Here is a 132170-nt window from a genome sequence, read left to right as displayed (position 1 = left end):
TGACCTCCTAACAACAGCTACTCTCAGGCCGTCGTATCATTGAGTTGGTTTAATTAAATGAGAGCTGTGTGAACTACTCATGAAGGACTCCTAGAGATAACTGGCTGCTGGAGATCAGCTTTGATGGGGTTCATCGAACTTTTTCCCAGTAATCCACTCTGGATGTGTCTAACAGTGACTGGCTGAACATCTTGAGTAATCTGTCCTCTATCATGAGCTCAGGTCAAAGGCTGCAGCATTCAAAAGCCTTTTTAGTAGTGTACTGTCAATCAAATGAAGCAGTTTGAGCCCAAACCCTTTCAGAGCTGCTTTTAATCTACAAAATGTAAAAATATGGAAATAATCTCAATCCATAATGAATTCTGAACAATTTATAAACTAATAATCATTGTTTTGAACCAAGAAATTTAGGAAGTCAGTGGGACTTAGTATATTTAGCAATAAAAGTAAAAGAGTCTTATGAAGTACAGTCTAAAAATCTGCTTCCTGCAGGCAGAGAGGAGGAGGTGCCATCCTGTGTTAGTTAAAGACTCAGACTGCTGCCTATAGGAGATCCCTAGGAATTAGTTTTGGTTTCACAGCTTAGACAATGTGGTAGAGAACATCGTGAGCTAGATTATCTGTGACGAGAGTTCCATGTAGATGAACCTCACCTCTTAGAGAAGACTAATATCAATATTTATTTCTAATTTAGTTTATTCCCAGCTTTTTTAAAAGAAATGTAGGGATTGTTTGAGGATTGGGAAACAAAAGAAAAGGAGCTGAAGTTGTTAAAGACCCTTTGATCAAGAGTCCAACCAATTGGGATCTATAAAGTAATGTATTCCTATCTACTCAGCATTATGGTTTCCTGGGATGCCCCCATCTGATAATGAAAATCAGGCTAATATATGCCAAAAAAAAAAAAAACATATAAAAAATATATCACTAAATCCGAAAAATTTAAAAAACAATCCACTGGCCTTATTTGTTTCCAAGTTTGAAGATATTTCGCTTTCTATCCAGGAAACTTTTTCAATTCAAAATTGGGAATTGGAATGATAGGAAGCGAAACGTCTTGAACTTGGAAACAAAGTCCAGTAGAATATCATTAATATTCACACCTACATAACTGAGATCTGGACTTGTGACCAATGTACTGTGTGGCAGAAGGATAACATTACACTCTTTTTTTGTACTATTGTAAATAGAGGTACATCTTTAAAAAGAAATCCTACCATATGTTTTCCCTCCACTCAGTGTTCTAGTAATATTCTTCAATAGAGCATTCTTTGAACAACCAGCTATTTAAGGAATTACCTTTTACTCCTTGACATCTGTCCAATCAGCTGTCTTCCCCATGAATGAGTAATCAGGGGCCTTTTGGAGGCTCAGGAAACCTTTGCAGGTTTTTTTAGAGTTAATTTGTTGATTATAGTGATACACCATGAGTCGTCTATGTTGTCATTATTTGTAAGATCAAACTGTCAATACTGCATGAAATAAAGGATGTTGTTTTATCTCCATATTAAAATATCTAATTTCAAAAAACCAGTGACAGAAATATTTGAGGTTGCAATATTAAAATTTTTGCAAGATGTATGTGCGTTTTTAGATCTCTGCATTAATGTGTGTGTATATTTGCTCATGACAATGTATCCGATTAATAATAAATTATATTTATGAAAAAATAAAGCAGTCAATAAAGCAGTCACAGTTTACACTGTTGGTCCAGTTCATGAAGTTTCAGGAAATCACTGGACTAGATTAGATGAGTAGATTGGAAAGAGGTCATCTGACCTCAGAGTTCTTAATGATAAAAAAATTTTTATTTAATCTTTTCCACCAGATGGGTCCTCTGCTGTTGATGAAATAACACCTATCTGTTCTGTGTAAGTGTACATAGCCTACACTTGCTAATTATAATAATGTGGGTCAGCCTCTAAAGGTATTCGTTTTCTATAGTCTTTAATTTAGTACCAGACATAATCAATCTTTTGATAAAAATGAATAAAATTATACTCAGTCTCCCCATTTGTAAGAGAAAAAACGTTTAATTTAAAGTGGACAGAAAAATTTACCTCATTTATGTATTTACCTGCATTTTAACCATCCCCTTGGGGAGCAGTGGGCTGCCATTGTGTGGCGCCCGGAGAGAAGTGTGGGATTAAGGGTCTTGCTCAGAGACCCAGAGTGGCAGTGGAGCTCTAACTCAGAACCTCAGGATTCCCAACCCTACACACTAACCACTAGGCTGCTACTACCCGTTGTTAAATAGATAGACTCTTATTTTATTTTTATCACAAATAACAACAAAACTCGATAATTTAGGTGTATATCTTGAATATCTTAAGGCAGAATTTGTTTTGAAGCCATTTTGCCTCAGCAGATAAAATCTTTGCAGTGAGCTCAGCCCCTTTATATTAATTCCTTTATCAGCACCTCTAAGCTGCCTGTTATAAACTTTGACCCTCCCAACCCACCCCCACTCTGGGGTCTTGGACTGAGAAGCTTTAAACACCAATGATCTAAGGAGGTTAATTATTTTTTATAATCTATTCTTACAAGAGTAGACTTATCCAAATTTGTATCAAATAACTGATTCATGGAGACTATTTGGCAAGAAAACACTGAATGAGGATTTAATATGTAAGCGAAGTCCAAAGGTCCATCAAAATGAAAAAGCTGCATTAGACTTAGACAACCTTACTGTCATTTTGTATGAACATAGTTTATAAAATTGTTTAGTACAGCTTTCAGACAGTAAATTAGCAGCAGCTTTGCAGTGAAATTTTCATTTCATAAAGTGCAGCGGTGATAAAATGTAAACAGTGTGGGAGTTAAAAAAATGGTCCAAAACTCATGAAAGTTCAGAGCAGTGCAAAGACAAATGTATATGGTGCAAAAATGCAGTAGGAAAAATTTTTTGAGTTGGGTTCTTTTTGGTTTGGTGTTATCAGTGCGATTCAGAGTCTGTGATTTGATTTAGAGGTTCTTTTATTCAACAGTTCAGCAATCTGAAGACAGTGGGGAAAAAGCTGCTGCAGAATCTGCCAGTGCCCACATTGAATGCTGCAAAGTCTCTTTCCAGAGGGCAGCAGGGAGAACAGTCCATGGTGGGGATGTGAGGGGTCACTGATGATGTCACAGGCTCGGGACACGCAGCGCTTAGATGAAATGCCTTTGATGGAGGGAAGAGGAGCCCCGATGATCCTCCATTAAATAGTTTGGGCGTAGTCACTCTTTAATGTCTCCACCTAAAATTAGATGCAGCCCAGTCAAACCAGACTTTTTTTGTCATGCTGTTCCACACCTGGGTCTTTAAAAATTTTATACTGAAACTGAAGAGTGAGATAGTTGGTCAAAATATTTTTTGTTTTTTTTATTTATACACTAAAAGCATAATGCAGCAGTAAAAATGCAGCTCATATTGACACAAACAATAAACAAAATAGGGAGATTAAGGTGTAAAAAGTGTAAAAAGCAGAGTGCAAAAGATGCAGTAGTAGATTATTTAATAAATAACATAAATTATTCGAACCTTTAAAAAAACGAGCAACAATATTCTTAACATGGATGACAGAGGATGACAACAAAAAGATGGATTCTTTAAAAACAGAAAGATAGGTGTAGTTATTAAAAGACTGCTGTGCCTCTATCCTATAATAAATGAAAGCCTTTATTGACCAATTTGAAGGTAACGTACAACAAAATCAAGCAGGTTAGTTTTAAAGAGCTATACTAAGGAAGCAACTTGTTGATCAGAGATAGATTTAGATAATCAAGATGAGCTAACACTCTTTAAAAAAAAAAAAGATGAGCGAACACTTTATATTTTCTATTGTATATTTCTGTTTATCTCCAAGTTTAGGCTGCTGGGTTCTAAAATGTTCGACATCTGGATGAACCAGACTGTTCGTCCAGGAAACCTGAACCCAGGCTTAGGAAAACCAGGAAAACTTAGGCTTAGGAGTAACACCCCCCCTTACTGCCATCAGGATGAAGTTCCTTAGACAGCCCAGTGACAAAACCACACCACAGCTGAACTCCCTATCATTTATGACCTCTAGTCTCCATATTAGCCTCAAATACCAGCCGGAGAACCGAAAACATGTGCAGCTGCCATTTGTGGTTTTTCAGCTCAGCCTGTCAACATCTTTCTTCCTCATTTGGTCCCATTTCAGCTCCATTCCCCAGCATTCAACCGGCTGCTTCACTTCCCTACAGACAGAGGCGCTTTTTGATGTTAACAATATGGCTCACTTCCCATGGCAGCACAGCCTGGTGGGTGGCACAAGTACTGTTTGGGTGGGTGGGATGGTGGAGAGGTATTGGTTTGCATTTCCTGTCACTTGTGGCCAGAGCTAGTTTAGTGGAATTAGTGCAAACATGTTTTTTGTAAACTGTAACAACTGTCAAACACTTGTTTGTTTAGTTTATCCGATGAAATCAAGATCCAGAATCCTTGTGAATACTGTAGCTTCACAGGATTAATTTGTATAGATGTTTTTCCTTTACAGCGTAAAACGCAGGAGGAACCCTGTACAGGAGATTTAAGTATTGCAATGGATGAATGAATGGGACATTACCTGAAGTAGTGTGTGTGGGTGTAAGGGAGTAGAAAGGTTGTTTGTGGTGGGGTGGAGACGGAGGGGGTTGCAACTGCAAACAAAACACAACTTAAAAAATAAATAAATATCAGTGCCTTCAAGTGAAACCAGCAAACTTCTCACAAGCAGCTACCTGGAAAAGGGGTGCGGATTATCAGCTTTCCTTCCTACACTGAAGCCATTGAAAACAAAGCTTCATATTCTCCCAGCTCCAGATGTAGATCTCATGTTTTCACCACATTCTAGTAACAGATTAATCAGCAGCATCTCTGTTTGATTGCGTGTCCCTTGAGAGCGAAGCTAAGAACATCAGGACAGATCGGTGGGAATCTCAAACTTAACCTTAACATTTCTCAGATATATTGCACAATTAGAGCTCATAATATGATTCATTTTAAAATAACTGATCACCCTCTGAGTGACTTGCTTGCAGGCATCTAGGAAGATGTTACAAAGCTGATAATCAACATTCCTCCTTGGCGCTTCCCCCCAGGCTTACAAGCTGCTGAATTTTGTGACATTGTAGCCTAATTTTGCAATTTTAAAAGGCGTAGTGAATTGTACTGCAGAAGTTGCCGACACATTTATAACAATGGAACTATTCTTACACATCCAGAGTAATATTTAACTTTTCTGTTGATTTACTGATCTATTTGAATGCAGAGGATTGCGTGAGTCTTTAACCTAGAATCTATTTGCAAATTTTATCCGTTAAATCCATTTTAATTTCATCTTATGAGCATTAGAAGTGTAGTATCTGCAGTAAATTACAGTAAAAGCCTCTGTTCACTTGCATGTAGTTTTGATTTGTACCACTTGATGGTGCTGTTATGCCATCTAATCTGAAAATAATTAAAATGAGATTTTAAAACTTAATGTCTGTTTGTATTTGATTACAATAGGCTATTTTATAGCAAAGTCTGAATGAAGAAAATAAAAATAACTGAAAGCATAATGACAGAAAATGTTTACACTTAAGGAGCATAGATATTCTTAAGTTCTCTCTGTAGTTACTGCAGGCTGCTGGAGGACACAGTGAATGCTTTCCTTTGCTCTTGTACTTTCTGCTAATATGCTCTCTTTATGCAGCTATCTCTTGAAATTATTGCAGCCAGTAACTGCAGCTCACTTTGAGGTTTTTTTTTATTCTTGCAAACTATATATGACTCTGTGTTTGGAAATGCATGCATTATAGGAAGAACCAAAGAACCCTTTACTAAGTTTCTGCTGCAAATAATGTATTTCTATTTTTTGTATAGGATATGATTACCTCAGTATTTGTGTCTTTGACCCAACTGCTTTACTAGTTTTCTATCCCATTGTGTTCATATCTTTTCTAACTCAAGCTAATCCTGTCAAAACTGAAAGTAATTGCAGGCTTTAATTTTTAATCAAACAAAAGCTACAAAGTTAATGTTACTTTGTTTTATTGTTCTTGTCAAATCAAATTTGATATGTAATATTTGAATGAGGTGAAACCAAGTATTTTACCTTTTTTAAAATAGAAATATGTATATTATCATGCATGTGATATTTAAAAAGAGTCGGGCATGTTTGCATTTTAAAAAATAAAGCTGGGTCCTTGAATAATCAATTGTTTTCTATTTTAATGGCAGAGAAAATTTAGTAGACTATTCTTAGCTTCCATCTTAGGTAATCAGTAACTGTCTTTAAAAAAAACTTTCATTATAAATCTAGCTCGATATACTTAGAGTAAACCTGTGACAGTGCTGTCAGTGTATATCCCAGTAGTCTAGCGTCATCTTGTGGACATGAACAATTTTTATCACAAAGCACATACTTCAGGAAACACGTTAGGAACTTTTAAGAGAACAGTTATCTTGTTGTTCTGCCTAAATGTACAATAAAAAATTAAATAAAAACTTTAAATTATAACTTTGTTTGATAATAATTTTTTCATAAATGATTGAAAAAGGCTTTTCTGTAACAAATCTAACTGTTAAAAAAGCAATATATGTGAAGAGTTTATCCTTATATTGTTTACTTCATCCTTTTTTAGCTTGAAGTATTTTTCTGCGATCAGCAGACATAAACATTATTGTTAAGGTTGTCTTCCTGTCCTCACGATAATGACGTTAATGTCATCATCTGTGTGCAGAGTGCTCAGCAGAAATACATTCCTGATTTTCTTTGGGAGTTAGGAAACTAGAGTGGTGGGCGTGAAGGCAAACTTTGAGGAGAAGACCTCTCTCTCCTCTGACACAAGCAGGGCAGGAGGGAGCTCAGGCTTCTTCGTTCAAACTGTACCGATCATGGTGATCTTCCTCTTCAGAAGCTGCTGTCAGAATTCACAAAGGTGAAGAAATTGTCACATTGTGAGCCCTCAGTCCCTCTGTCACATCAAGCACAACTCGCATGGATTTTCTCTGGGCATCCACATGTGGGCTTTTCACTAATTCTTGCATTTTCCAAGCATAGCTCGATTTGGCAATGCAAGGCACCCATGCCTTGATCCCATGTTTTGCTGGCTTGCTGGGCATATACTGCCGGAGAGGACAACAACCTTTGGACAAAAGACATTAACATCAATGATTACTATCAGTGTCACAGATAATAGTCCATCCATCTATCCATTTTCTGACACGCTTAATCCCAAGTGGGGTTGCGAGGGGTGCTGGTGCCTATCTCCAGATGTCTACTGGTGAGAGGCGGGGTACATCCTGGACAGGTCGCCAGTCCATCGCAGACAGATAATAGTCAAAGAAATCAATCGTGAAAATCACTTTTATTACAAATATGAAGACGGATTACGTCTAAATGGAACCAGTTGTTTATCCGTTGTTACGTCAGGCCCTGGATTGTAGAGGTAGGGCAGTCTTTCCACCAACTTGTCCCATACATTTCTTATGGTTGCAAATTTGTCTGTCACACATCTCTACTGACTGCCATCAAATCGTAGCAGCCTTTTGTAGGTGTGAAAGAATTTGAGTGTCATTGTTGCTCGGAAACTTGTCCTTGCACGCTCAGCATCCCATAGACTCCGGGGGTCCCGGAGTCTATGGGAACCCCACTCTGGGACCTGTGTACACCTGCTGAGATTAGCAGCCCTAATTAGGCCTGCAGGTCAATCTCATCAATCTTTTTTCATGTCCATATTTGCGAAAATCCTCCAGATTTGTGATCTCCAGGATTACTTTTTTATTGCTGGTGTGATAAACTGGTAGAATGTAAAACAATATCATGGGCTTGAGAAAAGGCATTCCTTGTGGGTTATTTTTATTATGATTGTTGTGGCTGCCTGCCGTGTTGGTCATATGACGGGGAGTGGCGGCCTAGTGGTTGGAGCATTGCCCTTGGAATCCAGAGGTTCTGAGTTCAAGCCCCACTCCCATGGACTACCCCCCCCCCCCCCAAGGGGGATGGGTTAAATGCAGAGAGTTAATTTTGTTGCTCTTTACTTGTGATGGTGTAATGATAAAAAAGAGGACCATGTTATTTTGCAATTTTTTGAAAGGAAATTTTTGTCTTTCAGCTTCAGGATTTTTTTCCTCTGAAGATGATTCATCATGCTCTGGGTTGTGAATGGCCTTTCACTTATATATCGACTTGACACAACATTCAGTCACACATCCACACAGTGATGGTGGCAAACTACATTGTAGCCACAGCTGCCCTGGGGCTCACTGACAGAAGCAAGGCTGCTGTACACTGTCGCCACTGGGCCCTCTGACCACCATCAGTAGACAATGCGGGTTAAGTGTCCTGCCCAAGGACACAACAACAATGAAAGCCGGAGCCGGGGCTTGAACTGCCAACCCTTTAACCATCAACCCTTCAATTTCATGGCAAACTCTTATATCCGATCCCACTGTCAGCTCTAAAGCCTCTTCAACGTTGTAATGCACACTCATGGATTCAGCACAGACAGAATTCTGGGTCAGGTTAGGGTTAATACAGTGGAGGGTCATTTTGACCTGAGGACAACAGGGAGGTTAAGCTGAAACAGGGACACACAAACATTTAGAAAAGAGAAAACCGCAAGATCATTTCACCTCTTTTACAAAAGTAGATTTTAGCAAAATTTCCTCCCAAAAATTACAGAAATCACTGGTTTAGGTTTTAAGAATGCGGCTTCATTGTGCAGCATTTCAAATTGTTTCCCTAGCATGAGATCTTTCTGTATGTAGCTTGTACGCTCTCAGTCTTCTGAAAGAGTCCATAAATATGTACTTTAGATTAATGAGTCTCTCCATAGCGTCCTTTGTCTGAGTGGGTGCAAGTATGGTTGTTAATACTATCTGTATTCAGCTTCTCACCCACTGAACAGTGGAGAGAAACACAAGATGCTGTTCAGCATTGTGAGATCTACCCAGGTATAGAAGATGGATGAATGGGCAGATGAAGTGTTTTTGTGATCCAAAGGAGAGGCATCTAAAAAAAGGACATGTGCATTACAATCTTTGTGAGAATTTTCTTTTTGTGCTTTTTGTCACTAGTTCCATTGCACACACAGACAAACATTGTTGGTACCTTTTGTTTAATGAAAGAAAATCCCAGAATGATCACAGAGATAGCTTATACCTGTAAAAAGTAATAATAAAACAAAAGTTCTATGTACCGTAAATGAAAAAATAAAAGTCAAACAATGCTTTCCAACCATTCTTTAATAGAATGATTTTTATAAAATAAACTAACAAAACAGGCCACGGACAAAAAATACTGTACCCCTAGATAAGACTGAAAATAATGTGACCAATGGGTCACATTATTGAATCCAGGTGTGTCTACTAATTTACATCACAGGCATCTACAATCTTGTGATCAGTTGTTGGGCTTATATATATATATATATATATATATATATATATATATATATATATATATATATATATATATATATATATATATATATATATATATGTATATAAAGGGCTACAAGTAGTCACTGTCCTGTTCGGTCACAATGGTTTGTACCACACTCAACATGGACCTGGAGGAGATTAGGAAGAAAATCATAGGCAAGCATCTTAAAGGTAAAGGCTATTAGACCATCTCCAAATAGCTTGATGTTCCTATGACTACAGTTGCATACATTCAGAAATGTAAGATCCGAGGGACTGTAGCCAACCACCATGGTCGAGGCCACAGTAGGACAAATCCTGATAAATCAAAGAGACAGATAGCACAAATGGTAACAAAATAGCCCAGAAAATCTTTGAAAAAGATCAAAGGTGAATTTCAAGCTCAAGAAACATCAGTTTCTGAGCACACCAACCATCATTGTTTCAGTAAAAGTGGACTTTATGGTAGACGACCAAGAAGAAGACCATTGTTGAAAACAAATAATAAAAAACACATGGCTGGAATTTGGCCAAGCTATCTGTTGAAATTCCATAAAGCTTCTGGCAGACCGCCCTATGGATAGATAAGACAAAAATACAACTTCTTACTGAGGCTGGAAGTTATACAAAAAAAGCATATCGATTTAAAAAAAAAGCATATTGATCGATATCGATAATTATCTAAAAGATTCTTGACATTTACTTCTCAGGTTCCATTCTCTGTCTAGTAGTGAAATGAGGGGCTGAGGTAGGGCTTGGATGTACGACTTAACCAGAGGTCTGACATTGTGGCATAGTAAGACATAGATTGCAGCTAATTTTGCACTGATTCACTGCTCTCATTGTACCAATTAGGGAGTGCTGAGTTAGAGAAAAGCTTCGTATCATGGATCAAGAGTGGCGAGCAGCTGTTTGAAGACAGGTTTTTCAACTGCAGACAACGGCAGCCAATCCATCCCTATGAATCATGTTACTGCACAAATGATGTCCTTATGCCCCTTGGACGCTTGGCAGAAGTTCCAGCTCGAACCAGCTCGTTTTCCATTGGGTGTGAGCGGCTTAGATGATAAAGCAAGTTGGTTGTGTTACCAGACTTTGTTTTTACCGGTTTCCCGCAAATTTTACAAATAGCTGTTGTTTGGTTCCTGTCTGACTTGCTATAACTGAAATATTGCCAAACTGGCAAGCTGCAAATACCCTTCTTTTGGACAATTTCCTCCTGCTGCTTTCTGCTTCCTTCCTACAGTGAAATCTTCGCCTGCTCTTAGTTGTAGTTTGTTGTAGTGGAACTTCGTGACTACTTGCCTGGGGCCGTGATTGGTTGTTGGGAAATGGTGACTGTGGCATCAATCTACATGATAGGCTACAATGAAAAGAAAGGAAAACTGTGTTCCTGTATTGAACTTTTATCCACCCTCTTTTTTATATTGCGCCACATATGTATCAGTCGATATATATTGTTATTGTATTATCGTCCTGTCCTACTTTTTACCAAGACACAACCACTCTATGTTCAAAGACGGTCTTGCATCAGGATAATGACCAAAAACAAATAGTTTGGAAAACATTAGGTTATTCTGAAATGGCCTTCTGTGAGCCCTGACTTGAAATGAACACCTTTGGAAGGTATGAAACATGGTGTCTGGAAAAGGCAGCCTTCAAACCTGAGACACATGGAGCAGTTTGCTCATGAGGAGTGGGCCAAAATACCTGCTGTGAGAAGAAGAAATCTTGTTGTAAGGTAATAGGATTAATTGATTGCATTGATTTCCTCAAAAGGTTGATTAACAAAATACCTAGTCAGGGTACCACTTTTGTCCAGGACTTTATCGTTCATTTATTTTTAATCACCATCTCAAAGCATGGATAAAAAGCAATTTCTTAATCATTTTGTCAGATTCAAATTAATTTACTGAACATTGTGTTTTTTTTCTTTCATTAAACAAAGCGTATAAACAATTTTTTCTGTATGTGTGTGTGAGTAGGCTATACATATTATATATATATATATATATATATATATACACTATATTGCCAAAAGTATTTGCTCACCTGCCTTGACTCACATATGAGCTTAAGTGACATCCCGTTCCTAATCCATAGGGTTCAATATGACGTCGGTCCACCCTTTGCAGCTAGAACAGCTTCAACTCTTCTGGGAAGGCTGTCCACAAGGTTTAGGAGTGTGTTTATGGGAATTTTTGACCATTCTTCCAGAAGCGCATTTGTGAGGTCGCACACTGATGTTGGACGAGAAGGCCTGGCTCTCAGTCTCCGCTCTAATTCATCCCAAAGGTGTTCTATCGGGTTGAGGTCAGGACTCTGTGCAGGCCAGTCAAGTTCATCCACACCAGACTCTGTCATCCATGTCTTTATGGACCTTGCTTTGTGCACTGGTGCACAGTCATGTTGGAAGAGGAAGGGGCCAGCTCCAAACTGTTCCCACAAAGTTGGGAGCATGGAATTGTCCAAAATGTCTTGGTATGCTGAAGCATTCAGAGTTCCTTTCACTGGAACTAAGGGGCCAAGCCCAGCTCCTGAAAAACAACCCCACACCATAATCCCCCCTCCACCAAACTTTACACTTGGCACAATGCAGTCAGACAAGTACCGTTCTCCTGGCAACCGCCAAACCCAGACCCGTCCATCAGATTGCCAGATGGAGAAGCGCGATTCGTCACTCCAGAGAACGCGTCTCCACTGCTCTAGAGTCCAGTGGCGGCGTGCTTTACACCACCGCATCCGACGCTTTGCATTGCACTTGGTGATGTATGGCTTGGATGCAGCTGCTCGACCATGGAAACCCATTCCATGAAGCTCTCTGCGCACTGTTCTTGAGCTAATCTGAAGGCCACATGAAGTTTGGAGGTCTGTAGTGATTGACTCTGCAGAAAGTTGGCGACCTCTTCGCACTATGCGCGTCAGCATCCGCTGACCCCGCTCCGTCAGTTTACGTGGCCTACCACTTCGTGGCTGAGTTGCTGTCGTTCCCAAACACTTCCATTTTCTTATAATACAGCTGACAGTTGACTGTGGAATATTTAGGAGCGAGGAAATTTCACGACTGGATTTGTTGCACAGGTGGCATCCTATCACAGTTCCACGCTGGAATTCACTGAGCTCCTGAGAGCGACCCATTCTTTCACAAATGTTTGTAAAAACAGTCTGCATGCCTAGGTGCTTGAATTTATACACCTGTGGCCATGGAAGTGATTGGAACACCTGATTCCAATAATTTGGATGGGTGAGCAAATACTTTTGGCAATATAGTGTATATATATATATATATATATATATATATATATATATATATATATATATATATATATATATATATATATATATATATATAAATCTATATTTAAATAACAGACTTCAAGACATACTGTTATTAAGGATGCATTTAAAGAGTAAAGAACGCTTCAAATTAATGTTTTAGTTGTAATTAAATAGACGAGGCGGGGGGTGCTGTTTTCTTTGGACGAGTAAATCCCAGAATGCTCTCAGTTTGTCTCAGGTCAACACAGAATCCCATCAGCATTCCTGACATACCATCACTTTCCTGCAGAATACCCTACCCATAATGCACGACCAAAAGCAACTGTGTTACAATGACTCATACGATACCCGGCAATGCAGAGATTAATTAAAGTTTTGCAACAATACAGCCAAAAAAAACAATAATGGACTGTTTTCCATGATGAAAGTTGTAGCTCTGTCTCCAAAAGTGTTATAAAACAAGTAGCTTAGTGTGGTTCTAGGATATTTTATGCTCCATCTTTAGCTACAGGCGCAGCAAAAATCCAGGATTTTAAAATGGAAGATGTAGAAAAATATTTCCCAAATTTTGAACAAAGCTGAGTTAAATAGAACAAACTCCCCAAGTCAGATAGATTTCCTAGATTACTAGAAATTACTGGTTGAAATACTTTAAATCCAAAACTGACATAAAGTTTGACTATTTTCAGATGTTGTCACGATCAAACAATAAAATATTACTATATGTTGTTGTCATTTTATGAGTTTGAACAACAAAAAAAGAAATATACGGAAGCCGAGAGCGGTTGTGTCCCTCCGGTACCTTTTCACGTGGTTTTTCTTGAGAAAACGAGTTAATTTTCCCATTATCTAAAGACAACGAAAGCTGTTTTCTCATTATAACAAGATGATTGGTGTATGTTAAAACTGATTACCTTCTCTGAAACCGCAACTGCAGGAGAGGATTTATAAGAATAATTCATGGCAGCCTATGTGTAATTCTATAAATGATGCTGTGTTTAACTTTTTTTTTTTTTTTTATATACTCTAATAATCCCAGAGGGAAATTACTTCTCTGCATTTAACCCATCCCCTTGGGGAGCAGTGGGCTGCCATCGTGAGGCGCCCGGGGAGCAGTGTGGGGTTAAGGGTCTTGCTCAGGGACCCAGAGTGGCAGTCTGTGGGAGTGGGGTTACTTCCACTTCTGTTTCATTAGCAATTAGACCTACGCCTCTGGGGTCTTAGTGCCTGGTGTTTCCTGAACGGCCTCGGTGTTACGCCTGTTACAGCTATAAGATGCATTAACCCCCAAAATGATTCCAGTTCCACAATTTTCATTAAAAAAGCAGTCCAATTTGTTTCTACTGTATTCCATGCAACCCAATCATCCATCGGGACCTGACAATGAATGAAAAGAAATAGGAAACTGAAAAACGGATTATTTGCACACACGCGGCACTGCGACTGCACAACTACTGCACAATTACTGACATCGCAGGCATTGATGGACCGGGAATCCAGGGCTGTTGGCCAGCCTCTGTCATTAATATCGTTAATCATCTTGTTATCTCAAGAAATTAATAAAAAAAAATTTCTCATGAAAACCACATAGTTATCTCAGTATCTCGAGAAAAAAATTAATGGTTTAACTGTGATAACGAGACAGTTATGTAATTATCTCGAGAAGGCAAAAGGAAAACAAAAAAAGCTGAGTACAACCGCTCTCTGTTTCCATAGAAATGCATATCTCTCTCAGCAGTATCATGCTGTGGGGTTGTTTTTGGAAAGCTGGTCAGTAGTTAATGGAAAAATGCAAGCAGCTAAAAAGACTGCAACACAAGAAAGAAAACCAGTTAAAGTTTCGGAGCTATGACCACAATGGAATAATTCGGATGAAAAGATTTTCATTTGCAAGAACAGCCCAGTAAAGTTAAAAAATAGATCCAGTAGAGGATATGTAGCAAGTTAATGTCCATTTTTTAGTCTCAATCCAGTCTGGGTGAGCTCATACTTTTCTAAATTAACAATGGGTAAAAATGTCCCCTTGTTTTTCCACTCTATCTTTACGTGCGTCTTTGGTCTCATACAGCCCACCAAAAATTTCATTTTGATCAATGCCTAATCATTTAATATATAAAATATTTGCATTTTTACTTTTTCTGCTGTTTTCCTTTTCATCATCATATTTCATCACCAAAAAATATCTATGCATAACTTTATTAAACATAGTCTTCCTCTTGCTAAGTTGCACCAAAGTTTCACCTCTAGTTCTATTACATTCCTATACTTCTTGCATTTTTTTGTTCAAAATGATGCATCCATCCATCCATCCATCCATCCATCCATCCATCCATCCATCCATCCATCCATCCATCCATCCATCCATCCATCCATCCATCCATCCATCCATCCATCCATCCATCCATCCATTCATCCATCTTCATCTGCTTGGTCCTTGTCAGAGCCGCAGTGGGGCCGCTGCCTATCTCCCGCAGTCTATGGGCAAGATGCAGGCTACTCCCTGGCCAGGTCTTAAAAAATATATTTTCCCTAATTTGATAATATTCATTATATGCATTCTGGTTTTAGTGTTGCACCTTATGATCAAAACAAACATATGTCTTGGATTTTCTAAATACAAAAACATTCACAAGGCCTTTTCTGAATCTGATTCTGTCATGCAGGACCTTCCTGTCTTTAGATTCACCATAGAAAGGAGACATAAACTTGAGAAAATACAATGTCAACATGTTGGATGTTAGAGTTAAAAACATTTTGCAAGGATTGACACAAAGCTATGAGAACTATTAATCACACAACACCAAAAACTGTCAGTGTAAAGTCCATTTGGTGTTTTGTTTGTGCTCATGTCTGGTTCCCATGTGTTCTGACCCTCTGTAGTCAATAACATCAGTCCCAGACACTACAATGTTAATGTAGAGGGAGATCAGTAAGCATTTATAATCACTGTTGTATTAAAAAAAAATACTTTTAAAGTCTAGAAATATGTTATAAAGCAGGTGTTTACAGCCTCACTGGTTTAAGTATGATATACTGACTATGGTTTAGACAAAAGGAGGGCAGAGAAGAGAAAACCATCATATTTAAAGAGATCCTGCTCCAATACTCAGACATGTATTTATCTTTTTGTGTTACAATGTCACCCCTGCTCAACCCTCTGCTACAGCCTCAAACGTGTTCATCTGTCACTTACTTGTTTCTCCCACTTACTGAAAATCTGTCAAAAATAAATACATAGATCACAGGTGACAGGACTCGACAGACTGCCTGTCTCTGTTTGACATGCCATATCACTCACAGGATACTTTTTTCTGAGTTACAAATCCTGAAAAAAAAACAAAAAAAAAAACAAGACAAGGCATTCATACACAGCATGAAGAGGTAGCGCCAGGCAAACACATTATGGTCATTTGGATCTTTCAATACCAGTTTTTTAATATAACCTAACATTTCCCGAATGATGAGTTGAGCTAACAAGAAATAAGCAAAAAGATAGAACATTCAGATAGATGGTCTAACTGCAAAATGTTGTTCGTATTTTTAGATAATTAAATTTTCCGTCAGCTAGGACCAGATGTGTGTGGTGTCATTTAAAAAAAAGGAAACAAAATTTAGTTATTTGAGAAGGTTTGTCTGGAGCTAAAGGTGAAATGACAGAAAATATTTTGTCTCTTTCCAGGAGAAGTGTGTAAAATTTAATGTGATTTTGTGGTAAAGCCGCTACAGTAGTAACCAGGAAAATAGTGACCAATTGCAAAGAACTCTATTCCAAACATCCATTCAGGCATAGGAAGAGCTGTTTATAAGCACATCTGCATAGAGATTACATTTAAGAAGATTTCAAGGATGGGGGGGACTTAATTCTGACTTCCATTGAAGTCAACCTCCGTTGGTAAATGCAGATAATACGCACAAATACAATATGTATTCACCTAAACCTTATCAGGTTCACATGTTGCAGTTATTTACTATCATCTGCAAAGCATTATTCTGTAAAAGAAAGATGAGCTGAAGTCTGTAGTTTATGGTCAATTAGAGAGCGATGGATGCAGCAACTGCTGATTCAGAGCTCCCACCACCAGAGATTAAGTAAAACCAAGCCTTAAAAACTCTGATATTTTCTAAAAAGTCATCTATGTGTGTGCTTCTACCTCTTTCCCACCCTTTTTATAACCCTCTTTTCTTGAAAAATGCTTAAACATTTATGGCTTACATTCAATGCAGTGATGATATGGCATGTAAGGCCTGTCTGTAGCAGAAAGTTATGTTTTGTGACAGCATATAGTGTCAATGCAGTGTGACATGTCCTTGAAACCCAGTGTATCCTGGGCTTTACAGATAGGATACACAGTCTCACAGACAGAGATGGTTATTGGAAAAATGGGCATATGAGCACCAGATAATGAACTAAAACATACATTTTAGTTGTTTCCTACACAAGCTTTTTTTTTTCCTTTCATGCATGTGCAATTAAAGAGGATTTTGCAGCCCTATGTGTTGCTTCTGCTGAGAATAGTGAGATCAGGATACGGATTGTCTGTAGGGTTGCCCCTAATTTATTCAACAGATACCGGCCCTGATTTACCTCAGTTACAAAAACCATAATTCTACTGGGTTTACTGGAGTAAACCCTCAAGATAATGAGTCTTTTCAGTGAGACATGGTCCACCATGCCTGCTTATACGACGTAAACCAATCTCACTCACGTCACTGATGTCATCACCGGGCAGCCCGGGGTCAGACAGGAATGTTACAAGCTGTTGACTGAGGGGAAGGATTGTTAGCCAAGTGCTGCATACATGTACCGTTAACATATGGTATGGAAAGTGCACCAAGGAGACACTGTTAATGTGTTTGTATATGAGGAGGTGTCTGACACAGTATGTCATTGGATGCAGGGTTTTCTGTGACACTATTGTGTGAAAACTTGTCTCAGTTCATGCCATCTGTGAGTGGGGAGGTGCTACGCTCATGCATCAACTGTAGACTCTCTGGTTTTAACATGCAAAAGCATGCATATATGTGCAGTAGGCCAAGTAGAAATTGAGGTTTTTTATTTTTTTTTTTCAACTCTTTATTTAGTCTTTTTTATAATACAAAAACAAAAGAAAAAACAAGAAGAAAAAACAAAAAAACAAGCTGGGGGGAGCATACATTACCATATTTTCCAAAGTTTTTTTTTTTTTTTTTTTTCCTCTTATGGTTAGGTTTTGACCTTGAACATAGACCACTTCTGCCATTTTTTCTCAAAGTCACCTTTTTTAAGGCTCAGACGAAAAGTCAAATTTTCCATGGTGTATAGTTCGTCTACAATATTCAGCCATTGTCCATGCCCAGGTGGGTCACTTTTCAACCAATTCCTTGTCAATGCCTTTTTGGCAGCAATCAGTAATATTTTGCAGAGGTAAATGTCTTTTTTTCCAATGACTTCATACGACATAACACCTAGGTATACAAAGCTCGGATCTTGGGGTATAGATAAGCATAAAATTTCCTCTACTGTCTGAATTACACTGTTCCAGAATAACTGCAGTTTAATGCATGACCAAAAGATATGGGAGTGATTGGGATCTACATGCCCACACCCTCTCCAGCATTTCTGTTGTTGACTAAGTTGTTTAGATTTTATATATGGGGTGATAAAAAACGAATTAGATTTTTCCATCCAAATTCTCGCCATCTTCTTGAGCTGGTTGAAGATTGTTGTGTTTTACACATGGAGGACCAGTCACTCCCAGTTAATGTATTGTTGAATTCTCGTTCCCCCTTTTTTTTTAACATAGAATGAATTTCTGCCATCGCATTTTTGGAGACTATTGTACAACTTTGATACAATTTTTGAGGGAGTTCCACCATATGCACGTGTCAAGAGTATAATCACCTCACTAATTCCTTCTGATAGGTCCCTGTTCACCTCTTTGTCGTAAAAGTGACACAATTGTAGGTAGCGATATAGGTATCTGTTTTCAAGATTGAATTCTTCTTTAACTTTTTCAAATGATTTAAATATTTTCCCTAGAATTTGAGGTTTTAATGCTCAAGGTAACTTTCTCAATAGAAATTTGTTTTTTTTCTTTAGTGTTTAAAATGTTGTTTAAAATTTGGGGATTTGAACACATTTTCATGTAATCCAGGGCGATGTGATGCATAACAGCCAATCAAAGGGAAAACCTGCAGAGTTTTGCCACATATTTGGGCTTTTTGGGGAAAATAGAGGATCCTGGGATTCTGACCTTTCTTAAGAGATGGAGAAAGACCTGTGAGTCCAATGGTGTAAGCAACAGCATCATTTTCTTAAATGACAACAGCATCTAACATTGTTTAAGTTGAGTTTTCCCTTCTTCCATGTCACTGATGACTCTTTAAAATAAATGTTTAAAGAGTTTTAATTATATGGATGGCAAAGTATTAAGACATCTCGCTGCCTGTAGCTGTTTATCTCAGCCAGACCATAAAGCCGAATCATAAATGTTTTAAAGAGAAATTATCTAAGTTTTTACAGAAAATATCTTTAAAATAGTATTTTTATTGGACCGTTCGCAACTAAAACATTGTCTGATGAACAGACTGACACCTCAGTAGCAAAGCGCTGATGCATCTATAAAGTGCAGCTTATTTTCCTTGATTTGCTTCGGGTCAGAAGTTTCTGTGCTGCTTGGCGGATGTGACATCAAGAGCGGCCATGTTAAATGGATGCGACCTTGCAAACGATTGAAACGTTATATTCGAGATGGATATTGTTGATACTCAAAAGCAACCGACATCCAAAAAAACCCCCAGGCTTTTCAAGTACAACTGCAGGCTACGAGAACGAGCAGAAGAGTGCTGCAGATCCGTGTTTTGGCCGCAGCTGGCAGTATCATTACAAAACGCTGCAATGCCTCCTTAAAGGTATAGTGGTGGATTTTCACGAATTTTTGAAAAGACCTGTCCTCTCCCCTAGAAAAAAATAAATGAAAAAATGCACATGGACAACCCTGTGCCTTTTCCCGAGAGGGAACACCTATGCACAAGCCCATTTATCCTCGTGCACGCACTGTTTAAAAGCTGCTGCTTGCCTCCCTTATACAAGCTTACTTTCCAAAAGAAGATTTATAGAATCAAATATGTCAGACTCACCACCGGTAAGTGAAAATGAGAATTAGCACTTAGGATGGCCTTATGTAAACATATCACCGCAATAATTGACAATTGGGAGGACCATTTTTTTTATTTTTTTATGATCCACCCGGAAAATCATCATATAAATACATTAATTACCAGACTAAAACTTACTTTATTTTTTTGGTAAAAAAAAAAAAAAAAAAAAAGTCACCAAAACAGATTTTGATCATTTAGGGTTACCCTATATGTTCTACATAAGAAAACAGGAACCTATTTCCACACCTTTTATTTAGTCACTCTCAATAAACTCACCCTGAATAATAACAGCAATTTCTGTTTAAAATGTGCTTGTAAGAGGAGTCAGCCATGATGACAGTTTCATAAACAACCTAAGCACACACCCATTGCTTACTTAGTTTGCTCAGTTTTGTTTTTCAACTTACTACACATTGGTTAACCGTTTGTATGCATCTTTTGCTATTTTTATAGTATTCTTTATGTTTAGGGTTAGATTATAATGCAAAATCAGGGAACCAAGGATAAAAGTTTAAGTTTAAAAATAAGTCAGTGATGCTCAGGTGGGCCCTGATAAGTAAAATGATGATGTCTTAGGTTTTGTTTGAATGTTAAAGACCTTTGGCCTTGTGCAGGTATGGTCTCTGTGCCTTCCTCCTGACTTTTAGATACAGTATCTCACATAAGTAAGTAGATACACCCCCAATAGCGGAAATATTAGTAAGCAGGGGGGTAACCAGGTGTCAGTGACGGGGCCCCTAAGAGGTCCCGTCACTGACACCTGGTTACCCCCCTACACAATGGTGGACTAGGGCATCTCTTTCCGGATGTAATAGGTGCAAAAAAATGCTCATAAACCCAACTGACACTAATATGGCTAACCAGACCTTATTTATAGGTGAACACATGGCAGATCTCAACATGATGGTGAGCCGTTTAAAGACGACACCAATAGCAAAGCAGACAGTGGTACTTTCAATTACTATGTTAAAAACTGTGCATAGTCATTAGACGGTTGTTAAAAAAAACACCCATAATATGTTTCTAAAAGATCTTAAAAGAACGATGTATTTGAGTATTTTATTTTTTACAATACGACTTGGAATTTTGGGTAATCCAGAGCGCATATTAAAACCATAACCGTTACGTACAATGTGTTAGCCAAGATGGATACCATGGATGGGGTGTTGTACTTCATATGGGGCCCACTCAGATAATGTTGCTTATGGGCCTATTGTTGTGTTGTTACGCCATTGACCCTCTACATTATAGTTAATATTGTGTAATATCTCTTCTTCTGACAATAAATGAAACTTTGATACATCACTAAAAGCAGGCGCACAGCTTGTATAACTGTGTATGTTTGCTGTCCCCTCAAACTGATGCAACACAGCCTTTAATGTCTCAACATCTGGGAACAAGAATGAGTCCAGCTAACTTTCTGAAGGACTGATGTGGAAATGTCCCCACCAACTTTCATTACAAAGTTACACCCTTGGTCCAGATTATCTTCAGTTTATACCAAATCCGTTATTTTCCTTTCCTATGTTTGATAAAATATCTGTAAGTAAATGGTTATTCAATTTACAATACTGAAATCGAAGGGTTGACGGTTCAAGCCCCGACTCCGACTTTCAGTGTCGTTGTGTCCTTGGGCAAGACACTTCACCTGCATTGTCTACTGATGGTGGTCAGAGGGCCTGGTGGCGCCAGTGTACGGCAGCCCCGCTTCTGTCAGTGAGCCCCAGGGCAGCTGTGGCTACAATGTAGCTTGCCACCATCAGTGTGTGAGTGTGTGCGTGGATGGGTGAATGAATGTAGTGTAAAGCGCTTTGGTCAATTCTCCTAACTTGAATAAAGGCGCTATATAAGTACATGCCATTTACCATTTACCATTTTACTGTTAAAAAAAGAAATTTTAAAGCATGATCCATCCAAAAGTCTAGATTTAGAAAACAATACAGGTTCACTGGGTTAAGATACTAAATGTGTAATAAGAAACAGATCAGACTGTTGTTAAAGAGCTCCATGTGACACCAGTTTCCTTTTTGAAAGAATATCTGAGTGACATAAATACTTGTTCATTTTTGAAAAGATAATCCCCTTTTTCCTCACAGCATTTTTTAACAGACGGCTAATTAAATGCTGATAAAGCTCAATGTTCAAACATATTTCTGGGATGTTGCAAAGGGGTCTAAATTCCACAGCTTTCTGTGCTTGCAGATGAGGTGACACGGACTCTTTTAGATGTTTGCTCCTGTTTGCCAGGCAAATTCCAAGATTGCGTCATGGTGAAGAGAAACGGAGCAAAGAATGTTGGAGCCTTACTAACTCTTGATGCCATAAACCTTTGTGAAAATGTAACAAATTTGACTAACATGTAGGTATTCTTGCATAAGTGTGTGTGTTTATTCGTATAAGGTTGTGGATTAACCCTGACTTCTTTATTAGACTGAAAGAGGTAGATAAGCATATATACACACAAAGAAACAGAAGTTTCAACTCTCTCTGATTTTTAAAACTGAAACTTTATTTAGACAAATATTGAACTACATGTTGCAAAGCAACATATCACACAAATCCGTCTGTAAGTAAACTATATCTGTTAAAAGGGTATGACAGCATATCTCATGCTGTTATTGTCTAATAGAGAGTCAACTAATCGTTCCCCGGAAGGCATAGAAGTAGCTGTCAGTGTTTACTAGGGGCCAGAGTCAGAGCGTGAGATAAGCACAACTCTTCTGGGTAAATATTTAATCTATAAGCATTATTCTCCTCGCTCCACAGCACACATTTGCAACAAATAATACAAATTTGCTGACAATACTGACAACTATCACTTTAAATTTATAGCATAACTGTTCATATTCTGGCTCTCACAAAGGCTGTATTTTTTAAGATTTATTTGCCTTTGCTTTTGCACTTAATTAAAAAAAGCTGAGCTTTGACAATAGTCTCAAACTCCAGAATTTCTATTAAATTATATCGAAAAAGAATTATTCCTGTTAAACTGACTGGATTTTTAGCATTTATCTTTTTATAACCTTGTTATTTCTGTTTATCACGTGAAACTAGATTTTCTTCATCTTTTAGTTTCGTTTTAGATTTGTCAAAGGCTAACTCCTTTTTTAATAAAAAAAATGTAAATTCTCTGCTGGTTTGGACTGTTTTGAACTCATTATATTTCTCTGTTTAAAACCAGACTTGATTATATTAAACTAAGTTTGGTTTAGAACCCAACCCATTTACATTCCCATTTTTGTTGAATTTGAGAAGATAATGTATTATAATTCACATACTGATTTAAGATCATTATTTATACCAACATAACCCAGTCAACATTCTTCAACTCCTTCACTGCAATACTGAACTGAAAAGAACAAAAAAAACTAAACAAACACACAAAAAACAACATAAAAAAACAAAAACAAATCCCATTTGTTGTATTTACATATATATATATATATATATATATATATATATATATATATATATATATATATATATATATATATATATGTACATATATATATATGTACATATATACAAATATATATATATATATTATTTTTTTAATCAAAATAGAACTGAGAGTCTACAGTAAATTCAACAGTGTTAAATATGCAGTGTCAAAGTACATTGACTCAATTGACTCTTATTACAACAACTGGAGTAAGTTCTACTTTAACACTGCAAAATTTAGTTCAATTCAACTTAAATACATTTAGATCGGGAATAAAACAATAGAAAAAGTCACAGTCAGAGGCAAACATTAAAGATTAGTCTATCTATTTTCATAACGCTGGAAAAGCATCTAATTCTGATTATCATCTTCCTCTACTTTAAAATGCTTTTTATTCCTACCCCAAACGTATTTGTCACATATTTTTGACCAGAAAATAAAAAAAAGAATAAATAAATTAAGTTTAAGGGACTTCTAAGATATATTGGGTTTTAAAGAGGATACATTTATATTAAAATAAAAAGAATGTTTTATTGCCATGCTTTAAAACTCACTGCTAACCCTAATGTAAAATCACACCCTCTGGCGGACGACAGGAAGACTGTTTGCCTCTACAGCAAACAGCAGCTGTTGCCTATGAAGAAAATTTTCAAAAATGAGCAATGCATTCAAATTGATGCTCAGAACGAGCATTTAATGGATCTTAGAATCATCTGAACACCTGATTGTTTGGTCTACAGAAAGGGCCATAAAATACAAAGGTCCCAGATGTTTTCAGTGTACATTTCATCGTACATTGGTGTAAACATTTTATTTAGCATGTTTTTAACATCATCTATTACTTATGTGGTACAATCAACGATAAACATTAGTTTGTTACACAGCAAACACTTTTCTATATCTACTCCTATAGAAACAGTTCAATGAGGAGTCCTAAAACATTCCCCAGTACAGAAACGCATTCGGTGATAATGTGACTTAGTCTTTCTGATAATATGGTCAGACTCTGCATGAGCCATATAGGACTCCTGTTAAAAGATGGATCTCAGTACACAACAGACATCACAAAGCTCACAAACAATTTTTATGCTGTATCACCGACACTGCAAAAACAAAAATCTAAGTCAGTCCTTTTTTTTATTGAAATAAGTCTAGTGTATAGTAAGACAATTTACCACTGGGATTAAGATTATTTACATCAAAAATAAGAACAACATCTCATTACAAGTGCATAGTATCTTATTATCTTAATTTAAAGTCAGAAATCCTCATTACATTGGCAGATTATTTTATTAATCTGCTCAAATTAGTTACATATATTTTAAGAATCTTTGCAATTCTTTTTTGGATCAGCTCTGCAGTGTAATTTACATACATGTACAAAAACCCATCAATTGTCTGCATCCTCTAACACCTTCAGGCCGCGGTGGTGCGTAACTCTATCAGTAAGGCCTGTGGTACACACTAGTAAGGTGGCCAGGCCTACACTGGTGTTCAAATGCAACGTGTTCTTACTGCAAAGCCCTAAGTTCGTAATGTCAAAAGAATGCAAAATGAAAAGAATTGTTAAAAGAACACAAAAAAATCAGCTTACAATGCAATAAAAGTTTAAGATAAAATACAGAACATGGTTCTCTGACAGACTGGCTGCTTTGAACTCACAGAGGATTAAAAATTCAAACAAAATGCAAATAAAGCAAATAAAGGCAATTAGTAGAAAATGCATAATACCAAAAGCTTTTCCATAACATGAAGGCTACAAATCCAATGAAAATTCAGTTGTGATGAACAAAGAAGTAAAACATTGGCAGATTAGTTCTTTAGACGAAATTGTTGCTCAGATTCACTTTTATAGCAATGAAAGATTGCTTTTTTTTATATCTGTTTTTTTGCCTCCTTTTAATTAATCTATTATTTCAGTAATAAGCATTTAAGGAAAACATAGGAAGATATATATAGTTTCAAATCAAAATAAAATCTAAATGCATTCAACATTAATTTACAGAGAATTAAATAGAAACCTATTCATTTATTCAACCGTAGAGCTTAAATGAGCTTGGACTGTACATAGCAACACTTACAAAGACTCAAGGCTGAAGACGTGATGTGATTCTATATCTCTTAACTGGATGAGGTTTTCTTTAACGTGACGCAGGGCGGATGGTGTGAGGTCGTTTCTAGGCCCATTTGGGCTTCATTAAGAGAACAGGCAGAGGATTGAAGCATGAGGACAAACACACACAGCTCATTACGCCCTGTCTGTTGTGTACCTTTCACACAGCACGTCTCTGTGTGTCTGTATCTGTGCGTGTGGCACATCTATAGCATTTCTATGAGTTTTGCATTTGTGCAGGTAGAACCAGATATTAGGCTCTCTGGAAATAAAAGCTGAAACATTGTATTTGGACTTCATAGTCAACAGGCAACAAACAACAGGGATGTGCAGAAATTTGACTTTAAAAAATTTTCTCATCAGTGTTTGAGCAAATAGAACCAAACCTATTGTATTACCGTAAGTCAAAGTTTTTTATTTATCCAACAGACTCACAGAGAAATATAAAGTCCTCTGTTACTTATCTATTCTAAACCAGTTTCTCTGACTAAGCTGGTGGGTGGTTTTTGGTGATACTTCTAGACAGCCACCTTTTTACACCATGATGTGAGTTTAGAGCTGCTTGTTTCAACTGTCCATTTGATACACACACACTGAGACACACAACAAGGCATTAAATGAACCCGTAAAACGGTCACATGGACAGTTCTCTCAAAAAGGCATTCTTAAGAGACCATGCAGACATGAAGCAGAAGGACAGCGCATAAGCCAGACTTTATGTACATACAGACTGTATATTTTTAGTTAGTCTGACGCTTCAGAGTTAGTGAGATGTCAAATGGAAGTAGTTGTACCTAGGTGTTAAAACCTGCCCTGGAAAGACTCTGTCGTCACAGGATAACAAAGACCTTAAGAGAAGAAGTACATTTTCAGTCTGAAGCCCAGGCTGTGAGTTCACCAATTACTTATTCTTATTCATATGAACATGATGGAAATGTTTTACAAATGTTGGATACAATCAAACATCGGTATTGATCCCTTTCCTTTAATTGGAATCAGCCATTAAAGGAATAGTACACCCAAAACATGATTAGCCTTCATTTTCTACTCACCCCCATGCTGAACAACACTCTGGAGTACTTTTTTGATATCTCAAATGCATCTGGAGATCTGGGAGGCTTCTTGCTGTCTGCTGACATTCAAATAATGGAGGTCTATGGCGCCCGAGACAGAAAGGTCCATAAAAGTCCACAAAAAACGTGTCAATATTCCTCCATACTGCTCGTCCAATGTATTCCAAGTGTCCTGAGTGGGTAGCATCCAGAATTTACTCGAAACGAAGTCATTTAGAATGTTTTTAGAGCATAAACAGTAGTGTATAGGATTTCCTGAAAGCGCGCACATGCGCGATCACGACGCTACGGAAGCCGGCAGACCAAACCAGATGAAAGTGCGCATTCAGCTCGGCAAAGAACTCATGCTCTTCCTCAACACTGAAGTCCTCAGACATTTTTCTTTCGTTGTTTCTTTCTTTGCACAGGTAAACAGCACATTTCTTCTTCTACGCCTGCATTATTGGCAGAGCAGACGCTGAATGCGCACTTTCATCTGGTTTGGTCTGCCGGCTTCCGTAGCGTCGTGAACGCGCTTTTAGGAAATACTATACACTACTGTTTATGCTCTAAAAACATTCTAAATGACTTCGTTTCGAGTAAATTCTGGATGCTACCCATTCAGGACACTTGGAATACATTGGACGAGCAGTATGGAGGAATATTGACACGTTTTTTGTGGACTTTTATGGACCTTTCTGCCTCGGGCGCCATAGACCTCCATTATTTGAATGTCAGCAGACAGCAAGAAGCCTCCCAGATCTCCAGATGCATTTGAGATATCAAAAAAGTACTCCAGAGTGTTGTTCAGCATGGGGGTGAGTAGAAAATGAAGGCTAATCATGTTTTGGGTGTACTATTCCTTTAAGTGAAAAAAGTAAAAAGTAGGGCTTTGTTCACTGTTTGTCTTTTTGGTCCTGTTAAAAATAACGATTGACTAATGCTTAGATTGTCCATATGATCCACTATTATTACTAGTGTTTTATCACAAATATGGTCATAAAGTGTTTTATTTTTAGATTCTAACGTAGAAGTCATTGCACTAGAGATAAAACAGATAGATAGAAAGGTCCTTCAGTGTAAAAACAAAACAAAGCTTTTTAAGCAGGTTCTTTCTTTCTACTCTTCCACCTTTACCAACATTTCTAACATATTTCCTGTGTTTTCCTACATCCTTCCAGGTTTAAACACTCCACCATCTTCCTGGTCCCTAATATGCCATTTGAATATTTAAATTCAACAGCTCTGTTGCTCTGATTTCTGTGCTTAGGACATTCTTTAAGTGTCTGAAAGACACTTCAGTCCCCACATTCTTTAACTGACGCTGTCTCAGTTAAAGAATGTCATAAGCACAGAGTGAAGCTGGGGATTATCTACTCCCACCAACGCTGGAGCCACCAAACTATATGATCTCTCCCCACTCCTCTTCTTTCTGTACACAAACTACCTCACCTTAGTGGTTAACAGTTTGTGAAACTGCAAGTTTGCAGATGACATTGCTGCCATTGGTCTAATCTGAGAAAACGTTTAATCTGTTTACGAACAGGAGATGAACCGCCTGGTCATCTGATGCACTCAGAACCGTCTGAAGCTAAACCCACTAAAGATGGACTTCCAACAAATATGCCCTACACTGCATCCCCTTACTGTCCTCACAACACTGCTTTAAACCTAGGACCATTTCTGTTTCCTATGTCGGAACCACCCTAACTAAAAACCTGAGGTTGTTCTCACCCTAGACAGATTTTGGAAAAGATCGGCATAACAGGACGCTAATGGCAGACAGTTTCTTTCCCATAGCTGTCTCTATGTTGATCTCAATCATCATCTCATAGCTGGCGTCCTCAGATGATGTTAAAGAAACAATTAACCACTTAACGCCCATTGTTGCAAATATGCAACTAACCCTTTGTATTACGTACACAGCCAAGATAGCATGTGCGTTCCCCCAGTGCCACTTATTGCACATTCAGCGTTGCACCAGGGGCAGGGTAGAAATGGAGAAATTACCAATTCTATGGAGCAATTCAGAAAATATATACATTGATGTTGACTTAAAGACATTATTCTTTAAAAGTTGTGGTTTGTAATTGAAAAAAATATTTTACTAATAATAAAATTAATATTTTTATATTACTAAAGTTGGCTTTCCTGAGTTCAACTGTCAAAAGTTTGGTTGAAGGCGCATAATTTTCTTTTAAATCACAGCAGGGCCACTGATGTCAGGGATGGAAAACCGAAGTATAATTCCTTGTTTGTTTTCCCAAACTTGCCTGTATAGTTGATTCTAATTCTGATTGATATTATTTTACTTTTAAACAAAACATTTAACTTTAATGATTTATTCATAACTTACAGGATGGCAATGTGAACATCTATATGTAAGATGTTTTATGGTGGATTGGAATTGAAATGATGAACAACAAACTTGCAGATGATGTTATTTCTGATTTGCAATTCTTCTGCTATGAGTTAGGGATTTTGATTCCACAGTTTTATTCAGTTTTTAATTTTGTTGCTATTCTAGACTTTTCCTCCACTGCACTGTGGTCCATTTATCACATAGTTGAGAAAAACTTATCTGTTATTTATCATTGTCATCCATTGTGGTACTTACCAGCTGAATGTGAACATGTTTGGTCAAATAAATTATAGTTCATCTTATTTTTGGGAATGATGTGTTTACTCGGGTCAAATCTATCTCTTCTCCTTTTCTCTCTCCATACTTCCCACCCACTCTGGTGACTCCACCCTGCAGCAGATAAAAGCTCTGTCCACAAGGTGAGGGTCTCTTATTGGCACTTCTGCCAGGAGGGATTTTCACAAGCTGGTGGTTTCACTGTTAGCGTGATTGCAGTGATTATTTCTCATAAACAGACTCCTCAAAAAGGTAAGCTCCTCACCCCAATGAGCTCTTATTGTTTAGTCTGATTTATAGGCCACATTTAATTGGACTGCATGAAGGCTTGCTTAATTTATATTAACTCTACATTCATTCCATTACAACTTTTAGACAAAATTGTACATTTTTTTTCTTGCCAAAATTAAGTTTATGTTATGCTGGAGGAATATTTGCCAACGTGTGAAGGTGAAATTGTATTGCTTCTGCATTTACTTCATCTATTTATAGAGGAATTATCAATTTTATATAGCTACATTTAGCTTTTCACAGCTTTTTGTTTCTATATTTATAAAATCTTTTTTAAACAATGGTTTCACATATTTCAAAAATGTGACAATTAGCTGTGCAGCATCGAGTCTCCACGTCATCATGCAGAGGCCTAAGCAGATCCTCTAACACAGGCTGGAGTCCTTCAAGCTGCTGCATGCAAATCCACAGCTATATGCATCCTTGCAGGTGTCAGATAGAAAGAGAGAGAGAAAGGCAGACTGTGCTTAAAGGCAAATATTAATTCAGTCCTTAATACATGCACATGTGTAGAAAATTGAAGCCAAACTGACAGATAAATGCAATGGGGGCGAGAGAAGCAGTTTGGTGAGAAGAGGCTGCAGAGCAAACAGCGCCTCTAGCCTGCAGGAGCTCTTTCCCTTCAATCTGATAAGCTGTATGAAGCTCTCTTTCTTTGGCATCAAGTTTCTTAATGGTCAAGGCTACATGATTTCGTCATTATATGGTTAGATTCAAACTGAGGAAAAGCACCAACTTAGGCTTGATATCGATTAAAACAGACTATTACCAAGGGATTGTGATTGTAAAAGTACATATCATGTGAGATCATGGTTCTGTGACACTTGGCTCCTGACTGGATGCTTAAATTTGAACTAAAACTAAAATAACATTTATAATTGTAATACTTTAACAGGATTTTAAGCTCTTAGGGATAAATGGCTCTTTAGACTGTAAAGGTGTCTGACCAACTGCAAAGAGAAATAGATGACGCTTTTAGTAGAAATAAAAATAAGATAAACCATCTCTAGTGTTCACTATATTAGACAACTTTTCAGGAACATCTCCTGCATAGATGATTGTTAGTAGTGCTAATACCAGCCTCTCCGTGGAAGTTGTCACCATATACAGTGCCGCCTTCTGGTCTCACTATGTCATTTATGAAATATTTCTTGGCTGAATTTAAACATACATTAAAAACTTTTCATAATATAATAGGACTTTTCAGTCCTATTATTTATTACTATTTTCTTGCACATATTAAAATAATTCATAACTTCAATTAGTAACTGATTTGACTGCATTCATTTTCTGTTTTATGTTAAGTGGAAAGAAACTGTAACTTTTTTCTGTGATACCTGATGATTTATTATAGCTGATTATGAAAGAATTAAATGTAGTCTTAGCCCACACCCTACAATGACTAAATTAATCTGTCCTGGTAATTTCATGTTAATTTTTTTTTCTTCATTCTTGACGATTACTTTGCCTCATTGCATTAAAGCCTAATGTTTGTGTTGATCCAAGGGTGTGAAACCACCTGCAGACAATAGGAGCTTATAGTATTTGGTGATATTTTTCAGCAGTTCATAAGCTTAAAAATGGACTGTGTGCTTATATAACATTGCAACTGCCACATTTATGTTATTCAGAAAACAACCACAGCACAAAAGGACCTAATGAATGCCATGAAGACCAAGACCGATGGCATGGAAAGGATGGGGGGTGAAAGATGGGTAAACACTTAGCTCATTTAGCTGCACAGCTGTGGCACTGTGTGTGTAGGAGCGGTCTTCCAATAGTACGTGCAGAGTGGTTGTTTGACTGAGAAAGTTTGCAATGTGACTTTGGAAGGTGTTAATTTTACAAGCTGCCTTGTGGTAAAAGCTGCGTTCAGGGAGGCAAGGGGCTGCAAACGTTTTTCCCATTCCACTGAGTAACCACAATCATAGGAAACTTGAGATTTAGTGCAAGTGCTCTGAGCTTTAAATCTGACAAATGGTTGTTGGAGTGGAGAGGAACTCAAGGTGATTTGTATGACATCTTTAAGGGGTAGTTTAGGATTTCTGGAGAGAATTTCTATTAAAATATTTGTAGGTTTTGATTTCTTGTGCTATGAATTGATGACATATCACTTGATGTTTTCATTTTGCATACTTCCAAATCAGTTGGTCCCAGATACTGAAGCTAAGATTGAACAAAATGGTAATTCATACAGGGTGGCTGTGTCTAAACATCTGCCCTAAACCCTAAATCCCTCAATCACTGTATAGAGTGGGGACTATATATAGTGGACTTTATAGTGAACTCTGTTAACTGACAATTGGGACAAATGAGCACTACTTTTCGCTCCCCGTTGGTCACGTAACTCCGCCTCCCCGCACGGTGCCTGCGCCATCTTTGTTATTTATCGCAGCTGTTGGGTATCAACAGCAGTAGGCGACAGCGGGCCGCTGTGACAACAAACCCCATGATGCTTTGCGAGGAGAACAAAGCATTCTGGGATATATCTACCCATCTAATGACCATAGATGATCACTACTTTTGAAGGTGCATTGGGGGAAATTTCAACTCCACTACTTTTTTAATCCACTAGACATTCTGACACCATCTAAAATGGCATAACACTATATACTGCCCTATATAGTGATTAGGGGAGACCTTCGGACACACACGAAATGACGTTAGAAGGTTGTGCAGCACCTGAGATTCCTGCGTGAAACACATGCTGAGAACAGAACATGTTTTAATTTCAGAGAGATTGAGTGAGAAAAGAATCACTGCAGTGTACAAATGCAAACATTAACATAAACTGCTTTTTTTTTTTTTTTTGCTTTTTGCAGTTGCTTAATTTTAAATCAATTAGTCACCCAGACCAGACAGCATGTTCCTTTATTGGTCTCTATTTTAATAAAGAGCATTACAGAAGACAGCTCCCTTCCCTTTTTCATTTCTGCTGTAAATAACCATCTAATTGCAATGTGGCAGGGATTTCAATATTCATAAAAAATCTTTACATACATTTCTGAGTTTTTTTTTTTTTTAGAAAACCACAGTTTGATTGAGACAGAGGCTAACAGCTAGTCTGAGAGGTTTTGTGCCCTGAAAAGACTTAAAATACTGCTAATTTATGCTAATTGTTAATGCTAATTTATGAAGGATTAAACCATTGTCAGGTTTACATTTGGTAGCTGCACAGAGGTAAAGCAGTGATGGTAGAAGATGGTGCAGCACTCTTCAAATATAAAACAGGCTACAGTAGAGTACCCAAAATTTTAACTCAAGTAAGAGTAGGAAGTAGTCATCTACGAAATCACACAAGTAAGAGTGAAAAAGCACTGTATAAAAATGGCAAATCAAGCACTAAATAATTGTTGGCTCATAACATCTGCGTTAATGTTTAAAATGACAAATGCTGGTATTTTTAAAGTAATAAATAAATAGATAAACTTTTCCTTTCTTATTTTTCTTCTTTATTTTTAAAATTTTTTTTCAACATAAACTTCAATCAATCTTTACAGTGGGTAATGCAAACATTTAAGGAAAATATAAAGAATGACAATATCTACAGTATACAGTAATTTTCACCTGATCTCTTAATAACTCAAGTTACTATTGGTGGGTAGACTAACCAGAAGTTTGTTTCTAGTAAGGGTAGCGGTACTACAACATAATTATTACTCAAATAAATAAAAAATAAAAAGACTTTGGTTAAGTACAACGACTACAAAATATTTTTCTAAAAGTTACTCAAGTTAATATACATGTGTAAATTATAACTAGGTACTACCCAACTCTGGAAACATGTTCTTAAAACTAAACACATGTCTATTCTTTTCAGTTAGAATAGTCATCAGACATATAAAAGTAAAGCAGCAGTTTTACTTTGGAGCTTTAATTAGGCATTTCATCTGATCGGAAACATTCAATTTTTTCCCCAAGGAAAATCATTTATGGCTAAAAACCTCCTAGATCAGTTTCCTGTGAAAATATGTGTATGTTTCTACATAATAGCTCACTGGAACCGTGCCAATGATATAAGGATTAGAAGTTTAGGAAAACCTCTATGGATTTTTTTAAGCAGTCTCTTATCTTTTGCAATATTCTAACACCATACTATCTGAAGATGCAGAGAGAGACCTTTCCCATTGTTTCCATTATTTTTAACCACACAGAATAGCTTGAACTCTCTCTGAAATTGGATTTTAACTTCTTTATATAGTTGAGGTAAATATTACTCTCAGGTAATAAATGCATGTGCTGTTGTACATACACCCACACACACACACACACACACACACACCCACACACACCCACCCACACACACACACACACACACACACACACACACACACACACACACACACACACACACACACACACACACACACACACACACACACACACACACACACACACACACACACAGACAAAGCACAGAATCAGTACCCTCAAAAAGTAGCATCTCTGTGCTTCTCTGAATTCCTAAAACATTGCCCTTTTCTGTTTCCAAACATTTGGAAGTGACAAACCTTGCACTCTTCTGACCTCCTCTGAAATCTGAAATGCTGGTAGATGAGAAGGTTTCCAAAGCAAAGAGTGGAAATGGAGGTTAAGCACAGAGACAGGGAAGGGAAAAAAAAGGGTTGATCCTGCTGAGCGCTGCAGATTTAAGAGAGCAAATTCACAGAAAACAAATAGACAGGCAGCAAAGTCTGTCACACAGTAGGACAGAGTTCCTGGAGACACATGGAAGCCTAGCTTAATATTTCCATCTTGTACTGATCTGAGGAATGTGCTTTTCAGGGAGAATTTTACGCTCCACCGTGCTTGCTGTGTTTACACGGCTGTCACATTTATCACTAGAGAACTGACACTCTCGGGGTGTAAAGCGTGTGCTTTTGAATGCAAGCATGTGTGTACACGATCAATAGAAAGCCAAGACAACAAACACAGATGGATTTCTAGGAGTGAGGAATCTTTCTGCTCCCATTCTTCCTCAGTATCTGTGACTCCGTGATAAAACCACGTTAAGCTTGTTTAATATCTGTTTATTTTTTTAAGATGTGTTCGTTATACATTCCACATATTAATCTGAAACGATTTTGTTTCAGCATCTTAAGGTATGATGGAAGTTATCTTTAAAATTATGAAGTTTTGATCATATGCAATTATTTTAACCCTCCTTCCAGAATATTGAAATATTTGGCCATTTTCAACCTTCATAAGCTAGCATCGCTCACCCTGGATTTCCCGCTTTGTGATATCATCACAGCCACAACCAAAATAGCCCGGATTCATATGCTTCTGCACAGCTGATGAACAAACCTAGCTTTGCTATGGAATCAGTCTAAAACAGAGATCTGTTTATTATTATTATTCGTAATATTAATCATTATCATTTATTTATTCAATCAATACAAATGTCAAAATATAAGTCTACTAATCCTAAAAATCTTTGCAATATGTCACACATAATATTAATCAGGGAGGAATAATATGATCGCTGGATTGCTTTTTGGAAAGAAACACTATTTTAACTATTAGATCGGTCACTCTATACTTCCAGGATAAACATAGTCACAAGGTCATAGATCCTAATGGGGCAGCCAAGCTCCAAATATTTTTGTTTTATGATATAAAGATCTTTCTTTAAATACTTTTTTGTGGTTGTTTTTACTTATCTTCCTTATTCAGTTCTGTCTATCCACTTAATGCGTTGGTATATCCATGTGACATTGAAAAAAAAAGTAGTCCTTTTATGACTCTCTACCTCTGCTTTTTAATACATGTTAATAGTAATAATAATTTTTAAGAAAAATATATTTGTGCAATATCAACACTGGGACCAAACTAACTTTATGATTAGAACATTCAACTTACCTATACCAATAAGCACCTTGATATAGGAACTACTTCATATCATTCTTAAATGTTAAAAACCATTCAGGATGTAAATTAAAACAAAAGTTTTCTTGTATCCTTTGCAATCACAATAAAGGTTCTTCATTTATGATATACACTCCCCTAAATTCTGCAGAGGAAATGGTTCAGGGAAACTAATAACAGTAATCATTTTTTGAAATGCTATTTTTTATTCTGATCACAAAATCCCTGCATTTCAGACAGATTGGGTTCACTTTGAAGCACTACTGTAGAGGGAAAGTCACTGCATGATTATGTTAACGTGTTGTTCCAGCAAAGAAGTGTGGTTACATCTTTAAAAGCCCACAACAAAACCTCCGGGCTTTTAAGCATATCTGTTAATCCCTAAACTCCATTAAATTAAATTAATAATTCATAATCCATTAAATTAGCTTAATAAACAAAAAAGATCAAATGATTAATAATACAAAGAGAGTGATATAAAATTGGCAAAGTAAAGATGAGATGGATAGAAAAAAAAGCTTAGATTTTGAGTTGGGTTGCCCTTTTTCTGGTTTAATGCACTGAAGTTATGCACAGGTGTTTTGTACTGGCTCTGAGTTTTTTTTCATCCCACTATAGTATATGTATGTAGTATGTATGTTTTATTTATTTTAACCCTATACTGCACGCATTATGATGAAACAACTAAAATAGCTCTAAAATAACTATAATTAAAAAAAAAAACCCTAAAATATCAGGAAACATCTTTTGGTATTTATAAATCACAAAATGTTTGTTGATTTTTCTTGTCAGTCAGCCAAGGTGCTTGACATCTGCATTAAAGAAATCCAACTACAAATCCAACAGGAGACAAATAGTTCATAACTTACATAATCTAGATCTTTTGTTTATCTACAACACAATTTGTCCAGTTTCCATCTGGACTGAACCAGATGGATAAAACAAATAGCTGACTGTGTTCAAGTCTCTCTACTAAACTTTCAACCAGCCTGCTGTCTTTAACAATGAATCATATTAGTATCTATGTTGGGGTCTAAAAATTGATATGAGCCAAAAGGGAAGTCACAAAGAACAATGAGTTTGAGAAAAAGCCAGCAATGAATGAAATTTTTCCCCCATTACTTTGCTACTAGAGTAGTAAAGCTGATAAAATAAACGTCGGTCATTCCTGCTGCTCTGAGTAAATTAGTATCAGTCCATTAAAAAGTAAGTTGAAAGAGGAGCGAATGAACAATCAGAGAGCTTTAGAAAGGTTTAGAAATACAGTAGCGAGTACTGTGGATGAGGTTCGAAACTTTAAAATCAGACGTCAAAGGAGGTTTGTGTGGAAAAGTTGATTAAAATTCCATCAGAACAATACATGTCACCATGTTCACTCCCTATTCCCTGTTTCATTCGAATTTTATATACACTTTTAGTAATTTGCAATCATTTCTTGCAATGTGTTGTTTAATTTTGCTGTTATCTGCATCTCCAGTAGAAATATTATAAATATATTTGCTAAGAAAAACATCAATGTGCTTAAAGCTTTTTGTACCTGCTGTATGTGAATAGAAACAGAAGCTGTTTTCTGAACCCAGTGATTAAAGTGCTGCAAAAATCTATCAGATTGTTTTCAATACTTTAAAATCATTTACAAGCACATAGACACACAAAGAGACCCTACAGTCTATTTAGCCAACATTTAGAAGGCTAGGTTAATTCAAAAAGATTCCAGAGTACATTTTTTGTTGGTTTTTCAAGTAATTCAAGTATGAAGTAGTATTTTCAAGTAATGTAGATTCTTCTGGTTAAAACCAACTTTCTACTGTCTACATTAGCTGATAATGAGATATTCTCCTACACTGAGCTGTTCTCAAGCTTCTGGTGATTTTGACATAGCTGTGTGACTGTCTGACATAGCCTTTGAAGGAATGATCCTACTCTTTGTGCTTTTAGAAGCCAGACATACCAGGGAGAGCAGAGCAATAATACTTTTAGTCAACAATATACCTTTCAACAAATTGGGACATATACCTCGTGGCTGGAAGTGGTGGGTTCCCTCACTAGGACAGTTGGTTGTTGGATTTAACTGGTTGGAAAAGACTGAGCTCCATTCTGTGAAGCAGGATTTGAATTTGACCTGTTTGCTTTAATGCAAAGTAGTGTGAGTAGACTTTTTTGCAAATTGTAACCTACTGTTCACCTGTCTACACTCCTGTCTTAAAATGGATGAAGCAGTCAGCTGCTAAGATTATATGGATTATATGTTGCTCCTGTAAGAATGATGTAAAAATCAGCTTTAGACAGTCAGTAAGGTAACATACCTCAGATACACATCAGAAAGGTCTTTCTTTCTTTCTTTCTTTCTTTCTTTCTTTCTTTCTTTCTTTCTTTCTTTCTTTCTTTCTTTCTTTCTTTCTTTCTTTCTTTCTTTCTTTCTTTCTTTCTTTCTTTCTTTCTTTCTTTCTTTCTTTCTTTCTTTCTTTCTTTCTTTCTTTCTTTCTTTCTTTCTTCGTGTGCAGTGTTAACTTTTTGAGGAATATGGAGCTCCGATTGTTTCTTGTGAACTTTACTATCCCCCTTGTGTAAACTACTCAGCAAACATATACATGCTTACATGTTTCTTACACGTTTTTGAGGTTGCAGTTAATTAAAATGAATACAGACGGAGAGACTGCTTTGCTTCTGGCCTCTCTTTAAATTTCAGTTGGCTACAACCTCCAGCAACAACTAACCAGGATTTATATCAAGTAAACCTTCAAAGTTTTTTTCTTCCTTTGTATTGCGTATTGCCTATTTATAACATTTTTGCAAACTCTAATATAAAATTTCTGACTACCATAGCAAGTAACATGTGTAGTTGTTATAAATGTCCAGGAGAGGGAGACAGAGTGCTGTTCTATGTAAGGACTGCAAATGATGGACAATCTTTTTACATAAATGTGTGATCAAGCAGCTCTTTCGTATCTAATTATGTTATTTCTTTCTTCACAGGCTTTAGCCATGCCTCGCCTTCTTGGCCCCCTCCTTACTGTTCTACTTCAGCTTTTTGTCTTCCCATGTGTGACTGATGGGGCTTACTACGGACACAAGCAACACCCTCAGCCATACCAGCCAATGCAGCACCTTCAACACATAAACATGGGAAATAGAGGTTTTCCTCAACAACAGTACATTGGCAAGGAAGTGCCCTACATGCAATATCCACACTATAGGAAGGAGCTGCCCCAGATGCCATTGCTTAAGGGCAAAGAAAATCCCCGTAAAGGGGGGAACTACAATGGTGGTAAAGAAAAAGGTTAGAAATCTTTCTGAACACACTACAAAATCAGTTATGTGCATATAGCCTACATGGAGAAATTTTTAAAAATTAAAACATATAAAAAGTATTAACTTACATTGCATATTTGTACAGAGTATAATATATTTTTGTTTTAGAGGTGAGGTTGAAACCCTTCTATGCTTACCCTAGTCAGCTTACTGATATGGCCACTGAGAGTTGATGTAGAATTATTAGGCTACAAATTTTTTAACAGATGTTAACTTAATAGTGACTAAGTCCCTTAATATTGTGTAAACCAACCCCTCATCTCTTTGTAAAAAGATCACCGCATGAGAGTTCCTCTTCATTGATAACTCAAGTAGATTCACAGTCAGTCACATAGTTGCTGTGTCTTCATAAAGGTGTTGTCATGCTTCATAAGAACAGAGAAATTAGTTCTCTCTTCTTGGCTGTTCTTGGAGTGTGTTGTTAACATGTGTTTGGGACAGAACCTTTGGTTGTATGGGGTCCAAGAAAAGATGTGTGATCAACCAGAAATGTGCTGTAGCTGTGGTTCTACATAGACTAAAGCTGCTATATGAGGAACCCTTAAAGGTTTTGAATAGTTTTGCATTTCATTTCTTGCTTTAAATATGAAATATCCTTGCTTGAAAGAACCCTTTTCTTCTTCTTGTCACCTCTGGAACAGATTTCTCTGTTCTTGTGATGTGTGTACATACTTTTAATCTAGGGATAGCAACCACAATCTAGAGAGAACACTTAGCATAGTCCAAAGTATAAAGATTATTTGGCACAAGACCCAGAACAACTCTGGACATCCTGATTGTTTATTCTCAGATTGGCCATAGGTGTTTTGGTCACATTAAAAGGCTTAACTATTCAATCATAATGAATTAATCATATTGAATTATACTATACTAACATGGTGCTCTTTCATGTAATCATTTCTAGTGTAAATATTTTTGCTGTATATTTTTTAGTATTTAATTTCTATATTTAACATCTGTACAACTGCTCACAGGTTTAACAATACCTAGTGCTGTGGAAGGAGTTCCTCAGGGAGAACAAGGCCCAGCTGGACCACCTGGACCTGTGGGACCTCCAGGACCTCCTGGACCTCCAGGGAATGGATTACCTGGCCCAGAGGGCCAACCTGGACCTCCAGGTCCACCAGGATTACCTGGAATGGGAAAACTAGGCTTGCCCGGACTGCCAGGAAAACCAGGTGTAAACGGTGAGCGTGGGCCTCAAGGGAAAATAGGACCAAGAGGGGAAGAGGGTCCTGATGGTCCACCAGGTCCACAGGGACCCCAAGGACCACCTGGGTTTCCTGGAATAGGTAAACCAGGGTTACAGGGATTACCGGGACAACCAGGTGTCAAAGGGGAACCGGGTCACAAAGGCCTGCCAGGTCTGCCGGGATTACCAGGACCAAAAGGAGACAAAGGGATGGGTCTGCCTGGACAGCCTGGTCACAAAGGACTTCCTGGGCCTCCTGGACCTGCTGGCCCAAGAGGGCTGCCAGGTCTTGGAAAACCAGGGTTAAATGGTTTACCTGGTCCACAAGGACCCCCAGGACATAAAGGATATCCTGGAGAAGCAGGCCCTCCCGGACCAGCTGGGGAAGGAGGGAAGCCTGGCCCACCAGGTCCACCTGGTCAAGGAAAGCCAGGTCAAAATGGTCTGCCTGGACAGCCAGGAAGGACAGGTGAGAAGGGCCTTCCAGGACCACCAGGTCTGCCAGGAAAGCCAGGTCTTCCAGGATTTGGCAAGCAAGGACTTCCAGGACCAAAAGGTGATAAAGGAATTGGTGCACCCGCAGGACCCCCAGGACCCAAAGGAGAAAAGGGTATTGGTGGAATACCTGGAATGCTTGGACTCCCTGGACCGAATGGTCCTCCAGGTCCTGCAGGACCAATTGGAGAACCTGGAAGTATAGGTGCACCTGGTCCTAAAGGAGATAGTGGAGATGAAGGACCAAGAGGGCGTGATGGGGCTAAGGGTGACCTTGGTCCTCAAGGACCACCTGGTAAGGATGGTCTACCTGGGGAACTTGGAGAACCAGGCCCAAGAGGTCCACCTGGATCAAGTGGTCCAAAAGGTGCGGATGGCCAGAAAGGTCTAGCTGGTATGCCTGGTCCCCCTGGAACTCCTGGTTTGAGAGGACATGCCGGATTACCTGGGGAAAGAGGTATTCAGGGACCTCAAGGAATCCCTGGAATAAATGGTGCAGTTGGACCCATTGGGCCTACTGGTCCCACAGGACCCAAAGGAGAAAGTGGTCCTCCTGGTCCACCAGGCATTGCAGACATTGGGAGTCCTGGCCTGCCTGGTCCTGTAGGAGCCCCAGGAAGAGAGGGACCGTCTGGACCCCCTGGACAACCAGGTCAACCTGGTCCACCTGGACCACCAGGACCACCCGGTGAACCCGTTTTTTCACCAGAAATGGCTGGAGTACTTTCTGAGATGGGTCCGGGACTAGATGGTGTTAAAGCTGGAAGTTATGATAAGAAGGGCAAATATGGTGGAGGCTGGGCTGAAGTAATGGGTTCCAGTGGCCTTGAAATGCCAGCATTTACTGCTGTAGCATCTACACCCTTTCCACCTGTGGGCAGCCCAGTTGTTTTTGATAAACTTTTGTACAATGGCCGCCAAAACTACAATCCCCAGACAGGAATTTTCACCTGTGACATTCCTGGCATTTATTACTTTGCCTACCACATTCACTGTAAGGGAGAAAATGTGTGGGTGGCTTTGATGAGAAACAGTGAGCCTGTGATGTATACCTATGATGAATATAAAAAGGGTTTCTTAGATCAAGCATCGGGAAGTGCAGTACTACCTCTTCAACCTGGGGACACTGTGTACATTCAGATGCCATCAGATCAGGCCTCTGGACTTTATGCTGGAGAGTATGTGCAGTCCTCCTTCTCTGGGTATTTGCTCTATCCAATGTAATACCCCATACTTCTGGAAGAGGGAGCAGATGCTTATTTTTGTGAAATAGTTGACCGTATATTAAATTAACTTAACTTAACTGGGCATTTTTTTAATGTTGAGTCAAAAATGATGCTATCATTAACAGAGGTTAAACTACAGTATTTTGTACTGTATTGTCTTAAAGTCATTCCAAATAGGTGACCTAAGACTTGTTTTCAATTTTGAGAGAGTTAAAAGAACCAAATAATTACAGCTTTATTTACTTCTAAGAAAATATCAACTGTCTCAAAACAATGCAATTGCTGTGACTTGTTATATGCTGACTGAAATACAGAAAGCTTTTGGAGTCTCATATCAACAGATAATAAGGCTCTCTGGTCACTACATTGTGCTACAGTAATGTCAAATTCAGCCTCACACAGTTTTCCAATTGGCCACTAACATCTTGACAGGAAAACGGTATCTATTTCTACACATATACATCGGGTCTTTTAAGGTATCAATGCTATAGAAAATATAAAATGGCCTCATGACAATGGCAGTACAGATCATATCACTATTTTGTAAGAATTGAGTTTTGAACGCTTTTTGTTTAGTTTGCAAATGTCTTAGTTTGGGAAAAAAACCAAAACTTGAGCATGGTAAATTTTAATAAGAAAATCATATGGGCCTACTTAATAAATTTTGAAAAGATGCGTGATAGAACTTCCTATGTTTTAAATAAATGTGTCCGTTTTTGTACTCCTGTGAAAAGCTGAAGACCAACATGACAAGCTTTTAAGAAATATTGACTACAAAAACACATGATACATGAAAAACAATATAATGTTATCCTTATTTTGAAGTGTTAATTGTTCATTTCTGAATCTGCTGCTGTGAAAAACAAATTAGTATACTTATTGATGCTCTGAACTATTAAGCCACTCTACATACTACATTAGATTAATTCAAAACATAAAAAAGGAAAATATGGTCACAAGCACCATACATTTATGCTGTCCTTGTTTGCTAGCATTTGCTACTGAGGTAAGGTACTTATTGTGTTGTTGTCAGGGATTACTTCAATAGAAAGTGCTTTTTAACTGTCAATCAGAAGACCCTTTTCTTCTGAGACACTTTAGTTGAACTAATTTATTTTGTCTAAATTCAATAAAATGAATGGTCATTTGTATTGCTTTTATTTAAGGGTTTTAATTGAAAAATTCACTGTTCAAAAGTGTTTTGCAGGACATGATTTCATATAAGAAGGATATCGTTTATGATCCATTTCCCATGTACTGAATGAATTATGATGTTAAAGTAAAAGAAGAAGAGCTTAAAGACGAGTAACCATGGTGACGATATTGTCTCTGTCATCAAAATGTTATTGTGTTAATGTTTAAAGTTTGCTATGAGTTTTTAAAAAAAATAAAGATTGTTAAGTAAAAAATTTATCTGAGATGTTCTTTTTTTTAAAGCTACAAGTGTTACATAAAGTATCAATGTAGTTGCTTATAGATATTGTTCAGTGAACCATGGGTAATATCAAAAGTAGTAGATTTTTCTGTTGGTGTACAGAAATAAAAGATGGCACTAAAAGTACTTTTCGTTCAATTTTTTTTCTATGCTGAACCCAAAATCACAACTGAAGTGCAAAGAATGAAGACAATATAAATATTATCCCGGACAAAAACAGCAAACTATTATTTAGATGTGTATTTAGATGTGTATTCACAGTTCTAGCGGTTGCTGTTGGGTAATGTACTGTCCTTCCAGGGTGCCACAAACTAGGTACACTATGCTCAATATAAACTTTTTTAGTCATAGCACCCAAAGTGTGATTTTGTGTGTTGCCTATCCCAGTCAGTGTGAAAAGACTCTCCATGTGATGCACTCTGTGAGAAATAAACACTAAAGTTGAGACTGAAGTATCATTAGGTATCAGAATATGCACTATATCATAGTGTTTATTCAGCACCTTTACTAATCTCTACCTCCAAATCTTTCTGATTAAAATGGGGGTTAGACCTCAATGACTAAAGTCCACAGAGATCCTATAAAACTACTTGGAAAATATTTATTATTTTCAGTATCTTTTCTATAATAGAATGCCTTCTAATTGACGGAGGCATAAGAGGCAAAGTTACTATCAAAGTTACAGTGCCTTACACCACCATAATTAATGTTTGATAATTAAGAGAGGTTTAAATGGGGTAATCTCAGAAAAAAAATTATTGAGAATGTTCTCAAAATTACTGTAGAACGTTTTTATATCTTAATTTAGCAGCTTTATCATCACAGTATTTCTTTGAAATAAAATACTGATGATCATTTTAATATCTTATTATTCTTAGTAATATATGTTTTTTTGTTTTTGCTGAGTAGACTTTTTAAGGGTGTTTTAGGGTTTTTTTAGGGCATGCACAAAAGAAGCATCATTGTCATGCATTTTTTCACATACAGCCCCCTTTGAGAAAAATTTCAATTTGTCAATAGGATCAACAAAAGGAAAAATAGCAAATAATAATAGAACAGACCTTTTTATAAAAACACCTCAGGAGATAGCATTAAAACAATTCTATATGCTTTTCCATAACAGGAACTTAATGTTGTTGAAATCTATGAACATGTTTATGACTGACTAACCAATTTAATATGATTCTGAGCCTTTTTAAAAGAATGATCATTGGAGCAACCATTCATATTCTCTCAAATAAAATACATTTTTGTGAAAAAGAAATGATTGTTATGGTGATTGAAAAAAAAAACAGCAAAGGACATCATACCAAAAAGGTTTGCATGTTTCCAGAAATATAATGTGAAGGGGAGCAGCATTCTGTGAAACACAATTGAACATCAAAAGTAAACTTAAACTATGTTTATATTAGAAGCCGTATGTTGTGGCCCAGCTTTTGATGACACAAATGAAGTGGAAATCAACAAAGGCCACAGATGAACCATGGACTAATTTTACCCAGGCAAATGAAAAAATGTTCCAGGTAAACTCCTTTAGTTTTCTCAGTTTTATTTCTCGTCAGACAAACAAGCAGAAAAAGACAAACATTTTCTCCATGTTTCTCTTGTGCTGGGTAAAAAAACCATAAGCCCACCCAGATTCATGCTGGTCCTACCATTGACAGCCTATTCGAAAAAATAATTCAGCCCAATTAATCATAACTAACAGAAAACAAAGGAACATGACTAAATAACCAAAAAAACATAATCTCATAACAGATTGTGCTAGATTATGCACAAAAACAAAAAACTTTTTAAATTATTAACAAAACAATATTGGTTCCTACACCGTGTTATATATGTTGCATATTTTATTTTATTGGAAATAGCATAACTGGATTTATTTAAACCATGGGAAAACAAAATAAACATAAAAAAAACTTAATGCAATGTCGCTGCTGGTGTCCTTCGATCAGAGATCAAAGACTGAACCGGCTGGGTTCAGAGGAGATGCTGATGCTGTGATCCGGATGTGCGCGTGCGCATTGCAGCGTGTCTCCCTTTTTCATCAGACGTTTTGTTTCATCAAATTATCCACCAAGCCCGTCCAGAGAGGTAAGTAAAAACGCTCCGATAAAACAAACGCGTTTAAAACTCAACCTTTAAGCACCGTTCAGGGGGCTAACTCCCAGCTAGTCCAGTATTTAATGCTGGTCCAGACAAATACAGGAAATAGCCAGAGCAGCTAATGCGCTAACCTGCTTCATAACACCCATATTATTATCGGCCCTTTAATGTTTATTACTAAGCAGCAGTTAATATATTTACATGCATATCTGCTATTGTACCGAGTTATAGATTAAACCTAACCTTAGACCCACCGTGTAATAACAGACGCTTTCTAAAGCTGTTGGAATCGTTTTTTGGGTATAAAAGTGAAACCAATAAATATATACACATATTCACTAGTATTATATATTTATATAACCAACATATTCAGTATCATTTATTTGGATATTTTGGGTCAGATTTGTATAAATCAAATTTGAATTTTGCTTTGATTTTTTTATGAAGTCTGAAAGGTTTGGCATCTATTTATATCTTTATTAAATAACCAAAATTCATCTAAACAAAATACAGAACCACCAACTGACTTTAATATAATCTTAATATTAAATCCAGAATAGTGACCACAGCAGGTGGGTGTAGCTTCCAGTGGTGGCTGGTGGAGTTTTCTCCAAGGGGGCTACAAAAGCAAAATAGATTAACACCAAAAACCAATCAAACTTATACTAATTTATCACATCAGTATATTTATATGAATGTCAACAACAAAAAACATTTTAAAAACACCTAATAAAAACAAAAAATAATTTCATGTACAGGTTTACCTTTTGAACATAAATCTTTCCCTTCTGAGGCTTTGTGAAGGCAAATCTGTGTTCTTCATGATCCAATATGGCGTCACAAACCTAAAAAAAATGTACCAGTTTAAAAACAGAGAAACTATTAGTCAGCTATATATTTTTTTTAATATATAAAAACTATTTATTTTCTGAGAATGTGTTTATTTAAGAGCAACTATGCAAATTAACAAACATCTAGGAAAAGTGCACTACATTATTCCATGGAAATCTCACATTGTTCATTCTTCTTTGCATTTTCTGAAAAGTTCTTTAAATCAGGGAAAGCAGAATAAAGCGTTGCACATGTACAACTTTTAACAAGAGTCAATGGGCAAACATTTTAGTGCCTATGGCGGCAATACTTTACCGATCCGAAGAAAAATGAAATGATGCTTTATTTGCACATCTAAAAAGTATATATAAATATATTTTGAAATATTTTAATTTTCTAATTTAATTTCAATTTGTTTTTTTATGACTTAATCAAGGTTATTGGGTGGGTTGGGTTGCGCCCTAGCGCCCTCTATTGGCCAGCCGCCACTGATAGCTTCTGCTTTGAACATCACAAGCACAAAGCAGTTTGAGAAGAGTTTAGTAAAGACACAAAACTACTGTTAAAAATTGCTATCCTCCTAAAATGACAAGACTGGAAAAGAAAAGCATTAACAGACAAGAGGCTCATGACATCTGTCTGTCTGTCTGTCTGTCTGTCTGTCTGTCTGTCTGTCTGTCTACTTATCTAATCTAATCAGTCTTTCCATGGATACAGGATTGTACGAAATGACGTCCCGTGTTGGCCTTAGAACAGTCAGTACAAATGGAACTGACTTCAAACACAGAGAGAAGGTGGCCCCAAAATACCAGATGAGGCAAGTGAACTGCTTCTTTGTCTAATATTTCCCTTTTTATATAGAAATAAAAGTCTTAATGTTGACTTTTTATGTTTCAGTGCTTCGCTGAAGTCAGAGGTGCGCAAGCTGAACTGGGTCCACCTTCTGATCTGGTTGCTGGTGGCTGCACAAGTGACTGTGAGCCATCTCAGCCTGGTGTCACATGACACAGTGTCCATACCTTATCAGTGGGAGTACCCCTACCTCCTCAGCATCATTCCACTGTTCTGCAGCAGTCTGTCAATCCCAAAGAACAACATCAGCTACCTGGTCATGTCTTTGATCAGTGCAGGGCTCTTCTCTGTGGCACCTCTCATTTATGGAGGCATGGAGATGTTTCCGTTAGCCCAGCAGCTCTATCGCCATGGAAAAGCTTACCGCTTCATTTTTGGCTTCTCCGCTGTGACTGTTATGTACGTCATAATGGTTGTTGCCATTCAAGTGCATGCATGGCAGATTTATTACATGAAAAAACTGTTAGATTCATGGTTTGATGCCACACAGGAAAAGAAGAAAAAGTGATTGTAAGAGAAATATTTGCTACTGTAAAATTTATGTTTTTTTTTTTTATAGATTATAGGTCTATTCATTTGGTCAAAAATGTCCCACAGCATAATATATTTAAGATAGTAGAAAAGCAGTCATTATTTAAAGCAGCTGCTTTGCTTGAATCTAATCTCAGCAATTACTAATGAAAACATTGCACCTGCTTCAATATTAAGCTGGCTTTGACTTTTTTTTTAAAGATAGAGACTACTCAGGTTACAATGATTAGTTGTAAGGTCATACTTACACTACAATAAAGACACATAATCTGTAAATGTATACAGTTTGTCCAATTTGATTATGTCATGTTATGTAAATTATGTATAATCATACAGTTGTTTTCAGTTAAAATCAGTCATTAAAGAAACAAATATAATCCTCTGAGCTTCTGTCTTCTAAGCATCCCCATGGTACTAGTTCGTTGTGTATGGTAACACATTTGGTTTTGGTAACATAGTTGACTTTATTCAAAAACAAAATGCTCGTTCTAAAATAAAAGGAAGCAAAATTTCCTATGCAGGAAACATGTCTCTTTGCTTGAGTGACTAGCATGAGTACAATTGAAAAGCATAAATATTCAGCATTTGATAAATTATCATAGTGACTTTATACAAAGAGTGAAGAACAGAAGAATATGGAGTTCTGGGACACTTCTTTGGATACTGGGAGAAATTAAAGTAAGCTTAGAAGAGATTTGAAAACAATAAATACAGTTTTTGCAGGTAATAGTTTGTTATTACCACAACAGTGCAGCTAACTCCAGACTGAAAATGTGTTTGACCATTTTGCGGGACATTTTATTCTACTTAACTGACATTGTAGATTTATTTTTGACTTTTATTGTGTGTGAATGGATTTTCCATTTACATTTATATCAAATCTGAATTTAATTAGATACCCAATTCCATTTCTTAACATATGATAGTTTCTTTTTAACCCTTTATAAGGCACTCAGTGAAATACATTGAAAATCAACGTGCAAGGCACCAGTGGTACCCACTGCTCCAATGAGCATTTACATTTTTACCTTTTTTTCTTAACTTGATAACTATTTTTTCAACTTAATTTACAGTACGTAATATATCATTCACAGGCTCATCTAAAAGCTCAAATACCAAAATGTACAGCCATGTAGCAGTATCTTTGCTGAATGGGTGGATATAGATCATGTGCTTCTAGACTTCACTGAGGGACGGGGGTGGGGGGAGACTACATTTGTAAGGTGCATGCAAGGGATTAGAAAGGCTAATTTGCCCTATAAAGGGTTAAGGGACAGTTTAACCTTAAGGAGTAATAACTGCTATTTAATTATATCTTTGTTTTTTTTTTTGTCTGATCTTAAAAAGATTTTAAATTTTGTCCTGGGAATGCTTTAATTGGTCTTTTAGAATGCAAACCTATATACTGGTTTGTTTAAACTGGCTGTGTGTGTATTTAATAACAATAAAGGAGGGGGGATCCCAAGGAGCAGTTCTTGTTTAATGGGAAATCCTAATACTTTGTGCAGCGGAGAGGATTATGCACAATTGCAAAGGATTTTATGTTGTTGAAGTAATTGACAATGAAATCATCTCTTTCAATGAAATGTAATTTGAGCCCGTCCATCCCTGCAATGAAGAGAGGAGTAGTCTATGGTTCAATGCTCTCCGTTCTGGACGCAGTGCGCATGCGCAGAGGGAGTGCCACGTACTGGCTGACGTTGACAGTCCGAGTGACACTTCCTAGTGCTGGTTCCTTGCTTAGCTAGGCCAGCTAACGAAGTAGAGTTTCACGATTTTGGGAAACCCTGTGAAACAAAGCGTGGTAAAGTCGTCTGATTCAGGTAACGTGTCATATTTGGTGGAATGTTTGGCTGTAATTATAAAGCATTTTCTGTGTTATCAGTCAGTCAATGAGCTTAGACTGTGTTGTTAGTGCTAGCTGGATAGGGTTTGGTTAGCTAGCTATGTAGCCGTAGCTATCCGCGCGAGACTGATTCATCAAAATTTCACTTTAAATTGCTCACATGTATAATGTTGAATCAAATTTAGACCGATATCACTCTTATTTATTGCAAATTATAAAAACTGACTGTTTTATCTATGTGTAATCCTGTTAAACGTATAGACGGATACAAAGTAGCTCTTCCCTGACGTTTGTTATAAACGAAAAATACATTAAAATGATCATATACTGGTTTATAGTGATATATAGAATTTCTAACGTATAACTTAACTTAGTTTGTTCAGGTTAAATAATTTCTATTGTAAACAGCTTCCAATCAAGTACTGAAGAGGCCTGGATTGTCAAACTTCACCGTTTAATGCGTTGTTTTATGCTAATTTTGGTGTTTTTTTGACGAAGCAAAGCAAGGATGCCTTTTGCCGACATCTTATTCGTTAAGTTTCCATAAATTTTTGGTCTGCAAAATGAGGGAATCAACCAGTTTCTTGCTGTCGCTATTTGTTCTGCCTGTGTGCTAAGCGTTAGCTACATAACAATCCTTAGCATCCAGCCAATTATTCATCTGTTCCAGGACAGCCAGAGCTGTGGGATTTTCTGCAAATAAATCCACAGGAGGGTTTTGTTCGGCTTAAATCCTCAGATGCAGAATATACAGAAAGATAAAAACTGACATATTAGATCACACTTGATGTTAACGAGGGATTGGCTAGATAGATTTCATATTTATCTTAATATTGGGTAGTTTTTCTTATTTGATGGAGATCAGAATCCTGCTGAAAAGTGTTAAAAAATATGTTTTTTTTTATGTTGGGGACAGGCTGTTCTTTTTAATTTTATGGGGTCAAATGCTGCTCTAAAAATACAAATACAGATTCACTACAGTAATGCAGTTGTACAGTTACAAAGTGCTTTATTCACTAATATTTTTAGGTCTATTAATCAGTAAATGTCATAGATGCTCTTGTTCAGTTGTCAGCAGTGATTAAAAATATACTATTAAAATATATTTTCTGTCATTTTCGTTTTATACTGTTCACTAGGGTTGGGAATTGAAAAGATTTTCACGATTCCGATTCCCTTTTCGATTCTATGAAACGATTAGATTCTTTATCGATTCTTTTTTCGATTCCAATTTGGGGGAAAAAGGAGAACAAACAGTTTGATTATCAGAATCAACTTTGTTTACTTAACTATTGCACAATCTTACAAACTCAACAAGATCAAGATGTCCACAGGAAATGTGAAACTGGAGTAACATCTGTGTTTAAATTAAAAATGAATACAAGAACAAACTTAATAACCAACAATGTCTAATAACAAATGATGGGATAATAACCTATTTTAAATAACAAAAAATACTAATTATAAAACAGTAGTAGGGAAAATTAACAGTTCTTTTGCAGAAAGATGAGCATATCTGCTTTTTCTGGAAGGATACAGGATCTTTCAGGGCTTATGGTGTCTCCAGCCGTGGAGAACACCCTCTCAGATGGGGTGCAGGAAGCCTGCACACAGAGGTAGTTTTCAGCCAGTCCAGATAGCAAGGGCAGCGTATCTTGCTTGTTCCACCACCACAGTGGCGCTATCCCTGCAGGGGATGGAGGGCAAGCTTTTATAGAGCTGGATTTCCTGATCTACCCTCTGGGCTAAGGAAAGACGGGGCTTTGATTCAAAAAGTGACCGCAGCTCGCTGTCTTCCTCCTCGAATAGTTATTTCCAAATTGCGTAACTTGCATAACTTGCGTAACTTACGTAACGTACGTAAAAAAAAGTGACGTAAGTCGTGCTCCCCAGAGCCGGCGCTCTAGGCTCTGGTGCTGCGGGAATCGAAAAAAGAATCGTTCAGCGAGCTGCCAAACGATGCCATGGAATCGGAAAATACGGAACCGGTTCTGAACAGGAACCGGTTTTCGATTCCCATCCCTACTGTTCACCATAACTTTCTTAGCAGCACTGTTTAGATCTGACATTAATATGTATTTAAATGCGTTATTAAAATCGAAGGAAATTAAAGGCAAAGTCTGAGAAGATCAGTTTTTTTTAATGAATTGTTTTTAAGAGGAATTTGTTTAGTTTATTAAAATAAGAATATGTATAATAGAGGTTTAGTTAGAAACAATAAAAGTAACCCTAATGATTTTATCAAATCATTATGACTGTTGTTATCGATGACAATGAGCGTTTTGGTCAAAGTCAACATGATTTGTTACAGCTGGTCACTATCTCTGCCACTTCACAGGCTGATGTTTGACCCTTAGACTCTTCAGTTTACTGAATTTCTTTGACAGTTTTACTACAATATGCCAAGCATATATATATATATATATATATATATATATATATATATATATATATATATAAAAACAAATTTAATCAGCCAAAATGACAAAAGCTAAACACAGGTTACCATTCCACTGAAACATATTTCAGTCCTACATGCTTCTTACTGCACTCACCTGCCTGACATGCTAACCTACTTTGCAGTTATTTCGGCTCCACATTTTTGGCCTATTATATAATCACACAGCAATTTTTGGAACGTCGTTGCACATAGAGAAAGAAGCGTTCACCAAACAGGTTTGAAATCAGGGTATAGTCTGCAAACACATTTTTTTTTTACAGGCAAATGAACGGCTGAATATAGAAATAATAGTTATGGCTAAATTTTACAATTATCTTTAATAGCTAGAAACTATAGTTAGATGGTTAGAAACAAGGTTTTGTTGGCTGATTTGTTGGTGTTACATTTGAAATGACCCCTTTTCTTTGATTTTAAGGCAGTGGGAGCAGTAGAGATCAGACGGCACCATGAACGGCCAGCTGGACCTGAGTGGCAAGCTGATCATCAAAGCCCAGCTGGGTGATGACATTAGACGCATCCCCATACACAATGAAGACATCACATATGATGAGCTCGTGCTGATGATGCAGCGCGTCTTCAGGGGAAAGTTGCAGAGTAACGATGAGGTTACCATCAAATACAAAGATGAAGGTGAATCATTTTCATTCCACACATGGAGGCCAATTTCACCCAAAGTTTGTATCTTTACCATAGCAGTGTGACAGTGTTGTTTTTGACACCATCTTAGATTTTGCCTTTGTTTTTATCCTCAGGACGAAAACTATTTTAAGTTTTAGTCACATTTTAGTCATTAATGTGATAGTTTTAATCCAGTTTTATTCGAGTAAAACTCAAAGTCTAGTTTTATCCAGTTTTATGTTGCACTTCAAAAAACAGCTAAACTTTAAAATTTTGAGTAACAACCGAATTCTTTACCAGACTGACAGCTCTTGCCTAGATACTACGATTGGTAGGTATAGAATGCTGCCATGCCAACATCGTTGCTGTTGGCAGAAAACCATGATTTATAGAATTCAAATAAACTTTTTAAGAATTAAAGCCCTACATTATACAAATTGTCTCACAGAAGTTGTGAAAATAGCAGACGTAGTTCAAGCCCTTTATGTTGGTTAATATAGCAGACAGACAAGCTGACAAAATGTACAATAAAGGATATACAAGGTTTTCATCCAAAAGCAAATACTTCCTGATTTACTATGAATTATGCATGACACACAGATCAATCTTCAGTACTCCAAAAAAGCGAAGAACAAAAACATTCTTCTTTTTACAATTTGGCAATTTTGTCTTTATTTCTAAGAATTTGCCCCTTGGTTACCACTGCTCAGGGGTCAAAGTATATTTAAATTCATAGGGGTATGATATAAAAAAATATGCACAGAGAAACTACATAATAGCCTTGTACTGGCATTGAAATCCGGACCGAAATTTGGAAAATATGTGAACTAAAATGTTTAAATGGAATAGAAAATCCCTTTATTGTCCCACAATGAAAAAATGGTGGTGGTACAGCAGCAAAAAGTGGTCAGACAAATGTGGGCCTTAAAAAGTGTATAAAAAAAACAAAATAAGGGACAGTATTAAAAAAACAAATAAAATACTGTACTGTAGAGTGTTTTTACAATATAAATGCTGTGCATCTGAGCAAACCATCGGTGTGGAGCGTAAAGCGCAGACTCAAAGCTAAGTGCGCGTAAAGACGCATTTCCGCACTAGCACAGCTGGAAGAGCAGAGTTGAGCTTGCAGTACCGGATCATTCCGGATTATTTTCACCCCTGTCGCTGCTGCTATGATTCATCTGTGGTCATGCAGAAAGTGCATCGCTGCACGCTGGGTGCGACCAAACCAGACGCAGCAGCACGACTGATTCTGCTTAGCTTATCTAACAGATTACAGCACAATGATGAGTTCTAAATGTCTGATAGATCACCTGCTAACATTTTTATTCGTTTTCACCCATTAACCAAAACTAACACCTTTGACTCGTCATGTTTGCATCATCTAAGATCCATGTTTAGCTCGTAAGTTCTCGTTATCATCATGGAAAAAAGGAGGATAATAAATTATAATTTCAGCTCGTTTTCTCTGTAAGTAATATAATTTTAATTTCACTTCTTTCTGTTTACAGATGATGACCTCATCACCATTTTTGACAGCTCTGACCTCTCATTTGCAATCCAGTGCAGTAGAATACTCAAACTGACATTATTTGGTGAGTTGTTTTTCCTGCTGCGTTTCTAAAAATTTTTTTTCCAGAAACTGAGCAGGTTTTCTAGCCACGGGACATTTCATCAGCCAGTCACCAGAGGGTGGCCGAGCATTTGTGTTCTCACAGCGAAACCTTAACTTTGAGCCGTTAAGATAAACTTGTTCTGCAGATTCAATTTCTTCGGGGAGGGGTTTCTACTCTGAATGCATAGATTATGTTTTTGAACTCAGGAAGGCCAACATAACCAAGGTTACACCCTAAAAAATAGAAACATGTCCATTCCATTTATTCTTCAGTCAGTTGACAATGGGAAGATCACGGATAAAAGTGGCCATTGTTTTTGAAAAAAACATTGACTTTGCATTCAGGGTAATTTTCTGCACACACAGAAACACTTTAAAACTGCTGACGGTCATAGGAGAGACTAATTCAGCAAACCAGCCTAACCATGTGGTTACTGAATGTTTTGTATTGCTGTGTGCAACATTAGTAAAATCAGTTTGTATTTTAAATTAGCAGATTATATAATACATTAAAACCAGACAGCGTTTCCCTGGAATCATCACTACTTAGTATATCAAGACGTTAAACAGGTTCACTAATGAGAGGTCTATAAGCTTAGATTTTTAACAGCAGTGTGGTTGGTCTGATTTCAACGCTGAGGTAGCGTCTGCCTGCTGCAGCACCTATACATGTTCACGGAGGGGGTGTGAGGAGTCCCTGACAATGCTTAGTGTTCTAAGTATAGATGTCTACTCATAACTGATAAAATAGCTTACTGTGCCATAGCACTAGCTGCAAACATTTGGTTATATTTTCATTTTTCATTTGGGGAGTGGCAGCCTAGTGGTTATGTCATTGTGCTTGGCTCCCAGAGGTTCTGATTTCAAGCCCCACTCCCACAGACTGCCACTGTGGGTCAGTGAGCAAGACTCTTAACCCCACACTGCTCCCCAGGGGCCGCACAATGGCAGTCCACTGCTTCCAAAGGGGATGGGTCAAACGCAGAGGGGAATTTCTCCAGTGAGAGATTAATGAGTTCAATTATTATTATTTTGTGTTGTGAGATATTACTGCTTTACAAACATGTTTCCCTTAAATTGAATTGCCTTTTAAATTAAGGTCACATCTCAGAGGGAGGGATTTGAAATAAGAGCTAGTTTTTGAAAATAATGGAAACTTAAGAGAGAAAACAAAATTGATTGTTTGTATTTAGTAGGAAAAAATCGGAGGTTTGATTTTTAAGCTTAATCGCTGAGTTATGGTTGAAGCTCCAAAGGTCTTTGCTTCTCTCACCACATTTTCTTACAGCTCTTTCTTCTCATTTGATATCCAACGCAGGCAAAAACTCAAAGATATTATTTTGTACGTTTATTTAACCAAAATCTAGGCCACGTTTTTTTTCTATAACAGAGCATATTTTTTTGCTGTAGATAATATCATCAACTGCTCACTAGAGGGCAGTACAGCTTTAGTTTTCTCACAGCTTGAAGCCTTTTCAGAATAAGCTGATCCACTGCCTGGTGACTCAATTTCTGGGGAATTTAACTGACATTAGCATTTTAAATTGATTTATTTTGCTTCTCACGAAGTCTGGCTAAGAATGTGGAGAATATGGCAACTCACTTGACGAATGGAAAATTTAAAGATTGGTTAAGCCATCGCATCTGATTTTTATTTATTTTTTTTTTTTATTTGGGCCTTCTTGGTTGGTTTACCTGCAGTGAATGGTCAGCCACGGCCTTTGGAATCCAGCCAAGTGAAGTACCTACGCAGGGAGCTCATTGAGCTCAGGAATAAAGTCAACAACCTTCTGGACAGCCTGGAGCCTCCTTCAGAGCCTGGAATGACTTCTGCAGCACCTCACAATGGTGAGCCTTTCACCCTAAGGTCCAACTTTTACACATTGCAGGTTTCTTTTGTTCTCTTTCCCTCTGGTAAGACTAGAAACTCCCCAAAAGTCGCTTTGTCTTGTTTTACACTCACTTAACCAAATTTGTGTCCCAAACAGACACTGGCGCCATACTGAGACAGTTTATAAAATGGTTAAAGGCTGTTTTCTTTTCTTTTTTTTTTTTTTTACCATGTCTGCAGCAGCTTTCTGCATTTCCTGCAGTCGATTGTTCTCTCCAGATTGATTGTGGTCTTGCTTAACCACATTTCTTCACAAGAGCAAAATAAGGCTCTTGTGGATCCACGTCAAAGATTTTATAAGAGTCTATTCTTGGTTTATTTTTGTAAATCTGATACTGACCACTGGTAGCTGTCTGTGTTTAAAACAGAAATTAAATGCTTTGTTGTGTAAAACAGTCATTAAGCTATATATATATATATATATATATATATATATATATATATATATATATATATATATATATAGGCCTTTGTCAGCGTTAATGTGCCGCGTTCATGACAGACTCTTATCGGGTGATTAAAAAAAGTATTGCCGTTAATCTATTCTAGCAGTTGGGTAGGGAGCTGGGTCTGTGCCAAGGATGATTTTCACCTTGATAGTTTAGTCCGGATGTATATCTGGTGACGAGAACAAATCAGTTTTCCAACCTGTGTAGGCGGACTGTGAAATTACCACATTGAACGTGACATGCTAACATGGATGCAGCTATAAGCACAGCTGTATCAGCAAAGCTAACCAATCTCCTCGCTCAGTGGATAGCTACAAGTCAAAATCTTAAGAAGACGAAATTACATGTGATTTTGGAAATATAAAAAAGTAAACCTTTTGTTTAAAATTTTTGAGGTAGCTTACATATATAATAAATGCCTTTGGCAAAATTCAAATTAGGGATTTAAATCTAGATTAATTCCAAGATTACAGTGAGAATAATCTTGATAGGAAAAAAAAATCTATATATATCTTCTACTTTCTGCAATAGCTCTTTTTAAGAAACTTGTGTGCCTTTGCTCTTAGAATCAGTGGATGGACGTGAAGGCAAAGTTATGACAGCAGATTCAACAGTGAAACAGGCTCCTCCAGTCAGCGCAGCCAGCATGTCGGCTTTTGACCCGTTAAAAAACCAGGATGAGGTCAACAAGAATGTCATTTCTGCTTTTGGCCTGAGCGAGGACCAGGCCCCAGGTATTGCTCTCTACTCAGCCTTTAATGGGTGGGATGTTTTCCTGCAAAGCATTCATTTTTCTCCATAAATTGCATCCATTTAGTTGCTCCCCCTGCTGTTGCCACAGAGGAGCGCTCAGGGACCCCTGACAGCATTGCTTCCTCCTCCTCTGCAGCACCTCAGCCAGGAGTGCCGCCTCAGCCACAGGGTCCCTATGCTGGGGTACAACAAGGGCCGCCAGCAGGAGTTGATGGTAAGAAACGGGACATCAAAGATTCTGCTGATAAACTAAGTTCATAAACGCATTTATATTTGTGCAAACTACTTTAGACATATTCCATAGTATTATTTGAAAATGGTATACATATGCCTGGTTAACATAAGCAGAAGAATAAGCTTTATGATTAGTCTGGAGGAATATTTGGTTCTTTTTGCAGAGTTTATAATCTCTTTGGATCGCCGACAATGCTTCAGCTCCGATTTAAGTATCTTTATTTTTAATTTTTTTCATGTGCTGAAGTTGCTTAATTGCTGTTTGTTTTAGAAAATTGATAGTTTTGGATCATAATAGTTTAGAGTTTGAAAAGTAAATCAAATAGTTCAGGGAAAGTAATTTCTGGATCCCGTTTTATCATTCTAGTTTGCATTGAAAATTTGTTCACAACTTTTTTTGTGAGCTGAGAAATTTCCATTGTAATCCCAAACAAATAATAAGCAGAAGTATCTAATGAGGCTACGTTACTAATAAGAAAGTTGCTCTCCCTGGTTTGTAAGCTTGGACTCTGACATGTTCGGTCCTCAAGCCAAAAACCTGATCATGATTAATAGTGGACTATGGTGTACGATGGGAGGGGGAGTATTTTCTCAGGTGTTTTTAATCTTTCTACTTAATATAAATTTTGCTCATGCTGCTGACATTAACAGCAAAGCATAGACGCTAAAATAAAGATGATTATGGCTTTTTTTAATCAAACAAGTGATTGAGACTGACTGGAGTCCCAGAACTTAACCTGGCTCACCATGATTGGGAGGAATATGAATTTAAATAAAGCCAACATTTCCCCCTATGATGTCAGCACAGAGTATTTTATTTTATTTTATTTTCCTCTGATACATTGAAAGCTGTGATTAGAATATATATATTTTTTCTAAATACGTCTCCAGGCCCAATACAGTAACGAGCAGTTTGTCCTTGTAGGTTTTATTCTCCTCAGATCCAAGGCTGCAGATGGTTGGCACACAAAGACAATAAACCCACCCCTGTTCAGACTGCTCTTTTACGCTGTGGTTTCTTCTCTTAACCCTCTTACTGCTCTCTGTGGTTGCCGTCTGACAGCCTTGAGGCAAATCAGAGCAGCCAGTCTGTGCACAAGTAAAATATATAGTAAAATATGAGACTTTGGATGCCAACAGAACACTTGCGCTAGCCAGAAGTTCACTTTAAATAGAAGCTTAGGCTGCTTGTTAACTCAAGAACGCTGTTAAAACAATTTGTGAACAACTGGTAAAAATGTTGCCCTTTGTTTTTTCTGGTCCTGATTGAACCGAGGAAAGGATTTCAATTTGGGCAAGAACGAAAAAGTAGACATTTCTTTATGAGACAGACAGATCTATGTTTGGACTGAACTAATCTTTTCAAAAAAGGATTTTGTTTCGATGACTCTTTCTGTATCCATGATTGGGTTTCTAAAGGGAAAAATGCCTTCTGTGAAATCATTGTTCTGACCCGTCTATCACTCCTTTATACCTGAAGTCATAATGGGCTCCAGATGATGGCAATGGCAGAAAAAAAATGTTTTCACACATGTGGCTTCTCTTAGAATAAAGATCACTGTGTTCATGTTCAAGTAGATGGGAGATGACGTCTTTGAAAGAGTTTTTAAAAGTTAATTTGGCAGCAGCAAACTCCAAGTATTTGTCTTTAGTGCAGAGCTTCGTGAGATCTTCAGACAATATATTGTAATATTCTTACCTTTGTTCTAACATTTATTAAATCCAAACCTGCGGGCCATTTGTGGCCCTCTGAATGGTTTCCTAATTCCAGCCCTAAAAGCACAGCTCACTGCTGCAGAGAGACACGTTTCATCTTTTAGGTTGATGTTTTCATTGATGAATAAAATCTTCAAATAAAAAAACAAAAAATAAGCAAATGGAATTAAAACTTTTTTACTAAAAAAACCTCTCTGTGTTAAAAACGCCCTGGATTAAAAGGCCATATATCATTTAAAATCAACTTAATTTTTTTTTAATAACTATTATAATTAGGGATGCACGATATTGGGATTTTGGCCGATATCCAATATGCCGATATTTTAAAACTCATGTAGCCGATAACCGATATCGATACTGATGTTAAAGCTGGACAAAAATAATTAGTCATTGAAAATAGCAGTTTTGTTGTCCATTTCTGACACTTGTGTCAATATATCAACATATAAAAATATGAAAAAATTTCGTGAATTTTCGGGGGATTTCGTAGCATAACGATGATGTATAGCAATATTTCATTAGTAAAAGATAAGAGAAAGATAAGATAAGAGATTAATATGGTGTTTTTAAATGGCAATATATCAGCATATGAAGACATTGTGATAATTTAATGTATCAATATTTTTTCCCTCGTCTCTAGAAGTTTTTAAGTCTGTAAAAAAGAAGTTTTTGAAGAAGAAAAAGTAGTATTTTTATTTTTATTTTTTGACTTTAGAAACTCAGAAGCTGATCAAATATCAGGTTAAATATCGGTGGGGTGGCCGATGTCCGATATTCAGTTAAAGGTCGATACAGGCCGATACCGATAGGGGGCCGATTATATTGTGCATCCCTAATTATAATGCTATTTTTTGTTTAAAGCAGAGAATGTTTTAAAAACTCTGCTGGAACAAAAAAAGATAACAATCAACCCCCAAAAAATGTTGTAGGCTATCTGTAATCCTTTTAAAATTGACGAAATGAGAACTACAAATAATGCACATTTTTATCATATCTCCCCTTTTCAAATATATTATTGAGCAGGAAAAAAATGGAAAGGAAAAACTATGATGTCACATTTATTTTATTTATTTCAAAAGAAACATACTCTCATGTATGTTAAACTACTTCTGCACATGGGTCATTTAACATTGCAAAACAAAAGCACACCTGCGCGAGAAACTAAGAAAATTGCCCTCCCCGTGCACCAGATCTTCCCACGCGTGCTCGGGTTTCTATCCAGCGGTCACACTCGAGGACGGCTGTGTTCTTGAAAGCATCTTTGCCCTCAGACTAATTTTGTTCTTGCACGAAGGAAAAACATATTTTGACAGTTTGGGTGGAGATGAAGCTCTTCTGTAAGCCTCCTCCTGATTGGGCCTTGCAGACACAGGAAGTAAGCCTGACACTTACGGGGCGACAGTGGCGTTGGATGTAGGAGTTTGCCCTGAAATCGAAAGATTGAAGATTCAAGCCCCGGCTCTGACTTTCAGTGTCGTTGTTTCCTTGGGCAAGACACTTAACCTGCACTGTCTACTGATGGTGGTCAGAGGGCCCGGTGGCGCCAGTGTACGGCAGCCCCGCTTCTGTCAGTGAGCCCCAGGGCAGCTGAGGCTACCATGTAGCTGAATGGGTGAATGACTGAATGTAGTGTAAAGAACTTTGGTCAAGTCTCCTGACATGCGTACCACAAACAGTGGCGAAGCCTCCACCACTCGTCTTCACCCGCTTCCAGCCGTTGTCTTCATTTATGGATGACGAGCTGTCAGTCAAGGGCTTCCTGACACTACTTCCTGTGTGATTGTGGCCCCGTCCACACGAAGTCAAAACGAACACGAAACGCTGATATTTTCCAAAACGTTCGCCGTAAAGACGGAGACGTAAAATAAATGTGAGCGTCCACACGAATGCATGAAAACGCTGCAAAATTTATGCCAGGCCTGTAAGTGGCGCTGTGGTGCCAAAGCAAAAATAAGCTACGAAATGTTGGGCATGCGAACTAATATTTATACACGGTTGCCCTGCGGGTCCATTTTCGTGGTTAAGTCAAATTCAGGTGCTGAACTATGTCGTCGATATTGCTCTGTTCTTCCTGGAGATATTCCAGAAGAAGAAGATTCTGTTGTAAGCCCGACAGCAGGGTGAGTAGCATTAGCAACGGCGCCATTGTTGTTGTGATACTGGTCGCGCATGCGTGTTTAGAGGCGACGCTATGACGCATGCGTGTAAAAAAAAATATGCGGTTAGAGCGTAAAGATGGAAACGCGAAAACGGCGTTTCGAAATCTTCCCACTCTGAAGGCTGAATAAAAAAAAGATTGTTTACAGACCCCCGAAACGCCGGCTTCGTGTGGATGAGAGGCTGGTTTGGTGAAAAATTTGTGCGTTTAGGCCAGGGTTCATCTTCGTGTGGACGGGGCCTAAGTCTGCAAAGCCCAAATAGGGAGGAGGTGATAGATGAACCATGCGCAGCAGTAGTTTACATACATGTAAGCGTGTTCATTTTGCTCACAGGTGTTTTGAAATAAATGTGACGCCATAGAAAACAAGCAAAAAGCAGCTGTAGTAGAGGTAAGGAGCCTCCACAGACAGTGCTCATTAGCCCCACCTAGTGCTGGAATTTTGCTAATTTCTTCTTTAATCATTGATCACGACTGATCTGATTTGACACACCTGGCAGCAATTGGCTTTCTACGCAGGTTTCTTATGAAATCATTATAGGAAAAAATATCTTTGCTTTGTTTTGCTTCTACGTATTTCAGTTAAAATATTTTATAGTTCTGGAAGAGGAACCAAATAATATCTGCAGGTCCATGCTTTGCCATAGCAGCAGTAGGAAACTGGCTATAAAATCTATTCCTATTTATTTCTGCTGGTTTTTATTTACTCCTGAACAGCAGAACATCTTTCGAAGAGCCTTTTTACATGGGGACTGTTTTCCATAACTTGGACATTTGGAAGCAGGATTGTGAACTCTTTTAGGACTAGCATTTGTTTGCCAATTTTTGCTTGTGTGTCACACACCTGAACAGTTGATGGAAAAAGTGATCAATTAGTATAGCAAGCAATGGATTGTGTGTTTCTTTCTAAATCTGAAATCACACAGCTGTTTTGTGTTTGAACAGGATTTGTTTTTGTCCTCTCTTGAATAAAAAAGTAAAAGATTAGAAATTCAGATGCTTACTTAAGATTTGAGCAGACCATCATACAGACATATCAGATATCTTCTGATCTTTTTAAAATAATTAGACAAACATATTTCAGGTCGTCTTTTTTTTCTGTTTTATATAAATACATTTTGAAAGCTTCTAAAGTGGAGAATCTGAGAAGTCTGCATGTTGCAATGCAAAGTAAGTTGAAGGCAGTCAGATTTAGGGTTTGAGCTAAAAAAAAATTGGGGCATAATGATCTTTCATTTATGTCACTTTTAATCCATCTGGGTGTGTAAATGAGGTTATATTGGTATTGGGTAGTAGGTAGCCAGTTTATTGTCAAAGTGTGTGTAATAACTGTGTAACAATGCCGTTTGCACCTGCATCTCCAGGTCAGGTGTATCAGCAGTACCAGGCTCCAGGTGGATACCCTCCACAGCAGCCAGGCGCACCGCCGCAGCAGCAGTACGGTATGCAGTACCCTGGTAAGATGGAAGACTTTAGAAAAAATCAGGCAGCTGCTGTTTTCACTTCATTTAACCCATTGAGAACACTAATGAGAACTCTTATTTTTTAGCTGGATATAGTTCTCAGCCTGGGGCTCCTCAGCCTGGCCCTCCACAGCCCCAGCAGCAGCAGCAGCAGTTTCAGAACTACCCTCCGCCCTCCTCTCAGGCTCCAGGCCCTGGTCCTGCCCCAACTCCTGGCTTCCAGACTGGGCAGCAACAGCAGCAGCCTCATCCATCTCAGGGAGCTCAACAATACCCACCAGGAGCCTTCCCTCCCCAAAACTATACCTCCCAGGGCTCCCAGCCTGCCAACTACAGCATGCCAGCTGGCTCCCAACCCGGCTCGGGGTTTCAAACCCGCCCGGGATTCACCCCGCCGCCAGGCACTGCCGTCACTCCCCCACCTGGCGCTGGTAACCCCTACGCTCGCAATCGCCCCCATTACGGCCAGGGCTACACTCAGCCCGGTCCCGGGTATCGGTAAAAGAAGGTTAGGGTGATACTAACAACACCCCCCCCCCCCCCCCCCCCCCCCTTCCACCCCATTATGTGGCTCCAACTGTTTAAGATGTGTGCAGGGAAAAGGTCTATTGCTCTGTGCTCCATACAAATATCAAGCCCAATTATTAAAGAAAAAAGACCGGCCGCCACTCTATCCCAGTCTGTTTGCTGTTGGTCCTCCCCTCTCTGTTTGGCCCTGATGTATGCTCCTCCTCCTGCCCTTTTGTGTCCATCATCGTGACAAAGCATCCCGTCTCTGCGCACACACTTCGGAGACCAAAACATGCCGTTGCACAAACTGTTTATCATCCTTTTCTTAATAAAGTGTTTTGCGATTGGGGTCGGAGTCGGTGATGAAGTTAACAGCTGTGAGCTTACTGTGTAGGACACTATCACAAAGAAACTCAGTTTTGTTTCTTTTTTTTTTTTCCTCTGTTTGATTAACTTCACCACCATGTTGGTATTAATATCTGTTCTCATTGGTTTTTACTAATATTATCAAATCAAATTCCTCTCAAGTGAGATTAGCTGTATATGTAAAAATGTTAACTTTTCCTTTTTTTTCTCTTGAATCTAATAAAGAATTAAGACCCAGTTTGATCTGTTTGTCTTTTCTTAATGTGCTCATTTATATCCTATGTTTTTGTTTTCCTAATCTTCTTTTTCTATGGTTTGTGAGTTGAAAAGAAGTTTGGTTTGGCTCGTCCGCTTCTCACTCTGCTGTGGAAAAACTGCAGTAATGCTGGTATTCCTGCTTTGTTTTCCTGCCTGTGGGTTGTGGTTGGCTGTGAGTTGTGACATGGGAGTATGTGGTTTGGCCTGCCATGAGGAACTGCCTAAATACATGAGGTTGTTAATAATTTAGAGGAGCGTAACGTCTCTTCTCGGCTGTTAACACATTTTTTATTTTCTATGCTGGAAAGAAGTAAACTCTTAATGTATGCATGTTTCCTTATAACATTGATTGTTCCTGTTTTTATATACAGACGCATCATGTTTATAACTTATGGTTATATAACTTTTTTTGGTCTGTTTGTAACTGTCCTGAGTGAACTTTCTTTTTTTTTTTTTAAGGTTAAAGTTAAAAACATTTATGAAATATTTCATGTCTCAAAATAAAATTATTAAATTTTATGGGGATGTATTAAATAGATCAATACAGAGAAACAATGAAATTGAAAGAAATGCTTTTTCTAAAAATGTTCAGTTTTACAAAACTATATACAGACACTGAATTGGATTGAACTGAATATTTACTGACCGATAAAGACTGAAGGAAACTGTTCAAGTTGAGATTTTTAATGGGGGTTATCTTGGATTTAGTTTTACATATGCATATATATATATACATATGTATACAGAAGAGCTATATGTGTATATATTTTATCTTTATCTTGTGTGGTTGGTTGTGTATATATATATAGGTGTATATCTACATATATATATATACCGTATATATATATATATATATATACACATATACACACACATATATATCTATATATATATATTCTTTGCACCACTAAGGGTATATATATATATATATATATATATATATATAGATATATATATATATAGATATAAGTATTTCTGATTCTGTATCCCAGTTAAAGGGACTGTCACAGATAAACCCCTAGTGGTGCAAAGAATGTGCATTTTCTGCTAGAGCTAAGGGTGACTGTTGCTCAGAAGCCAATCATCAGGTTGCTGGTTCAAGCCCCCACTGTCTGTGTCCGTTTCTTTGGGCAAGACACTTCACCTGCTTTATTTGCTGTTTGTGGTCACAGGACCTAATGGTGCTGATTGGATTGCAAGCTTCCTTCATTTTTCTTTAGAATAGAAATTCCTCCCACTGTTTTATTGTTTAATTGGTGTTTTGGTTCTTGTGAGAATTCCTTTCCTCAGTAGTGTGCACAAGGCCCCCTCCTCCTCACCATTGTGCAGTGCTGAGCAACAGGCTAAACCACTGTAGCCACCAAACTTCTTCTCTGGCCCCGTAGCATTTAATAAATATTAGTGTTTGAGATGTTTGGAGTAAAATTAACACCAATACTTAATATAACAGCACCACTAAAATCATTACTTGCTTTCTTTTAACGAGACTGATTATATGAAAGCAAAATATCACTTGTTTTAAAGTATTGCAGCCAAATAAGTTATACATTTGATCGATTCAACAACCATGTTTTGTTACACTATGGGTTCCAAAGTTGGGAACAAGCCCCCACTCAGATTGGCACATCATAATAACCTGAGATCATCTTCAGAAATACCTTTAAAAGCTTATTTGTGCAATAAATTAAAGGTTTGTTGGCAGTTGAAGCTGCTTCTGTTAATATGCTCCAGTACCGTATATTTCTATGGGTCGGGTCACCAGTCTCTTCTGCTGTTTAACATGTTGGTTGGAGGCAGATAAAAACCTCCATCTAAAACTGTCCCAAAGTAGTAACAATAAAGAAACCACAAACTGTAAATATAAAAATGAGGTTTATTGCTGGAGTCATAAACTGCACAATAAGCAAGTAAAATCAGTAAAGAAATGTATGAAGATTTTCAAGTTATTTACATTTCGTATATTTTATACAATTAACATTTACGAGCTACATAGATTTGACTCGTACTTGCCTTTAAAACAAAACAGAATAAAAATCTCAAACACTGCTACTGAACTTTGGCATTCCTACATTAGATTAAGTTCTGTTAAAGCGACAAAAAATGTACTAAACCAGAGAAACGTATCATATTTCACACCATATACATATCTGAACAGACGTTTAACAAGTGTGCAATCCGCAACTGATTTTAAACCCTCAGTGAATGCAGAAGCACCATTCTGGATGTGTGTATTTGCACTGCATATGTACTGTGAATGTTGCATTTTCTGTACCAACACACCACAAATCAGAGTTGGACGTGTGTTTCTCCTTTAGCATCAGGCGTCTGAATGAACGCACACTGTTCATTAACAAACCTTTGATAAATAATACAGAGTTAATACAGTTTGGGAGCCAGCTTCCCAACAGTATCGTTATGAGCACTGCATGCTGTTTTGGTTTTGTCTGGACCTACTGTCATCCACGTTGAAATTCTTTTTTCTTTCATAAATAGACAAATGTTGTTGGGTTTTTAGAGACCCAATGCTCCTCAGAATGTTCACACCTGAAAAGTTGCAGGGGAAAATCAAACACATGTAGAGGTCCAACAAGATGGGTTCGTTCCCATCATGCCCGAGCAGGCATCTCATCATTCTTCTTACGGCAGATAAATTCATCATCCAGGGGAAACGTTTGGCATATCTACCACTTTCCAGGTATGGGGGTGCCACACTCATACCAGCTGACGTACGTGACGTGAGACTTTCCTCCAATGTCTCCAAAGCTGACCGGTTCCTGTCTCAATGCTCTGAAGAACCCTAAAAAAACAAACATGGAGGAGATCAGCAGCTTCATTGCAAGAGATGACAGAATTAATTTCCTGTCAGATGATAATATGAGGTTTTATTTCATAAATTAAAATATAGATTCCTATGACGCTTTTGAAACCTTCAAGAAGGTATTGAAAATGAGTTTGTCTGTATTATTAATGTCTCTTTGTGTGATATATTCTGATCTTAAATGTGTTTTGAATTGCTGTAAATGGAGAATCATTATAACATAAATAAAAGCAACATCAATATGTGTCTATTCTATCTAAAGTGCTTTACTTAGTAAGCTGAGTTAAAGAAATAAACTGTAAGTTTGAATAATAAGTTTAAATTCAAATTATCTTGGTCATTAACTTATAAACTCTTTTTTTGGCTGGCATGATAGTAAAACAAACAACTTCAATCATATAACAAATGGACAAACATTCTAAAATCATAAAAAAAAAAAAAAAAAAAAAATCTACACATAAAGCCTGATTAACATTTGGATAAGTCTTCCCAAGCAGTTGCACATAATTTGCAATATATTTTTTATTAATCTGGCCTTGCTATGGACGGAGACATTGAGGTTCCAGTATCTCTGTCCGCAGTCATTAGAAACCATCAGCCATGGCTCTACCCTGGCTCATGCTGAATCTCCAGCATGGGAATTTGGCACCACTGGATGTTCAAACAAGACTGAATGGCTCCTCTCCTGTGGAACAAACTACCAGTTTTAGCCCGTAAGGCAGACGCCCTGTCTACTATTAACGGAAGTCATAAAACTTTCCTTTATGATAAAGCTTATTTAATCAGATGATATAATAATATGTTTTCCTGTTCTACAATCTAATGTTTTTGGAAGTGGTTTTGATTAATGTCTCTGTTTTAGGGTAGTGTAAGACTGATAGCTGAGGAGAGAGAAAGAAGACGGAATGAGAGTGGAGGAAAACTGGAACACTGATGGGAAGAACAGTTGAAGAGATGGAACAAAAATCTATTTAGAAGAGTAAAACAGAGAGCAGACAGAAGTCAGAAGAAGCCTAGAAAGGAATGGACCAGATGATTATATTGACTTTTTATCAAAGCTTAGGCTATCCCGAGCGGTCTCTATAATTATGCTGCTACAGACTTAGACTGCTGGAGGACATAGGGACCTCTTTTCATTATTTGCATTATTCTAAATATGTTCTTCCATTCTGCAGTAATTTTTAGTTAAATCTCTAATGTTGCAATATCTCTGCTTTAGCTTCATCTGGTCTGTTCCTGTTTGGCTGTGACTCCATCCTGGATAGAAATATCAGCTGTTTTCCTTTTATCAATGCCTTTGTTTATAGATGTTGGAGCTGTAGTGCTGTTTCTCTTACTGTGACTAACTGTATTATCTCTCTTTCATGCTCTGACATGGAAGCTGGCTCGGAGCTTGTCTGCCTAGCTGTGTGTTTCCTGGACGGGGCCGCCTGGGAAGCTGGTTGAGAGCTGCCTTTTGTATCTCTGCTTCTTTTTCTATGTCTGCTTCTCTCTCCTTGGACCCCAGTCGGCCTTGGCAGACTGGGGGTCAAGACCTGGAGGTTTCTTCCTGTTAAAAGGGAGTTTTCCTCTCCACTGTCCCTACAGGAAGCTTGGTGTGAAGGAATTGCTTTTGACTCAAAGAGTCGCTGCAATCAGCTGATTTTCCTTAGATAGAAAACTTTGAACCAATCTCACTGTATGATCTGGTTGAATTCTCGCTGTAAAGGGCTTTAAGATGATGTGTGTTGATTGGCGCTATATAAATAAACTGAATTGAACGATTCTAAAATGTTTTTGCCAAATATAAAAAAAGGTTAACATTTACGTAGCTTGTGGAATACCCTTACCACTGCCCACAATTCAAGCAAAGAGAAAATGGGTGAACTGTTCTCAAATGTTTGACTATGCAAGAGATCCAACTAATGAGAAATGATCACTACCAATTCTGCTAAGAGGATTAATAGACCTTTTATGGATTTTTAAAAAGAATCTACATACATTGGTTCGGGTCCTAATGCAATAAAGATGCAGGTTGATCTAAATTCTTAATGCACCATTTTTTTTTTATTGGAAAGACTTTGCCACCAGCAAGCAGTCAGTTTGTTAATAACCTGTAGCATTTCACAGCATTGAGATGATTTCAAAATACCTTGAATTTTCTGTCAAATGCTAATATCATGATGATCTAAGGTTTTGACTCGAACCATACCTTGCCTGCTTGGTAGCTGGTCAGCCATCATTTGGGTTCCAGTCCGACCATCCAGGAAGGAGTCAACAAATTGACAGTGGTCTTCACCAAACCCTGTCTGATCCCCGATGTTGTAAAACTTCCCTGCAATAGGAGGAAATTTTGTTCTCGAAAGCTGCTCCATTTTAATGCTGTTAAATGGTCAAGATTTAGCTCGCAATCTTTAATAACTTGTAATATTTACATTTGCTTGTTAGTTTTTCATGCTGTGGTTCAAATTCTAGTATGTCATTCATATCAGGTTCATGCTTCATATGTAAATACCATTGAGGGATTCACTCAGGTAGATCTTGTATCTCAAGGAGTTACAGAGCTGGATTCCCACAAATTTTCTGTACCAAGTCCTCTTTATGAACTGCTTTCCGTTACATTCAGAATAGGAATCGGCTTTAAATGGGAACTGAGTCCAGATGGCATCTTTTCCTGAGGGGGAAACCAAAAAGTTTTAATACATTACTTGAGGGAAAGTGGAGGATGCAGAGAGAAAGGAATGAAATATTCACCTGTGGCCTGTTCGCTAACACGAGGATCCGCTGCAAAGAAGAGTTTAGACCATCAGAAGGGTTAAAATAATTACTGTTACTACTACGTTCTGAATTACAAAGAAAATGTGTTCATTACAAAAAAAGAAGTAGTATAATGGATCAAAATGCTCAGATATTGTTTTTTTCTTTGAATTGAAAAAGCATCAGGCTTTATCTGATGTTCTTTTAGAGCTTGCCTGATTCTGTGTTGAAAGTGACAGGCTCACTGGATGGTCCTGCTCCAAGCTCATTTTTCGGTGTAACTTTGAATTCATAACTGAAATAAAACAAAATCAATGGCAAAAAGCAATTAAAAGAGTCATGTACAGGAATAAAAGTGATTTAGATATCCTAATATAAACTGTAAGTCTTTTTTAATCAGAAAACCATCCCTCTCTAGAGCTGGGAAGCATCAGATTTTAATGTCTTTGACAGATGAGCATGGGCTTACTCTTAAACCAGAGCACACAAAATCATATAAACACAAGAGATCGTTATTCCACATGCTGCTTTCAGATGTGTTGGCAAAGGGCTGCCGAGCAAACCAGCCCAACAGGGGAGGGTTCTGGTGAGTATCCAGAGATTCTAAGATATTCTTTAAATCTCAGTGACCCATTTAATCTCCACACATCTTTCCTCAGCTTTGGTGTCTGTGGGAAACATTGTCTGCGTGCAGGCATAATGCGGCGTACTGGAAAAAAAGCACACGGAAAGCTCTCTGGTGCCGTTTAATGGATTTCTCCTGTCTTTGTATTTTTTGACGATATGAAGCTAGAGGCAGTTCGACCAGATGATAGATGGACGTATGAGACATTCTGTAAAGTTTTTGCTGCAAACCTGCTGTCCGGTGTGAGATTCTCCACCGCTGTGTGTGTCTGGTTGGTGGTCAGGATGGAAACCTTCTGACCGTTTGGTCCTGTGGTTGTTGAAACCACCTCATATTCTAAATAAAAAAAAAAAAAGACAAAGAAACATTTTCTCTGTCAACATTTTTGAATTTCTTTATATAAAGTGATGACAATGTGAAGTATGAATATCAACATTTGTAGGCATTTGGACCCCAACAACCTAACTGCTGAATATAGCACCATTAAGCCCAAAGAACTGATAGAAACTAGTTCATCTGAATATGAAGAGTATGGAACAAAGGCAAATTTAACAAGATATGACCTTCCATTCAAAATATCTCAAGTGAATGTTTGTTACCTTAATAAATATGGCTGCTGTAGAAAATTTGAAAGAGGAAAGCCACTGTTGGGAAAAAGGCAATAAGAGGAAGGGGATGCAGAAAATATTTAAAAGACGGTGCTCTTCATAGATAAGAAGAACTCAATGAACACCCTGGCTGATGTGAAGTGCTATGTGTGGAGGGAAAGCAACTCTAAATATAGGTATACTCTGTATACATTGAAACATGGTGGTGGCAGCATCATTCTGTTGGGGTGTGTTATTAAAGGTATGGATGACAATCTTTTATTTCCGGGTGGATCATCTTAATAAGTGGTCCTCCTAATTGGCAATCATTCTGGTTATATGTTTACATAACGCCGTCCTACATGTTTGTCCCCAGTTAGCCATCTATTTATGCGCACGGTCACTTTCAGGCATATATCTGTAGTGAGCTTCGGTTTTCAGACAGTCATTGAAGCTCACCTTTCTCACCGCTTCTTTAAAAATGGCCGAGGGTCGTAAGAGAAAAAGTGTCTACGAAGTGTATGAGAAGAAAAGAAAGGCCTCAAAAAAGGTAGATATATCCCAGAATGCTTTGCTCTGAGAGCTCTCCTCGCAAAGCATTATGTCGCCATAGGATGTCGCTACCTGACAGCAGTGACTAATAACAAAGATGGCGCAGGCACCGTGCAGTGGAGGAGGAGTTATATGACCAATGGGGAGCAAAAAGCAGTGATCATCTGTCCGAACAGTAACCTAACTGAGTTTGCTATAAAGTCCACTATATAGTCCCCGCTCTATATAGTGATTGAGGGATTTTGGGGTTAGGGCGGACGTTCAGGCACAGTAAGCGTGTATGAACTATGAGAACAGCAACTTTTAAACAGAGCATGCATGAGGAGAAATGGGTTTATGCATACTGTCACATGTGTTTAATAGGTGTTCCCTCTTGGGAGCGGGTAAAGGGTTGTGCATGTTCTCGTCTCGTCGTCTCCCGCTTTATCCGGAACCGGGTCGCGGGGGCAGCAGGCTAAGCAGAGACTCCCAGCCTTCCCTCTCCGCAGACACCTCCTCCAGCTCTGTTGGGGGAAGCCCTAGGCGCTCCCAGGCCAGCCGAGAGACATAGTCTCTCCAGCGTGTCCTGGGTCGTCCCCTGGGCCTCCTCCCGGTGGGACATGCCTGGAACACCTCCCGAGGGAGGCGTCCAGGGGGCATCCGAAGAAGATGTCCGAGCCACCTCAACTGACTCCTCTCGATGTGGAGGAGAACCGGCTCTACACTGAGCCTCTCCCGAATGACCGAGCTCCTCACCCTATCTCTAAGGGAGAGCCCAGCCACCCTGCGGAGAAAGCTCATTTCAGCCGCTTGTATCCGGGATCTCGTTCTTTCGGTCATGATCCAAATTTCATGACCATAGGTGAGGGTAGGAACGTAGACCGACCGGTAAATTGAGAGCTTTGCCTTTTCGCTCAGCTCTCTCTTCACCAGGACAGACCGGTGCAGCGTCCGCATTATTGCAGCAGCCGCACCGATCCGTCTATCGATCTCCCGCTCCATTCTTCCCTCACTCGTGAACAGGACCCCAAGATACTTGAACTCCTCCACTTGAGGCAAGGACTCCCCTCCAACCCGAAGGGGACAAGCCACCTTTTTCCGGTCGAGAACCATGGCCTCGGATTTGGAGGAGCTGATTCTCATCCCGGCCGCTTCACACTCGGCTGCGAACCGCCCCAGCGCACGCTGTAGGTCTTGGCAGGAGGGAGCCAGCAGAACTACGTCATCCGCAAAAAGCAGGGACGAGATCCGCTGTTCCCCAAACCAGACCCCCTCCGGTCCTTGGCTGCACCTAGAAATCCTGTCCATAAAAGTTATGAACAGGACCGGTGACAGAGGGCAGCCCTGTCGGAGTCCAACATGCACCAGGAACAGGTCCGACTTAATGCCGGCAATGCGAACCAGACTCCTGCTCCGCTTGTACAGAGAACGGATGGCCCCTAATAAAGGGCCCCTGACTCCATACTCCTGGAGCACCCCCCACAGGGCAGCACGAGGGACACGGTCGAATGCCTTCTCCAAGTCCACAAAACACATGTGGACTGGTTGGGCAAACTCCCATGAACCCTCAAGCACCCTGCAGAGGGTGTAGAGCTGGTCCACCGTTCCACGGCCAGGACGAAAACCACACTGCTCCTCCTGCAGCCGAGGTTCGACAATCAGCCGGACTCTCCTCTCCAGCACCCTGGCATAGGCCTTTCCGGGGAGGCTGAGAAGTGTGATTCCCCGATAGTTGGAACACACCCTCCGGTCCCCCTTCTTGTGGAGGGGAACCACCACCCCAGTCTGCCAATCCAGGGGAACTGTCCCCGACCTCCACGCGATGTTGAAGAGACGTGTCAACCATGACAGCCCGACAACATCCAGAGCTCTGAGATATTCAGGTCGGATCTCGTCCACCCCCGAAGCCTTGCCACCGTGGAGTTTTTTGACTACCTCGGTGACTTCAGCCTGGGTGATGGACGAACCCAGCCCCAAGCACCTCGTCTCTTCTTCCCCCACGGAAGGCATGTCTGTCGGGTTGAGGAGATCCTCAAAGTATTCCTTCCACCGCCCGACAATATCCTCCTTCAAGGTCAGCAGCTCCCCACACCCACTAAAAACAGTGTTAGTGAAGCACTGCTTTCCCCTCCGGAGGCGCCGGACGGTTTGCCAGAATCGCTTTGAGGCCAACCGATAGTCTTTTTCCATGGCCTCTCCAAACTCCTCCCAGGCCCGAGATTTTGCCTCTGCAACCGCCCGGGCCGCGACACGCTTGGCCTCACGGTACCTGCTTGCTGCTTCAGAAGTCCCACAAGCCAGCCAGGCTTGATAGGACTCCTTCTTCAGCTTGACGGCATCCCTTACTATCGGTGTCCACCACCGGGTTCGGGGATTGCCACCACGACAGGCACCGCAAACCTTACGGCCACAGCTACGGGCAGCCGCATCGACAATAGAGGCAGAGAACACAGCCCATTCGGACTCCATGTCTCCAACCTCCCTCGGAACCTGAGAGAAGCTCTCCCGGAGGTGGGAGTTGAACACGTCTCTGACCGAGGGCTCCACCAGACGTTCCCAGCAGACCCTCACTACACGTTTGGGCCTGCCGAGTCTTTCAGGCTTCCTCCTCTTCCAGCGTATCCAACTCACCACCAGGTGGTGGTCGGTGGACAGCTCCGCCCCTCTCTTCACCCGAGTGTCCAAGACATGCGGCCGAAGATCAGAAGATACGACTACAAAGTCGATCATCGACCTTCGGCCTAGGGTGTCCTGGTGCCAAGTGCACCGATGGACATCCTTATGCCTGAACATGGTGTTCATTATGGACAATCCGTGACTTGCACAGAAGTCCAATAATGAGACACCACTCGGGTTCAGAGCTGGGGGCCCGTTCCTCCCGATCACGCCCCTCCAGGTGTCACTGTCGTTTCCCACGTGGGCGTTGAAGTCTCCCAGCAGAATGATGGAATCCCCGGGAGGGGCGCTTTCTAACACCCTCCCCAGGGATGCTAAGAAGGCCTGGTACTCCGTACTGCCGTTCGGCCCATAGGCCGAAACAACTGTCAGAGTCCTCCCTCCAACCCGAAGGCGAAGGGAGGCGACCCTCTCGTCTACCGGGGTGAACTCCAACACGAGACGGCTGAGCTGGGGGGAGACAAGCAGCCCCACCCCCGCCCTCCGCCTCTCCTCGCGGGTAACTCCAGAGTAGAAGAGAGTCCAGCCTCTCTCAAGGAGCTGGGTTCCAGAGCCCTGGCTGTGCGTAGAGGAGAGCCCAACTATTTCTAGCTGGTATCGCTCCACCTCCCGCACAAGCTCGGGCTCCTTCCCCCCCAGTGAGGTGACATTCCACGTCCCCAGAGCCAGTTCAAGCGCCCGCGGATCAGGTCGCCGAGGTCTCCGCCTCTGGCTGCCGCCCAATCCTCTTTGCACCGGTCCCTCATGGTTCCCCCTGCAGGTGGTGGGCCCACTAGGGGATGGCCTCGCGTCGCTCCTTCGGGCTGGGCCCGGCCGGGTCCCGCGAGGAAGAACCCGACCACCAGGCGCTCGCCGACGAACCCCAACCCCAGGCCTGGCTCCAGGGTGGGGTCCCGGCTCCGCCGTACCGGGCGACGTCACGTGCCTCGTTTGAGTCCTCGTCATAAGGGTTTTTGAACCGCTCTTCGTCTGACCTGTCACCCAGAGCCTGTTTGCCTTGGGAGACCCTTCCAGGGGCATTTAGCCCCCGACAACATAGCCTCTGGGATCACCCAGGCACTGAAACCCCTCCACCACGTTAAGGTGGCGGTTCAAGGAGGGGGTTGTGCATGTTGATTTTTCTTTAAAGTGGAGAGGGCAGGTCTTTAAAAAAGTAGTGTGAAAATCCTCTACAATACCTTTAAAGCAGGGAAAGGAATGCCGGTAAGAGTTGAGGAAAAGTTGGATGAAGTTAAAAACAGGGAAAGTTCCCCTGAACAGTGTTAGAACGGCCTATCGAGAAACTTTGGCAAGAATATTGATGTTCATAGACTCTCAGTCTAATTTACAGATTTTGAGCTACTTTACAACTACGGGTTGGCAACTATTTTTGCTGTAAAACGAGGTTCCTGCTCATTACCTCTGGTTTCATTATCAGTTTTCTCCCAGTCCAGAATAACGAAGGACGGGCAGCCCTCCACAGTAACCACAGTGAGGTTGGATGGTGCCATGCGAGGAGGACCAGTCACATTCACATCACTGCTTTCCTCATCAGGGAAGTAAGCCAGGGAGGATGTGATGGAGCACGGTTCGTCTGGCTTCTTATCCGTCTTGTAGATGACATGAGGAGCTACAGACAGAAACAGGAAGCATGTTAATGGTTTAATGCTGGTAGAGTTACAAGGCAATCCTAATGAAACCTTACCTATAAAGCGTTTCTTTCCCATGATGTCCACCTCTGATGCAGGCAGGGAGCTGAAGATGGAGGAGTTTTCATGTAGATCATAACGACTGCCTAAAAAGGAAACAACAGATGGGAGATGGGGTTAGATGGGCTCAGCCAGGAGTCCCTGGCAGCTCTTTGTGTCCTTTTATTTTACAGTCCTGGCCTTTCTCTACAACACTCCAGAGCAGCACCTGCTCTGGCCTATGTTCAGATCTTCAGTACTCACATTTGTCTTCCTTCTCTCTGTTGATCAAAACTATGCTTAAATATGCAAGCTTGACAATCTCTGGTTCATTGTCCAGTGCATGCAATGACTCATGTTAGTCGTTAAAAAGACTGTGTAGCTCTTACTGTTAACTGCTGGGGCCTCTGTGGTTGACTGCTGCCTGTGTTTAAGCTTTGGTTTGGGTGTGACTGGGTGGAATGACTTTAAGGTGGACTCTGTGTCTTCTTGTTTTAGATCCATTGGTTTATCTGAGGACAGGGAGCAGGAAGAGGAGAAAAGATCAGTTATTCTCCCACGTCATCTGACACACAGTCATGCATAGTTGTGATCCATCTGCTTTGGCTGTTTCCAGTTTGCAACTCTGGGACCTTTTCCTGGCTCTGGGGGGACAAAGGATAGGTTGTTGAGTCATGTCCTTCATGCACTTTAAGGAGGATACAGAAATGGCAGAAAATGTCTTCTGAAATTAAGGATTCCTAGAAGTATGAGGATCTGTAAGCAAAATGGCTAACAGGAACTAAGATCTATAAATAAATGCCCTTTTTTCAATCTGCATTTTTCACTAATTTGAAAACTCATTTTTGAGGAGGTAGTTTTCTCCTAAAGCATAGACATCGGAGGAAAAGTGGAATTTAAACATTTCAAAGAGTGAACGTAGGCAGGAATATCTATCAGTTCCTCTATGATCCTAAATCTAATTAGAGTTCAACAATTTATTTATCTATTTTTTTTGCTAGAAAACAGTTGAAAATACAAGAAAGACTTTTCTAGCTAAAACAAGAAGAGGTAAATTAAGGAAAAGGTGGAAGGAAAACCAAATAAGCTGTTGCTTGTAACAATGTTGTAATAATTTTTAATATGAGCAACACATAAGCCCCTTATTCTCCTCCCACCATGAAAACCAATCTTCAGGTCCTCACTTTAGATTAACACCTGGTGATCACCATCGTGTTCCAAGTCAATCCAAACAAAGCCTCTGACCATGAGAGGCTTTCAGCCCGGAGACTCAAAGAATGCTTGGAATCTTCGCTTCCAGCACCTTGTGGATTTTGGGTGAAAGCAAGGGTGGTTATTTTTACACCCTCGCCCACAGTTCAGTTGTATATTTGTTGAGATATCCAAGTTAATACTAATAAATGCTGTCAGTGTGAGTTACACTTCAGGTTCAAGTGCATATATATTTTCAATCACTGGAATTAATTATTTTGCTGCAATTTTATTGTACAGAGAGAACATGTAAGATAAAAAATACGTGATATTTTACCTCAGTGCATTTCAATATCTTTAAAAGGAAATTAAGAATAAATTAACAGAAATTTTTTAAATATATTTCTTGTGCTTTTTTTCTGACCTTATGGACTCTGTTTCACAAAGCAGCTAAAATATAATAAGGACCTAAGGTTACAGACCAGTGGCTATAATGTTGTAAAGGTTGTTGTGTGGTTTTTATTGGACCTGATTTCAATCTGGATCAGTTTCTGTTTGCTCATAAGGCAACGCATTTCTTAGAGGAAACAAGTTTTCATACTATACTAAATCCTTAAATACAGCACATTAAAACACCAGAATTTTAACTGTTTAGACATGTACAACCTGTTGCTCTAACCTTTATGAAAATTTCTTAATCTCTTTATCACAACAGGTGTTTTTAGTAATATAAAGTTAAGAAAGCTGGTTTTAACTTTTTTTTCTCTCAATAGATAGCTTATATCTTCTATTGTCTTCCCCGTTGATGGTAATAACATCTAATAAAACAGTAAAAGTAAGGTACGTTTTAAGCACATGTCACATTGCTCTGGTTATAGCAGAGCAGGTTTCTTGAACATTTATTGGAGCTCAACAACCAAAGAGTAATGACATGGAAGCATAAAGTATTGTTTCAGCACCACTTAAAATGCAAGGTCAGATTGTTGATCCAGTTCAGATCTTTAAATACCTGTAAACAGTAATCGACATTTCCCAACCTTTCTAGTAAAAACAGCAAATCAAGTTTCTCCAACACACACAAGACCTGTAATTCAAGACTATCAGCATCGCTAACATGGGAGGCAGCAACATGCTGTGGAGATGTGCAAAAAGCCAGTCACTGTTAAGGGAAAGACAGTAAAATACAGGGAAAAACTGAAATAAAGCAAATTAAAGATTATAAAAGGGATGAGAATGTGGAAGAGGGTCATCTTCCAGCAGGACAGTCAAAAGGTCCAAACATCTAGAGCTGCAAGGAAATGGCTTAGATCAAAGCATATTCAGGTGGCCCATTCAAAGTCAAGGCTTAAATACAACAGAGAATGACTTAATGATTAGTGGTCAGACACTCCAGTTCTAATGAGCTAAAGAGCCAAGGCAAATATTTGGGGCCTTTTTATGTGCATCTTACAGCTGTTTGCAGTGAAAAGCGGTTCAACAAAGTATTTAATTAATGCGTCACTTCACTTGGTAAAACTTTTAAAACAGTCTATCCTTTTCCTTCACGTGAACACTTTCTATAGTCAACATCCACATTAAAACACATTGTAGTTTTAACACAAAGAAATGTGGAAATATTCAAACAGTATCAGTACTTTGTGAGGCAGTGTTTAAAAACATGGAGGACCATTTGTCTAACACAGTGATCTACATCCTGCGGCTCTGGAGCCACAAGTGGCTCCTTATAATAACCAAAATGATAAAGAACCAACTATTATGTATTTTTTGAAAATAATACAACAAACAATGCCAATCTTTGATGCATTACCATGTCATTTAAATGGTATCTGATTAGCTGTTGTACGCTGTTTTCTGTCCCTCTCATCTTATGCAGGTGATTTTTTGTCTTTTCTCTCCTTTCTTCTCCTAATTTTCTATATCATCTTTCTCTCTTCTCTTCATCCTTGAGCCCTTCTGTCTTTCTCACCTCCCTTTTTTTTCTCTGTATCTTTTATCTGTATACAATTTTATTCAGTTCTATTCTTGGCCCAGGGTCTTTCTGCTTGGAGTTTGCATGTTCTCCCTCAGCATGCGTTGGTTCTCTCCAGGTAATCCGGCTTCCTCCCACAGTCCAAAAACATGACTGTTAGGTTAAATGGCTTCTCTAAATTCTCTTTAGGTTTGAGTGTGAATGGTTGTTTGTCTGGTTTTTCTCTGTGTAGCCCTGTGATGGAGTAGCAACCTGTCCAGGGTGTACCCCACCTTAGAGTCCTGCACGGGTCGAGTTTTACCAACCCGCATCCGCCCGAACCCATAAGGGTGACTACCAAACCCTACCCGTCACCCGCGGATATCTTCAATTCAAATCCGAACCCGACCCGACCCGACCCGTTGATATTTAACCCGCAACCCGACCCGTTAACACATCAAGTAATAGGCTATAGTACGCTGCGCTGCAGAACAGCGCCATCAACACTGCAGCAGACGTGTATGCACTGACTGTGGCCTTTTTGGAGGGAAGCCCACACTGCTGGCAGGGCTTTAAGCTACAACAAGGGTGACCCCAGTGCCTGATTAATATAACATTTCTGATGTCCATAACAACACACACGCATAAAAAAAAAATCACCAACTACCCGCCCGCACTAAAAAAATATCCACCCAACCCCGTACCCGTTTATTTTTATTTATGTATTTTTCACCTGCAAAAGAGCATTTTAGCGGGTGACCCATCGGGGACCCGCGGGTACCCGACCCGTTGCAGGACTCTACCCGACCTCTCGCCCGTTAACAGCTGGAGATAGGCACCAGCACCCCTCGTTACCCCACTTGGGATAAAGCATGATGGAAAATGAATCGATGGATTCTTGCAAATAACGTCCTTTAAAAGAAAACCAAGTTTCCCCTTTATAAAACAATTTATATTTTGCCTTATTTCAAAACCTAAACACACAAATAAAATGGTAACAGATTTGGCATATGTTTTTGATCAAGAATAAAATGTTATAAACGTCATGTTATTTACAGCTTTACATGACTTATATTCAGCTGGATTCAGGGCAAATGGCTTGTTGGATTTTAAAGGTTGCAGCCTGTTGACTTGTAACATGAAACTTAAGAGAAAATTCGATCTAGAAGATTCCTATCAGCTTCACCTGGACCACCTGCGATTTTCCTTGGTCAAGCTTCAGCTAATCAACATTGGGACCATCCCTCTATCAAAGCAAATTATCTTTCAAGATCCCCTTCATCTAGCTCATGGACCAGCTCCCCTCCTGCATGTCAGTGAACTTTCACCCACCTCCTCCCTCACTCTCAGACTATTCTCAGTCCCACTCAGTCTCTGGCTTATTCCGCCACCAGTGTCCAAGGCACGGGTGGAAGACTACTCTGATCCATTTCCTAGCATACTATTCCAAGTGAATGTCGATTCACAGCACCAAAGTTTTCAGCCGGGGCCCGAGCTCCAAAGAACTTATTTAATTAATCTTAATAAAACCATTTTAATTGCACCTTTTCTCTGTGTGACTCTCTCTAGGTTGAAATTGGTAACAGCGCCCCCTTCAACCCTACATGGATGAAGGGGCCAAATAAATTCAACATATCAACCAACTGGATGCATTGTGAAAAAGTATTCTCATTATAGATGCTTTTACAACATACAGTCTGTCGACTGCACTGGATCTCTTTTTACATGCTTTCTCTCTGTACTCTGCATGGGACTGTGAGCTTAAAATGAAAAACAAAAACAAACAAAAAATGCACTTTTTTTTGGAGCCCTCACCATGATCACTCGTTTTCCCCACCAGGTTTGGTGTCTTGTTGCCAGGAACAGGGGGTCGCTGAACTGCAGGAAATTGTTGGAAAGAAGAGCCTGTTTGAGACTAAACCCACAAAGGAAACATAGCAACAGATGGCCAACACTGAGAATCTGAAAACAAGTGTTAAAGTTTTAAAAGTGCAATAATTATTAAGGAATGTCAGTTTTAAGGGAAAAGGGAAGGACATTTAGACAGGAAAAAGGCTTCAGGGGATACTGGAAAACTAAAGTGTACAAGAAACAGAAGCGGCAAAGAAGCAGACGCAGCATAGGTTAAAAATGCTATGAAGTTACTTTGTTTTAAAAAATGGCAGAGCATCATTATAACCTTTAACTCATTTAAACTCACTTAGACAAATAAATGATAAAATAGAGCTAAAGGGGATTATAAAAACAAGGGGGAATTAAAAACAGGCCTACTGCCAAAGAAAAATAAAAATAAAAACATTGGCCTCATGAAACACAATAAATCATTGTTTTTAAAAGAGCAAAATAATACCAAATTAATCACAAACTCAGAAGAGGCCATGAGCCTCAGGGGTGCTTGATGGTTAAATATTACAGTATATCTAAATTAGTTAAAGATACAGTTTCCTTCCAGAGCATGCACTCCCTTTTTCATTTTCTATCTTTGAGAATTGATAAATGCCATTAATTTGACAAGATACAACAACGCGCTAGGTTTTGAGGCCACTACATATTTTTCTTGGATGTGTTTCCTTTTTTTTCTGTAGCTGACTGCCAAGATGAAAAGTTTAAAAAACATTAATAAAAGCTGAGCATTAGCTGCCAGCTTTCAGTTGAAGGCAAACAGCTGCTCGCATATGAAGTCCAGTTGTAAAGTCAGGCTGCGATTTGCAAGATGTCTCAGAAAAAAATTAAGAAATACAACAAAATCAGCAGAACCCAAAAGTAGGCTCTTTGATGATAAAATAGGATGCCAATTATACATCTGTATAGAATTTGATAATACCTGATGGATATACTCTTTGCAGAAAGGATAATTGTGCAGTCCCTCTGTAATAGTGGACTGGACCTGTGATTTCTCAAAGACTTTAGGTTTAGACACAAAAAACAGTGGTGTGAGCTCTGGTTTCTCTCAGAACTACTTATTTTCTGGTAAGACCAACGATACACGTCTAGTCAAAACAAAGATTAGGGGTCTACTGCTCTTGCAAAAACAAAAATATAGAAACCCACCACTGCGCCAAAATGGGCAATTCAAAGTTGGCCACATGGACAGTTATGTATTGCTGCATATTGATACTTAGGAGGCATCGGAGGATCATGGGATAGAAAGAATTAAGGACAAAACAACCCTACTTTTCGTATAGACAGCACTAGTAGATGGATGAATAAATTCAACGCACTTTAAGGAGGCAAAAAAAAAAAAAGGATCAAGAACAAATTAGATTAGTTCTAGTATCAGGGCAGAACAGGATGCTATCAGCACTAAAAATGAACAGAATACAGAAGCACAGAAGATTCAGGGGGACTAAGGAACTGAAAGTTGTAGGATTACATTTGCCAAATGCAGAGTTTCTAAATGCAATTCCTAATGAGCATTTTAAAAGCCGTATTTAAAAAAAGTCTGGTTGATAAGATGGAGAAAAGCATAAATTGTTCAAAGATATTAACAATATAGGGTACCCTGACTTTTAGCATATAAACAGTTGCTTATATGTGCAGGACTTACAGGCACAGCCACTTTTTTGCTTTCTGTAGAACTGCTTCAAGGGAGCCTTTCGACTCCTTGAAGACCTCTGAAACTGTCCAAGTTTCCAGCAATAACACACACCAGCTGTGATTCCACTCGTGACTGAAACACAATCTCTTTGTGCAGCTCCAAACCGTTTTAGGTAAGGCGTAACCGTTAACACAATCTCCACCGATGTCATTTGCATTTCAAGCTAAGATGAATTAAATAAGAGTAATTACCTGGGCCTGTCTGGCAGAATAAGAACTATATGATTGATCAAATAAAGGATGATTCCAACAAAGCACTGTAAAAGCTTTCAGATTCATTAAAACAAAGTGGCTAAATGTGCAAATGACCAGTACATTGGCAACATGCAGAAGGTCAGTTAAGCTTATAAAATGCATTTCTATTTGCTAAATAGGCAGCTTTAGAAACAAACTGTGTTAGTATGTTTGTTTTTAAGTCAGAAGTTCACATACATTTCCTTAATTAGTAGAATTGGGTTTAAAACTGTGATTCTTTAGGTTAACTTGCAGTAGTAATAATAGTGCACAATTGTTTTCTTTTGTGAGGTTACCACAAAAGCAAAGTACTAAAAAGAAGTCCACAAAATGTAGTTAAAACCCTTCAGCTGATCCAAAATGCTGCAGCCAGAGTTCTGATGAAAATTAAAAAGAGAGATCATATTTCTCCTGTCTTGGTTTTCTTTCACTGGCTTCCTATTAAATCCAGAATAGAATTTAAAATCCTCCTGCTCATGTATAAAACCCTGAATAACCCAGCCCCATCTTATATCAGTGATCCGATTGTTCCTTATGTATCTAACAGAGCACTTTGCTCTCCATCTGCAGGTTTTTAGAAGTTCTAAAAGTAGAATGAAAGGCAGATCTTTTATTTATCAGCCTCCTCTCCTCTGGAACCAATTACCAGTTTTGCTCTGTGAGGCAGACACCCTGTCTACTTTTAGGACTAGACTTAAAACCTTCCTTTTTGATAAAGTGTATAGTAAAAAAAATAAATAGTGATGTTTACTTAGTTTTTGGGTGAGAAGAGAAGTAGGAGGAGGTAGAGTGAACCCCCTCATCCAGCGGGGGATAACTAAGTAATTAAATAGTTAGCTTATCTTAATCTACTTTCTCTATTTATGCTGCTATACCTTTAGACTGCTGGATGACCTAGGCACCACTTTTCCTCATTGTGCTTCATTCAATCTTTGTTCTCCCACTCTGCACTATTTGTTAGTTTGTCCACCCAAACTTTATGTGTAGTCACAGTAGCTTCATCCGGTCTGTTCATATTTGACTGCGACTCCATCCTGGGTTGAAAAATCAGCAGATCTGCTTCCATCAACAGATGGAATCAGATGTTGGAGTAGGGCCTAATTTTTCAATGCAGTCCTGTTTTTTTGTATGCGCTCTCTTTCATCCTTTGACATGAGAATTCGCTCAGAGCTCATCTGCCTGATGTGTTTTTCTTGGAGTGGACCACCAGTGGCTAGTTAACATTTACCTTTTGCATATCTGCTTCATTTGTAAGTCTGCCCTATCTCCTTAAACCCTAGGCGGTGTCGACAGAAAGCTGCTCACACTGAGCCTGGTTCTGATGGAGGCTTCCTTACGTTAAAATGGAGTTTCTCCTCTCCATTGTTGATGCATGAATGCTTGGTGGGGGGATTGCTGAAGAGTCAATGGCAAAATTCAAGCGAAAATCATCACTGCAAGCTCGTCCAGAAGGAGCATGTCTTTCAAGTCAATAACTTAATGCACTCAACTGGTTTTCCTTGATAGAGACTTAACCAAACTGACTACATTGTCTCTGTAAAGTACCTAGAGATGATGTGTTGTGAATTGGGAATTGGGGCTATATAAACTGATTTGAATTAAATAGTTATCTTACTGTATGTAAAGGTCTTAATTTGATGTTGATTGTAGATAAAAAAAAAGATCTCTCTAATTATCTGGCTTTTAGAAAATAGATAAGGTGTTTGTACTTCTAAAAGAGGAAATATTGCGCTTTCTTTTTGTAATATTTGGTTTCAGTTGAAATTATGCATGGTTTCAGTCAGCAGCAGGCAGTAATAGTAGCAACGACATATACATAAAACGTGATTTTAAACACAGAGCAAAGCAAGAGCAAGCTGCCACAAAAGCACAGATCAGTGTGACCCTCTGTGACAGAATAGAATTGTGCCCCTTCAGTTGTTTTCAAGGTGTTTCTTTACCATTTTTTTCTCTTGACATAGCGCCAGGTTTAGGGAGAGCATTGCCCCTTTTTTGTGCCCCATTGGCTGTTGGAGGGAGAGAAAAGTTGGTTATGACAAAAACAAAGCAACAAGTAAATGGAAAATCTGAAGAGGGGCATTTTGCAGTGTGTTTAGTGTTGTGAAAAGGCAAAAAAAATAATAATCTTCATAGATTTGTGCTTTTTTGTCTGTTTGAAAAGTTAAGACCTTAAGGTTTGAAGTTTTGTAAATATACATTCTCTGGTCCACAACTTAAAACAAGAAGGAGCAATAGAATAGAAGTTAGAACTATGGACTGTCTACACAGTGTTAGACTTGGCATAGTAACTGTAAGATGTGGTGTAGCCCGGCCAGCTGTTGTGACCAGACTTCCAGCTTGAACAAAAATAAACCATAAATCATGTTAATGATCGTGAGCTCTGTGACACTTCTTGAGAAGCTCAGAATAATGCAACAAGCACATGTTGAGTATAAAGTGCATTAGTGTTATCAAGAAAAAATGTGAAGGGGGGGATAGAGACGAAAATCATTCAAAGCATTTTGTATGGCTAAACAAATAGGAGAGAGATGTAATCCTCTGTATGTTCAGCTGCAGATGAAGAGGCTGCTTGAGAAAATGGGAACAAGTATTACCACCAGGTGTGTGGGACGTATGATAGGAGGCGGTGTCTGTCTTGGATGGAGAGAGTGGTCTGACACCAGGATTGCTGGAATGAGAAGGAACCCGGGTGCGAGTCATCGTGGCATTCCTTCTTCCTGCGGGATTTGATGAGCTAATGGGAGAACGGGAAACTTGAGCAGTGGATGATTTGATGGTGCCAGAACCTAAAGGACCAGAGAGAAAGTTACAGAGGATCCACCCTTAAAGTTGAAGTTGAGCAAATGTTTAAAGCAAAAAGCGAAAATCAATGAACGCCCTGTGAACAATGGATGAAATGACAGAGCGGCATAAAATAAGATCCAAAGCTTGCCAGACTGGTGTGGTTAAAAGGGCTCAAGTGTGAGAAAACTTTGCTGCAAATGGAAAGAAGCATGGAAACATTCACAACAATGGGTTGAGGTGTGTGGGCTGGCAGGATGAAAATGGAGGTGGGGAAACACAATGCTTCTTGACGTCACAAGAAAAGCTGAAATGGTGATGAGACATGGACTTGTCATGGCACTTTACCAATATTGTAACTACCAGCCTTGTCTGTGGCTGGGCCGGGTCTTGGTAGAGGTCTGGCCTCTTCTGGATGACTAGGAGCTGTATGAAAAAAAGCGTACTAATTTATCTTGGATACATTGGTATTGTAATGCATTATAAAAGGGGGCACACCCTAACGCTCTTCGAAAAAAATAGACTTTTTATTTCACAGTTTATAGAGTTTAAGGAGATTTTATGTGACAGTAAAACTCTACAATATTTAATGACAAAGTATACTCTTTGCCAAAAAGAAGATTTCTTTCAGCACAAGACTTTATCTATTAAAGGGAATCTATACTATTATCAAGGGCCTTGAACCTTAAACCTAAATCCACATTGTCTCAAGTTCAGACTTATTTTGAAATATTAAATAAAGTGTATATTTGGTTTGTCTGTTGCGGTGACATTGCCGCCTAATAGGGTGTTTGCAATAACCTTAACAATAAAGGACCCGACCTCTTGGTAGACAAACAATAAGTCTACCAAAGAAAGAAAGTAACAGATGGTAACGGAAGATTTTTGGTACATGACGTTCTTACTTTGAACAAGTACTTGGCTTTTTACAGTTGTGTAGGAAATGTCTCAAGGTCTGCTCTTTCAAACAAGATAATTTCAATTCAATAATTTTAGATTTTTTTTTATTGAAAAATCATCTTGGAAGGGAAGCGAAACGTCTTCAAACTTGGAAAACAAAGTCCAGTAGTTTGCTTTTTAACTTTTTTGGAATGAGTATGATTGGATGACCGAGAATCTTCACCAGCATATCAGCTAAGACAGTATTTCCATATCCTAATGATGTTCATAAAACCATCATTCTTATTATATAACAAATATAAATATAATAGAACAGATATAACAGATCTGCATTTATTAAATGAGCTGTTGACAAAGTGAGTCTTTTAAATCACTTCAATCCTCTCCTAACTTTTTAAATGACAATGTGATCAGGACTAGTAATTTTTTTTATCTATTTGAGCAATTGATGTCACAGTTTGTAAAATCATGAATATAAACATAATTTTGCATCAAAATATTTTTTGTGGAGTTGCTCCAGTAGCAATATCTGGTTGTTCTGAATGTCCTCAGGGAGCAATGGAGAGGAATAAGTTATCTGGGAGTTTTTCCTCTCCACTGTCACTACAAGCATGCTTAGTGTGAGGGATTGCATTCGAGTCAATGAGTCGATGCAACCATCTGGTTTTCCTTAGATAGAAAACTTTGAATCAATTTGACTGTATGATCTGGTGAACTGTAAAGTTCCTTGAGATGACATGTGTTGTGAATTGGCGCTATATAAATCAACTGAATTGAATTGAATCTGACCTACTGTAGAATTGCAAACACCCCAAATAGGCTTCTTGTATTTATTTTTTTGAGTTGTAGCATTATGTTGGTTCAAAAACAAGGGACAGGTTGACAAATGAAAAGTATGAATGATATGTAAGTACAAGTATTTCCTAAACAAAAAGGCTTTTCTTTAAATTGTGGTATGTGAAATTTTTAATAATTAAAAGTTAAATTGAAAAAAGGGATTCTTGGTTTTAGCAAAAAATATTACTTAAATGCAGAGGTGGGTAATAATTTTTTTCAAAACAAAAAGTATCACGAGGAATTTTTTTTCTGTTTGCCCGCTTTTTATCTGCAGATTCTGCTACAGAAAGTGAACAGCAAATATTAGAGGTACTCTACTCTGTTCTATAATGTATACATGTAAATATTATTTTCATAAGTCTAATGTTGGAAATAATATTAGTGTTAAAGTATCTGTCTGAATTTGATGTTTTGAAATTCTATTTGTTGATATACTGTATTACGATTTGCACAGAATTATGTTCTTGTCTATTAATAATTTTCTAAATATCAAGTCAAATGTTATTATTAGTTATATTGTATATATCTTTAGAACTGGAAAAAAAATTTTTTTTCTCAAATTGTTTTTTATTTTTGCATAAAAAAAGTTTGTTATTCTTCACCTTCCTCTGCTGAAATCTCCTCATCTTGTTTAGATGGATTTGCTACTAAGTTACTAACTATAAAATGTAACACAATTCTAAATCTAACACAATCAAATGCCCCCTCATTGTATTATATTTTTTATGAAGTATTTGTGCTTAACTGGGGAGTGCTAATGTCAATTGGTCTTTACCCCTATTAAAAGTCTTCCTTGGAGAACCCTTGGAGGGGTCAGACCTGGTCCTGGTCTGAGAGTTGACCCGTGGTTGATGTTCCTTAGGCAGACCTCTGGGTTGAAATGGGTGCTTTTGTGGAAACTGTGGCTGAGGGTGAGACTGTTGATTTGCAAGACCATATTGGTTCTTAAAGCGGAGCCTGTTTGTGTTTTTTTTATCCGTTCTTGCCACATTCCTGGGGTGAAGTTGGGTGGAAGACTTGGACTGGTGAAATGTTATGTTTGGTTTTTGTGTTGGCTGGATTAACTGAGGTTGTATTTGTGGTGTTGTTGGCGATTGATTTTGTGGATTTCCCAAAAAGGTAGTTTCTGGCCTAACTGAGGGTTGAGGGCTGATCTTCGTTTGTAGCTGTTCTTCATGATCTGTGTACTGATGTCTAGACTGCTTGGTTTGACCATGTGTTACAGGGAGGGGCAGAGGAGCTGCTATAGTCGGTGTTTGCAGTCTGCTCTGGCTCTTTGGTTTCAGTTGTGTAAGCCTCTGGTTCTGGTGTTTGGTCTGGGTTGATGTTGGAAGCTTTGGTTCAGAGTAAAGCGGTGTTGTCCAAGAAACTGATGGGAGATCTGGCTGTTTTGGATGTGAAAGTGGGTCAGTCTGCAGTACAGGCTGGATTAATACTTGAGGTTCTGGTTTGGCTTGGAGGTTAGGCTGTGATGTTGTTTGTAGCTGCTGTACACTTTTATCAGTTGGTTTCAGTGGAGGCTGGATAGGTTTGGGCGTTGAATGTGGGTGCTGTGCTTCAACTTCAGGGTAGGGGGTGTGCTTTGGATGGTTGCCATAATTTTCCAGTTTGCCTTGATATTCTGGCAGAGGTGCAATGGTGACTCCAAACAGTACTTCAGAGTTGACCCTGGGAGGTAGAGGTACCTCTGAGAAAGGAGGAAAAACAGGTCTGGAGAATTCTTCTCCTCTTGGGTTGTGTGTGACTGGGAGAGAAGATATAACCATAAAGGCATCATGCTGAGAAATGTTAGACACGTTCACTGGCAGAGATGGTCTGGTAAAAAAAACCTGAACAACAAAAACTAGATTTAACTTATTAATCTCAAGTGCCATTCAATAGATTAAAAAAAAACATAACCTGAAGAGCCCTTTTTCAAAAATAGGCAAACCATTTGAAAGTATTTACAGTGTAAGAGCTTTATGTTTTTGGACAGAGTCATAAGAGCCTTGATTGCAAATGAGTAATAGCCATCCAAACCATTAGCTATGCGTCAGAAAAACTTACCAATCACTTCTTAGTTATTCAATCAATCATCAATCAACCAATCAATCAATAAATCAATCAGATGTAGGCATTGAAGTAAGAATGCAGGGTAAAGAAGATACAGCTTGAAGAAAGAATGGACAGTAGGACAAGAAAACATGATGAGTTCAGTACATTTTAAGTTTCTTGTCAACTTACAAAAATGTATAATGAATGCTACTTAGCAGACCTGAGATATCTCTCTACAATAGCATGTCCCATCCACCAATTAAGAGAAAAAACGTAAATATCTTTTAAAATCGATGTTTCTATCTTTTACACTTGGACTGAATATTTGGAGATTTTTAAAAAACATGTTTATGCACATCCAATAACTGTGGAAAACTCATAACCTCTATATCATATCTAACATGTTTACATGCATATCAGAAATTTGATTTTTAAGAAATCATTGTTTACATATGTACATCTGGATTATTAGGAGAAGATTCAGCGCAGGGTTATATTGAAAAGGCAGCTTCTCAGGAGATACCTGTTTGCCAACTCCCATCAAATAACGATAAGGAGTGACCTCACAGACTATTTATAAAGATGCTCCATATTATGAGGAGCAGCTTTAGAAAATGGACATAGATATTAAATAACAAAGAAATCAGACAACAGCATTTACATGCTCGAGGTAGTCAGTACTAGGGAGAAATCCAAATTCAGAAAAATTTAATCTGATTTTGGGTATATGCATATGCATGTTTCTGTTTACATGATCACGTAAGAAATCACAGAACCTTTAAAATCTGGACACAAATTTCAATGTGCATGTAACTGGACTCAATGATACAGAGGCCAACTGGAGAAGGACTCAAGTGAATAAAAGTGTATAATTTCATACTCTCTTGAAAAGGAGGTTTTTAACTCAACAGGACTTTTGTGTTTAAATAAAAGTTAAATAAAAAAACATTCCCTTCACTGTCTTTAGCACAATACCAGAGTTTTGTAGACTAAGGTTTAAAATCTGCAAAACTGTGCACTTGCAAGTGATTTTGGTGGACTCTTATTGCACTAAGTAATTGAAAATGTAGTTTTTAATGTCCAAAAAGTTCCTTGGATTAGGTTTAATAAATAAAACATCTGTGTTCGTTTAGTTTGGAGCAGAGGCAGAAGGAAAGGTGCAAAGAGATGTGTCACTGGAAGCACAGACACATTTGTTTTTTAACTGCACAGAAATTATGAACCAATTATTGGACGTTCCTAGACAAAAAAAAGAAAAAGAAAAATAAATGTGTTGCAAATATCACACCTTAAAACCTAAAAATGGGCAAAACATGAGGACAAAGATCAGCAGAGAACAAAGAAATACAGGGAATGCAGAAAGCAAGCAGTGTGCATTTATAAGTTTCTAAATGCTGGTATACAGGTTTCTATAGGACTTTTTTTTAAGTCATACAATACAGTATACAAAGCTAAAATATTATGATCATCTTTAAAACTATCCTCATGATATTATTTTAATTAAACTAAGCTAAACTGCCCATGCCTAGTAAACTAGCTTCACCCGCCAGCCGCCAAAATCATTTTTGCCTGCGAGTCGTCTAGCCTCGAGCAATGCCCCAGGCCCTAGAACTGGCGGGCCAATCACAACGCAGAGATGTGTTGTGGTTAAATTTCGGGATGAGAAGCAGGCGGGGTTTTTAGGGCGTCAAAAGGACGACAAAGCTGCGCGACGCTGGAGAAAGCACAACAAGGAAGATGGCAACAACTATTGAACACTAACATGCACTGCGGCAGCAGCAGCTTTCAATGAAGCGTTCCATTGAAAGTTAAAAGTTCTCATTTCTGTTGCTGTTGTTCAAATAAAGTACGTTTTAAGATAATTTGAGGCGAGAATATCATACTTCAGAGTGTCGCTATATGGTCCATTTACCGATTTAATGCGTAATTAGAGAAACAATTTCTGACGTTGAGAGGACCACAGCAACCAGCGGACCGCAGAGGCTAACGGCAGCCAGGGCTAACTGCAGCCTGTCTGCAGCGGCCCTCTCTTGGCATAGCCGTGTTTGAAGGAACACTGGCTCTGATGGCGATTTTTGACTCAGCTTTGGAATCAGTTTTGGAAGGATTAGACTTGGAGTTTTCGTTGAAACGTGAGCAGAAAGAGGCTCTACGCTCATTCATTTTTAAGAAGGACGTATTCGCCGTTTTACGGACATGCTGTTTGTTTACACTCCCCCACCAACTTTCTGTCCCGCTAACTACGTCACAGTCAGTTGCGCTCATTGGTCAGAACGTTGGCCGATAGGCACAGCCAGCGGTTTGAAAAACAACGGGTTGTTCTCATGAGCAATCTTCCGATGTCTCATTCATTTGGGTCAGACTAAATTACACATTTAAACTCACATTTAGTCTGGTTTATCAGGCTAAAAATGCCCAATTCTAACTTCAGTGAAGCCTAATGGGATCTCCAGCACAGGCTGTGGTCTGTTCGCAGTGTGAGCTATGCTTGGTCATGAAACAGAAAACAACTTTAAAGCATCTCAACCTAATCCTTCCAGTCTGCCATCGTTCATACAACAATTACAGTGAGAATTGTTAAGGACGGTCAGAAAAAAAGTTTTTGTTTACCGATAGTCTGCTTGTTGGTTGCGGACAGTTTGGATCCAGGTGTTGACAGACTTTCCTGCTTAGCTGCTGTTGTAGGAGCTGATAAATACAATAAGTGTTAGTAGACCTGAGGGATAAAGTATTATTGCATTTCCTGTATGAAGAGTAAAAAGTAGTTAGGATTTCCTGCACAAAAAGAAAAATGTAGCATTCAAGAGAGAGTTTTTTTGATCAAATGTTCAGAATTATTTCTGACAGCTGAATGGTGCCAGAAAAGTCGTTACCAGGAGTTGCTTGTTGGATTTTGATTCTTGAGGTGAACTGTCTGCCCCGTGTCCTGTTTTTAAAGGCTGGCAGGGATAAGAGAGACATTACAAAATATAAAAATGGTTAAGCGTCTGTGAAGAGGTTTTGTTACATTTAAACAGTTCAAAGGGAAATACCGCATCAAAATCACAATACATCCACCATAGAGTAGCACATTCGGACAAACGCATTTCCAGAAATGATTACCTAAAGTTTCTGTGCTTCAAAATCCAAACACTGTAAAAGATACATCGAGTTCAAGCTTCTGTAAATGTAATAATTCGTTAGGAAAATCTTTTAGGTTTAACTTTTCCTGCTCAAATTTCCCAAGCAAGTTACTTCCAATCAGCTGCAAGTAGTCATAATCATCACAATCCAAAAAGGACCAGTATGCTGGGTTGCTGGTTGAAAGAAACAACAAAAGCCAGGTTGTTAAAAAATAAAGGGATACCATCCTTTTTTATGAAGGAAATTGGATATAAAGCTTGCTGGCCAGCTAAAAGCTTACTTTTGTTAACCACTTATTACTTAGAGCTGATATACTTCTGTTATAACCAGTGGCGGCCAATAGAGGGCGTAAGGGCACCATTCGGCTCACCCATAAGAAAAAAAGTTAAATTATAAAATTAATATATTTTGAAATATACTAATATATTTTTTAGATGTCCAAGATAAATATTTAATCTTTAATGACGGGTACAGCTGTTTCGTTCGATGTCAGATTGGTGACGTATTTCCGCCCTCGGGCGCAAAATTATTTTCCCATAGACTCTCATTAAAAGTTGTACCTATGCAGTAGCCCCTTTGCAATACAAAAGCTGGGACCATCCTGGGCGCAGTTCTCCTGCTCCCAGAGCTTAAAGCAACTTTATTTGCACACCAGCTCCCGCCAAAGCGCTGGCGTCACAGTCGTCTGTTATAAATTGCGTCTGATTGACAGGTTTATATAATTATTTAGCAACAAGGCCATGCTAACTGCATGCATCGAGGCTAACGCTTTATTCTGCTTTCCCTGCCTCCTTTTTCAAACGTCAGAATCTGACCCAGCAGGGATAAAGACAGGTGGGACTGATTTAAAGCACTTTTTAGAAAATTTTATAATGTTGTTTTTTGTTGTTGGCATTCATGGAAGTATAATGGTGTGGTATCTTAGTACACGTTTCAGTGGTGTTTGGTAAACGCCTATTTTGAAGTTATAGCGCCCCCTGGAGAAAACTCCACCAGCCGCCACTGATTAAAACACGGTTATATATATATATATATATATATATATATATATATATATATATATATATATATATATATATATATATATATATATATATATATATATATAACATGTGATAATTTTAATGAGTTGGAGAATTTAAACAACAATCCACTAAGGTGTGTTAAAATGCTATGCTTTGAAATTCCTAGCGTCAGCCATTTTCTGCAATGACCAACATCATCTGATAAAATGATCCAGTCTGCATCACAATGGATCACACATCAAGTCAAACCTGTTTAATAGCTCAGTGTAAAAAGGAAGGAGAGGGAGCTGAAACAGAAATTTATAAAATTGCATATGTAATGACATCTCTGAATTAAATGTTTCCGTGTTTAAGATAAGAGGAGACTAATATTTTCTGCAGGCTTACCATGCTGAGGAGGAAACTTGAATAACGGAGTGGCTGGAGTCGAGCTTTTCTGGAAGAAAGACAGAGGAAAGGAAAAGATATTAGCTTTAAACAATTCTAGCAAGCCAGTGTGTAAATATTTATAGCTGCCATCCCTTTTTCTGAAGTTCATAACTTATAAGAAATCTGTACCCACAGGAAACTGACGAGGCTGCCCAACGAGAAGCAGGCTTGTCAGTGAGCATAGACAAGACAGAAAATGCTTTCCACCTTTCTTCTCTCTACTTAATTCAGCTCTCTGGTCCCCATTCAGTTTTCCACTCAGATCTATCCACGGTTTTCTTCTCTTTGTACAGCAGGGTAAGATGCAGACCTCTCCATAGCCTGGCTAATCCTGGCTGCACTGATATAATTTCCATTTAGCAATTCCATGGAAAATCAACAAGCCACACAAGCCAGAGTATGGCATGGAATCAAAGTTTATAACAAGGACTCTGCTGCAAAACATCTGCTCCAAACACACACACACATCCTGTTTTAAAATGTTGTCTATTTGCTTAATATTTGCTGAAGAATCAATAAACCTGACCACCATAAGTTTGTATAATACTCTTGAAAAAACTGCACTGGATAAGTACACGCACATCTCAGAGGAAATATTTGCTTTTATATGGATATAAAACATATTCTTCCCATACCATGGGGCTTGGATACTTTGAGATTCTTCTGATGACCTTTTCTAAAAACACAAACAAACAAACAAGGTTAATTCAGTGCTACAGGAAGCAACAGCAGCTACCTGAAATGATATCACTTGCTACAGATGAAATATAAGGATTTCAATAATCAATGAAGGACCATACACCAAATCTTTTGCTCATTTGCACCTCTCACACAAGTTGAGAGGTGCAAATGAGCTGGATATACATAAATGTGCAGCAGGTACAAAAAGCAATGCAAAGATAAAAATGAGACCAGCAAACAAAAATATAGTAAAAACACAAAACACATGCAAAGGTGAAGAAAATAGCGAAGTTCAAACCTGGTGCAAATTCATAAATGATGGGAACACAAAAACAAATGAAATGAAAGGAAAGACATTTCAAGAAGCACAAAAAATGCAATTTAATAAAAGCTTCAAAAGAGCTCAGCATAATGGAAGTGCTCCTTACCACAAGGGGAAGATGATCATGAGCTTATATCAGGGGTGGGCAATTCCAAACCCTGAGGGAGCTATCCTGCAACTGTTAGATGTGCCCTTGATTCAACACATCTGAATTATGTAATTAAACTATTGAGAGGACTCGTTCAGCCCTTAGATAGTGAGTCTGCATCATTGCAGGCTCGCTGGGATTTGGCAGCAGGTGTAACGGTGACCTAATGGCGGGGGAAACATGTTCCTCTAAATGTAAGTTTCGCTGGTTTGCTGCATCTTCCTCACACTGACAGGAAATCACAAGTTAGGTAAAAAAAAAAAAAAAAAAACTCTCTAGACTCTATTGGGAGTGACACGTGATACTTAGTCCACAGACTGCATACCGAGGAGATAATCCAGCCATTTGATTCAGGTGTGTTGGACCAAGGATGCATCTAAAAATTGCAGGGTACCGGCACTCAGGAACTGGAATTGCCCACCCCTAGCTTATATGGTATCACACCACAATCATAACTACTAACTGATGTCTATGAACCAGAATCTTAGAAAAATCCTAAACTGGCTCCTTTATGGATCCCAGCATTCTCTTTTTGTCTTTTCTAAGAATATGGCCCAATATAAAGTAATGATCCCATTCGCAGCTTTTCTTAACATGCTATTTTTTTCTTGCTACTTGCAACATTTATATTTCCATGTTTTATTTAGCATCATTTATCTGTTTGCATTATATTAAGAATATGCATAGCCATTGCACTTTTCTCCCCTCTACTTTCTATTTTGCAACGTTTTGTTTTGGTTTTTTTTTTTTGTTTATGCATATCGAGTTGTTGAGTTTAATGGGCTTATTTTTGCATTTATTGTAATTTTTGCATTTTTTGCTTGTTTATGTATTTGCAATGCATTTTCACCTCTATGCAACAGTATCAGAGGCCTCAACCTCATGTTTAAGGGGCGTTTGAGGATTCTCTCAATCCTTCTCAGCATTCAATTAAATAAAGGCCATTGGTGAAAAAGCAGTAGAACAATTTCTGTTTGTAATCTCTATCCTCACCACCACCTGCATCAAAATACATCATGAACTGATTGACCAATTACTTAGATCAAAATAGAAAATCAACATCCTGACCTTATGCTACATTTAATCAAAAATTCTGCCCCTGAAAATAGTGAGGAGGAACAGGAACAGTAGTTTTGGTCAGCAGCTGCATCATTAGAAGTTGTACTATTTTTTAATCTCAAAACCTTGAGTTCAAAATGCAAAAGATAAAAAAACAAGAGGTTAAATGATTATAGACTGTATTTAAGCTGAAACTTAAAGGCTTTCCTCAGCTTGTCAAGACTTTATTGCTCACAAAAAAACTACAACAAACAGAACTTAGCTTCTGAAAAAACAGCAAACTCTAAGTCATGTGCTCACTCTTGATTAATTTGTTTTCATCACTGAATGACAGTACTTCCAGCAAGAAGGAACATTGCTCCCCATGGCAAAGATATCTCCTTAACCAGCAACCACACCTGGAACAGGCATTCAGTTTTGTAAACCGTTTTTGCTTTCCATAACTAAATGTTGTCAGTGGGAAAGAGAGGAAGGACACCAGACTGTGCAAAAGAAAAACCTTTTTGTCCTCAAAGTATTATTTTTTTTTTGTCATACTGATGTGAACTACAGTATTGCTCCTTTGTAAGACCCAGACATCAATGCACAAAGGAGGACGCCATGTCAGTAGTGATGCAAATATCTCAGCAGTTGTTTAGTTTGATGCGAGAATGCGCAGTTTTATTTAGTTTTTTGTTCATGTCTCAGAATAAATACTTCCACCAGCTTCATTCTTCTGTGTTAGCTGCTTTAAATGTAAAAGTTTGACAGGAGACATGACATTTTGAGTTGCTTTTGTTAATTTGAGCACTTCTCTGACAACCTTTTTCAGTTTTTTTGGATGAAATAATCTTCATGAAGGCTCATCATTTGGGTCTGCCTGTGTCCACATGGACAGTTTTTTGGCAAGTCCTAAAGATCTTGAAAGCATCGTTTTACTGTGTCCAACCTTGACCGTAATAATGCATTATCAGGGGGTCCTTCTTGTCCAGCAAAACCACATTCCTAGACATAAAACATATTTTTTTTTTACTGCCAGAAAAGTAAAAGTAGATCTGTGTTTAGATTTTGACCTTTTTAGTTTAGTTATAATTTTGATTTGCTTATAAACAGCTGTTTGACTTAAAATGCCATCTTAAAAGATTTTTTCACTCTATTTGTTTTGTCTCTTGCTGCCTTTTAATCTCTTTTTAAAAGCTCCATTTACCCCCAGGTACTGTAAATGTGATTACATATATATTATTAAAATAAATGCACCTGTCCCTAATTTGCAGATCAGGAGAGTGTGCTTATAAATAAATGATAAAGCAATAATTTTATTGTAATCTACAATTGATAATAGCTATACAGTGCAGAAAAAAAGAAAAGAAAAGACTGCAGCATCAAGAACATCACTGGTAAGTATTCTTATGTACCTTCATCTGAAAACTTCTCAGTTTAGAAGCTGAAAAATGCAGTTTTTCTGTAGAAACTTGTAGAAATTTGGCCAGAGGTGTGGTAATCCGATCCATTACAGGTCAACATAGAAACGCATGACAGACAAACATGCACACATAAATTCCTAAGATGAATTAGACAGAGATAAGTGGCACATTTTGCAAAGAGTGCAAGGAATCCTCAGAGAATGCTGATGTGCATGGGAAGAACATGCAAACTCAATGCAGAAAGACCCAACGCCAGTAGTCAGATCAGGACCTTCTTCATGCATGGCTACCCACTGTGCCATTGATGCTGCCCTACAGGGCATCCGCATGACAGTTATAAGTGAGTGAAAATCCTGAACTGGACACTTTGTGCAAAGTGAAAAGTTTTCAAAATAACAGACTGATTAAAATCAGACCACGAGGACGCTATCTAAAAAACCAACACACCTCAAAATGATTAGTTAGAACAGAGCTTTAGATCTTTCAGTTTCCATGTTTTCTTCTTAAAGCTCTGTTTCCAGGTTGGTACAATACTCTGTCTTACAATTAACATTAGTATCACTGACCATAGAAAATTAAGATATTGAATTAAAAGGAAAAATCTGTTATTGTAACAGGCTACTAGTATCAACATATCTACTGTAAATCTGAAGTTTACTCTTTGCTAAATTTATGTAACCTCTGTTGATAAATAATTAATTATTCCATTGAGTCCTGAGTTATTCTAATATCTTGAGTGATTAAGTGGACAAATTAACTGCACTGAATAACAAAAAATTATGGGATGATTGAAGACTCATAGGTACTGTATAGGAGCAAGACAAATGAATCAAACATACCCTGGTGACCTGTAGTGCTGATGTTGTAAGCTACAGGTTTACTCCACACCCCGGAGCCATCTTTGGAGTTAGGCTGAACACCAAATTCATAGACAGTATGCGGCTTCAGATTGTCAATGACTGTATTACTTGTCGGGCAGGTCTGGTAGTTCCACTTCCTGTGCTTCTCACGGTAGCGAACCGTGTAATGTCTGAACCAAGGAGAGTAAAGAGCAGAACAAAATTTAACAACTTTATCAAAGGGTTCACATAAATATTCATCAATTTATTAGAAATTTCAGAAGAATTTATTCTATGGGCCAGTTCAGATGTAAAACATATGAAGATTTTATTTTCCACCTTCCTTTAAAGTAAAGTTTAATTATCACATTGGAGTGCTTTCCAAAAGTGGTGTTGTTAAAAATGCCTAGTAACTATTAATACAACGTTATTATTTATTTATGAATTTCTACAGCAGTAGGTCACTATGGGAGCATATAAAGGCTTTTTGAAACGAATAATGGCTCCTGTTCACTGATATTTCCGTGCTTACCATAACAAGACCCTGTGACTTAAAACATGACACTGTGCATGTGTACAATGAGTAAATAAGGAAGACATTTGGAGACAAGGAGGTCCCCAGCAGAGGTGTTAAAAAAGAACAGCGGCAAGTGTTAAAAATCCTTTAAAAAAATGTTTAAGATCGATAAAACACAAGTGGCACATGGAATACAGTATGAATGCTGGTGTAGACTGAAATTGGAGCTAACGGCTTGTAAGGTGGTAACTTGATGGGTACATGAGTACATAATGTCAGCAGATGGTGACGGCGTACAACAACATTTATGTCTACTGATCACACCCAGTGCTAAAATTATTTTTAGGATAAAATGGACCAAGTTACTATAAGGACAAATGCTTGGCGTTTGTCTCTTTATTTTAACATCGACATATGACTTTTGTGTTATTTTTACAGGCATAGTACGTGAAAACACCTCTTCCAACTGTCTTTTTCAAGCATTTAAATACTCTAGGGATAAAATTATTTAAGTATATTAGACAAATAAAGAATATACTGTGAGTTTAAAACAATATGACCACCAAATACATAATTTTTTCCCCTTTCAGTTAGAATATTAGATGTTACACCACATAAATTAAAGAGTCACAAAATCAATAATGCATCAAATAATTGACATAAAACACAGATACGATTTGCTGAGTGTGTGCACCCCTGCTGATTCTAATGAAGACATAAACAAGAGTTTTATGTGTTCAGAACAAGCATTAGAGCGCCAGTTTGCACCCTGATTTCACTCTACTTTTCATCACCATCTAACAGCTCAGTCTGCACCAACATTTGTTTCCAGCTTCTCCCTCAGGTATTTGTCCCTAACAGGTGTCAGTTTAGCAACAGGTCAGTTAATTTCTGCTCTAAAAGTGCCAAGTTTGACTGAACTGCATAAGGCCTATGCTACAGGGAAAATGGCATTTAATACAAGTTACTGAAATATCAATTTCTATTCAAAAGGAAAAACAAACTGTCTGTTCTACAGTACAAGTTTGAATGTTAAAAAGGCTTTAAACAAAATAAATTATTAATCAAAAGCAAGTATCCTTACTTTATACTATATTATATTTTGCCAAGAAGAATGGGCACAAGGTATATAAAATATTCTTAAGATTAATAAGGTTTTGATGTATCAAAGCATTTTAGTTTTAATTTAATCCTAATTCCGTAGAAATTCAAAAAATATCCACTGGACTTGGTTTTCAAGATTTGAAGACGTTTCGCCACCTCTCCAGGAAGCTTTCTCAATTCAAATGTATGGATCCGCAGTGAGTTGAGTCTTATATAGACAAAGCCTTGTATTGCTTGGAAACATGCATTGCATTGCATGTTTCCAAGCAATACAAGTCCAGTGGATATTTTTTGAATTTCTACGGAATGACTATAACCTGGATGACTGAGAACCTTCATCAGCAATTTAATCCTAACAATGTTCTAAGGAAGACACAAAAGTTGATCCTTTTTTTATTTATTGTTTTTACTTTGACCACTTCATAGTTCTTCTCCGCTTTGTGTTGGTCTAAAGAAATGTGCGTTCCAGAGTGAGGCTGTGTTTGTAAACCCTGTATTGTGTCTCAGAAAATGATAAGTAATCACACTCACCCATCTTCTAAACAGTCATTCATGATGTTCCCCTCATAGGGGGTTTTTAACAGCGTCCCCCAGGACAGAAGAACCGAGGTGGGCGTCACCGACCCAATGACCAAATGCAAAGGCTTTTCAATTTCCACTTTACCTAAAAAACAAAAATAATTAGATCACTTTTAAATTCAATTCACTCCTATTTATCTGGTCCAAGTTGAAAATAATTCTTTTCATGTACCTTTGCACTGCTTTTTCACCTCGTTGGCTTGGATCGGCTGGACTGCGATGAGGTACTTGGGTTCAGCATCTGAACACAACAGACACATGAGGCTAGTTATGAATAAGCTCCTAGGCTCCACAGATGTAGTCATCTTGTGGAGATCAGAACCAGCACCACACATTCTTACCAAACTCAGTCTCATATGGCTGTCCGTTTTCTGGCAGTTGAATAAACTGCTTGGAGAACATGCTGCTGCCGTAGCCCAGGATGTAGCCCTCAAGCTTGGTGTCAGTGTTTGGGCGGAGAAACTTCATCACGATTGTGTCTCCTTTGGCGCTTATGCGAACTTTCATATTTTGACGTCTCACTGGCAACACAGGAGAGGAAACAATGATTAGTTCAGAGTTAAGTAAATTAAAGATGACTTGATTATTTTGAGAACATTTCAGCCTCACTGAGCTGCAAAATGGGATGAAACAAAGTTAAAACATAGCATCAAATAATACATTGTCATAATTTAAAGGTTTACAATTTTTAAACAGTTTAAACAACTTTCTTGGTACTTGTGCTGACAGTGTAAAGAGCTTTCTCGAACCTACCAAGTACTTTCTACTTAGTTCTGAAGTTACAAATTACTTTAAGATAATAACTTTGTAGGAAATTACTATAATATTTTACAGAACTTATATACCTTTCAAAACTCTTTAGGTCTTTTCCTTGAACTTTTGATAGCTGGGCTGCATTATGAGCAGATTTTAATGGGGTACTGTTGTCTGTGGAAATACAAACTAATCACCCAAACTTTGTTTATACTTTTTGGAAAAGTACCTAGAAAGTCGTGTACAGCACCTACTAACTTACAGAAAGGTACATAGGTGTTGGCTGAGGAGTCTTAGGGGAAAATTGTTGATAAATCCAAAAAGTTTTTTTTTTTAAACTGCTTAAAAAGTCTGGAAAGTAAACTTTAACTTTCAGAGATGTACGGACTTTATTGTGCAGTGAGTGAGAAATCATAAAAGGATCAAAGCTGGATCTTTTTAATGTAAATATTGATGTAGAAATCCATCCATCCATCCATCCATCCATCCATCCATCCATCCATCCATCCATCCATCCATCCATCCATCCATCCATCCATCCATCCATCCATCCATCCATCCATCCATCCATCCATCCAAAGGAGTATACAGTCAAAGCAGCTGCAAGTTAAATAAGCTAATCTAGTCACATTCATCACTTAGTAAAACTATCATTCATACCGAGTATCGGCAAAAATAAATACATTTTTCTTTAAGAATTATCTTGTTTATTTTGGCATCACAATTTAAGATGTGCATGGGATGAGTTCTGTAGTAAAGCAGATGTTCTGTTTCAGACTGGAGCTTCCTTTTTCAGTTGGTATACAGTCATAGAGTATCGACTAATAAGGCATGGAGTGAAAGAAAAAGTATCACTCTCATTTGGAACTGAGAGCAAATAGCATGAGGTAATACATAGACACAGCATTACATCGCTTTTCTGAGGAAAAATGACTTCTACAAAAAAAGTTCAAATTGAAAGAGTCTGGGGACAAATGTTACACGATGGCCAGAACAAGAGAGTAGATTTGAGATGAACAGAAACCCAGAGATACTTTTTTTGGTCAAGAAAAACAGAGGACTCTGGATAAAAGCATTCAATATTAGTGCAAGAAACTTTTCAATGTCCTGAAGCAGCAAAGAAGCCTAAGACTTTGTATAGCGTTCTAGTTAAAATAAGTCTAAGGATGTGCAAGCCAAGAGTGGTGTAACTAAGTGCAACACAGGGAAACAAGTTGGTTGGAATAATAGCATGATTGGGCACTGGGTAACAGTTGGACTGGATAGACAGGTGAGTCATTGAGCAGATGGGAAACAGCTGGTAAACACAGGGAACTGAGACACTAAGAAAAATAAAACACAGGCAAAGATATACTGTACACCTAGTAACAGCAGCTTAAGTACAAAATATTTTAATCCAAGAGCAAACAAATATATCTGGGACTAAAATCTATCAAATGCAAAGATGCAATTTGGAGCAGTTACAGTTTTTACATTTTTTTATTACTTTTTTCACACTGGAGGTGCCTACTTTCTTAACCGAAGTACTTCCATGTTTACTCATTGCGACATGCACAGTATCTTACCTCCAATGAAGCAGTGTTTTTATCAGAAATATAGACATAAGGGCTTTATTTACCAACACATGTTGCAAAAAGACGATATCCTAAGAAGACACAATCATTTTTCAGAAGATCTTTGCATGCAACCGAAGTAAGCCACTTTTCCTTTAACACAACAAATAGAAAAAGTCCTAAAGTAAAGCAAAACACATGTACAAAACACAAAAGTTATGAGATCTGCAAGAACAGGCAGTGTTCCCTTCAAGAGAGCAGACAGGGCAACAGACATGGCCGGATGAGTCTTAACTCAGCAGAGGGTGAGACCCAACACCAAACTTGCAGATACAGTTATTAATCACTACAATGGTAGATTATTAGGAGGGGGTTATTCTTTCTTCTTCATTCTTTATTATTACATTTTGTATAGGATCAGTTGATTGGAACTGCATTTAATGTTGTATATGCTAGGTTATTAGAGTCATTTCAAAACAGAGAGAAAGCAAACTAGCATTGCAGCAAACACCTCACTGTGCAAAAATCCTAAATACAGCAGAGTTGGATGTTTACAAAAGATTTTTTGTGGCCTTTTGTGAGTTTTTTTTTCTCTTGCATAAAAGAGTGTGCAGCTGTTATTCTTGACAATGGCCAAACTTTGAAATTTGAGGAATGCAGAAAAAAGTCTACGTGTAAGACCAAACATATACACACATTACCACACACATACATTCCAATTTGCTTAGAATTGATCCTAGGTTTCCATGTATTTGGGTCCTGTGCAAACTTCTATATAGATCAGTAGAGATACCCCAGCCTCTAAAAAAATATCTAGCTAAAGTGACATTGGACAATAAGCCATCTATCATTCTGTACCAGCAGGCCAGCACATATGCAGCGAATTAAGGAGCATTGTTATATTTTATTTTATTATCTTTTGTTTGTAGAATGGTTACTGTTATTATCTTTTTAATGGGAAAAAAGGAATGAGTTGAGCCGTCTATTGCGGCAGTATATTTGTGAGACACATTTGCTCGTCACAAATACCTGCATAGCTTTGCACTAAAAATATCTTCCCTTTATAAAGGCAAAATAAACATCTACTGTTTATGCCTTATAACTGTATGAGTGCAGTTACAACTACCATGTTAAAATCTGCTACAACTTTCAAATTGTGATTTGATGAACCTGTTTAAGCATATTTTGAGGGAATTTGCTAAATCTCTGCATCAGACAGATGTGGCATTCGAGCTATGGTTCAAGATGACTTAAGAAAAAACAACCTTTCAATTATCGGCTTCTAAAAAATCTTCTGTTGCACTGTGGTTGAACTGGCAAGACCAAATCCTTAATGATGTTGGGCAGATGATAAGTCATCTGTCATCCTGTACCGACAGGTCGAGCAGGATATCTGAACATTCACAGCCCTCATTATTCTTCCACATCTGATGTCCTCCAGCAATGCAAGGGCTGCTATCCTTGCACAAGTACACATGGCATTACACAGGTATTTATGGACATGTGCAGTTTTTCTACACCTTTTCAACCCGCTTTAATCACCACATCTGACTTTTTTGGAATAGGGATGTCAACAAAAAAATGACGTACGTTTAACACGTTCAAATGGTTGAAAATGTCAACTTAGACAACTTCTTTCAGTGTTGTAATATCAAAACTGTCCACTAGAGGGCTCCTATTCTTTCTTAAGTTAACTATCACCAATATCTGCAAGACTTGGCGTTTGTGTCGCTATTTTTAGAAACTTTTCAGGCCGCTCTAGCAAATTTATTTTAAAAAAAGTGTCCAGCATCAACTCCAGCGACTTTTTCTGTATTTCTTACTGTCAAACAAAAACTCAGGGTTATAAATAAACAATTCTAGGAATACCTCTGAAAATAAAGTCAGAGAACTCCACCACAGGAGTATAACAATTTATCCATCATCCACCACTGGGTGAAAAGCTGATTTTGGTGGCATTCTGGAGATTTTGTTTCATGACATGAAGCTTTACTAAAGATAAGCATCTTGTGTTGTTAGATGTTTATTAACACATTATCCAGATTAGCACTTTTACTAATACTAAACAGCAGGTTGCTATATCCAACAACACGAACAGCTCACATGAGTAAATTGTGTTATATTTTGCATGCATGCATTCATTTTGACTTTTCCTTACATTATTTCTTCTTGTAGTATTGCACAGGAACTTAATCAGTTTTGGCACAAAATATGAAAAACACAACATACTTTTTCAATTTTTGCCTCTGATAGAAAAATTGTCACTTCATACCAGATGTGGCAATAAAAGTCCAAGAACTGAGACAAATTAGCTTTGACAAGGAGTGAGAGTTATAACTGAAAGCTGGCTGCAGCACATGGAAAACAATAGCTGTGCAAGATAACTTGGATGTAAAATGGTGAGTTTTAGATTTAAAGTCATTTTGTTAATTGTATTTCCATCACTTCTGTTTCTATTTATTTTGATATTTTTTATTACTTCACAGTGGAAATCCCAAATAACTGCCTAAAACCGCCAGTCTTTAAAATATTGAGTTTTTTTGGTCTGGATAAGGATATGTACTGTGCCCCCTTAGCACAAATCCTTGGCTCAGACTACGGCTCTGAATGAAATAGTGGAACTTTGCATTGGCTGTGCTGCCAGAAGCTGCAGGACGCCAACTCAGACACTGACAATGAAAAGGGGGGAAGCCCTGGATTTGAAAAATACCATCATGCTTTTCCAGCTGTGTTTTCTATCCAAGCTGCATTTATTGCGATTCTCCCATCAATTTCATAAGTTAGAGCACAACAGGGATTGCCTCTTAAGACGAGAGACTTACAACATCTGAAGCACTGAGAAATAACTGCAAACTATTTCCAAAATCCAGAAAAAGCCAAAGTGGAATTTGTCATTTGACAACCTGTCCACATCCCATCTGTTTCCAAATATAAAATACTACATCAACAATATTCCATCTCACAAATATTAATGTATGCTGGTTGAAATAACAACCAAATCGAACCTTTAATATCACTGTTTCACAGTGATGGGACTAACGGCGTTGAAACTAACGGCGTTACTAACGCCGTTACCTTGTTTTAGTAACGAGTAATCTAACTAATTACTTTGACTGTAACTATAACGCAGTTACCATTGCAGACACCCCGTTACTGCGCGTTACTCAGGTCGCACAATGAACCTTTTTTCATGATAGGACTCGTGCGCAGCTGCGTAACTCTGCAAATAGACTGAATGGTTAGTGCAACGTTAGTGCAGATTTGTGCAGAAAAAAATATTGTTTGTGCTACTTTTGTTTAAGAGATATTAAAGATTATTTTTTAGGTCATCAAGAGGTGCGCGCCTTGTCATGAGAGAGGGGAGGATGAGATTCCGTCTGTCAGTTGAATGGGTGGGTGTTTCTGCTGGTGGGTGTTAACGTACAGCACACAGAGAGATGGAGAGTGAGGAGGAATCCAGCAGCAAAACAGCGTTTTCCACATGGAAATACCGGTGTTGCGTTGAGCTGCATTTCCCCATCACATACGGTTTCCTCTGCATCTCCGCACAGCGCAGGCAGCAAGAGTCACCGCGCAAGCGACAGGAAACGCGCATGCTCGCTAAAGGCGCGCAACAGTCGCCCTGTGCTCGCGCCACAGGAGAACTATGGAGAGCGTGAACGATCAAATGAACCTGACAACAGCCAGAAATGATAGCCTATATGGAGAAAGGGAGAAATCTGGATGGATGGATGGATGGATGGATGGATGGATGGATGGATGGATGGATGGATGGATGGATGGATGGATGGATGGATGGATGGATAGATGGATAGATGGATGGATGGATACTCTGCCTTTTCAACCTACTGTATTTTTTATTTTAAACATTATTTGATGGCCTTTGTGGCAGGGATGGAGATCCATATTTTATGTCACACACAGAGTATACATCTAGATAGATAGATGGATAGATAGATAGATAGATAGATAGATAGATAGATAGATAGATAGATAGATAGATAGATAGATGTTGCAGTATCTATAACAACCCAAACACACAGGATTTCAGAATTAGACATCCCCAGTTATTAATTTCATATACTCACCGGATCTGAATGTCCTGTTATAAAACTTCACATCGCGTTCCCCCTGATGTCATTTACGTTGAGTTGCAATAAATGCTAAACTCTCTGTAGATTCTTGTCTTTGTCTACCTCTCTATTCAGCTGGCTTTGGAAACACACGGCGAGAAGGTGGAGGCTGGGTGGTGAGGGTTACGGGGGCGAGAAACGCAAAAGTAACTCAATAGTTACTTTTACTTGTAATTAGTTACTTTTATTGTGGAGTAACTCAGTTAGTAACTCAGTTACTTTTTTGGAGAAGTAACTAGTAACTATAACTAATTACTTTTTCAAAGTAATGTGCCCAACACTGCTGTTTCAACTGAACGGACAACTGAAAGTTGATCTTTCATCAAACCTACAAAGAATATAATCAAATGGGAGGCAAGCATAACATACACAAAGATATCTGCAGCTAAAATAATTATCAACATCACTCTACTTATGTTATGCCTCTTTATTGTGCTGCTCTGGTAACAAGGGCTGAAGGAGGATTATTCATGGAACTTGTGAAAGTACCAAAACCCTTTCACCCATTTTTCATAGTTTGTACGTATTCTAAAAAATAGAAAAATATATCATCATTGTAAAGGAATCTAATAGATCACTCTTCTAAATAAAATATAAACAATTCCCTTCAATAGATATTATAACTCAAATCCAACTGTTTGTCATTTATTGTAAGACAAAAAATCCTGCTGTTTTGTTAGGGTATCTAAAGATGGAGGAATAAAGTTATCCTGAAGTCACAACCTAAATACAATAAAAAGAGAGGAATGTGCAAATGTTCAGTCTCCAGATGGGCAAATTATCTATAGGTAGTATATAATTGCAGAGAAAGGTCACACTTACTCTAAGGAGCTGAAAACTGAAATGCTATTAATGCAAAACAGCAATTCATCACTTATTTAGTCCCATTCAACTGAAAGAAGATGAGATCCTTCAAGAAGTGGGTGTTAGATCATAGAGTTAAATTCAAGTTGCTTCAGAAATTGCAAATTTTCTATCAAACTAATAAGCATAGCTCAGTCATTGTGTATTTAGGCAAAAAGCTGAAGCTGCATTGAGATCTACTGCAACCTTTTGCACCAGAGCAACTGTGGTTACAACGTAGTTCACTACCATGAATGGTTGAATTATCAACAATAGTGCGCAATTATAATTTTTAATACTGTACAGCAGCCTTAGATAAATCAAACCCTGATAAGTGTTGACTATTTACAAATATATATAATAATGTTGTCCCTACTCCGGAACAGTGTTAACTGTTCAACACTTTCAAAAGTGCTCTTTTTTACTAGTTAGCTGAGTGCTGTGCTGATTTTTTTCTTTAGCGGTCTGAACAAAAATCTGTATTTGGAAAAATTACAAAGAAACCCCAAAACAAAATATTTGTTATATTACTGGTCTATCATAGATAATTCCAACAGACCACAATTAGGGTTGGGGTTGTCAAATGAAAAATTACTGTATTTCAAAGATGATCAAGTTTGAATACTTTAGCAAAATGCTGCTGCTGCTTTTGTGTGCATTCTTGGGAAGAAGCACCTTTAAAAGTTTCTCTTCTGGAGGTGAAAAGGTAGAGGAAATTCTGGCTCTCCTCATAAATACACGTTTGATGGTGCTCTTTGGTATAGCAGTCAGATTCAGTTAAGGCATGCAAGGGCGATACTTTTCAGAACCCATTGTTGGTCAGAGAGATGAGGTTAAAAAATATGTTTGCGGGTGATTTAAAGACACATGACCTGACCCACATAAGCTCTAATGAGAATAACTGAAGCCCAGTGAAACCCAGCACTGAGAATATCTCCTGCAACTCAGCACATGTCCCTTTGACCACATCCTTAGCTGGGATAATCACATGTCCAGCTCTGGATGCAGCCATCAACTTAAATCCTGGCAGGACAAAACCACATACTTTACCCCAAACGGCTTTGCTGCTCCCATGTGGATCTCTCCACTCTCTCACCTTATCACCACCTTGATGTAAGATTCAGCTGTGAGCAACAGCTGTTTCTTCTTATTCCCGTAAAGCTACTTTATCCTTATTCCCCTTCAATCGATCTCTGTTGCCCTAGATATGTCACCGGCATCCTATACCTTCAAACTGAGCCTCCTAACTCTCCAAACACTTTCATCTTTTCTGCTGCATTTACCACTTTATTAGTATGATCATGACATGAGGCATGGCTCTAGTTTATGAGCTATATATTAAGGCTAAACTGTGTCAATCATATGATGCTTTGCAATCTTACATTTTTATATTTCCTAGAAATTTTCATGCAGCAAAAAGTTACTCTTTAATGTCAAGGGCAAGTATAAAAAAAATAATTAGAAGAAAATAAAATATTTTGAAACAAAACTTCTTGCATAACAGCTCAGCTTCATCTATCATCCCATTATCTCTGACAGACTTACTTGTCACAGTAAAGAAAAGTATCCCCACAGCTTGATGCTGCCACAACATTTTTTCACTATTTTGATGTTTAAGCAGATGCATATTAGAATATTTCTATTTATACTTAGATTAAATCATGGATGGCTAGCCCTCTGTTTACTAATTAGATGAAGGCATTGTTATTTTCTTTAGGTGTTCTGATAAAAACAGGGGCAATAAACCTCAATTAGTGTAATTGAAACAGATTCTCATTTAATTGCATTATGACAGAACATGAAAAGAGGTCAAAAGGTATAAACATTTGTGCCTAGAGATTGTATATATTTTCTTTACAGGTTTTACTGGTGATTTAATTCATGTTTAAATTAATATGCACATTTGTATCCAAAATGAATAAATTAAGTCATGATGTATTAAAGATGTATGAAAGCTGGAATTCAACCAACAACTTTTAGATTGTCAGGCAACAACTGTTACCATTGTGCCTTTATGACCTAAGAACACATCAACTTCTTTAAAGGAATAGTACACCCAAAACATGATTAGCCTTCATTTTCTACTCACCCCCATGCTGAACAACACTCTGGAGTACTTTTTTGATATCTCAAATGCATCTGGAGATCTGGGAGGCTTCTTGCTGTCTGCTGACATTCAAATAATGGAGGTCTATGGCGCCCGAGGCAGAAAGGTCCATAAAAGTCCACAAAAAACGTGTCAATATTCCTCCATACTGCTCGTCCAATGTATTCCAAGTGTCCTGAGTGGGTAGCGTCCATAATTTACTCGAAACGAAGTCATTTAGAATGTTTTTAGAGCATAAACGGTAGTGTATAGGATTTCCTAAAAGCGCGTTCACGAGTCTACGGAAACCGCGGCAGACCAAACCAGACGAAAGTGCGCATTCAGCTCGGCAAAGAACTCATGCTCTTCCTCAAAACTGAAGTCCTCAGACATTTTTCTTTCGTTGTTTCTTTCTTTGCACAGGTAAACAGCACATTTCTTCTTCTACGCTTGCATTATCGGCAGAGCAGACGCTGAATGCGCACTTTCGTCTGGTTTGGTCTGCCGCGGTTTCCGTAGACTCGTGAACGCGCTTTTAGGAAATCCTATAAACTACTGTTTATGCTCTAAAAACATTCTAAATGACTTAGTTTCGAGTAAATTATGGACGCTACCCACTCAGGACACTTGGAATACATTGGACGAGCAGTATGGAGGAATATTGACACGTTTTTTGTGGACTTTTATGGACCTTTCTGCCTCGGGCACCATAGACCTCCATTATTTGAATGTCAGCAGACAGCAAAAAGCCTCCCAGATCTCCAGATGCATTTGAGATATCAAAAAAGTATTCCAGAGTGTTGTTCAGCATGGGGGTGAGTAGAAAATGAAGGCTAATCATGTTTTGGGTGTACTATTCCTTTAAGTACAAAGGTGTTATGTTGTGAAAAACTGAGATTTGAAGATTTTCGTTCCTTCTGCCCAAATGGGATATCTTTTAATAGCAATGTAATTTATTTGTACTACTTTCTATGTTATTATTTAAATTACACAAAATCTGTGTATAATGCATTTTTTTTATGATTATCTTCACTGATAAAATTTTATCATTTATTACAGTACCTCATACTTGGGGATTGTTGACCTAGTGGTGAGAGCAGTGAGCTTGTGCTATGAGAAGGTTGCAGGGACCCCGTTCGATCCCCACAGCCAGCACTCAGGCTCTCTGAGCAATACCCTTAACCCCACACTGCTCCCCGGGTGCTGCACAGTGGCAGCCCACTGCTCTCCAACGGGATTGGTTATAAGCAGAGAGTTAATTTCTCCATTATAAGATAAACCAAGTCCAATTCTATTTCTTCCAGTAGTCATATATTTATATATATAAGTGTGTGTGTGTGTGTGTATACATATCGATAGATAGATAAACACCTCCAAAGATGGACAAGAATGACTTCCAGACAGGCAGAATGATAATGGTGAACCAACCGGACATTGCGGTGGTGGAAAAAGAGCGGAGGAAAGCTGTTGTGGTTGACATAGCAATACCAAGTGACTGCAAAGTCAGGAAAAATGAACATGACAAACTAGAGAAACACCAGGGACTCAGAGAGGACCTGGAGAAAACCTGGGAGGTCAAGGCATCAGGGATGCCCGTGGTCGTTGGTGAACCCCAAACTTGAAGAGTGGTTACAGCAGATCCCTGGAAATACATCAGACATCTCGGTCCAGAAAAGTGCAGTTCTAGGAACAGCAAAGATACTGCGCAGAACCCTCTGGTAGAGGACCCAAGCTTGGAGGCTCGCCTTGGGTGAGGAAGATTTTTTTTTCTATAAATATATATAAAATCTTTGATCCAAGAGCGAAGACATGTATCCCTGGTAGGTTTCAGGTTGTGTGGACGTTTAAAGAGGACCCAAATGCAGAGACTGAAGCTGAAGAGGTTTCTTGCAGATTTAATAAGAAAAGGTGGCAAGTGAAGCAAAATCCAAAAATACCAAAACACAGAAAACCAGAAAACAACAGGGAAAACTCACATGACGGGCAAGGAAATGGCAATGAGGAACCTGCATGTATAAATGGGAGAAAGAACAAAGACCAGGCTAATCAGCAGATTGAGAGCAAATGTGGACAAAAGTATCAAGGAGGGAACTAGGAGAAGGAGACTGACACAAGAGGGCAAACAGAGGTTAAACAAGAAATATGTAAGAACTCAAATACAATAAAAAATAACTAAAATAACACAAAATGGAAATAAAATCAATGACAACTCAAAGAGAAAAGTTAAACAGAACCAAAACAATGACAGTAGGAAAGGACAATGAGCCTTTCAAACGTAGCAGCCAGAGTTAAACATTGACCTCTCAACAGGCCCCAAAGTTTGGTTAACTACTTTGTACCATCTCACCCATGATCATACTCATAGGCGGATCTACTGGGGTGGCATAGGGTGGCAACTGCCACCCTAAATGACAGCCTTGCCACCCCAGCTGCCACCCCAGTTGGCGGTAGGGGTGGCGAGGCTTATAAATTATGGATCATTTGAGAATTACGACCGCTAATTTCCAATGTCGGACTGCAGTGAATGCAGCACGAGATGACACGAGAGTGACTGAGACTGATTGTTTTGAAAACCGAATGGGGCAAAGCGAGGGAGCCAGGGGTGATGGGGAGAGGAGACACGGGATGAAACAGGTAAAAACTGATTAACTATCTATAGAGAAATGAAATCATAATGAAAGCACAATGTTGCTAGCATAGCTGCAATGCTGACTTTGAGATGATAAAAATCAGGTTGCAGAACGTTATTTCTCTAACTATGATGTTAGTTAGGCCTGACGTCTCAGGCTCATAAAGACGTATTTGCGGTCAACTATGACAGAAAAGAGACTATCAAGTTTGGTTGTACTCAAATCAAAATGCACAAAGGCATTGGATCTAAATACATTTGTGAAGCGTTTTGCTGAGCAACATGGAAATCACTGCATTCAGCTGTTATAGTCATGTTAACTTTATGTTCTGCTCTCTGGTGAGCCTTTACAGAGCTGCTACATTTTGCTTTGGCACCTGAGAAAATCTGATATTTCCTTTAATAAAACCAAAAGTGTTAAAAGTTAAAAATGTGATACTGGTGTGAATCCTGCTTAATATGAAGCAGTGTTGTTGTTTCTTTTTTTGTATATATAATATGAAACTATCCAGAAATAACCCGTATGAACCTACTCACAAGCAAAATGTATTTTTATGTTGCTTCTTTTCAGATTTGTGGAGATTTTGATGTAACATACAGAACCCGCCTTTTTGTTGATTTGTTGATACAGCAGTATGGAGGACCAAATCTGCCATATTTAAAAATAAATACAGAAATAAATAAATGCTTTATAAATAAATAAGCATACAATTAATTGCCACCAAAAATACAAACAACAAATAAATGTAAGTAGAAATTAAATTATACAGCTAGTCATAAAGGTACATAACTCTTTTAATTGGCTTATTTATTTCTTTGCCTTTTTAATATTTACCTTATTTATTTTTTTGTCATTTATTATCTTCAACTTGATTTTTTAATTACTTATATTTTTAAGTATTTATTTATGTGCATGTTATCATATTTTTGTCTGTTTTATTCTTCCTTTGTATTTTTTTACCCTAGTTATTTCTTCGCCGCTATTTCTTTCTGCCTGCCCTTTTAACATTTCTGCCTGCCATTATAATATAATTTCTACTTACATTTATTTGTTGATTGTATTTTTGGTGGCAATTAATTGTATGCTTATTTATTTATTGAGCATTTATTTATTTCTGTATTTATTTTTAAATATAGCAGAGTTGGTACTCCATATACAGCTCTATCAACAGCATATTTACATGCATGAAATGTCCCTTTCATGTTGCCTTAACTGCTGTATGTCAAGTTACTGAGGAACAAATGGGGTAAATGTGTGTTCAGAGTAAACATTACATAGATGTCTGGTACCTTGTTCGGGTGCCTTGACCCATTTATTTCTACTGTGTAGTTCTGCTCACTTTAGTACAGCTCAGTCCATAGATCTCTGATAGGTAACTTTTTCTTTCTATAGTTTCTTCTTGTGCAAATGCTGCAAAGCTGCCTCTCTGACAGTCAATCTCACACATCTGCGACTCAGCACCTGTGTCTTACCTTAATACCTTTCCTGTCATAAGGCCCCTCTAGAAGTAGTGTCATCATTCTTCTATCTCCTATTAAGTGAGATCTCATTGTACGATGTATTATTAATATGAACTGCTTCACATGAAACACTAGTACTGTACATACTATTCTCACCAAACTGTGATAACTGTGATTAAATTCAGTGTAAACAAATGCCATATGTTGCCACCCCTAAAAAATTCCTGCCCCCCTCTTGCCACCCCATAAATATTTTTCTAGATCCGCCCCTGATCATACTCCTTGTCTCTAGTATACCCAAAGGCCTGCAGAAAACAGAGCTAGAAATGGAAAGTATTATGACAAGTATTCACACATGAGAGAAGAAAATAAAACTACAGTAACAGGACAATGAAACAATCTGGAAAACATTTGTGGAAACTTTATCTGCTTTCCAAGAATGTAGCAAGATTCCGTCAAAAATGTTTGATATGCTGTAATTGTCTTCTTATGGAGTGTCTTACAGTTTCACAAAAAGTGAGGTGGAAAAGAAAACACTGCATTAAAAATTTTTTTTTTTGTTCTTTAACTGTTTTATCAACCAAGATTATAAACAAATGTGCATGTAAGTACAGTATAACATTATAGGAACTCAGATAAGTGCAAACAAAGCAACTTCTGATAATGATGTCTAACAAATACTTGATTAAAAATTATTGCAGGAGCATAATCTTACTTTGCAAATTTTAGAAAAATCTAACCATTATTCTGAGCCCAATCTTCCAGAACTGTAAAACCAAAGCAGAACTTAGGATTTTAAGGCAGCAAAATTAAGAGTCTGACCTTTAAACCTTCACCTTTATGGTTTCTCCAAGAAACAAATGCTGTGCTTGCTAATAACTAAGTCACCACATGCCGGTTCCCATCCCTGATTACTGGTAACTAACCCACAGGTCAACTTTAAACTTAAATATGAATTAAATACACAGCTTTATTTTCATTGTACAGAACATACAGTATAATGTTATTTTAGCTGGCTGCATGTTTTTATCAGCAATTTGTATTCTTTAAATTGAGTATTAAATGAACATTAAGCCTCTGACTAAAATTCAACTCCACAAGTTGGTTTTCCAACATTTTACAAGAACCACGTACAAGTTAGCTTAAAGCGAGGCATACACTGTACAACATTTTCAATCGTTGTACTCCGATAAAGCTCAAACTGTACAACGAAACAGCAGAGTTTAAAGTTCACAGCTCACAGTTTAAAGTTCACACTCTGATGCGGTCTAACTGCTCATACTGCATGTCCAAAACCACATGATGGTCTGAGCGCTGAGAGATGGCGCTGGTCAGACTGGTCAATGTGGAAGAAAAAGAAGAACTCCCTTGTTTGCACATGAGCAGTGCTGGAGGTTCTGGTAAATCGGCCCGTAGACGCTTGTAGCTCTGCTTCAACAGCAAGATTTGTCCACAAACACCTCACGAGGGCCAACTGAATTACAAAAATGTTTGATTCTCTCCGGATCTTATGATTCCTGATCAGGAGGTGATCACGAGAGGCTGATCGCCCCTCCTTACCCCCTGTGTACTACACGATGCAGGATGCACGAAACTTGGCCGTGCAAGACTCGGGAAAATCTCACACGACTGGAAAATTGTCCCAAAAAGGGCAAAAATCGTACAGTGTATGCCTGCCTTAATTTTCACTTGCTGAAATAAAAAGAAACTTAAAGGTAGAAGTACTGACAACTTCTTCAGTCAAGGTCAAAGATTACAACTACCTTGGTTTTCTGAACTGGTTTTCTAGGGTGACAGTGTTGTTGGATGTAGGAGTTTGCCCTGAAATCGAAGGGTTGACGCTTCAAGCCCCAGCTCTGACTTTCAGTGTCGTGTCTTGAGCAAGACACTTCACCTGCATTGTCTACTGATGGTGGTCAGAGGGCCTGGTGGCGCCAGTGTACGGCAGCCCCGCTTCTGTTAGTGAGCCCCAGGGCAGCTGTGGTTACAATGTAGCTTGCCACCATCAGTGTGTGAATGTTTGCTGGAATAGGTGAATGAATGTAGTGTAAAGTGCTTTGGTCAAGTTACCTGACTTGAAAAAAGGCGCTATATGAGTACATGTGACCATTTAACTGACTTTAATTACTGTCCCTTCATTTAGCACTTAGTTTTCAGGGTTACCCAATTGTAAATAGGTTTTTATCTCAAGTTGTTTACTAGCGGTTCCTAGAATTTCTAAAAGAAGTATGGAAGGCAGATCTATTAGTTATCAGGTTTCTCTCCTGTGGAACCAACTATCCATGTTAGCCCATGAGGCAGACACCCTGTCACTTTTAAGGGTAGGCTTTAAGCTTTCCTTTTTGATAAAGCTTATAGTTAGAGTGGCTCAGGTTATCCTGATCTATCTCTATAGTAAGACTGCTATAGGCAGCCTAACTATACTTCAACTGTTACTTCAACTTTATGTTGAAGTAACAGATGCTGGAAAACATTTTTGTGGATGTAGATAACTTTTTTGTGGATGTAGATAACTTTTTACGATGGTGATGGAGATTTGTAAACCTCAATAGGCCAGTCTTTAGACCAGTCTTCTAACAGTGAGCTTTGAAGATTTATTTTACCTCCTCATCCTCTTTACTACTCCTGTTGGCATCATGACCTGCGGTCATCATCCAGCTCCTTGTAAATCACAATTCAAGGTTGTTTTAAGGTTTTTAACTGATGCTGGGGCTGATTAAGTTTAGTTAGGCGGTTTAGTTTAGTTAATTTTCTGATGGTCAAAATATATCAGCCTTTGTTGTGTTGCATTGTTGGTTGGCTTTCCTGTTCTGAAATAAAAGCAGTTGTGCCATTCTATATTCATGACCCTTGGAAACCAGAAGGAATTATAATAAAAAAGTTCCTGCACATTTTAATCAACTTATAAATATAATTGAAAATGTGCCAGTTGTAGTTTTTATGTGTTGCCAATGATCCTCATAACAGTAAATTTGCTTAAACATATTTTTTCATACAGGTTTTTATAGCATAAGCCTACTTTTGCTTTCATGTCAGAGACTAGAAGAACATCTCTAGCCAAAGAGGTTAATGAAAACAATGATAAATACATTTAGTTTTTCCCATAATGTGTTTTTTTACCTGATGAAACACATCAGACTGAATACCTAGATGAGATCATGCAGGATCAAACCTCACCTCTGCTCCTGTGGGAAGTTGAAGGAAGAGACAGAACCATCCCAGTGAAGAAAAGGAGCAGAAAGCAGTGTAAGTGCTGCTCCATCCTTATCACTCTCTGGTGTAAATGACCCGCAGAGTGAGTGAATGAGCTCAGGAGTTGAGTCCAAAAGACAGATGCAGTAGGGAGCCTGTGCTTCTGTTGCAGGAATCTAGGTGGTTTTCCTGACTGGCTGAACTTCTTTCTTGGATGCTGTCAGTTACAATGCAGCTCTACAAACTGGGAGTTGGGATGTTGCAGGCTGCTTGTGCTCCATCTATAACTCTGTAATGGAGGGAGGGGAAGGGCAAAACAAGACACACCCACTTTCCTCACACTCCTATCTCACCATTTCTCTCTGTCTCCTTCATAAACAAATCCCCCTTTTCATTTCTTGCGATTGTCGCAAGTGTTAATCCCAATGCCTTTCAGCAGGTTTTATCCCCTTTTCCATTATAAAGTAAATTTCTGTGTATTTTAAGAGACAAGAAAGGAAAGTGTTTATGGAGTCTTTCACCACTGTTATGGTGTTAAGAGTTAATCTTAGAGATTTTTGAATAGGCTGAAAAGTCAAAAGTTAAATTTGGGCTTATCTAAACAGGGAGAAGACAAAAGTGTGTCTCACATGGTTTATTTCCAGCCATTATGCTATGGAGCAGTGTTTCCCAGAGAAAACCAACGCATGCTCAGGGAAAACATGGAAACTCCATGCAGAAAGACCCTGGGCCGGGAATCAAACCAAGAACCTTATTGTTGCAAGGCAGCACTGTTACCCACTGCACCACTGAGCAGCCTTTTCTTGAAGCATTTATAAAATGTAATCTTTTGAGTCCCTTTTGAATCTAAGCTTTTTTTCCCCTCTCCACTGTCGCTACAAGCATGCTTAGTGTGAGGGATTGCTTTCGAGTCAATGAGTCGATGCAATCAACTGGCTTTCCTTAGATAGAAAACTTTGAATCATTTGACTATATGATCTGGTTGAACTGTAAAGTGCCTTGAGATGACATGTGTTGTGAATCGGCGTACATAAATAAACTGAAGTGAATTGCTTTGTCACACAGGCACATTTTCGGTGGACTGAACCTGGACTGGATGCCCTCTGGACTCAGTGTAGGAGGTGAGAAAGAAAAGAATTCTAACTAAATTAACATCTCTATTGATAATGTCTACCACCCCATGCATGAAGCTGTCACAGAACTGGAGAGCTCCCTCAGTGACAGACTGCTGCACCCTAAATGCACCAGGGAGCATTATCACAGATCTGTACCACCACTGTTCCCAACAACCTCAGTAAGTTGTTACATTCATGCTGATTTTGCACAGTTTCTACCTTAGTGAGCTAAATAACATGGTATTTTGCGCATCTGTGATGTTGCTGCTATTTTTGAAATATCCATTACCGTAAAAAACTCCATAAGTGTATATTGGTTATTTATTCTCCAGGTGCACAATATTTATATTGTTAAAACACTTTACAGTACAGTATTTCTTTTGTTTATTTCTTTAACTCTTTACTAATATGTTACTATAAGTTTAACTTATTGGCATAATAAACTCTTAATATTTTACCTACCCCTTCATTTGAATAGCAATGAGATAGACTGCATTTCTTTATAAAAGAGGCTAAAGAACCCTTTCAACAACTCTAATTTAAAATGAAATTGTCTATCTCAAGTTCCTTCTGCTTTAAAATGATGGATTAGTGAGTGTTGATCAGCTGAATAAAATAGCTATCAAATATCTTGAAACTTGTGACAACATATGAAGATGTTAGATGGTGGCAGAGCAATACTGTGGTAATCACTGTTGTCTTAGAGGAAGAGGAACGTAGAATAAAATCCTGGCAGTCTCGTAAGGTCTATAGTAGAGTTTGCATGCTCCTTCTGTGCAAGCATGTATATTTGTTTCGGCTCTTTAATGTACCAACAATTGCCTTTAGATGTGCATTTGTTACTGCTTGGCTCTATGTGACAGCAGGAGGTAGGCTCCTACGCTCTGCAAACACCAAGCTAAATGTAAAGAATGTATTAACACGTGTTGAACCAAACATGGTAACAGAAACTGAACTGAAACAGAAAAAAGTGAAAAAATGAAAATGAGTACATTGATGAAAACATGACAGCTGAATACACCACAAGTCCCTGAATGCTACATTTCATATGTGTTTTCTTCCAAGCATATTTATATCTGCTAAATGCATTTCTAATTTTGCTTATGAGAGTTAAAAGGGTAAAATATTTTACATTTTTTTCCTTCTTATGAGGGTGTTTTGTATTTATCCAGGTTCTCTTCAAAGGATGCTTCGTTTTTTTTTTTTTTTGGTTTTTTTTTGAAAGTGTGTTTAATTTGTGTCTGCAGTTTATATATGTATTTTGAGCAAGATGTGTCAGCAAAGCTTAATTTGTCAATTACTAACAACAATAAAGTCTCTTGATTAAAAAAAATATTTGTTAAATATTGAAGCATCATAGACTGATTCATAACCACTCCTGTTTACTTATATTTTCTTCCTTCCTCTTTTGTTACATCATCCCCTCATTAAGAGCATTAATAACATTAGCATCACATGAAATTCAGACCTGCTGAAAATAAGCACTTTGTACATCAAACATGATGGTGGATTTTAACCACACATTGAGAGTGCTGCATCAGGGTCCTCTTCAATATCCAAGTCCGAATACATCTCCTTTTACAATGAGCCAGGATAGTTTTTGCAGCTGTGAGTCCAGAAACGTGTGAACTTTTTTCCTAAAGTCAGTTTTAATGTCTTGCAAATATTTCCAATGAGCAAGGCCTCAATGACAGCAACTGTTTGGCTTTCACACATGCGCTTGCACATGTTTCCTTGGGTTTTTTAAATCCCCACCCTTCAAAGCAGTATCCCACATGTTATCACATGAGACAGGAAATTATGTCACCTGTCAGAAAAGGTGTGTCTCCAAAGAAAGTCCCTGGACACACTATGATATTCCAGCCTTAAACATGCAAGAATCTATTATTACAGATGAATCATATATTGCACATGCGGTAACTACAGAAAGGTTTCAGTTGTAACAAGTGTGACTGCACCACTGATTGGGTTTGCTTTCATTCAATTACAGCTGAAAGGAGTGGAAGCACTTTTAGTGTTTTTTCTACTGATAAAAGATTTGACATTATTTTATGGGGACATTTTTTAGAACATAAAAAACACTATTTTCCTGGAAAATCTTCACAAAAAATGTAAACACAAAGAAAATCACTGTAAGAAGTTCAACTGAAGAAACTCAATGCTTTTCATACATCCACCTGCGACACAGCCAATCAGCGTTGAACCACACCTCCATGAAAGCCAATCGGCATACAAAGCTCATCTTAAAAGGCCTCCGATCCGCTCTTGTCTGCTCCTGTGTGCAGGCGGCGGATGCGTTGTGTGACTTCATTCAGATAACATAGATTTAACCCACCTCCAGCTCATCCTCCACCATTGTAGCTAAAGCTTCATCAAAGTGTCATTCCTCCCGGACTCTTGCTACGTTCCCTGTCTCATTTTAACCCATCCAGCAGAAGACCGCCATGTTGAGCCTGGTTCTGCCAGAGGTTTCTTCCCAACGGGGAGTTTTTCCTCTCCACTATCGCTTCATGTTAGCTCCTCATGGACAGGTTCTCTCAACCTGTGTTATCCAACTAGACTTTCATCTTCCAGCTCCCTGAGTGAAGCTCCAGTATGAGCTCAGGTAATCCACTGGATCTCCCCATACAGCTCAGCATATCGTCTCGCTAACCAGCAGTCTACAGACTGACCAACTTCCTCTATCTCCACTCCACCACCAGTTTCAGGCCTGCAGGGAAACAGCCCTATTCTTTGCTCCTGTTCATGCATATCTATCAAAATTAAGCACCATTTTTCCTGCTGAGGTCTGAGCTCCAAAGACAAAGTAATTATATAAATACATTTCTCCTAATTTTCTTCTTTTTCCTTCATGTGAGGTTTTCAGATTGAAATGAAAGTTTATTCTTCAGAGATGTCCTGAGCAAATTCTTGATGCAGTTAATTTCAAATGAGCAATTGATGGTGTTGTTTTATTTAATTCAAGAGGATGGAGAGACTCACACAGAGAAAAGCTGCAATCAGAAAAGTATTTACTTTTGAGTGTGATTGAGCAGGTAACACAATCATATTCTTCAAAACAGTTCTACCTAAGTAAAACCAGCTGATTGTGAGGATTCGTTGACTCTCTGCAATCCCTCGCGCAGCATGCATGTAGCAACAGTGGAGTGGAAAACTCTCTTATAACAGGAAGAAACCTCTAGAAGAACCAGGCCCAGTGTGAGTGGCCATCTGCCGAGACCAATTGGGGTTTGAGGAGACAAAAGCAGATAAAGACATAAATTAAATAAATTGTTTGGCGCTCGGGCCCGGCAGAAGACTTGGAAGCTGTAAATCAACATTTGTTTGGATGAGCAACCTAGAAAAGGATTAGAGTAGCCTTCCCCCTGGGGCCCAAACACTGGTGGTGGAATAAGCCATAGGGTGGGTGGGACTGAGAACAGTCTGAGAATAAGGGTAGAGATAAGGAGGAGGTGGGTGGGGGAGAGAGAAGCTGGACCAGCAGCTAAATGAAGGCGATCTTGAGAGATGATTGGCTTTGGAGAAGGTGCGGCTCCCAAGTTGATTGGCTAGAGCTGGACAAGGGACATCGCAGGTGGTTTAGATGAACTGATAAGAGTTTTTCAGATTGAATTTACGCCTGATCTTCATTTCAATGTCAGCCACGCCCACATGTTAAGGTTTTGTTACTTTTAGCTGACAAAACTCATATTGGCCAAGCATTTTAAGTCTTTATTGCTGCACCATATTTGCAAGTTTTGTAGCTTTACAGTTATTTTTGGTATTTTTGAAGAATTTTGGAAACCCTCCTCTGCAATTTTTACTTTAAAATTCATTCTTCTCATTTATTTATTTAAATGTATATGTCTATGTTAGTTATTACACTGGCACCCTTTCTGTGTATTAGATCTGTTCCTTGCCAGTAAATCTCAGATCTTCAGGGAGTTTTGCTTTTGAATCTTAGAGCCAATTAACTTTTAGTTTTTTTTTGTTTGTTTTTTCTTAGCAATTAATTATTTAAGGAAAGAGGTGGAAGAAAGTGCACCTTCTTAATTTAGAAGCAGATAAACTGTGTTAATTAGAGTTTATATATTGCCTTTAGGTGTACTTTCTATGCCCAGTAATGTATTAGCAATATCTCCAGGATGTTACTCACCATTTGTTGAGTGAAAAAAGAAAAACAGGAAAGATCTTTTAAAAAATAATCAAACTGAATGAATCTTTATGTTATTGTATTATCCTTTCTTTTCATCATTTAATTATTTTCCCTCTCGATCACCCATGCATTAAAGTAATTTATCTTCACTTCTACTTTAAAAAAAACTGTATTAAGAATGTCAACTTTTATTTAAGAAAAATATTTGTGATTATTAAGGAATATTGATTGCCTAGGCCAACATGACTCGACAAACATGTCAATATTTATAAACACCTGTCCCTCATAAACAGGAATCTATGAACTAAGTAACCTGAAGAGGCATATTTCAGAAAACTTCTAAATATTGATAGTGCTTAAATAAACTACAGTCACTTTTTCTATTAGTATAAATATCCTCTTTGTTGGCTCTACTGCAGTGGCTCTGTTGTTATTCTCTCTGGAAGCGCCTGACACTTCTCCACCATCTGTGGTGTGTGTAGAAATATTTTCAGATATGCTTACTTACTCAGATACATAAGATACACTAGACATTTTCTATTGTAGAACTGGCAGCCACATTGCCCAGCACATGGGAATGCTCAGCCTTTATTATCCTTTTATAGCATATTTATCCGTTTAGAGCGTAGCCCTCCGCTATACAAAGTAGTGGCAACCTGAAAAATACGGCCATGGCATACATTGTACTCAACAATTTTCAAAGCACATAATTTTGATATGCTTTTCTATGACAGATAGAATATTTTGGGGCAGGGTGGATATATTTTACTCAATATAAATAGCTTTAAAACATTTTATTAGTGAAGATTCTCATGCATCCAGGTCATGGTCAAGCTTGAAGAGATCTGGTCAAATGAAGGCTTGCCTAAACTAGAAAACTTTCTAGAAAACTGAACTCAAGCTTCGAAACACCCTATGTTTCCTCACTGACTGAGCAAGTTGAATGGGGATGTTTGACTGATTTGCCTTAGTGCATATTAATATTTTATTATTAATTACAAACTTACAGAGTGTGAATCAAAAAATGACTTCATATGTTGACGTAAAGAAATTACTTTTTAAGTGTTTAAATGTTAGACTTTAAACCACTTTTGTTTATTGCTGCAACATGTTTCATAAAACCATTGTATTGTTTGTCACCTTTCGACTGCTCTCATATCAGTCGCAACAGCAAGTTGTTACTACTTGTTCACAGATATGAAATATGAGGCCATTATACATGAGAGTAATGGGGCCAGTGGCTGAAATTTGCTGGAATATTGTTTTTCTTTTTTACTGTTTTGATTTTGTCACAGTCAATCATTCAGTTCAAAATGCAGGCAGCTTATGTTTGTCACATAATGCTTTTAAATATATGAGCAGTGCCCAAATTAAATGCCATATAATAAAACTTCTTTTTTTTTTCATATTTGTTGACCATTTAGCATAAAACTTTTCATTGTATGATTTTTTTTATTGGTACTTTCATTTTCGGGGAGAATTATGTTCTGTATTTATGCCAAATTTGGGTGGTCTTAACGTAACTGTTGCTATGCTGCTTGAGATCAGTTTCTTCAACATAGTTCTCTAGTTCATTAGCCAAAAATAAATATTATTATTGTGAGCTATGAGCCTAAACACAAGGGAAGAAAAAATATGTTAGGGTCAAACTATCCAAATTTTTGTATGAATTTTCTCATCAGTTTTTCATCAAAATGGTTTTGGTTAGATAGTGTTTATACTAGAATATTTGTATTAAACCACTATGCTTCTAACAAATGATAATAAAGGGAAGCACTTGATTACATTTTTTGTTCTTATTTTTCCATTTGGGGATTGTAAGGTGTAAGTAGGACTGAGGAGAAGTATCAGGCAAGATGTTCTGCTATTCTCATCACTGATTTTCTTTTTTTCTTCATACATTTTTGACACACATTCATGAAGACTTTCCAACATGTAGTCTAGTCTGCCAAAAAACTGTATCAACAATTGGGGAAAAGGCAGTAGTCCCACAAAAAAAAAAAAAAGTTTTGCATTTGGGTTAAAAATGATGAGGGGAATAACTTTATATGGCGTATCCAAAAATCATAATTTACAATCGTCAGATGGAAAAATCACTCAAAGGAGGCCTCGCTGATCGATTCCCATAAAACAAAAACACAGCAAAATCATAGGATCATGACTTTCTTTTTCTATTTCTTTTTTATGTAGTCCATCCAGGAAAATGTGTTCAGGTGAAGCCAAGAGCAGACGATCTTTCCCTGCTCGGTCTTGATTCTTTGTTTAGAAAGACACTAATTTAAAAAATGGAAAGTCTTCTATTATAAATTTATTTCAACACACTATCATTCTTTACTGAATGGCTTAGCAAGATAAAGACTTTCATACAGAGTTAAGAGAAAATATTAAATAGGGATAGCCATGGTTTTCACTGTACCACACCAGCCAGCACTTCCATGTTGTCACCCATGCATTTTCTTATGAAATCTGCAGAGAATAATTAAACTTAACCCTAGTGATTTTTTTCCTTATTTTATTTGGTAGGTTTTTCGACCCAGTGATGCCTCTTTAACTATAGTTTTAATTTATCGCAAACATCTAGAAAAAAAAATGAAATCATGATTGTTCTAAAAAAGCTCTACATTGACCTTCTATTTCAAGGGTACTAAATAAGTGCATATATACTCTAAAGGTTATCCCAGTGTGGCTTTTTATTTAATTCGTTCCTGTTAAGATCCAAGTCAAAACTAGAGGAAGGAAATATTTAAAGCTCTTCACGCAGAATCAAGTTGAGAAATGCAGATAAATGACTCACATGGGAACGCTATTTGTCTATTGCATATCTATTGCAACTACTGCTCCCAGCATTTTGTCAACTAAATTTGCAAAAAGACAATGTTTTTGACCATGTTGTTTGTAAAAATGTAGCTGTTAAAGTTTGAAAGCATTTGAGAAGAGCAATCTTTAACCACAGCCTCAAATTCCCATTTAATAAACATTTATTTGATGTACATCATGAATTTAAAAATACTCTTTTCTAAAAAATGTAACCATAGTTTTTAGAAGTAAAAGTATTTTGACCTTACTTGCCACCCTTACATCTTAAATCACTTGTTAACCAAAGTGCTATTTACACTGATACAGCTAGAAGCCTCCAATCTAGCTCGGAATCTGGGTGTAATGATGGACTCAGATCTGAACCTTCAGAGGCTCATAAGGAGAGTGACAAAGTCGCATCTCTATTACCAAAAGAAAATCTCCAGGAGCAAAGGACTAATGTCTTAGCAGAATCTTAAAGCCTAATATATATGTTGATCTTTAGTATAATTGATAATTGCAATGGTGTGTTCACAAGTCTGCTTAAAAGTAAACCAGACTGCTGCAGATAATCCAGAATGCTGCTGCCTGCATCCTCACCAAAACCAAGAAAGTAGAGCACATCAGTTCTGAAGTCATGACATTGACTCCCTATATATCAGAGAATAGACTTTAAAATACATATTTTATTCTATAAATCGCTGAATGACTTAACAACAAAATACATTATGGACTTGTCCCTCAACCTTCCAGAAACCCTAAGTTGCTTTAAATGAACATTAAAAGCTTATTTGATTAGGGTGGCCTTTGATTCGCTAAGCAAATAAGTTGATTTCCATCCAGCTATGCTTTCATTTTCATATTTATTATTTGATATTTATGTAAATAATCACCTTGGTTTAATGATAATTCTTTATTCCCACTAGGAATTACTTTTCTGTTACTTTCATGTAGCCCTTTGAAATCTGAACTAAAATATGCTAGATATAATAAAACGTTATCTTGCCATGCCTTGCCCTACTGTAGCACAGAGGAGTAGTTTTCAATATTTTTTAAGGTCTGTGTAACCCATTTAAGAACAATCACTATAACTGGCTCCCAGTTTTCATTGTAATAATCCTCTAAGCAGAGGGAAATGGTTTCTATTGCTGCATAACAAAGCAAACAAGGTTATACTCTGCCATAATCAGTTTGTTTTCACCAGTTAGCCTAATAGCTTATACCTGTTTTTGGTAAATGAAACAGATTGAACAGGCTGTACACTGAAAGTCCTTCAGAGTCAAAGCCAAAAGCTGTCTTGTCATGAGGTCACTGAGTAACTACAAATCATAAAAAAATAGACCCTTAAAGATATTGTCTAGACTGCATAAAAAACAAATTTCTGTGAGGCACCATGTTGTAATCATTTTCTGGAAATCAGTGGGGGAGAGCAGCAATGATGATGATTGTTCCCTCTTCATGATGAAGAGGAGCCAATTAGGAAAGACAGAAAAAAGAAAGAAGCATAGGTCACCCATTTTAAAAACTTCTTATGGGGCATTAAAAAGCCACTGAATGCTCAATGTGGTTCTCATTTTGTGTGCTGTAAACATGTGCATGTTTTCAGTGCCTGTGCAAGTGTTCACATATTTTAGGCATTCATGTGTTCAGAGAGATAAATTACCACATTAAGTGGAAGAATCAGGCCAGCAGCTTAGGACTGACAGCAGAATGGATACCAAGCAAATCCCCAACATTAAAGTAACACTCTGGAAATGTTACAGCAATACAAAACACATATTTTAGCTTCACATTATTTTTATTTTTTGCCATGTTTTCCATTTCAACAGACAAATCTCTCAATAGCTAATAAAAGGCATTAGAAAAATTGATATTTTTCGAACTATTAATGAATTCTGTTATCATCCATGGATTAATTGATAAAGCAATGTATCATCTCACTGTTAGGCACTTACAGTAATAACCAGAAACAGAAGACCCGGAATTCTACTAGAACAAGGGGCGTTTAAAGGGTTTATTGGAATGTGAAACTGCTGCAAGTCAGGAGGGATTTACCAGAGTCAGCAACCGGAACTCCAGGAGGGAGATCGGACAGTTAAATGACCAGACAGAAACAGAGGGGAGATATCTCTAATGTTGAATTCTGGCCCGTTATACTTTCCATTGTTTTGGAGCAAACTTTGAGAGTTTCTGAAGTTCCCAGTTGGCATGTGACTTCTGACATGATCTCTGCCTGCTTGTGTACCAAACCTGAAACTATGACCTGGATTATCCTTCGGCACCTCACCGGATCTCTGACCTCCTGGCTCTGACAACCAAGTACATCACCGGCATCGGCTTTGGCTTCGCCATCTGGATCATCCTGCCTACATCCGTCTGCTTGGTTCTGATCTCCTGCCTGTCCTCCAACCACCAATACATCAGCGTCTGGGACTCTCTGTGTTGGCAGCCAGCCAGCTGGAACCAACTTCTATCTTCTGGATTCGGACTGAACTATTAGACCAGAGGTTCCTGCCTTAGATGCCAATGATGCTTACTACGATTCTGTTGTCAATAAACGTTCTGGGAAATCTGTTTGTCTGCCTTGAAAACTGGATCCTTCAGTTCTCACAGTAGCACAAATTATCTTTTTCATGATTTTTACAAATGAACATTATAAGTGCACAAACCTGCACTAAAAAAGCAATAACTATTCAATCTATTCGCTGAGTTTTTTTCATGTCAGTGGGGTGTCAGCTTCATGCAGCTGAAGCTCCTCCTATTTGATGATGTGGTCCATGGTGTATTTTTTGTGCATCTGAAATGCAGAGCGGTGAACTCCTCACGGGGCTCGCGGAAATCGCAGTTACCCCGCCGCCTGATCTAAATGCATCATTAGGAAAACTGGTCCAGATTCTGAGATGTAGCCCTTATTGCGCTATTTTAAAAAAATATTTCTTTGTATATTGACTATTCTGGACTGAATTTGCTTGGATGAATGACTTCCTCTGGTTTGACAGTGGTCTTCTTTTTAGAAAGATGAGTTACTATTGCAACAATTACTTCTATGATGTAACTGCAATGTCCTTCCATCTTTGAAACAACAAATGACAGCACATACCTGTCTGGTTCAAACTAGCTCACTACAAGCATGTTTTACAGTTACTGAAGACAAAACAATTAAGAACATTTAATTAGCAGGAGAAGCAGTAGCAGTAGTAGTAGTAGTAGTAGTAGTAGCAGTAGCAGTAGTGGTGGTGGTAGTAGAAGTAGTAGTAGTAGTAGTAGTGGCAAATGAGCCCTTTAATCCAGGAAACCTCCATGGTCCAGCACACTCTCTCATCTTAAAGTTGCAGGGCAGTAGCCCTTAAATACCGGGGTTGCCCATACCAGTTTTATGTTTGAACTCTATGGTCAGCAAACATGGCTCATGACTGAAAGAACAGGGGTAGGACCTCTGTAGTCGGATTGGAGCTCCAAGAAGAGCTGCTGCTTTTCCACTTCCACAGAAGTTGGTTGAAGTGGTTGGGGGGTCTCACCAGGTTGGCTCTGTTTTTTAAAGATAGTTTGAGCACATCCCATTGGGAATGCACCAAAGGGGAGACACAGAAGTTGATGGAGGGGCTCTATAGGATATTGGACACCCAAGAACGACCTGGAAGATTTTAGCTGGTAGAGGAATGTCTGGGTTTCCCGATTAGACTTGTTACACCTGCAAATTTGTCAAAGATAAGTTGAAGACAGTAGATGGAGGACCCTGGGACAGGTTTGAAAACTATTTTTATGCCAAGCCTAATAAACTTGTAGAGGCAATTTCTGTGACAGTTGAAGTTTTTGAGCCCTCTGCTAGCCTTCAACTTTATAAATGATTAGAACAATTTCTGCAATAGTTTAGATCAGTGCTCAGCCCTGTGCAAGAATGGCCCAGTCAATATCCAGGCTTCAATCAAACTCAAAATCTTTGGCAAGACTTAAAAAAGAATGTTTAAAAAGGCTTCCCATCCAATGAACTTCAATTTACATTCTTCAAATGTAGCCAGTGAAGCTGTGGTTTCCGTTTCTCTTGTAGTTGTCAATGTTCAGTTTTCTTTGTTTATAAACATGTCACAATTTTTAATCGTGGTGGGATTTTTTTTTTCATTTTGGTTTAGTTGCATAAATGTCTGCCAAACCTTTTGCATTAATCGGTCCTGTGCCGACATCTTTTTTCTGCACATGTTGTGGAACATAGAGCAGACAATCATAATCTGTGGCAGCTTTTCTGAGCTATATTGGCAGCTTCTCATCCAATCCAATGCTGACACAATGTTGCAATGCCATAAAGTCATACAGTTCTGTTGCACTGTAACTCTAATTCTTTAGCTTCAGAACTGGATTACTGGATAGATAATATGTCTATTATTGTCATTTCTGTCATTCCAAATGTGTTTGCACTACACCTTTGCCCTCCTCTCTCCACTGGCCCTCTGATATTTTTACATACATTCACCCATGACTTTTAAATGAGTTGTAATGAGAAATGTCTGGTTTAATAAATCACATTTCTGTTGATAAATTGATTTATTTATCTCACAGTATTTTTCAGTTTGTGAATCAGCATACATTCTCCTGGTTCATGCAAAAGTTTGCTCCTGAAAATCCAATCATTCAATTAGCACCTGTTTAGTACATCAACTTTATTGTATCAAGCTTGTACATGTTTTTCTACTCGCAGAATTTTAGTAGATGAGGCCCTAAATGTAAAGTTTTGCAGCTGTACAAAAATTAACAACCTTGTATGATTTGTTTTTTGTTTTTATAAAGTTTTACTACTTTCTGTTGGTATCACTATAAATTTTACTCACTATATGACAACTTGTGCAAATAATGGTGGTATGGGTACTATTGAAAGGCACAGCAAATTAAAACAAACATGGTCAGAGAGCTAGTATGGTTCCTTATTAACCATTCATATTTTACATTATTGCCTGGATTTTTCACAGTTCAAAAGTGCCCCTTGTCTGAAATGCAGGGGAATCTATACCTTCACCTATTAATACAAATCCTCACACAAAAATGGTTTTTATGCTTCAGCGTATTGGAAACTGTTCCCCTGAAGGAAAACCGAATGTTTGACGCAACGAAATAAAGGCTTATATTGGAAGATTAGTATGTAGTTATCCAGGTCTGGCAGAGGTCTGGATGAACACACTGAAACAAACACATAAATTGTTTGGATGTGCCTTTACAAAAATGGCCATAAAGTATCTCTTTATTTTCTTTCATATGACAATTTATGTGAAATGAACATAATCAGTTTGGTAATGTCATAAAAAAGAACTGAGTAAACAATCATTTCAAAGTATAATTACATAAAAAGCATTTTTTTTTATTGTTTTGTATTTCCAACTGGCTTTAGAACAACAACAAAAATGGCAGAAATGTTGACAAATGTAATCCTGATCGTGAAAGCAAGCTCCACATTATTCTGCTTTCTGTTTTTTTTTTTTTTTATCTGTCCTTAGCTAGCTTGAATGTGAAGGGAAATTGGAACAGTGAAGTATATCTGAGGACAGAATCCAGGGTAAATAAGCATGTGATAGACAATGAAAAAGCAGTAATCTGAAATAGAGCAATCCTTGTTTGACCTCTCAATATAAATATATACATTTTAATCTAACTCTCAACAAGTGTCTCAAGAGGTTTGTTTTCTTGTCTTGTCTGAAGACAGAAGGCTGACTGATAACTTATTGCTGAATAATGTAAAAATAAGGAAAATCATCAAATATGTGACTTTAGAGGGAACACAAAACATGAGTTTGATTTAGTTATACAAAGAAATTGTTAAGTTATCATGCTAAAACATAATTATCATCTAACGTTCTCAAAGTTAAGTCCTCAACAGCAGGGGGTTTGCAAGCTGCAGCTCATTAGCCACTTTTTATAATTATAATTACTTTGAACAAAAATGATAACAGAAATACCTAAACAAAATAAAAAAAAAAATAAAAAATATATATATATATATATATATATATATATATATATATGTGTGTGTGTGTGTTGGTGTGAGCTACTGTCATGAAATGTATACATGGAAGATCATAACTAAGTGACTGTTATACTAAACAGAAACCTCTGTGCAGAATACAGATTATGTAGTTTACACCTATAAAACATATAGTATGCTTATAAAAAGGTTTTATTTACTAACTCAATTTATATCTCTAGATTTTAGAATCCTCCAAGTGCTAAAATAGCTTTAAGAAGAATTTAACAGAGAGAAGAATGGTCAAATTGACTTGCTGTTGCAACCACTTCAACATTCTGAGGTATATAAATCTTTGTTAGTTCAGACAAACAGCTGCGTGGTGTAACATGAGGCCAATTCTTATAATCAAATTGTTGCTATAGAGTGTGTTTTCCTTTATACACATTGTCCCTCAGTTGAGTATATATATATATATATATATATATATATATATATATATATATATATATATATATATATATATATATATATATATATATATATATATATATATATATATATATATATATATATATATATATACCATATTTCAAAGTTATATAACTCCATTTGATTTTTAATATATCCAACAAATCTGTCAGCCTGACACAACAGGAGATAAGACAGTTCATGCTAAGGCTGCTTGAACCATCAAGCCAGAAAATGGCATACAGTGTAAGAAAGATTTTGCAATAGTGTAAAAAAGGATTTGGAGAACTTAATGATTGCTCACTTTAAATCTGGATTGATTTTTTTGGAAATAAGGGACTACTAAAAACTCATACAGTAAATAATAATATGGGGAAATACTCAAACTAGTTTCAATTCAATTCAATTCAGTTTATTTATATAGCGCCAAATTCACAACACATGTCATCTCAAGGCACTTTACAGTTCAACCAGATCATACAGTCAAATTGATACAAAGTTTTCTATCTAAGGAAAACCAGTTGATTGCATTGACTCATTGACTCAAATACAATCCCCCACACTAAGCATGCTTGTAGCGACAGTGGAGAGGAAAAACTCCCTTTTAACAGGAAGAAACCTCCAGCAGAACCAGGCTCAGTGTGAGCGGCCATCTGCCGAGGCCGACTGGGGTTCAAGGAGACAGAAGCAGAGATACAAGAAGCAGCTGTAAAAGGCGGCCCCGTCCAGGAAACACACAGCCAGGCAGACGAGCTCCAAGGCAGCTCCCATGCCAGAGGACGAAGAGAGCACATCCACTCAGTCACGGTCAGAGAAACAGGACCACACTGGAAAACCGGCCGATCTCCAACATCTATAAACAAGGGTGTTGATGGAAGCAGCACAGCTGATGTTTCTTTCCAGGATGACGTCACAGCCAAACAGGAACAGACGAGGCAAAGCTACTCTGAGGAAAAGCAGAGAGAGCAGAAGGTTAGAGATTGAACTAACAGATTCTGCAGAATAGGAGAACAGAGAGAGAATGAAGCAGAATGATGAAATGGGGGTCCCTATGTCCTCCAAAAGTCTAAGCCTATAGCAGCATAACTATAGAGATAGCTCAGGATAACCTGAGCCACCCTAACTATAAGCTT

At 38.2% G+C, this 132170-nt stretch overlaps 4 protein-coding genes across 9 annotated transcripts; 3 read left to right on the top strand and 1 right to left on the bottom strand.

Annotated features, from left to right (window-relative positions):
* Nucleotides 1–29180: 29180 nt before the first annotated feature.
* col8a1a (collagen, type VIII, alpha 1a) lies at nt 29181–42849 on the top strand. Of its 3 annotated transcripts, none has more exons than XM_038299659.1 (3): nt 29181–29307; nt 38191–38494; nt 39501–42849. In XM_038299659.1, exons 2-3 carry the CDS (start codon nt 38200–38202, stop codon nt 41435–41437), a joined length of 2232 nt encoding a protein of 743 aa, XP_038155587.1. In that variant the 5' UTR covers nt 29181–29307; nt 38191–38199; the 3' UTR covers nt 41438–42849. The 3 variants fall into 3 exon arrangements, with proteins under 3 accessions (XP_038155587.1, XP_038155588.1, XP_038155586.1); XM_038299660.1 differs by lacking the exon at nt 29181–29307 and adding an exon at nt 37115–37246; XM_038299658.1 differs by lacking the exon at nt 29181–29307 and adding an exon at nt 37207–37360.
* Nucleotides 42850–44828: 1979 nt separating this feature from the next.
* jagn1a (jagunal homolog 1a) lies at nt 44829–47579 on the top strand. The gene is made up of 3 exons (XM_038299661.1): nt 44829–44968; nt 46529–46628; nt 46709–47579. The coding sequence occupies exons 1-3, from the start codon at nt 44884–44886 to the stop codon at nt 47169–47171; spliced, it is 648 nt and encodes a 215-aa protein (XP_038155589.1). The 5' UTR covers nt 44829–44883; the 3' UTR covers nt 47172–47579.
* Nucleotides 47580–48859: 1280 nt separating this feature from the next.
* Nucleotides 48860–63517, top strand: tfg (trafficking from ER to golgi regulator). Of its 4 annotated transcripts, XM_038299669.1 has the most exons (9): nt 48860–49017; nt 51917–52131; nt 53631–53714; nt 55436–55582; nt 56641–56808; nt 56892–57041; nt 62300–62392; nt 62485–62552; nt 62631–63517. In XM_038299669.1, the coding sequence occupies exons 2-9, from the start codon at nt 51948–51950 to the stop codon at nt 62898–62900; spliced, it is 1164 nt and encodes a 387-aa protein (XP_038155597.1). In that variant the 5' UTR covers nt 48860–49017; nt 51917–51947; the 3' UTR covers nt 62901–63517. The 4 variants fall into 4 exon arrangements, with proteins under 4 accessions (XP_038155597.1, XP_038155596.1, XP_038155594.1 ...); XM_038299668.1 differs by having other exon boundaries at nt 56916–57041; nt 62485–63517; XM_038299666.1 differs by having other exon boundaries at nt 62485–63517.
* Nucleotides 63518–65385: 1868 nt separating this feature from the next.
* Nucleotides 65386–116847, bottom strand: LOC119792838 (target of Nesh-SH3). Its single transcript, XM_038299662.1, has 23 exons — nt 116559–116847; nt 100265–100444; nt 100096–100164; nt 99876–100008; nt 97724–97914; nt 93907–93947; nt 93230–93278; nt 91568–91633; nt 91305–91382; nt 87436–88404; nt 85272–85349; nt 84737–84928; nt 84083–84148; nt 80127–80189; nt 75562–75684; nt 75190–75279; nt 74905–75114; nt 69942–70047; nt 69302–69381; nt 69084–69113; nt 68845–69003; nt 68542–68664; nt 65386–66329 (listed from the first exon to the last, which is right to left on the bottom strand). The coding sequence occupies exons 1-23, from the start codon at nt 116641–116643 to the stop codon at nt 66214–66216; spliced, it is 3297 nt and encodes a 1098-aa protein (XP_038155590.1). The 5' UTR covers nt 116644–116847; the 3' UTR covers nt 65386–66213.
* Nucleotides 116848–132170: the final 15323 nt, after the last annotated feature.

The sequence above is a fragment of the Cyprinodon tularosa genome, unplaced genomic scaffold (genome assembly GCF_016077235.1).
Source record: "Cyprinodon tularosa strain WSP-4 unplaced genomic scaffold, ASM1607723v1 ctg432, whole genome shotgun sequence".
In the NCBI taxonomy this organism is placed as follows: Eukaryota; Metazoa; Chordata; class Actinopteri; order Cyprinodontiformes; family Cyprinodontidae; genus Cyprinodon; species Cyprinodon tularosa.
This window is presented reverse-complemented; position numbering and strand designations above follow the sequence as displayed.

What these genes read in the sequence shown, in the direction of transcription:
- col8a1a (XM_038299658.1), top strand. An exon ending in CAATGGTGGTAAAGAAAAAG is followed by an intron (nt 38,495 to 39,500) that starts GTTAGAAATCTT and finishes AACTGCTCACAG; the next exon opens with GTTTAACAATACCTAGTGCT.
- jagn1a (XM_038299661.1), top strand. Translation starts at nt 44,884, where the DNA reads ATGTGCGCGTGCGCATTGCAGCGTGTCTCCCTTTTTCATCAGACGTTT. An exon ending in CACCAAGCCCGTCCAGAGAG is followed by an intron (nt 44,969 to 46,528) that starts GTAAGTAAAAAC and finishes CCATGGATACAG; the next exon opens with GATTGTACGAAATGACGTCC. An exon ending in GCCCCAAAATACCAGATGAG is followed by an intron (nt 46,629 to 46,708) that starts GCAAGTGAACTG and finishes TTTATGTTTCAG; the next exon opens with TGCTTCGCTGAAGTCAGAGG.
- tfg (XM_038299666.1), top strand. Translation starts at nt 51,948, where the DNA reads ATGAACGGCCAGCTGGACCTGAGTGGCAAGCTGATCATCAAAGCCCAG. An exon ending in ACTCAAACTGACATTATTTG is followed by an intron (nt 53,715 to 55,435) that starts GTGAGTTGTTTT and finishes GTTTACCTGCAG; the next exon opens with TGAATGGTCAGCCACGGCCT. An exon ending in GCCGCCAGCAGGAGTTGATG is followed by an intron (nt 57,042 to 62,299) that starts GTAAGAAACGGG and finishes CTGCATCTCCAG; the next exon opens with GTCAGGTGTATCAGCAGTAC.
- LOC119792838 (XM_038299662.1), bottom strand. Translation starts at nt 116,643, where the DNA reads ATGGAGCAGCACTTACACTGCTTTCTGCTCCTTTTCTTCACTGGGATG. An exon ending in CAAAGTATCCAAGCCCCATG is followed by an intron (nt 93,279 to 93,906) that starts GTATGGGAAGAA and finishes TCTTTCTTCCAG; the next exon opens with AAAAGCTCGACTCCAGCCAC. An exon ending in CACTTTCAACACAGAATCAG is followed by an intron (nt 69,114 to 69,301) that starts GCAAGCTCTAAA and finishes TCTTCTTTGCAG; the next exon opens with CGGATCCTCGTGTTAGCGAA.